At 41.5% G+C, this 144,179-nt stretch overlaps 2 protein-coding genes and 1 long non-coding RNA gene across 7 annotated transcripts in view; all 3 read right to left on the bottom strand.

Moving 5' to 3' along the window:
* Nucleotides 1-7,860: 7,860 nt before the first annotated feature.
* LOC108709431 (H(+)/Cl(-) exchange transporter 4) lies at nucleotides 7,861-76,809 on the bottom strand. 5 transcript variants are annotated; one of them, XM_041583772.1, is made up of 14 exons: nucleotides 76,625-76,809; nucleotides 73,123-73,181; nucleotides 72,926-72,962; nucleotides 68,487-68,638; nucleotides 63,733-63,832; nucleotides 60,608-60,795; nucleotides 53,433-53,555; nucleotides 34,642-34,848; nucleotides 34,481-34,561; nucleotides 32,791-33,336; nucleotides 27,737-27,923; nucleotides 25,676-26,074; nucleotides 8,953-9,169; nucleotides 7,861-8,134 (listed from the first exon to the last, which is right to left on the bottom strand). In XM_041583772.1, exons 4-14 carry the CDS (start codon nucleotides 68,628-68,630, stop codon nucleotides 8,044-8,046), a joined length of 2,283 nt encoding a protein of 760 aa, XP_041439706.1. In that variant the 5' UTR covers nucleotides 68,631-68,638; nucleotides 72,926-72,962; nucleotides 73,123-73,181; nucleotides 76,625-76,809; the 3' UTR covers nucleotides 7,861-8,043. The 5 variants fall into 5 exon arrangements, with proteins under 5 accessions (XP_041439706.1, XP_018104727.1, XP_041439705.1 ...); XM_018249238.2 differs by lacking the exon at nucleotides 72,926-72,962 and having other exon boundaries at nucleotides 76,625-76,807; XM_041583771.1 differs by lacking the exons at nucleotides 72,926-72,962; nucleotides 73,123-73,181 and having other exon boundaries at nucleotides 76,625-76,808.
* Nucleotides 54,468-55,485, bottom strand: LOC121400523. The gene is made up of 2 exons (XR_005965790.1): nucleotides 54,770-55,485; nucleotides 54,468-54,708 (listed from the first exon to the last, which is right to left on the bottom strand). It is a non-coding gene; the product is annotated as an uncharacterized LOC121400523 (long non-coding RNA).
* Nucleotides 76,810-83,604: 6,795 nt separating the features above from the next.
* LOC108708904 (protein WWC3-like) overlaps nucleotides 83,605-144,179 on the bottom strand; it is a 172,521-nt gene continuing 111,946 nt past the window's right edge. Inside the window, 17 exon segments of the mRNA XM_041584721.1 lie at nucleotides 83,605-84,317; nucleotides 85,045-85,172; nucleotides 88,213-88,443; nucleotides 89,306-89,398; nucleotides 89,865-90,029; nucleotides 91,730-91,892; nucleotides 93,169-93,320; nucleotides 94,063-94,218; nucleotides 95,003-95,195; nucleotides 96,208-96,383; nucleotides 99,996-100,029; nucleotides 100,860-100,928; nucleotides 103,133-103,250; nucleotides 105,802-106,092; nucleotides 106,095-106,378; nucleotides 132,396-132,485; nucleotides 141,064-141,306. Of these exon segments, the coding sequence (XP_041440655.1) occupies nucleotides 84,251-84,317; nucleotides 85,045-85,172; nucleotides 88,213-88,443; nucleotides 89,306-89,398; nucleotides 89,865-90,029; nucleotides 91,730-91,892; nucleotides 93,169-93,320; nucleotides 94,063-94,218; nucleotides 95,003-95,195; nucleotides 96,208-96,383; nucleotides 99,996-100,029; nucleotides 100,860-100,928; nucleotides 103,133-103,250; nucleotides 105,802-106,092; nucleotides 106,095-106,378; nucleotides 132,396-132,485; nucleotides 141,064-141,306 (2,653 nt within the window). The 3' untranslated portion in view covers nucleotides 83,605-84,250.

Below are 144,179 nucleotides of genomic sequence, written 5' to 3' on the forward strand. Positions count from 1 at the left end.
CTGATGTTATGGCTATAAGAAATGCAACCTTGAGTGACAACCATCTAAGCTCACAAGAGTCTATGATCTCGAAAAGGCTGGTTTTTGTAGCATGGAGAGTATAAATGGTAATGCAAAGAAGAAGTAGGATGCTTTTAAAAAGGCAGACTGGCCTGTGAGACTCCTTGTAAAAAGGCATATGGTGGGGTCTTCTGCCCACTGAATAGTTGAGAGTGCTGATAAAGCCAAAATCGGAGTGTGTTCAGCTTAAGACCTCTAGTAAGGTCATCTGTATGGCATTCTGTGAGTGCCTTCCCTCCCATTTAGACTGTAAGCCCTACGGGGTAGGGTTCTCTAGTCTTTTGTTTCCTTGACACTGAGCACTTAATCTGTATTATAATTATATTTTTTTATATTTTGAATTGTATTTCTAATAATGCACTTATCGTTACTTTTTATTCCAATGACCCCTTGTTTGTTACTACTAATTTATTGTTTTGCTGTACAGTGCTTTGCCCTCAAGGAGCGCTTTACAAATAAAAATATACATACATCCATACATACCTGTGGTGTAGTGATGTGCGGGTCAGGGTTTCCCTCACCCGCACCCGACCCTAACCCGGCCTACACCGACCCACGTCCGCCCGCACCCGCTTCTCGCGAGCAGATGCGAGAGTATAAAACAGGAACCCGGAAGTCGGATGCCGGCATTTGAAGGTGGGGGGCGGGGAGAGCAGGAGAAGAGCTCAACCCGCACCCGCCCGCCACCCGCACGGAGCACTGTGAGGTTGACCCGAACCTGCCCGACCCATGGGTAAACTCGCGGGTCCCTCGGGTATCGGGTTGGCCTGCACATCACTACTGTGGTGTACTGTCCATGCACAGTAAGTGTTTGGCTGGACCCAGGTAAGAATTGTATACCATACCTTGTGGTATGCTTTTGTGGTGAAAACCTTTGCACTGCAAAGAAAACCCCTGAGCTACAGCATCATTTTTTTTCATGATAACAATTGGTTCTCCCGAACCAGACCATCTGTTTGAGTATGGCCAGGTTGTGGTGTCTGGCTGGACCCCGAATGAGGTGTTCCTTTGGTAGAGGTAGTCACCATGGTTTGGAGTGTGACACGTTGACCAAGTCCATGTAACCTAGTCTGGTCGCGAGTCGGGCGCAATGACAATGGTTGTGTGTGTTCCTATGTAATCTTGGCAATTATCCTACGTAGAATTGCCAGTAGTGGGAATGCAAACATTTTATTGAAAGTCTTTGAAACTAGCAGTGCATCTGCATAGCTAGACTGTTCCGCATGCCTTCCTGTTTGTTGACATAAGCCATCGCTCTGGCATTGTACTTGTAGTGGGTGGCTCTGGCGTTTGTGGGACGAGCTCTGGAGAGCTAGGGTTATTGCTTGTAGTCCCAGGATGTTTATCGGAAGCTGCAATTTTCGGTTTTCCCAACACCCTTGTATTGTGAAAGTGCGGCAACCTACTCCCATCCGAACCTGCTGGCGTTGTAGCTATCTGTCACTGTGGTTGATCCCAGCTTCTGCCTCGGGACAAAGGAGTGCACACTGTCCACTAGGATAAGCTCACTCTGGTTGTAGGAAGTATGGAAAAGTTCTGCTGAAGATCTTGGTGATATTTGCTCCCGCATTGAGGGAAGTTACGTTGTATAGTCGCATGTGGGACTTTGTATAAGGTCTCGCTTCCGGTGCTGTCACTATATAACTTAGTAGCTGTTGTAATCTGCTGCTGATTCTCTGTCTTGTAGAGAAAAGACTGAATATTAGTGATTAGTCTGTATTTATTGTTGACTGGAGTTGAACATCAGTCTTAGAAATTGAATTGTTCGAGATGGCACGAGAGAGCTCTTGCATTGTTTTATGATCCAGCAGTACTGTGTATGCTGCTTCCAGGTCTCTGACCCTGGAGCAATAGCAGGGAAGTTGCAATTGTGCCCGTACGATAAGATGTGTGGTAGGCCCCAGTTTTGTACTAGATGTGCGAATACTTTCGCAGTGGAGTGCTCATTCCCTTTGGTTTATTTCTGTCTGCTGCGGAAGTCTGCTTCCCGTTTCAAGACTCTGGAAATGAATACTGCCGATATGGCTGAATTTATTTATTTATTTACCTTTTTCTACTTTCTGTTGTAGGACTTGTATACAGGTCTCTGTGTCAACTGACACCTGTGTTACAGACTGAGCTCTCAGGATTAAACTGTCCAGTTATGGTAGAATGTGAAATTTTGAGCATTGTAGGTGTGCCCTAAGCGGTGCCAAGACCTTTGTAAATACCCTTGGAGCCGTGCAGAGGCTGAAAAGGTGCTGTAACTGGATGTGCTGGTCTTTGACAGTGAATCTCAGGCATGTCTGTAACCTTGTATGAATAGGAATGTGCAGGTAAGCATCCTGCAGACATATGATGTCATGAAATTGTCGGCTTCCCTGAAGGCTATGGTGGAGCGTACGGACTCCATTTTGAACTTGTGTTTGGAAACACTCCATTTAACCTGTTTAGGTTGAGGACTGGTGTGAAAGAGCCTACCTTTCTTCTCACAAGAAGGAGGGTAGAATAGAAAACGCATAACTTTTAAAGTTCTGGAACTGGAGCGATGCCTTCTGCTTGTAGCAGAGAAGAGACTGCTCGATGTAATGCCTCTATTCTTAGTGGAGAGGGCTAAACAAAAACAAATAGTTTGGGAGAGCGATAGAGAAGGGATTTTATATCCAAATTGGATGGTGAGCAGCACCCCTTGCTGTGCAATGTGATTCCCAGTAGAGGGGGGAACTGTATTAGGCAACCTCTCACCTGTGACTCTTGTTGAGGTGAGTCATAAGAATATGAATTCTGAGGCAACCGGTTTCCTGGCTTGCCTCACTGGTTTCTGCCATAGGGGTCTATTGCTCCGTGATTCCTGGTCAGCATTGGAATTGCGAAAGGAGGGAGATCGAAAGGATTGGTAACTCCCATGTGGAGATGACCATGGTCTTTTTTAAAACTTTGCGTTGCAAAGCATTGCTTCAAGAAGATATCGCCTGACCAGCGCAGTAGGCATAGAGCCCTTTTGGCAACCACTATACTGGTTGTGGATTTTGCTATTAGTGGAGCTATGGGTAAAGCTGAATCTGCTAATAGTGTAGCAGGGAGATTCCTCACCTCTGCAGCTAAATGTTGTGCTGACTGAGGTGGTTGATTCAGTGGGGCTTATTTATCAACACTGGGGCAATTAGCCCATGGGCAGTTACCCATAACAACCAATCAGTGATTAGCTTTTTAAAGCCACCTTCAAGTAGAACAATGAATGCTGCAATCTGATTGGTTGCCATGGGTTACTGCCCATGGGCAAATTTGCCCAGTGTTGATAAATGACCCCCAGTGTCTCTAGTTAGAGTAGTTGCCCTTAATACTAGAAAAGAGCGTTTTTCTGTTGCACTCCTAGTATTGAATCTGCTTTAGACACCACTATTGTTGGGCTGACGTTAGCAAGTCAGAAGTATTGCCTACTCCCACAACCTCTCATGGGAAAGAGGTTTTGGTTCAAAAGAATCAGACATGGTGTCTTAGGCCCTCCTCTTCCTAGCACGTGTGTATGCTGAGTTGGAAGTTGGCAGGTGGCTTTTTATCCCTTCCAGAAAATCCCTTACATGCAGGAGCATTTGGGATGTGGATGTTGTTCCCACAGATTTAGACTGTATTAAAAAGAGTTATTCTTTGGAGTAGCATTGATCTGTGGTGACAAGATCGGTGCCTTGGATGGAATACTGTCAGAACAATAATTTTGTTCGGATTTTCCCAAGGAGTGTATGCACCTTTTTGCAGTTTAGCTCTTTTTTTTAAATTATTTTTGCCTTTGTGTGGATTTGGCAGTCTGAACATCCACCATAAGTTCCCTTAGGAAATCTGTCTTTCCATAGTGCTGTTGTTACAGAGCTGCTCTGGCACAATGGTAACCCACTTAGCACTGTAGAGCCGTGTTATAAGGCTTCTGAATTCTGAAATAAAAAATAAGGAAGAAATACTCATAGCAAATGCCACCTTCTAGGTTGTAAGTACCTCATGTGGTCCTTAACCCCTACAGTAGATGTGGAACAGGAATTCAGTATAACCTGATTCCCTTGCCAATATGGCAGTCCCTTCACTACAGGCAAGCAGAGTCTATTGGAGAGCTACTCTCTTTTATCCTCAAATAAATAGCAATAACTAAAGCTCACTCAGTCTCTAGAGAGACTGCACACTAGCTAACCTCATTCATGGGGACCCTGCCCCCATCTTCTCTACAGGGCCTAACACTTCTGGACCTTGGTGACTCCAGGCTCAACAGACATCCACTGCTCCAGGCCAGGCCTCACCTGGGTACCCAGGCAGGTCATCTGTAGACTACCCTCACAATAAGGGAATCTGAATGTTCTGGCCAAAGCCCGACCACTTTGTGGGTATTCCCCAGGTACCTGAACTAATGCAGGACCTTACTTGGTCTCATCAGTGCAATGCAGGGTTTTCTAATCAGCATTTGTAGAGCCAGGGAAGTGGATCCAGTAGAAAATTATTTTGGTTGAAGACTGGAAAAGCTAACACTTCTCCTGTATTGGTAATATTTAGGAAATATAAATGACCTTACTAATTAAATTACTAATTGAATTACTTATTAAAGTATTATACATTAGAGTATTAAGTATGTTGTATATCAAATGGTAAACATCCCACTTAAATCCTGACAAAATGTGGACACCCAAGACACCCAAAGCACAGTAAAAGGTGTGCATTCCCCTCCATGCAATTTTGGACAATAAAGAGCAAGTGTTGCATATATTTGCTATGTATGTAAATATTCCCCTCCCCCAAAAAACTGAATTAGAGCAAAAATCTTGAAAAGTTATAAATAAAGAATCAGAGTCTGGAAAAGGCATTTCTGTTGATCTAATATGTTATCTTTATTTAAAAAATATATTTCAAACATCTTCATTTTATATAATGTGTCAGTATTAACATGGCCTTCAACAAATTTCCATTGTCTTTGATTTACTTTTTATGTTTATGTTCATTATTTATAAAAGCAGAACAAAAAAATGCATACAGTATTATGAAATGCTAATGTTCATGCATATCACTCTGTAAAGATGAAGTTGCAACATGAACAATTGATCGGTATCAGAGCACTGTATAATAAAGTCAAGTTATATATTATATAAAAAGAGTTTTATGCAATCATTTAAATTATTGTAATTTATTTAATAACATTATCTGACATGGTGACAAAAATTATATCACATAATATTATTTTCTGAAAAATATATGTACATTGTAAGTTTTCATTGCTGCTTCCAGTGGTTTGGAAACTTGTACCCATACAGACTGTTCCAACCGTTTGATTTGGCCACTCTAAACAATAATAATGTACTTTCTTTCTCAGCTATTTGGAACTGCTGTTGATATAAAACCCTATACTTTAAAATAACCTGTACTGAAACTTTCAGCTGACTACAAATAAATGGCCAGCTATAGAATTAAAAGTTGCCTCCATGCATTTATTCTGCAATCTGTGTTCTGTAACAGGGAGTAAAGCTGAAAAGCAGGGACCAAGCCATTTTCATAAAACTTTAACACAAATAAACACCTTGCAATATCTATTAGTTGGGATAAAAAATATATAATCCACAAAAATTTTGCAATTGTATGGCTTTTGCTATTGTATTCCTATTTTGAATACTGCATTTTCTTCAAAACAAGTATAGGCTGCAAATAGAGGCTATGGAGGACCTAACAAATATGATATCCAGTGACCTGTCTTACATTATTGAGAAGCATTTTATTGTAAAATCATCTTTCTTAAGATGAAAACCAGTTTTAAAAAGTTTTCACTTTTATCTATAGGATTTATGATTGTCCAAAGTTACAACAAAATAATAGGACAGTTACATCTTCCAACAAAGAAAATTAGAATTTACTGTATCCTTAATATGCTCCCATAATAGTCAGTTAATAACTTCTTTGTCCTCAATGTTTTTTTAATACAGTTCTGATACTCTGAAACCTCACCTCCTGCTTCTGTTTTGGAACGTAGAGCTAGACACTTCACACCTACATAAATTTTGACTAATAGTTCTGATATTCTGAAAACTCCTGTTTTGGAACGTAGAGATCTAGACACTTCACACCTACATCAATTTTGGCATATTTAGCTCACCTACCAATGCTTTATGGATCAATGATTGACAATTGATTGTACATTATGGGGCATATCTATTACGCTGTGTAAAACACAATTTGCTAAAAAAACGGGTAAAAAGCGGTGTAAAATGAATGCCAATGTATTAAGGTGTTTTTAATTTTACACCATATGAATAGCAGATTTGATGCCGTTATTCTCTAAGAAAAAACGTAAAAATGTACACAGTTTTTTACACTACAAAGCTTGGCTATTTGTGGTGTAATATTCCGCTGTTTTTTACACAGCATAATAAATATGTTCATTACTTTCAAAGACTTTAAAAGATTCTTTTGTGTTACTGTTCCTTTGAACAGTAGTAATCTATCATCTTTGGCCATTCATACTTGTAAAGCAGAAACATTTTGCAACAGTGTTTCATTTCACAAAACCTTTTTACTCATTAGTCTGACCTCGTATAATAAATAATATACAGAACTGCAGATTGTATTATATTTCCTCCATGACTCATGAATAATAGTATATTGTTTATCTTTCTTCTGTTTTACTTCACACCATATACTTCACTTATACCATTGATTTTCAGTTCTGTCCTACTCTTCTTTTTATTTATTTTTTTTGTATTGTCCCTTGCCCCTCCACTCTTTTATCCCATCACAATATTTCTTCTCCTAACCCTTTGGCATACCTCCCAACTGTCCCGTTTTTTGCGGGACAGTCCCAATTTTAACAGCTCAACCCACATTGTTACTGAAATGTCCCGACTTTCTCTTTGATCTCCTGCACTAAACAGCCAGGAAAAGATACAATGTTTGTAACTTAATTGGCTTTTAGCAGAGAGCCCAGCATAAATACTTAGATGCTTTTGTAACAATGTAAGATAAGCAAAGAACCAATTGTTACAATGAAAGATAAGCAGGTCTCTTGGGGAAACTGACATGCAGCTAAAGGGAAATTCATTTTCATTAGCAAAACTGTAATAACACATAAAAACCACAGAAATGTGTTCAAACTTTCATAACCTGACAAATTTTGTAAAATTAAAATGGTAATTAGGGGAGTGTGGCCACATAAATGGATATGGTCAAAAATTTTGCTGCAATACGCGCACCAAAACTTTTTTCTATTTCCAAAATGTTGGGAGGTATGCTTTGGTCTTTCTCCCCTTTCTTACTTTTCTCACCATCTAGCACATAGATACTGTCCTGATCTTCAAATAGCCCATATTTTTTCTCTTTCTTCCCCTACAGTGAGAGCTGTAAAGATGTGGAATTCTCTCCCTGAATCAGTCGTACAGGCTGATACATTAGATAGCTTTAAGAAGGAATTGGGTGGATTTTTAGCAAGTGAAGGAATACAGAGCTATGGAAGAAACCTCATAGTACAAGTTGATCCAGGGACTACCTGGATCAACCTATTTATATAGGTGTAAATGAAACAGAAATACTGGAGCAAATTGTGTTCCATCTGTAGGTAAAACAAATGCTATCCAGCAGGAGGTGAATTAACAGAATCTTAGTGATTTTTAGTGATCTTAGTGATATTGTTGTAGAGATACTTCATCTCCAGAATGCATAGTTGATTAAAAACATGCTTTGTAATTAAACTATGACATAAATTTCAAGTAAAATAAAATTGCAGAGAACAATTGCATTATCATGTAAGAGTTAATCTTTTGTTTTAGAATGTTTATTTGAATTAATAGTTCTCTTTTCAGATTTTTCCAGTGAATTATGCCTGGATTTCTGTTGGCCTATAAACAAGCCCAGCAGCTTCTTATACATTCACCAATTTATTGCTTGCCTTAGTTAGTCGACAATGATTTCTCCTTAGTGTATGTCATGTGACAGATGCAGGGTGTAATCCTTTGAAGAACTTCGCTTTTCAATATTCTTGCAATCTTAGTTGAACATTATGGATTCAGGGTCTTGATTAGCCATTTGAGCCATGTGCCTTAAAACATCTTTTTTCGTTATAATACCCAAAAGTCTCCTGCGAGAAAAAAAATGTCATGTGACGCCATCCTACAATATTTAATTTTACATAATCAAATTATATTACCCTCCTTTAAGCTCACATATTCTATAAGTAGGGATGTAGCGAACTGCCGATTTGGTGTTCGCGAACGCCGTTCGCGAACACCGGCAAAAAATGCGAACGTTCGCGAACAGTTCGCGAACTTCGAACACCCGCTAAAATCGTTCGATTCGAACGATCGAAGGATTTTAATCATTCGATCGAACGATTTTCGTTCGAATCGAACGATCGAACATTCGATCGAATGCTTACAATCGTTCGAACGAATGGAAATCGTTCGATTTTTAGCGGTCGAAGGAATTCGAATGGTCGAATGGTCGAACGATTTGTATTCGAATCGAACGCGAACTCAAAATGCGAACGTCGCGCGACGTTCGCGAACATTCGGCGGACGCGAACAGTACAAGTTCGCCGGCGAACAGTTCGCTACATCCCTATCTATAAGTGAGAAAGTCAAATATTGCTTCAATTGTATATTTTAACGTTAACAAATAAGATGTGAAGGTGGAATGAGTTGATGAGTTGAAACCAATGTATTAATGTCACTAGTACATTTTTCTTAAGTAACCAAATGGTGTTTTCTTCAGAAAGGAACTCAAAGTACTGGACATAATCAATCAGTAGACTACATTGAAGCCCAGTAAATAAGAATGCTTTTTAAAGATAACTAGTTGAGGTGCTTCTCTGACAAGCCATAACAATAAATTTCATAGAGAACACAAGAAGCCCATTGTTGCTAACCTTAGTGTGGGTGTTCCGATAGTATTACTTACCCACTGCGAGTAACAAGACATTGCCTTAGCCCAAGCTTTCGGAAAATGTCTACTACTGTTTCCATAGGTGTGTGGTCAATGACAGTGAAGGGACTTAGGTTGAGGATTCGACGAAGTTTCAGTGGATGTGGACTGTTAGCAAGAAGCTCTGGAGGATCCTCAGTGAAATATAAAATAGAATTGCTCACCACCCCATCTTGGCGTTGCCTAGCATTCTCTGAAAATCAAACAAGACCATAAGATACATATTATAAATACAGGTATGGGACCTGTTATCCAGAATGCTTGGGATCTGAGGCTTATCCAGATCTTTCTTTAATTTAGATCTTCATACATTATAAAGTCTACTAAAAAAATGAACCCAATAGGCTGATTCTGCTTCCAATAAGTACTAATTATATCTTAGTTTGGAATATGAACAAGGTACAGTTTTATTATTACAGAGAAAAGGAAATCATTTCTTGAAAATTTGGATTATTTGGATAAAATGGAGTCTAAGGGGCTGATTCACTAAGGGTCGAATATCGAGGAATATCGAAGTCGAAGGATTTAGCGCAAATACTGCGATCGTACGATCGAAGGATTATTCGAAGGATTATTCCTTCGATCGAACGATTAAATCCTTGGAATCGAACGATTCGAAGGATTTTAATCCAACGATCGAAGGAATATCCTTCGATCAAAAAAATTTATGAAAGCCTATGGGGACCTTCCCCATAGGCTAACATTGACTTCGGTAGCTTTTAGCTGCCGAAGTAGGGGGTCGAAGTTTTTTTTAAAGAGACAGTACTTCGACTATCGAATGGTCGAATGGTCGAATGATTTTTAGTTTGAATCCTTCGATTCGAAGTTGTAGTCATATTCGAAGGTCGAAGTAGCCCATTCGATGGTCAAAGTAGCCCAAAAAATACTTCGAAATTCAAAGTTTTTTTTACTTCGAATCCTTCACTCGAATTTAGTGAATCGGCCCCTAAGTGTGACAACCTTTCCATAATTTAGAGCTTTCCGGATATGGGATCCCATACCTGTACTAGTCATACTGTTATTTCTTTTTATAAAATTCCATAAAACTAGGAAAATAAAACATTTTTTTAACGAATATCAACAATACAGCAGTATCTGGATTCAACTAATAATTTCAGCATTTAAATAAACGATGAATGTCTACATTTAATATGCGTTTGAGGTTTCTAAAGCTATATGCTGAGAACAATAAAAGCAATTAACTGTATATAATAAAGTATTTTTTAGAGGCAGTCGTAATGGCAAAATGAATGTGGCTTCTTAAAATGACAAGGGCAAGGTGGATCAGCAGCATGTCTGTGTTCATACAAGGGTGGATTAAGGGGCATGGCATGGTGTTGAGGTGTATAAGATAGACTGTAGCATGAGGCATAGAAATAAATATGCTGTGAGCTATTATCCACTCTGGTCACAGACCATAACTGCTTCCCCTGAACCAAAATGTAACACAATCCAGATTAGCAGCCATTATGGTGCTGCTCTCTGCAATTTCATTAAGAACATCCAAGAATACATATAATAGAGAGAAATATTTATGAACTAAAAGCCACATACCCAAATACCTGAGATTTAACCCTGACACTTCCCAGATGCTGTAGGAGACATCAAAAACTGAAAGGAAAAGGTATTGTGTGGCACAGATCACCTACAAGCAAAAAATTACCACTTAAAAATAAATACATTTTGTTTTTTTGGGAGGCAAAAATGTTAAACAGTTTTCTGACTGCAGATGCTTGGAATCTTCTATTACGTATGTATAACATGAATAACGTATGAATATGTTATTATTTAACATAAATATTATTTACAGTGCAATTGATTTTAATTATTCACTCTTTATTGGCTAGGAGATGAAAAATCCCATATTGATCCAGTAGCTTAACTTGGTAGCGTTGCCTCCCCAAAGAAATTGAATGAGATGGGCCCATTGAAAACAGCCCTTCTCACCTGGCCACATTCCTGACCTTCATCACACCTCCTGGGCCCACAACGGGGCACTGTAAGATGCAACGGGAGATTGCCGGCTTCTCTTACCTCCTGGCGCATCTCTCGTGCAGGCGCGCACTTCTGAGTTCCAGTTTACTGTTCCAGCTGAAGCGTTTTTTCTGTGATTTGTATTCCTGGTTTTGACTTTTGTCTTCTGACTCCGATTACTGCTGCCTGCCTTGAACCTTTCATCTGATTCTTGACTATGTCTCCTCTAAATCCCTGCTGGTACCTCGTTTACGGACTTGTTGTTTGTGTTCCACTTTTCCCTTGTGTTTACCACAGCAGAAAACCTGGGGCCCCAAAAGAGCATTGATGAACACCGGAATCCGCTGGGATCCTCTGTGCATTGTCACTAAGCAAGGTTCCCGACAACAAGATCGTTACAGTTAACTTGGGCCAAAGATGGAACCTTCCCAGACTTCTGCTTCCTCGACCATGGAGGGATATTTTGATGTTGAAACGTCTGGACGGCCAAGAGGCTCGACAGGCTCATCTGGCTCAAGCCTTGCAGCACATCACCTCTAGTTTAGAGGCCCTCCAGATTTCTGTGTCTGCAGATATTCCTTCCGTTTCGGCTCATGTTTTACAGCCTGTGTCTTCAATGATTCCCAAGATTCCTACTCCTGTTAGTTTTGGAGGTGACCCAGATGCTTGCCGTGGATTCCTGATACAGTGTAAGATCCAGTTTGAAGAGCCTCCTGATCAGTTCGTGACTGAAAAATCAAAGGTTGCTTTTATTATTGCCCTTTTACAGGGGAAGGCTCTTGCTTGAGCTTCTCCATTGCTGGATAGAGACGATCTTCTGGTACACAATTCAATTGCCTTTCTTTCTACATTTCGTCAAGTTTTTGATGTTCCGGGTCGGAAATTAAATGCTTATGATCGGCTCATGAAAATCTATCAAGGATCCAATACAGCCTCTGAATACGCCATAAACTTCCGGACTCTGGCTGTGGAAGTGTCTTGGAATAACGAGGCATTTATTGCAGCTTTCTGGAGGGGCTTCATGAGGATCTTAAAGATGAGCTGGTTACTCGGGATTTGCCTTCTTCTTTTGATGAATTTGTTGTCTTTATTGTCAAGATAGACTCCTGAATGTGAGAGAAGTCGTCACTCAAGTCCCGTACCTGCAAACCCTCTGTATCTACACTTGTCCGATCTGATTTTCCTCCTCCTGTGGTTACAACACCACAGGTTCATGACAAACCTATGCAGATTGGAGCAACACACTTAACTCCCAAGGAGAGAACCTGTAGGAGAACTGTATGTATTGTGGCCTCGCTGGACAACTTCTCAGATCCTGTCCTACAAGACCCCAGCGTCCGGGAAACGCTCCAGCCTAGGTGTGAGGCAAGATTTCTGCAATCCCGTCTTCCTACAGTTCTCATATGTTTCTCCCTGTTTCCCTTTTTACTCTGTCTGGTACGTTTGCTTGCCAAGCTTTTGTGGATTCTGGGGAATTTCATTGACAACTCCTTTGCTGAATCCTGTGGCCTAAGTCCAGTGCCTCTCAAGATTCCTCTGTCTGCATGGGCTGTGGATGGTAGACCGTTTTCAACTTTGGCTCCCGCACACCTTTAGCTAATTAGTGGACCGATACCTGGTGCACAAAGGTAGAGGATCGGCCGCCTCACAAACAAGCATGCTTGAGAAAGGGGCGTGACCCCAAAACGTTGCACTTCGCAATAAACACGCAAGGCAGCTTGCTTGCATTTTTCTGTGTGCCTTGGGATTCTTTCTGGTAGACCGTTTTCACCAGGTGTCCTCACGTCTATTACCTCCCCAGTCCTCAATCGTGTTGGCAGTCTTCATGAAGAGGAGATCTCATGATTCTTATGATTCAGTGTCCCAAGACTTCCATCATTTTGGGGTTTCCATGGCTCCAGCTCCACAACCTGTCCATTGACTGGTCCACACGGCTTGGAGTTCGTTTTGTCGCTGTAATTGCATGGCCTCTTCAGTCATTCTTGTGGCCACAGCTTCTTTGCTTCCAGAGTTCAGTCCTCTTCTTCCACTTGTCTACAAGGACTTTGCAGAAGTTTTTGAAAATAAAAATTCTGAGATTCTTTCACCACACCATCCATACGACTGTCAGATTGATCTGGTTCCTGGTTCCATTCTGCCTAGGGGAAGAACATATCTGTTCCAGAGACCCAAGCCATGAAGGAATACATTTTGGAGAACTTAAAAATTAAAAAATTGTAAGAAAACAAAGTTAGTCCTTAGTCCAGTTCACTCCTGCCAATCCTGCTTCAGTCTCTCAACTGTGGTTTGTTATATATGTGTAAGAAATGGATCAGCTCCTCTGGCAACAGAGAAAACAAACAACAGAGAAATACAAAGTATATAGTGTAGTATTTCCAAATTTCAAATTGTACACCAAGTGCTGATATGGGGAAATAGTGCTATAACTGATTACTTCTCCTTTAAATTCAGATTGAACCATCCAAAAAGATATCAAGTGTGCTTCCCCTGTAAACAGCCTTTAAATCCTCTTTATCATGCACATGTGATTTTTACAGGTACTTCCACCAAGACCGAGTGAAATGCCTACTTACAAGAAAGTAGTATTAAACTTGCATATAACGTTATCTGTGCTGCATTGTTCTCCTTTAGGGATGTAGCGAACTGCCGATTTGGTGTTCGCGAACGCCGTTCGCGAACACCGGCAAAAAATGCGAACGTTCGCGAACAGTTCGCGAACAGTTCGCGAACTTCGAACACCCGCTAAAATCGTTTGATTCGAACGATCGAAGGATTTTAATCGTTCGATCGAAGGATTTTCATTCGAATCGAACGATCGAAGCCATTCGATCGAATGATTTTCATTTGATCGAATGCTTACAATCGTTCGAACTAATGGAAATCGTTAGATTTTTAGCGGTCGAAGGAATTCGAATGGTCGAATGGTCGAACGATCGAACGCGAACTCAAAATGCGAACGTTCCCAAACATTCGCGAACATTCGGCGGACGCGAACGGTCGAAGTTCGCGCGAACTAGTTCGCGGGCGAACAGTTCGCTACATCCCTATTCTCCTTCTCTGACACCCCGTGGGTATCCCCATATAAAACAGAAAATATATAGTGTAATCCATCTTATTAAAACTTAAAAAATATAAAAAAATTAGCATTCACAATTTTTTCATTAAAAAAAGCGTTCATAAGCAGACTTTTACTAAGCAAGGTTCCCGACAACGAGATAGTTACAGGCACTATATTACAGTTAAACAATGAGTTGGGGAGGGGGGCTATGATACAGTGGGCCCCATGGTCAGGAGCCCTCAGCAATAGCAGGGTCTGCTGTATAGGTAGTTAAACCACTGTACTGATCCTTTCAGTATTGGAATATACTCTATGAAGAATAACTTTTTAAGAATAATAATTGCTTAAATGTATATTATACTTAAAATATACCTGCTTTAATTTAACATTATAGTTTTTAATTATTTGCTGCCTTCTTCTGACTTTTTCCAGCTTTAAAATGTAGGTCATTGACCGCATCTAAAAAACAAATGCTACAAAGGCTACAAATGTATTTGCTACTTTTTATCACTTATCTTTCTATTCAGGCCTTCAACTATTTATATTTGAGTCTTGTTCAAATCAATGCATGGTTGCTGGAGTAATTGGAACCCTAGCAACCAGATTGCTGAAATTGCAAACTGCTGAAAAAAATACGGTTTTAGGTTGCAAGACTGGCATCATTCACTCATACTTCTAGAAAAAGCAAGTACATTGGTAATAGAATGTGCACACACTACTCATCTAACAAGCACCACCACATTGTAGCCCATCTAAATATAAAATTAGAAACAGTAATGGTTGATTTCCACTAAGAAGCAGGTAACAATTAGCCATGTATTAGCCATATTTTTTATTATATTATGGAACTTTAAATCCTGATGCATTATGAGAGTAAATCAGAATCTCTTGAGAAAGGCCCTAATGTGGGCCAAAACATTAGATACACCAGTATCATATAATAAAATATGATTCAGGAAGGATGGGGTTCTGGTCCTTATCAATCACTCAAAGTTTACAATTTAGCAAACTATAGGATTGACCAAGACGTCAGAATTGATTCTGTTTCACTGGATGTTTCATCCATGAGTAATAAAAGTAATTGCCTATTTTATAAGCCAACCCTAACTAGCAGCTGATTCATATAGAGTGGTATTTTTTAATATACAGCAGGGTGACTTCATGATAAACAATGCATATTTTCTATGTACAAAACTTAAAGGGATTGTTCACCTTTGAGTTAACTTTTAGTATGATGTAGAGAGGGGTATTCTAAGACATTTTGCAAATGGTTTTCATTTTTATTATTTGTGTTTTTTGAGTTATTTAGTTTTTTTATTCAGCAGCTCTCCACTTTTCAATTTCAGCAATCTGGTTGATAGGGTGCAAATGACCCTAGCAACCATGCATTGATTTGAATTGGAGGCTGGAATACGAATAGAAGAGGGTCTAAATAGAAAGACAAGCAATAAAAAGTAGCAACAACAATACATTTGTAGCCTTACAAAGCATTTGTTTTTTTAGATAGGGTCAGTGACCCCTACAAATAATTAAAAAGCTATTAAAAAATAAAAATAATGTATACCAATTGAAAAGTCACTTAGAATTCTATAAGACCCCTTTAAGTCAAGTTTACCTTAATAAGTACAACATTATAAAGTAGACCTGCGCAGAAGGGTAAGTAACAAGTTAGGGGCATTTGCCCAGCGGGACGGGTAGGTCAGGGGGGAGGAGGGAGGGTGGGCAACACATGGGAGGGGGGGAGGGTTTTTGCGCCGACTAGGTTTCCTGCCCCTTTAACGTTTCAACTGAAGGGAAAGCTGTCCTATCTTATCTAACCCACGGGTAACACATCCTGACTCACCCCCCCCCAACCTCTCTATTAATTGTGGGTGCCAATGAGCACATATACTGTAGCAACAGGGCTCCCCATGCACCTTCAGCATAAGCACTAATTCTAGTGTGTGATTTTCAGTGATTATTTTTCAGCTTGTCATGCTAGGTCAACGAAAGAGAGAGAGACCTTTGTAATTTGCCTAATCTGGGGCTTCAAATATTTCACAACACCTCTGCATAAATACATTTTTGGTATCCTATAACAAATGCATACTTAAATGTATCCTGATCATCCCTTGAAAGGAGAACTAAAGCTTAAAGGAATTGTTCAGTGTAAAAATAAAAATTAGGCAAATAAATGTAATGTATAAAGGCTGGAGTGACTGGATGTCTAACAAAATAGCCAGAACACTTCATTCTGCTTTTTAGCTCTCTTGGTTTCCTCTGATTGGTTACCAGGCTGCTGATTCACTGCACATGCTCTGTGCTGCTGTCACTTACTGAGCTTAGGGACCCGCTCACAATATACAGTACACATAGAATAGAAATGTCACAATATAAGGCTGATTAGTAATTAATACAGATAATTACTACATGGCAGCATAGAAACCAGTACAACTAGCATCAGAATTTAATAATCAGCCTTGTAGCATCAGCTTATATTACAGGCCAACCTCATTTTCTGCTGGATAATTTGTGCCAACCCCTAAAATTATCTTCTCAACAGACACTTTCCAAGATGGTGACAAGTTTGAAGTCCTGGATCATTGCTGTTATTGAGAATCTGAAACTTCATGTTGGTGCAATAATTTCAGTGTATAAAATATTACATTTTTAGCCACTTCTGTGAAGAGGGTTTAGTTTCCCTTTAAAACTCAGTTAATTAAGGTTCATTTTAAGGAAATTCATACGCTGCTTGGCTAATTACCAGTAATTTGAAAACACATTTTCAAAACAAATACATTCTACAGAGCTATGGTGAAGTGTCATAAGCCCAACGTCTGTGAAGGTTCTCATTCATCCAGGTCATGGTATATCTATATTAAAAGTCAAATCAACTGGACTTGCTGTATTTTCTTATTCCTTGAAGACATTTTGCGAGTCATCCAACTGGCTTTCTTAATTCAAGAATTATTATTCTAGATATTGTAAGCCTTTTATTATATATGCAGAATAGCAGTCCCCATATGACAAATGCATTATAATAATATATAATATAATACAGTATGTTGAATAACATGATGAGAGAGACGTCAACTTTCCCCTGTATGGGTATAAAAACTGGTGATTCCCAAATCAAAAATAAGAAAGAGATGGCAGGTTTGTATTGCACTATGTCTACCTAATTCCTTGGTCTGGTATAACCTAACTGATACAAACAGTGCACTTTTCAATGCAATTCATTTTCACTAATCAGCAAGGAGCTGTTGAGGGAAGGTCAGCAATGTTACAATAAATTCACAGTTATTATATATTACTATTATTACATATTTCCCTGCGTTTTACATAGACTGTTCGTCATTGGTGTCAGTCTGTAAACAGTGGAACAGCATCTTTCGTCTGTATCACACTCACTCAACTCACTAAGGACAGTTTCCTCAAACTCCTATTAATCTGTCTGAACGTGTAGGGAAGAAATCCATGCGAACACAAGGAGAACTTCTTGCAGATAGTGTCCTGGTTAGAACTGATACAAGGAGCCCAGAGCTACAAAACAGCAGTGCTAATTAGGTATGTTACTTTATTACTGTGAGGAGCGCTTGATGATGCTCCTCTCCTCTTCAGTGCCACTTCCAAATTGGTGTTGTGTTGTAGTGCTGTCCGCGCACTCTGGTTTGGTAACAAAACAAACACCAGAGACCAGGGTTCAATGCCGAATGTAGGTTGTATTCCTGGATGCGTTATAATTCTTTATTTACTGATTCCTGGCATTCTTGCTTTGAATTCTGACTTCAATATTTGCTTCCTGCCCTGATCTATTGCCAGGATATGACTACAAACTTCCTTTAACCCTTCGAATACTGCAAATTGGACTGTATACAGCTTTCTCCTTGGTCCCAACTCCAACCTTACAAGAGCCACTAGGCCCTAACAAGTACTAACCACTACTACATTATTACTCTTGATTCTTGCCTCATACCACTGCAGACTGACTCAGGTTTGCCCTGTATCAAAAAGGGGGAACCATCTCATACTGCCTCAGTTGAGAGGGGTCTTAAATATGTATTCCATTTTTTAACAATTTTGTAACAATTATATTATCAAATAATATTCATGTAATTTAGTACTTGCAAGACACACTACCTACACTGCCTTGCAAAAGTATTCACCCCCTTGTCTTTTTACCTATTTTGTTACATTCCAACCTGTAATTTAAATGTTTCTTAATCTTATTTTATGTGATGGACCTGCACAAAATAGTCTAAGTTGGTGAAGTGAAATGAGAAAAATATATAAAAAAAGAATTAAAAGCAGAATAAAAAACTGAAAATTGGCATGTGCATATGTATTCACCCCCTTTGCCATGAAGCCCCTAAAAAATCCTGGTGCAACCAATTACCTTCAAAAGTCAAATAATTAGTGAAATGAAGTCCACCTGTGTGCACATGATCTGTCAGTATAAACACACCTTTTCTGACATGGTACCACAACAAACCTGCCAAGAGAGGGCCGCCCACCAAAACTCACAGACCGGGCAAGAAGGGCATTAATCAGAGAGGCAGTACAGAGACCAAAGGTAACCCTGAAGGAGTTGCAGAGTTCCACAGCAGAGACTGGAGTATCTGCCCATACAGTAGGAGCCATACACTCCATATGGCTGGGCTTTATCGAAGAGTGGCCAAAAAAAGCCATTACTTAAAGTTAGAAATAATAAGGCACGTTTTTTTTTTTGTAACTTATATTTTATTGAAAGGTTTAAAAGTTTAACAAAGCTCAAAACATCACAATAGATATCGATTGCAGATTAATGTATCAAAAAGGGAATAACCACGAGCTAGGGCCGTTATGGCCAGCTACCAAAGCCATGTCAATAAGCAACAAGTGCTCGCATGTCCAGAAGGGCAGGCGAGGCAGAAATTATACAAACAGGAAGAACAGTAATACGAAAAAGAAACATCAAATAGAAAGTAAAACAGTGATAAGTCAAATTGTAGCACTGCGGGATCAGGTTCAAGCTATAGTAGTGGAGAGGGTATAGGGAGAAGCTGAGGGAAAATGTAAGAGAGGACGGAAATGGTCTCAGAAAAACTTAGTGGGACAGGGCGGGCACCATCCCCCGAAGGTCCCAAACGGACCAAATTTTGAGAAATTGTTCCATTTTATGCTGGAGATGGGCTATGTTAGCCTCAAAAGACCGGTTGCTGTTCACCCTGTTGATAATCTCAGTCAGTGTGGGAATCGTCCGGCTTTTCCATTTAGCCGCAATGGCCAACCGAGTGGCAGTCAATATCTGGTTAACAAGGGCCTGCCCACTCTTCTGAATCCCTGGCAAGGGTTTGCCCAGCAGAAATGTTATCGGGTCTAATGGCACTGGTCGGGAGAGCAACGAGCAGAGAAGGTCTTGGACATCTTTCCAGATGTATGAATGGACAATCCCAAAAAATATGTAACTGGGAACCTTGGACACCACAATTTCTCCAGCAGAGAGGAGAGTGATCAGGGAAAAGCTTGTGAAGTCTTTCTGGGGTATAGTACCAGAACGTTAAGATCTTGTAAATATGCTCCTTCTGCCGTATACATGATACCATGTGCGCCGCATTGTCCCAGATTCTGGACCAGTCGGAATCAGTGAGCGGTCGTGGAAGAACTAGGTCCCATCTATCCATATATTTATGACGATGCTGCGATGGAGTTTGGGGGGCAGTGAGCAACAAGTAGATTCTAGAGATGAGACCTCTTTGTGGTAGACCAGTGGCTGCCAGAACCTCAAATGCTGTGGGCCGAGTCCTAACAGCCGATTGTGCAAGGGAATCCACGAAGTGGCGGAGTTGAAAGTATTCAAAGAATCTGATTCTCACAGACGAATCTTTGTCTTGAATAGTTGGTAAGGGAAGCATCTTGTGAGTAAGTGGGTGGAGAATGTCCCGTACAGTGAAATAGGAAAATTTCGACCACCGTAAACAGAACGCTGGGTCCATGCCTGGCTGGAAAACAGGGTTCCTCAGGAACGTGGTCAGTAATGGCTTGGGAGAAATCAGATTATGTTTATGCCTGGTGGCGAGCCAGATCGAATGTAGGTGCCTAGTCGCCGAAAGCACCGTGGGAGGGCATCTGATAACGGTGGTGGGGCACCAAAAAAGTGCATTTAAATGAAAATCTCATGCCATCACATTCTCAATGTGGCCCCATGTCGTAGGAGAATCCCAAAGTGACCAGGCCAAAAGTTGCCTGAGGTGGGTGGCCTCGTAGTATTTCCGTATGTTAGGGGCCCCTAAACCCCCTCGACAACGCGTCGACATCAGGACCGAGGAGGCCACTCTATGGCTCCGATTCGCCCAGACAAAGTCATGAAACAGGGATTGTATTTCCTTAAGCGTGGAGGGTGGAACAGCAACCGGGAGAGTCTCAAACAGATAGAGGTATTTGGGTAGCACACTCATTTTGATAGCGGCCACCCTGCCCAACCAAGATATAGGATAGTGAGACCATTTCAACAACTGAGTTTTAGTCTGCTGTATAAGAGGCCTAAAATTAAGGTCATATAAGTGAGAATAAGCCGCAGATAAATGGGTACCAAGGTATGATATGGAATCCCTCTTCCATCTATAATTAAAAGCAGTCTGCAATGACTCCAGTTCACCCGACGTAAGGTGTAAGGGTAAAGCTTCAGTTTTGTCTAAATTAAGTTTGTAGCCAGATACTGCGCTGTACCTCGTTAATAAGTTGTGAAGGTTAGGGAGTGAAACAAATGGATTTGATAACGTAAGTAGGACATCGTCCGCGAATAGAGCTATTTTATACTGAGAGGGGCCAACCGCAACCCCCGAAACGTCCGGGTGGTTCCGTATGGCTGCCGCCAGAGGCTCAATACTTAGGGCATACAAAAGGGGGGAAAGGGGGCAACCCTGTCGCGTTCCATTAAAAATGGGTATTGGCTTTCGCGACTGGCCAGGAAGTTTGAGGAAAGTGAGAGGGGTACTATACAAGTTATTGAGAGCACTGAGATAAGGGCCAGAGAGGTTAAGGTGTCCTAGTAAAGAGAACAGGTAAGTCCAATTAAGCCTATCGAACGCCTTCTCGGCATCCAGGCTTAAAATCACTGATTTGACCTGATTCCTCTGGAGGATCTCAATCAAATCTATGGTGCGTCTGGTATTGTCACCAGCCTGCCTACCCAGTATAAAGCCTACTTGGTCACTATTAATAAGTCGCGGTAAAATGGGTGCAAGACGGTTAGCCAATATTTTAGAAAATAGCTTCAGGTCAGAATTTAACAAAGCAATGGGCCTATAATTCGAGCATTGTGCGGGGTCCTTTCCCTCGTTAGGTATGAGGGAGAGGTGGGATGTCAAAGTGGTGTTGGGGATGGCAGTCCCTTGTAAGTACAAGTTGAAAAGTTTCAGCAAATATGGATTCAATATATGCTGAAACAGTTTGTAGTATTTATAAGGGAGGCCGTCGGGGCCAGGAGTTTTCCCAGTGGGCATTTGTTTGAGAGTATAAGATAATTCTTCTGCAGTGATAGCGGCATTGAGCACAGCCAGGTCATCGACTGAAAACTTAGGAAGATCAAGGGAAGCCAGGAAGTCAGTTATTAATGCCCTATGGTGGCCTATTTGTGGAAACGGTGGAGGTAAATTATAAAGCTTGCAGTAAAAATCATGGAATGCGGAACCAATTTGTTCGGGGTCGTAAGTCAAACATCCTGAAGAGAGCCTAACAGAAGTTATTCTAGTTCGGGCTTGTTGGTCCCTCAATTTCCTAGCCAACAGAGTATGTTGTTTGTCAGCTTTGTCATAAAACATTTGTCTAGTCCATATAATGGCCTTTTCCGCCTGTCTAAGTTTCAAGGTGGCTAGTTCTTTTCGCAATAAACTAAGTTGATGTAATAAGGAGTCAGTACCCAGTAAATTATATTGAGTCTCTGTATCTCTGAGTTTTCTATGTAGGGCGAGGTAAGTATTAGCCATAGATTTCTTTTTGTGGGCAGTTAACGCAATGAGGTGGCCTCGTATTGTAGCCTTGTGGGCCTCCCAAAGAGTAGTGATGGATTCAACCGAGCCCTCATTAATCTCAAAATATTCCTTCAGTTGTCCCTCAATTTGTGCAAAGGCCGTGGAGTCGTGTAACAGCGTCTCATTCAGTCGCCAATGGGACTCACGGAGGGGGGGTGTAGAAAGATCTAAGGTCAAGAGTATGGGCGCATGATCCGACCAGGAGATAGGCAATATCTCCGCTGTGAATCGTAAATTAAGAGAAAAATGCGAAACAAAAAAATAATCAATGCGAGTGTGAATCTTGTGCACTGGGGAGTAGAAGGTAAATTGCCTATCTCTAGGATGTTTAATGCGCCAGGTGTCATACAAATGGGCTTGTCTCATGGTTTGACGGAACAATTTGGACAAATTGTGTGTTGCCCGAAGTGTGGCTGGTTGGGATCTATCCAGCACCTGAGAGAATGCTAAGTTGAAGTCCCCCCCCCACTATAGTATATCGGGGAGTATGTTGTTGTGCTTTAGCAATGACCCGTTTGAGAAAGCGAATTTGGCGCTTGTTAGGAGCATAGACATTAAGAAGGAGGACCTGAGTACCAGCATACGTTCCTGTTAACAATAAATAATGACCTTTCGGATCAGGAAGGACCTGGTCGACCGAGAAGGGACAGTCCTTGTGGATAAGGACGGCTACACCAGCCTTTTTGAAAGGGCCTGAGGAATAGTAGGCCGTAGGGTAATATTTAGAGCGAAGGCCAAAGGAACTATCCTTAGGGAAGTGTGTTTCCTGGACAAAGGCTATATCAGCCCGGGAATCCCTAAGTTCCTTAAGAGTCAAATATCTCTTTTGTATGCTATTAAGGCCTTTAACGTTAATAGAAATGAACTTAGCCATGGGGGAACAATTTGAGGAATATTAGGATAAATTGTGGCTTAATTATCAAGGCCATCGACAGGTGCGGTCGACCAGAGTCCCCAACTGATCCATACAACAACATAGAAGGCACAAGATACTTAGGTAAACTGAGCTCCCTACATGTCAATTCAAAGCAGACCCAAAGAGAACATATGAGGTGAACCTGAAAAGGGGAAATGAACCCAAAACAGTAAAATAGCAGCAATAAACATAAAATAGATAATGGATTAAAGAACAGCATGTGATAAAAGAACAAAAAGTAAAAAGAGAAAAATAATTATTCCAAATTCTCCTGAGCTCTGTCAGGCGTAACGATAACTGTGGTGAAAAAGGTCAGATGTAATAATGGCAGTGACGAAAAGTCTACGGCCAAGGAGGAACAATCAGGTACCTCCGGTGAGGGTGGGTAAACAACTGTGATGCCAAGGATCGCCGTAATCGATGGAACACAAGAGAGTAGTCGACAATCCATGGTGATCACGGAAACCTCGTGGGTTGGATAGAGCCAGTCATGGGTCAAGATGGCCACATAACACAAAATAAACCCAGCAAAAAATCCTCAAGGAATCCGCGGAGGCGATGGGCTCAAGGCCAGTGGTGGCAAAACATTTTGTCGCTGAATCGTAAGCTATTGGGGTTCAAAAGTAACCACTGGCTTCTCCCTTGGGCTGGGATGAGCTGGCGAGGGCATATCCTTAGGTGGCAGACCAAGTGCCTTTAAGAACCTAGCACCATTTTGAGGATTCTGCAAGGTGTAGGTGTGACCCGCCCGATTAACCACCAGCTTAAATGGGAAGCCCCATCTGTAGGGTATGCCAAGATCTCGGAGCTTTTGCGTAACAGGCCTCATTTCTCTTCGTTTAGTTAAAGTGATGGGAGAGAGGTCCGTAAAAATCTGTACTTTATGATTGCGAAATTCCACTGTATTAGCCGCTCTCGTTTTCGTTAGAATAAGCTCCTTAGCTTGATAGTAGTGGAAACATGTGACTATGTCACGCGGAGGTTTAGGTGGAAGTGGTTTCGGGCCTAGGGAGCGGTGAGCCCTGTCAAATCTCCACATATCGGTTGGGGTGTCTGGGCAGATGTGGGTACATAGGTCGGTGAGGTAGCCCGGTATATCAGTCGGTGGTACATCTTCCGGGATGCCCCTGAACCTCAAGTTTTGTCTGCGGGATCTATTTTCTAGATCCTCGCACATGTCCCGCAATAGATACACTTCCCCTTTAAGGGCGGCATTTTCCTCCTCCGTATTTATTAAACGTTGTGCAATATCATCTGTAAACGTCTCCAATTTATCAGCCCGATCGCCCAAGTCGGTCACATCTCTCCGGATTTCTTTCAAGGCCACATTTACTGCCGCCGCAACAGTCTGGGTAATGGTGGCCGTCAGGGCAGACTGCAGATGCACCAGTTGGTCCGCCAATATTTGGGCAGTAACGGGCAGCTCAGCTTGTTGTTGGGCTGGGAGACTATCAGAGAGGGAATGCTGTGGCGACTGAGAGGCCATTGAAGGAGAGGTACTCACGGAGTGGCTGGGAGAAGCAGCAGCATGCGGTGAGCTTGGAGGTGCGCTATCAGAGTTGGCGCCATCTTGGGGAGTATGCCTCAGGCTGCGACTTGGCGTCTTTTGCAAGTAAGGCGACATCGTAGTACGCTGTTTTTGCCGGTTTTGCCGTTTCCCCATGATCTGGCTCAGTATGCGTGCATCCCGTGCTGTATATATTTGCTTGCGAATGCTGATATGCGGGAGTTCAGAGGTTCCGAATCACGGAGCTCCTACTCTGTGCGACTGCTCAGCATCACAGCCAAGGACCGCCCCTAATAAGGCACGTTTTGAGCTTGCCAAATGGCATGTGGGCAACTCCCCAAATGTATGGAGGAAGGTGCTCTGGTCAGATGAGACTAAAATTGAACTATAAAACATAGTGGTGGCAGCATCATGCTGTGGGGATGTTTTTCAGCAGCAGGGACTAGGAAACTGGTCCAAGTCGAAGGAAAGATTGATGGTGCTAAATACTGGGATATTCTTGAGCAAAACCTGCGTCAGTCTGCTTGTGATTTGAGACTGGGACGGAGGTTCACCTTCCAGCAGGACAATGAACCCGAAGCATACTGCTAAAGCAACACTTGAGTGGTTTAAGGGGAGACATTTAAATGTGTTGGAATGGCCTAGTCAAAGTCCAGACCTCAATCCATTTGAGAATCTGTGGTCAGACTTGAAGATTGCTGTTCACAAGCGAAAACCATCCAACATGAAAGAGCTGGAGCAGTTTTGCCTTGAGGAATGGGCAAAAATCACAGTGGCAAGATATGGCAAGCTCATAGAGACTTGCCATGACTTGCAGCTGTAATTGCCGCAAAAGGCTGCTCTACAAAGTACTGACTTTAGGGGGGGGGGGGTGAACAGTTATGCACGCTGACGATTTCTGTTATTTTGTCCTATTTGTTGTTTGCTTCACAATAAAAAAAAACATCTTCAAAGTTGCAGGCATGAGATGGTGCAAATTCTTACACAATCCATTTTAATTTCAGGTTGTGAGGCAATAAAACATGAAAAATGGGGGGTGAAGACTTTTGCAAGGCACTGTATCTGCTGTTCATACACAGGATACACAGGCAAAAATACTGTTAGTGAGGTTTAATGTGAGCCCCTTACATTGTTAAATGTTTATAAATCATCATGCACATGATCTTGTGTCATAAAATAAGAGTTTTGAGACATAAACACACTTAGCAATGAATTAGAAAGTTCTACAAATGTATAGCCATAATAAGACTTACTGATTGCGATGATCAGTTCCCTCCTTTGAGCAAAGCCAATTAAACGCTCAGAATCTCTGGACACCACAACAGGAAATCCGTTGTAATCTGTGTCTTTGATTAAAGTCTCCACATCCTCTACTGTCATACTGTCCTGGGTAAGAACAGAGAGGGAGGGTTCCCCTCGGCGAGGCCTCATTACATCCATTGCAAGTGTTCTGTGGGTGAACTCATCCTTGACATCCAGAAATGGATAACCATTTAAATGAATGTGTGCCTCATAAATTCCTTCTTTCCCAAATGCATCTGCAACCCATTTGCTGGTTACAGCAGCTGCCATCAATGGCACAATGTACTCTAGGCCACCAGTCAGCTCAAACATTATAACTACTAGGGAAACAGTCATTCTTGTAACTCCTCCTGTAGGTAAAAAAGTGCTGTTATTGCAAGTGATGCACGCTAGCAAAACAGACAAAACTACACAGTTGCACTATGTACTGTTTGTCTAAAGGCTATGAATCAGGGACAAAAAGTGCTTCAGAAATATTTGGTAATAAACAGAAAGCATTTTTGGATTTGGTTAAATACAGAATCCTCCACTAAAGATTTGAAAAAAAAAAAAAACCACCACGCCAGATCTGAACCCTCTTTGCAAATTTAAATGTAAGCAAAATCTGTAAAAGTTGCATACTCAGAAAAAATTCTTGACATCAAGGGTTCAGCTTTGGTTTGCAGGCCACACGTAATAAGGGAGTTCTCAAAATGTGAGAAATACATTTAGTGCTAGGGATGTAGCGAACTGTTCTGCTGCGAACTAGTTCGCGCGAACTTCGACCGTTCGCGTCCGCCGAACGTTCGCGAACGTTTGGGAACGTTCGCATTTTGAGTTCGCGTTCGATTCGAATACAAGTCGTTCGACCATTCGACCATTCGAATTCCTTTGACCGCTAAAATCGAACGATTTCCATTCGTTCGAACGATTGTAAGCATTCGATTCAATGAAAAGCATTCGATCGAATGGCTTCGATCGTTCGATTCGAATGAAAATCCTTCGATCGAATGATTAAAATCCTTCGATCGTTCGAATCGAACGATTTTAGCGGGTGTTCGAAGTTCGCGAACTGTCCGCGAACGTTCGCATTTTTTGCCGGTGTTCGCGAACGGCGTTCGCGAACACCAAATCGGCAGTTCGCTACATCCCTATTTAGTGCTGTAGAATATATTTTTATATAATAGCGAGGTCCTTTTTAAATTATCCTTAAAAAGTGATTTTGGCCACTAAGCTAGTTCTATGTGTTAACAAAGCCAGTCTTATTCTACAAACACTGAAAGCCATTGTTATTTGTTTCATAGGATTTCTAGTTTTTCTTTTTATGGCACTAGTGCAGGGGTCCCCAACCTTTTTTTACCCATGAGCCATATTCAAATGTAAACAAGCATGAAAAAAGTGGGGTGCTAAATAAGGGCTGTGATTAGGTATTTGGTAACCCCTATGTGAATTGGCAGCCTACAGGAGGCTCTGCATGCCTGTAAACCTTGACTCCAAGTCAGGAATTCAAAAATAAGCACTTGCTTTACCCAATGTTACCCAATGTTGCCCACTGGGAGCAACATCCAAGGGGTTGGTGGGCAACATGTTGCTCACAAGCTTCTGGCTGGTTGGGATCACTGTATTAAAGATATAGAGACCACTCTCAGCATCTGACCTGCTTTTTGTTCTTTCAATGCTCACTCCAAATTAAGAAATATATTAGTGTACATGTTTCTAAACATTGATGATGTCTTTGTGCCTGTCACCTTTTAGTAGATGTACACCAGAGACAAAGAATATGATTAATATAATTCAGCTGTCACGTGGGTAAGTCATTTATATCCCTCTTCTTTTAGGGGCCAATAATTGAATGTGAGGGGAGGGCTTATATGCAGATTAATGTAACAAAAAGCCAGGCTTTATATGAATACAAATGTTGCTGTGGATTAGCAGTGGGAAACTGTCAGTTTTACATTGTCTGTGCTTGTTTACAAATATTGCGATAACACATGTATAGTACATAGCAGAGTATGCCAGGGTTTTCACAGTACCTAGACAGGCTGCTGCTCCCACCATAGCATAGAGCCCAGGAGTCACACAGTCTGCCCCGGGTCTGCACCAGTTCCTGAAAATGATCCAGTCGTGGTGATGGTAGGCCAGCTGTTCTACACCCACTCCAACAATCCTGCCAGCTATGGCCCCCACTGCTATGCTGGGAATAAATAGGCCAGAAGGTATCTAGAAAACAGAAGCAAAATCAAATGAATATTTATGCTGGATAATTCTTTCTAAAGCATGCAATTTCTATCAAGCAGCAAAAAACAACAATACCATAAGAAGCAGTTGGCCTGGAATTCAAAAGAAAAACATAAACGTGCTCTGTGACATATTGGGTGGTAGGATGACAGTATATAGACTATGATAGTCCTAAACAAAAATACACATACAATCAGCTGGTTATGATTGTTTATTATACTCTTGATACAGAAATCCCTTATTCCTAATTGATGCAGCAGTTACATTATATTCAGCCTGAAGCCTTTTTTCTGTTTAATACTAAATCTAAGGATTTGTCTGGAATATTACAATGCCATGCTCCCCTGAGTAACGACAAGCTAACTTTTTAAATGACATGTAATTTTAAAACACAATTAACCCAGATCACAAGTCCCAAACAAGATGCTTTAACATGTTCTGCAAATCTTATTTATTTTTATAGAGGATTACTTGTCCCTGAAAACTAAACTTGTCATAGATCTTTCTTAAACATCTAAAAAAAAAATGTCTTAGGTCAGGCAAACATATTGCATGCATATAGGATGGCCTTTAATTGGAGTGATTTTGTGTATCTGTTTAAAGCTACTTCGATATTGATATATTCGATATCGATCAGAATGTACCATATGTGGCATAAACCATATACTTAAGAAAGCTTTATTTAAATTAGTAAGCAATTCCTCCACTAGGCATGTTCTTGTTTCTTAGTAAGACACATCTGTATTTTTCTTTTCTCTGGAATATATTGCCATACACGTTTTTTTTTTTTAAAATGCTGAATAGGACAGGCCTAACACATTACAGCAGGTACAGTATGAAATGTAAATACAGGGTTGTAATTAGATGCTGGGCCCCAGACTTTGGTTATGTTTCACAAATATATATTAAAATTCCATCTCAACTGGGATAATGCATTCAGCTTTCAGGCAGAATGCAGAAAATATAGCTCCAGTAGATTGATAATCAACACATACACACATATTGATAAATAAAAATACACTGTAATTGTTAAGCATGCAAATTCCTGCAGGACAATACACATCTTGGGAAGAAGGATTTGTGTAATACAGAAACAACCCCATTACATTCCTTAGGCTTATAGCACACACACTTCTTTCTCTGTCTGCCAGTGTATTGGAGCTAGCAGAGAAGAACCAGTCACCACCCATTTACTTGAATGGGAAATGCCTGGAAACAACAGTGTTGGATTCTCCTTTTTGGGCTAACAAATTCTATGGGAAAATGTCAAGGCATCTGTCCATGAACTGAATCTCAAAAGACAGTGGGTCAATATACAGGGGCTCATTTATCAACGCATTGCAATGCTAAAATGGTCAAATAGGTCCAACTTTTGCCCAGCACATGAGTATATTTAATAATGTAGCGCACAAATGTTTTAAAGTGCAATTAATGTGCTACTCTGGATGCTGACATTTGCGCATTTTCACAAGACTTGTAAATGATGCGCACATACTGGCCACAACTGCATTAGAAGTACGACACAAACTACCAGTCATAAAAATATCAATGCGGCTGTGTAGGCACACATTTGAGCACATGTCCACACATATTGCCTAACTCCTGCAATTATGGTATTATTATTATTATTAACATGTATTTATAGAGCGCCAACATATTGCGCAGCACTGTAAAGTAAATGTGTTTGTACAACTAAATCACATGAATTAAATATGTAGAACATATGGAGTTACATACATCATGACCAATACTAGTAAAAAAGGTGAGGAAGGGCCTGTGCAAAAGAGCTTACAATTTAAAAGGAAGCGAATAAGACACAAGGCGTGGGAGTGGGCAAGATCAGAATTAAGTGGGTAGTACCCTATATACCCTAGTAGAAGCCGAGTTTTTCAGCATCCAAAATGTGCTGAAAAAGTCTACCTCGGCTTATACTCAGGTCAGCGGGCAGTAGCTGAGATTGCAGTCACTTTTAATCATTCCTATACCAACAGTTCACTTGGGGAGAGACTGCAATATCCCACAATGCCCTCTGTTGGTTATATGAAAGAATAACAGTGTGCCCTCTGTTGGTTATATGAAAGAATAACAGTGACTGCAATATCACACAGCGCCATCTGTTGGTTATATGAAAGAATAACAGTGACTGCAATATCACACAGCACCCTCTGTTGGTTATATGAAAGAATAACAGTGCGCCCTCTGTTGGTTATATGAAAGAATAACAGTGACTGCAATATCACACAGTGCCCTCTTTTGGTTATATGAAAGAATAACAGTGACTGCAATATCACACAGCACCCTTTGTTGGTTATATGAAAGAATAACAGTGACTGCAATATCACACAGCACCCTCTGTTGGTTATATGAAAGAATAACAGTGACTGCAATATCACACAGCGCCATCTGTTGGTTATATGAAAGAATAACAGTGACTGCAATATCACACAGTGCCCTCTGTTGGTTAGATGAAAGATTAACAGTGACTGCAATATCACACAGCGCCCTCTGTTGGTTATATGAAAGAATAACAGTGACTGCAATATCACACAGCACCCTCTGTTGGTTATATTAAAGAATAACAGTGACTGCAATATCACACAGCGCCATCTGTTGGTTATATGAAAGAATAACAGTGACTGCAATATCACACAGTGCCCTCTGTTGGTTATATGAAAGAATAACAGTGACTGCAATATCACACAGCGCCCTCTGTTGGTTATATGAAGGATTAACAGTGATGGCAATATCACACAGCAGCCTCTGCACATGGTAGTGGGACAGTGGGACAATGCACACAGTAATCCGTTTGGCAATTCTCTGTCACCATCAACTTTGCAAAGAAGTCCGGTTGATCGCTTGGGGGGGTCGCTTTGGCAGAATGTGCGCTGCTGGGAGACAGGGCTGTAGTTGTGTCTAGGCTTATACTAGAGTCAATAAGTTTTCCCAGTTTTCGTAGGTAAAATTAGGTACCTCGGCTTATACTCGGGTTGGCTTATACTCGAGTATATACGGTATGTGGTATTGCTTTTGGTAGTTAAGCAGAGCAGAGATCTTTTGAAAGCAGAAAAGTTGGGAGAAAGTCGGACAGACAGTAGGAGAGAATACCAGAGGAGGGGTGCAGCCTTACAAAGTCTTGAATGCCAGCATGTGAGGTGGAAATGAGAGAAGAGTTGAGTAGCAGGTCAGTAGAGGAGCGTTGTAAGCAGTTGGGTGAGTATATAGAGATGAGTTCAGAGATGTAGGGTGGGGCATAGTTATTTTGTGTTTTGAATGTCAGGGTCATTAATGTGAATCTTATTCTAAAATATAGCTGAAACCAGTGCAGGGATTGGCAGAGTGGCATGGCAGAGGAGTTGCAGTTGCTGAGGTTTATGAGCCTTGCGGCAGTGTTCATTATGGACTGGAGAGGCCAATCTCTGGGGGGAAGGCCAATTTAAAGAGAGTTACATTAGTCTAGATGTGATATGATGAGAGAGTGAATAAGAATTTTGACAGCATCTTGGGTGATAAATGATTGTATTTTGGAGATGTTCCTTAGGTGGAAGTGACATGATTAAATAAGTGACTGGAAATGAGGAGTGAAGGACAGGGCAGAGGCACCGGGCCTGGGGAGACAGGGTGATAGTGGAATTGTTAGCTATGATGGGATGTTACGGGTCTTGGTTGAAAGAGAACCATTCTCATTGCGCACTATAGACATGCCCCCAAGTAAGATGTCATTACTTGCGACATAATTGCCCGATATTTGCTACATGTGCATAAACAAAAATTTTGCAAGAATAATATTTTACTGGAAATGTAACACAAATGTATTTGCATGTGAGTACACAATGGAGTATACATTCAGTTGCACCAGATTAGCTGCTGTTAAGGACAAATAAAGTGAATGTTCTGGAATGGCCAAGTCAAAGTCCTGACCAAAAGCAAGTGGTTCATATGAGGAAACCCACCAACATCCAAGAACTGAAACTGTTCTGTATGGTGGAATGGGCTAAAATTCCCCCGAGTTGATGTGCAGAACTGATAAACAGTTACTGCAAATGTTTAGTTGAGCAAGATGATCACACCAAATACCGAGAGAAAGTAATTGAATACTCACTTACTATCACCAGACACAGATATGTTATTGGATCATTTTTTTCAATAAATACATGACCAGATATAATACATTTTGTTTCATTTGTTTATCTAGGTTTTCTTTGTGTATTTTAGGACTTGTTTGAATAGCAGATGATGTTTTAGATCACATTCATATAACAATATAGAACATTTTAAAGGGTTCACAAACTTTGAAGCACCACTATATCGTAAATAAATTGCACTTGCAGAAGTATTTAGTCATGGGTTAAGTTAAACTCTTCCTGTGATTGGCTGGGAAGTTAATAACCCCTTCCACACACTTGTATTTATTTTCCAGGTAATCTGCACAGACATTTCTTTCTCAAAATGGATAGTAACCACATCCTTATGGATCCAGAATGGCATAGAAATCAATAGGGATGCACCGAATCCAGGATTCGGCCTTTTTCAGCAGGATTCGGATTCGGCCGAATCCTTCTGCCTGGCCGAACCAAATCCGAATCCTAATTTGCATATGCAAATTAGGGGCGGGAGGGAAATTGCGTGACTTTTTGTCAGAAAACAAGGAAGTAAAAAATGTTTTCCCCTTCCCACCACTAATTTGCATATGCAAATTAGGGTTCGCATTCGGTTCGGTATTCGGCCGAATCTTTTGTGAAGGATTCGGGGGTTCGGCCGAATCCAAAAAAGTGGATTCGGTGCATCCCTAGAAATCAATATTAAGATTGTTAGAATGTAAAAGTGTAACTTGTATTAAGAGGTTGCTTACCTTCATACCAAATGTAAATATTGTAATAATAATTTTAAATATCAGAGCCAAGGCCAATTGCCACATCGCCATATAAACACCCGTACCAGCCTGACGGTCTGGAATATCATCTACAGGTCTTGTCATGTTGGGATCATTAATGTAATCACAGAGCTGGGAAGATTCCAGTGCCCCACAGTCATTGAAAAGCTCTGAGATTAGCTCACTTGTGCTTCTTCTGGTATATGGATTTGGGTAGGCTAATAAAGCTGTGATTGCTGTGACCACAATAACTTCCAACACTGGATATTTACCAAGTTTAGTGGTTTTACGTCTCCTGCACCATGCAATATTACAGCGAATAAAAAGTGTTCCCCACAGGCCTCCGAATACACCAAGGAGGATGAATGGAAAAAGTTCAGCCATGTACCATGGAGTATGGTATTCCACATAGAACAGAACCAGACGGCTATTTCCAAATGGGTTGATTGATCGTAGAGTAAAGGCAGCCACCAAGGCAGCAAAAAATGAACGCCAAAGGGTTTTCAGTGGAAAGTAATAACTAACCTGTAAATGAGAAAAAAATTATGCTTCTTCATATATAAAGTCATAAATAAGACCATTTGCTTTTCTGATATAATATTACAGTCTTTTTATCCACTACAACCTTTCTGATGTGTATTTGTATATATAAGATATATGTGTGAGAGTGTAACACCCACACAGGCACAAATGTGGCACAAGGTAGTACATCTTTAAGGCTTTGGTGAGACCCATTGTAATAGAACTGCTGAACCAATACAGCGGCCCTGTGACAAGATTTTGTTCAGAAGTGACATGTTAGATAAATTAAACACAGGGATAGACAACCATTGCTATCTAGTCGCTATAACCCCAAGCATTGCCTTGTCAGCCTAGCAGATAATTGTTCCACAAAGTGTTCTAGAAATTTCATATTAGTGTTGTGGTTAGATTGGGTGACTGTATAGCAGCGTTTTATCTGTGTGGGAAAATCAAAGAATGCAAAACACTCAGCCTCCTACATTAACACATACACATATGTCAGTTCAGATAGTTCATATGACTCCTGGCCTTAGATATTTGACACTGGGATACTGTAAGCCACCCAGAATCCAAGGAGGGAAAAGTCAGATGACCAGTTGACCCAGTGTCAGGCTGTAGCCCAGGTGAGCAATTTTCCCTTGCGTAAGATGCAAATGGAAAACTAATCATTGAGAACTATGTAAAAATATTTACAGTAGCAGTAGGTCTTTTCAGTAGGAAGCCTTCAATTTTAATTATTGTCCACCTGTTGCAACCTTTCCCCTATATTAATCTGATGCCTAAAAGTGGACCTGTCAACCAGACACAAAAATCTGTGTAATAAAAGTCCTTTTCCAATTAAACATGAAATCCAATTTCTATTTTTTATTAAAGCATCCATAGCTATTAAAAGCTCATCTCTCAATCAAATATTGGCTGCCCCTCCTCTGTGACTATAATTATGAATTCCCAGACTGAAGGAAATGTCTCAACACTGCAATACATTTAGTACTATGCTTTAATTAGAAAAAATTGTAACTTACTTTTAACACAATGAAAAGTATTTAATGAAGAGGGAAAGTGATTTTATGGCCACAATTGTATGTGAGCCCCCCCAGCGAAGTCAGCACAAATATATTCAACACTTAAAACAATAACGTTCCTGTACCTCTTCCAGACTGAAAAGAACACCACCAATTGGAGCCCCAAAGGCAACAGAGACTCCTACAGCAGCAGCCGCTGAGAGCACCTGTAAAACAAACCACAAAGTACTAAGCAAAACATTTTGGAAAATGAAAACAATTTTGGAAATTCCTTAATTCCACTTACTTCTCTTCTCTTTCCCTCATTCTTGCTGTATTTGGAAAACAGACTGCTGAACAAGTTGCCACAGCAACATGCCACGTGAACAGAAGGTCCTTCTTTCCCAAGGCTTAGACCTGATGATACTACTAGTACCAGTGTTACTGTTTTTATCAATAGTGTCCATTTTCCTAAGTATCCTCTTATTATAAATCCACTGAGAATAGTTTTTATCTAGAAGGAAGAATAAATAAGAATAGATAAGAGATCAGTACAGCTTTGTACAAAGCAAGGTGGCTGACTGATTCACTCATCAAATTGTTCTTACATAATTGTACAGCTGTTGCTTTGTCCGTGTACATGATCTGGATTATAATCTGCAAACTCTTTTTTAGCTTTGTTAAGTTTTAAAGCCCATCCGTAAAAGAGGCATCACCTGCCACCTTTGCTAAATAACCCATTGCACGCAATTTAGGTACCAAATAGACACATATAAGATTCCGAAAACTGACGAGAACAGAAATGTTCATACTGTAATCTACAATATATGAGGCAAACCCAGTGCAAAGTATCGGTATAAACTGGGCACACCATTCCAATACATTGAGTAGCATTGTTTTTTTAAATGGTCAGCTTTTCAAGTTTTGTTTGTAAATGCAATATATTTTTTCTTTTGTCTTATTAAGAAAAACTATGCAAACCTTTATATAATATAACGTATAGGATGTAAGTGCATTGTGATTATGGAGAATATTAAACTACATACAACTGTGTGGAATGTGGACTTTAATACTTCAAACAAATGTTTGGTGTCATGCAAATGTTATGTATGTACAAGTATTTCTCTGTCGTCTAAGGGGGACACAGGGACTCTAGGGGTTAAGCTCCACCCTCTAGGAGGCAGGACACTTAGAACTGATTTGCAGGGGGCGTGTCCGGTACTCCGTCTTAACCCCACACTGCCATAATCAATCAGTTTTTAAGTGTCCTGCTTAATAGGAGGATGGACATTCCTTGTCCCCCTTAGACAAGAAGAAATGAGGATATCTCCACAACATCTAGATGGGGTAGCCTAGGGTCAGGATTACCTGTTTCCCTTTAGCGCTTTACCTCCTAGCCATTAGGCTATACTGACCAGGGGACAATTCCTGCCCCCCGGCCATAGGGGGGACAGAGGGTCCCACCGGCGCTCTGGAGTTGTGAGTATACCTTTCCACGCTCCCTATGCTCTCCCCCCCCCCACCATCCCTCCCTCTATCCAGGGGATGCGAGTTGGTTAATGGCAAAGCCCCATACCCCTTAATCTGGGGCTAACGGATTCCTCATCTGTGGAAGTGAGTTGGCCTTACAAGACAAGTTGCTGGGTTCCTTCCAGTTACCTCACTCTTCTGGCGACTCCACTGTGTGCTTCACGCTGACTCTGCTCCCCAGACCTATTCGGCTGTTACGCGCGTATTCAGTGGAACGCACAATGCGCATACCTCCCAACATTTTGGAAGTAAAAAGAGGGACAAAAATGTTTTTTCCGCACGTAGCGCACCATTTTTGTTGACCACACGCCTTTCTGTGGCCAAACCCCCTAATTACCATGTTCGTTTTACAAAATTTGGCAAGTTATGAAAGTTTGAAAATATTTCTCCTTATCTAAACTGTGTTTTTGTGTCTCAAAATTGTTACAAAGTATCTTATTTGCACCTGTTAGCTGTTCTGGGCTCTCTGCTAAAAGCCAATTAAGTGAGAAACTTTGTTTCTTTTTCTGGCTGTTCAGTGCAGAGAAAAGAGGGACTTTCCAGTACAAATGAGGGACTGCGGGTTGAGCTGTCAAAAGAGGGACTGTCCCTCGTAAAAAGGGACAGTTGGGAGGTATGGATGCGTTCCAGGCGCCATTTTAATCAGCGCGTCTCACAGAAGGAAGTTTCTGTGGTTCCGGACGCCATTTTCTTTTTCTCCCGTGCTGTAGTTTGGAACGCAGGCACCACACAGGCACACACTCCCTTTCTTTCTGCTATGATTAAGCAGAGTGGGGACCACAGCACATTAACCTGGTCACAGGGGCACAACTGCACTACGTCTTAGCCCACGTGACCCATACTCCCTCAGCAGGTACCTCTGACTCTGCAGCACATGGCAGAAGGTAAGACAGGGGATCTGTTCCCCAGGGCTGGGGGGAGAGCAGTCTCAGCGGCAGCAGCGCAGGTCACATACTTCTCCTGCAGAAACTGCCATACTAAAATTCCTGGGGGCCAGGGAGAGCCTATTTGCAAATCTTGCACCAAGGGGCAGGGGAACACTACTGCCATGGGATCCTACCTTTCCATGCCTCCCTCTACTGACAACCCTCCCCAGGATAAGTCTCAAGACGAGTTAGCTGGCACTTCCACTGACTCTCCAGCTCCATTATGGGCTATACAGCTATCACAGTCCCTAGCCTCCTTACAGAGCCTTCCCACCAATGCAGACAATCTCGGCAAAGCTCTAGCCAAGTTAGGCCAGCGTTCCAGCGGAAAACGCAAAAGACCATCCAGCCCCAGAGGAGACACTGGCGGTCACGCTTCCTCAGATGCATCCTCTATAGTGGAGGACAACTCCCACTCTGATGGCGAACTCCCTCCATCCGAAGTATCTTCAGGTATTGAGGATGAAAATGAAGACGATTCCAAGGCCAAGGATGTCTCTCATGATATCGACAACATTATCAAAGGAGTTACAGAGGTACTTTAAAATCACGCAATCTGCAGACCAACAGTCCTCCTCAACGAGCCTGTTCAAAAGACAACAAAAGTCCTCTACCTGTTTTCCCTCTCATGAACAACTACTAAACATTATACAAGAAGAATGGAATTCTCCAGAACGAAAGTTCCAAGCCTCTCGAAAATTATCTAAGTCCTACCCCTTTTCCAAAGATTTGGTGGACAAGTGGTCGATGCCTCCGTCCGTTGACGCTCCCGTGTCCAGGTTGTCTAAATCTACAACCCTCCCGGTCACGGATGCCGCAGCCTTTAAGGACCCAAGTGACAGAAGGAGCGAGGGTTTCCTAAGAGCTACATACTCATCGGCCGGATGTACCCTACGCCCTGCTCTCGCTTCGGCATGGGTATCCAGAGCCATCCAGGCATGGTCTGAATCACTGATTAACGACATACAAGAAGGAGTACCCAGAACTAACCTCATGTCAACAGTACAATCCATAGCAGAAGCATCCGCATACTTATGTGACGCCACACTAGATACGGCGCAAACTACTGCCCGTACGTCAGCCCTGTCGGTGGCAGTCCGCCAAACCTTATGGCTTAAGTACTGGACAGCCGACCTCAGTTCAAAAAAGTCACTTACTTCTCTATCCTTCAAAGGTCAACGTCTTTTCGGTGAGGAGCTCGAAAAGATTATGTCACAAGCCACAGGAGGAAAGAGCACCTTTCTCCCTCAGAACAAGAGCAAGTCCACTTCCTATCCACGACGTGGAAAGTTTTTTCGTCCACAAGGAGGACGATTTACCAGACGACACAATTCTCCCCAGTGCTCTCATTTCCGGGCTAAGACCAACGACAAGAGTCGGCCAACGTGGAAATCCAACAAATTCCACACCAAGTCCACGGGGGAGAAATCTACCTCTGCACGACGGGCCACTCCCTCCGGGATCTCAACAGCCAATAGGGGGCAGACTGCTGCGATTCCGGGAGGTATGGAACCAATATTCTTCGGACGCCTGGGTCAACGAGGTAATAGCCGAAGTTCATTATGTCCCGGGTCCCTTCCCACCCCAGAAAAGCTCAAGCCTTTTTCGATTGCATTTCCAACATGGAACGGAATGGAGTAATCGTACCTGTGCCTCAGTCAGAGACATTCTCGGTGTTCTACTCCAATCTATTTCTGGTTCCCAAAAAAGACGGATCCTTCAGACCAGTCCTAGATCTCAAATACCTCAACAAACACATTCGATCTGTTCGGTTCAAAATGGAAACGCTACGTTCAGTAATCCGGGGGATGGATCCGGGACTCCTGTTGATGTCCTTAGACATCAAGGATGCTTACCTCCACGTACCGATTTGGCCCCCACATTATCGCTTCCTGAGGTTTGCCTTCAAGAATCTACACTACCAGTTTGTAGCGCTGCCGTTCGGCCTGGCCTCAGCTCCCAGAGTTTTCACCAAACTGATGTCGATCTCCGCAGCAACTATGAGACACCAGGGTATCTCAGTGACACCTTACCTGGACGATCTTCTCATCAAGGCCAAGACGGGAGAACAGGGCAGTCAAAGCCTTCAACAGGCAATAACTCTACTCCAGAACTTCGGCTGGACCATCAATTGGGACAAATCCAGTCTACGGCCCAGTCACCAGATGATCTTTCTCGGTCTCGAATTCAACACTCTAACCCAACGAGTAACATTACCTCGAGACAAGCAGTCAAAGATCAGAGAACAAGTCAATCTTCTCCTTCTCAACCGACGTCCCACAGTACACTCAGCGATGAGAGTCCTCTGACTCATGGTATCAACCATCGAGGCGGTCCCATTCGCACAAATATACCTTCGCCCTCTACAAGCCAACATCCTTTCAGGGTGGAAGGGCGGCTCTCTCTCACAAACGTTCACCCTACTAAACACGACAAAGGAATCTCTCTCCTGGTGGCAGGAAGAGAACATCTAGCCATCGGACTGGACGGTGGTCACGACAGATGCAAGTCTACTCGGTCCATGGTCTCACGAAGAAGCCAAACTGTCTATAAACATTCTGGAACTCCGGGCGGTTCGACTAGCCCTCCATCAGGGGCGTAACTACAGAGGAAGCAGACCCTGCGGCTGCAGGGGGGCCCAGGAGGTACAGGGGGCCCCATGAGGCTCTTATTGATGAGCAATTTCAACATATATCGGTAAAACAGGACAAACACTGAATATGTTGGGGGCCCTAAAATTTATTTGCTGTAGGGCCCAGCAACATCTAGTTACGCCACTGCCCTCCATCACTGGTCCCGCCAGCTTCAAACCAAGTCTGTTTGAGTACAGAGCGACAATTCTACCACCGTCGCGTATATAAACAGACAAGGAGGTACCCGCAGCAGGGCAGCACTAGCGGAGGTTCAGCATATAATGACTTGGGCGAAATCCAGATCAGTAAGACTATCCGCCATACATATACCAAGGGTATCCAACACAAAAGCGGATTTCCTCAGCCGAAATCAGCTGGATCCCAGCGAATGGGAACTCCACATCCACAAGCATTTGCAGAGTTGGTAGAGTTGTGGGGTCTCCCTCAAATCGACCTGATGGCATCCAGAAACAACTGCAAAGTACCCAACTTCTTTGCTCGTTATCGGGACCAGATAGCTATGGGAGTGGACGCCATGACCCAACCCTGGCACTTCGACCTGGCCTACGTCTTCCCTCCCATGCCCATGCTTCCTCGAGTGTTGAAGAAGATCAGACGTTCACGGGTCACAGTAATCGTGATAGCACCGTATTGGCCCAGAAGAACCTGGTTCTCGGATCTTCAAGAAATGGCCGTAGCCCAACCAGTTTGTCTCGCCGCCAGACACGATCTACTGCAGCAAGGTCCCATAGTCCATCACAATCCGGGGATGGCTGTTGAAGCAACCATTTGGAGACGGCAGGGCATAGCTGAGGATGTCATCTCTACGATGCTCCAGTCACGTAAACCCACCTCATCCAGAGCTTACCATAGGGTCTGGCGGAGTTACTGGAGTTGGTGCAATGACGCAGATCTACCGTTTCTCTAACTCAACGTCCCACGGATACTGTCCTTTCTCCAGAGGGGACTTCAGTTGGGTCTGAAGCTGAGTTCCTTGAACGTGCAAGTATCAGCTCTATCCGTCTTGTTACAATCACGATTGGCACTGGACAATTCCATCCGTACCTTCCTCCAGGGAGTAGCACGCATCCTCCCCCCCTTCCGACCTCCGCTTCCAGGGTGGGATCTCAACCTGGTCCTAGAGTCTCTGTTAGACCCCCCCTTTGAACTATTAGGGGCGGTGTCTGAAAAATGGCTTACTTGGAAGGTGGTATTCCTGTTGGCAATTTCGGAACTTGGTGTCGGAACTTGGTGCCTTATCTTGTGATCCTTCCCTTTTGGTCTTCCACAAGGACAAAGCAGTACTGCGCACCGTACCATCCTTCCTTCCTAAGGTCGTATCCTCCTTCCACATCAACCAGGAGATAGTGGTCCCATCCCTTTGTCCGGATCCCAAGAATGAGAAGGAACGGCATCTGCACACATTGGACGTTGTCAGAGCGCTCCGCTGGTATCTGGACGATCCAAATCCTTTAGACGGTCGCAAACTCTGTTTGTGGTGCCTTCCGGACCACGAAAGGGCATGGCTGCCTCCAAGACTACGATCGCACGGTGGATCAGAGAGACAATTCATCAGGCCTACCTCTCCAAAGGCAGAACCCCTCCAGAGAACGTTCGAGTGCATTCTACTAGATCCCTCGGACCATCCAGGGCATGGCGTAACTCTGCTTCCTTGGATCAGCTTTGCAGAGCGGCCACCTGGTCTTCAGTGCATACATTCACAAAATTTTACAGTCTCGACACGTTTTCCTCAGCTGAGGCTGCCTTTGGCCGAAAAGTACTGCACACTGTGGTGCAGTGATGTGTCAGATTCTATTTCGCTCCTGCCCTGCTGTTCTGGGACTGCTTTGTTAAGTCCCCTAGAGTCCCTGTGTCCCCCTTAGACGACAGAGAAAACGGGATTTTTTGATACTCACCGTTAAATCCATTTCTCTTTAGTCGACAAGGGGGACACAGGGCTTCCCTACCCTGAGCGAAAGTTGACCATTTGGTCCAATGGAAAAGTTTTCCTGTTTTACCTTTTTGCAAGTTGTTTAGTTTTCATAATCCTTTTTTCCAACAGTCTATTTGGTACAAACTGAGGGATTATGGCAGTGTGGGGTTAAAACGGAGTACCGGACACGCCCCCTGCAAATCAGTTCTAAGTGTCCTGCCTCCTAGAGGGTGGAGCTTAACCGCTAGAGTCCCTGTGTCCCCCTTGTCGACTACAGAGAAATGGATTTAACGGTGAGTATCAAAAAATCCCGTTATAGCACCTTATCAAAATAGATAAATGTTCAGCACTATCTGTGCTCTCTCTTCGAGCACCCCTCTTTGAGAATACCATGATTGGTTATATATAATAAACAAAAGTCATGAATATCCTGTAACTTATATGCTTTTAAATGAACTTATATGTTTAGTAATGCCAGCAGTTACACTCAGTGCTTAGTGATGCAATTTCTGTCACATGACTCATTTAAACTTGTGTATTATAATAAATAAAGTAAGTGGCGTAACTTGGTACCCAAAAAAATCTACTGAGAGGGCAGAGCAAGAACAGCCTTTCTACCCTGGCACCCCCCTCTGAAGCCACTTGACTTCACCTCTTAGGCCTGCACCATGCCACTGTTTTTAGGTAATATTAAGGTAAATGAGAGGTTGAGATGGGGACTATGATATAGCTAGGGTTGCCACCTGGCCAGTATTTTACAGGCCTGGCAGGTAAAAATAGTGCTTGACCCAATGTTATTAATAATGAAAAAATCAAAATATACAGAAAGGTTGGTATTTTTTTCCAAAAAAGGTGTCAACCCTAGATACAGCAGACCCCGCGATCCACGTCCTCCAGTTGCCTGAGCCCCTGCAACTTACCCTGGTGGTCTAGTGGGCCAGCTGGGACGCCTGCCACGCCTTCGGTGGGGACACCAATCCTGGTGATCCTCTTCCCTCACTTGTCGGCTTCTCTATGACAGGTTTTACTGTCATGATGTCATCGCTTTTAGTGCAAATTTTGAATATTTAAAGGGCTTTGAATCCATCCTCATTGCCCTTTGTTTAGGTCTAACTTGTTTAGTATCTGGGTGTAATTCCTGTCTGTTTTGACTCCAGTTTTGATCCTTGCCTGCCTGACTATTCTGAACTCTGCCAATCCTAACCCTTGCCAGCCTGACTATTCTAAACTCAGCTACTCCTGACCCTTTCCTGCCTGACAATTTTGAATTCTACCGGTATTGACCCTTGCCTGTCTGACTATTCTCTGAACGCTGCCTGTACCAACCCCGGCCTGATTGACCTTGCTTGAACTTCGCCTGAACCACCCACTACCTGTTTGACCCTGCTTGAACTCTGCCTGTACCAACCTGCCTGACTACGCTTTCTGTCTACTTCTTGAACTGCTTTTTTTCCACCTTAATTTATTTATACTGTGCCACACTTTTAAGAAGAATTTTAGTTACAGTTCTCAAATTCCATGGCAGAGTTTTGAAACAGAGGAAGGCAATTATTCATCCCTTATATGAAATGATCACCTATATTACCAAATTTACCTACACTGGGAAAACGTGATACAGTGCAACAAACCAAAGATCTCCTGTCATTATCTGACCTACAGTAGACTGATCAAAGAACATTGCTGATAGATTGTTAAAAAATTACAGAAATGGGTCAAATCAGTATTTTTTATATTTGGTAAATTATTTGATTGTAAAAGAAACACCAACACTTTCCCATGGTCTGTAGACTAAATGTGAAATCAATGCCTAAAATATTTTTTTCACACTGTCCGTAGTAGTTGTCAGGAGTATTTCTCTTTTCAAACCTGAAATAACTTATTATGACAAAAAAGCAGGCCCTAAGTAGGGCATTACAAATGTGGTATTTTTATTCACTGTGACTAGTGTGACAGGATTAGGGATGTCGCGGACTGTTCGCCGGCGAACTTGTTCGCGCGAACATCGGCTGTTCGCGTCCGCCGCAAGTTCGCGAACGTCGCGCGACGTTCGCCATTTTGGGTTCGCCTTACCTGGCGCTTTTTTTTGACCTCTCATCCCAGACCAGCAGATACATGGCAGCCAATCAGGAAGCTCTCCCTCCTGGACCACCCCCACACCCCCTGGACCACTCCCCTTCCATATATAAACTGAAGCCCTGCAGCATTTTTTCATTCTGCCTGTGTGTGCTTGGAAGAGCTAGTGTAGGGAGAGAGCTGCTAGTGATTTCACTGATTTGAGGGACAGTTGATAGTAAGTTTGCTGGCTAGTAATCTACTTGATACTGCTCTGTATTGGAGGGACAGAAGTCTGCAGGGATTTGAGGGACATTTTAGGGTAGCTTTGCTGGCTAGTAATCTACCTTCTACTGCAGTGCTCTGTATGTAGCTGCCTGCTGTGGGCACTGATCTCTTCTGATCTCATCTGCTGACTGCTGTAATAACCCAATAGTCCTTGTAAGGACTGCTTTTATTTTCTTTTTTGTTGTTTTACTTTGCTACTTTAACAGCCAAGTGCTATTAGTCTAGCAGTGTTGGGGAGTGGGACTGGTGTGCTACTGTGCTGCTCCTAGTAGTTCAGCAGCACCAACCCGAGAATATTTTTTTTTTTAATATACATATAATTTTTTTTTTATTTTACTTATCTTACTGTTCTTTAAGGTGTCCAGTGCTGTTTGCTGTTCTTCATAGTAGTGCACCAATAGTAGTGCACTTGCAGGCATTATTTGCCCAGTGGCCATCTAGCTGTGTGAGCTTGTTCACATTCTGTCTAAATATCAATAATAATACCGTCTCCAGAAACACCACCTGAGTGACGTTTTTCAAGCAGCAATAATATATTCCGTATCCACCACTGCTGTAGTGTATACGTTGACCTTGTAGGCATTATTTGCCCAGTGTGTTCTTCATTTTCAAACCACTGCCACTTAGCTGTGTGAGCTTTTTCACATTCTGTCTAAATATCAATAATAATACCGTCTCCAGAAACACCACCTGAGTGACGTTTTTCAAGCAGCAATAATATATTCCGTATCCACCACTGCTGTAGTGTATACGTTGACCTTGTAGGCATTATTTGCCCAGTGTGTTCTTCATTTTCAAACCCTTGCCACTTAGCTGTGTGAGCTTGTTCACATTCTGTCTAAATATCAATAATAATACCGTCTCCAGAAACACCACCTGAGTGACGTTTTTCAAGCAGCAATAATATATTCCGTATCCACCACTGCTGTAGTGTATACGTTGACCTTGTAGGCATTATTTGCCCAGTGTGTTCTTCATTTTCAAACCACTGCCACTTAGCTGTGTGAGCTTTTTCACATTCTGTCTAAATATCAATAATAATACCGTCTCCAGAAACACCACCTGAGTGACGTTTTTCAAGCAGCAATAATATATTCCGTATCCACCACTGCTGTAGTGTATATGTTGACCTTGTAGGCATTATTTGCCCAGTGTATTCTTCATTTTCAAACCACTGCCACTTAGCTGTGTGAGCTTGTTCACATTCTGTCTAAATATCAATAATAATACCGTCTCCAGAAACACCACCTGAGTGACGTTTTTCAAGCAGCAATAATATATTCCGTATCCACCACTGCTGTAGTGTATACGTTGACCTTGTAGGCATTATTTGCCCAGTGTGTTCTTCATTTTCAAACCACTGCCACTTAGCTGTGTGAGCTTGTTCACATTCTGTCTAAATATCAATAATAATACCGTCTCCAGAAACACCACCTGAGTGACGTTTTTCAAGCAGCAATAATATATTCCGTATCCACCACTGCTGTAGTGTATACGTTGACCTTGTAGGCATTATTTGCCCAGTGTGTTCTTCATTTTCAAACCACTGCCACTTAGCTGTGTGAGCTTTTTCACATTCTGTCTAAATATCAATAATAATACCGTCTCCAGAAACACCACCTGAGTGACGTTTTTCAAGCAGCAATAATATATTCCGTATCCACCACTGCTGTAGTGTATATGTTGACCTTGTAGGCATTATTTGCCCAGTGTATTCTTCATTTTCAAACCACTGCCATCTAGCTGTGTGAGCTTGTTCACATTCTGTCTAAATATCAATAATAATACCGTCTCCAGAAACACCACCTGAGTGACGTTTTTCAAGCAGCAATAATATATTCCGTATCCACCACTGCTGTAGTGTATACGTTGACCTTGTAGGCATTATTTGCCCAGTGTGTTCTTCATTTTCAAACCACTGCCACTTAGCTGTGTGAGCTTGTTCACATTCTGTCTAAATATCAATAATAATACCGTCTCCAGAAACACCACCTGAGTGACGTTTTTCAAGCAGCAATAATATATTCCGTATCCACCACTGCTGTAGTGTATACGTTGACCTTGTAGGCATTATTTGCCCAGTGTGTTCTTCATTTTCAAACCACTGCCACTTAGCTGTGTGAGCTTGTTCACATTCTGTCTAAATATCAATAATAATACCGTCTCCAGAAACACCACCTGAGTGACGTTTTTCAAGCAGCAATAATATATTCCGTATCCACCACTGCTGTAGTGTATACGTTGACCTTGTAGGCATTATTTGCCCAGTGTGTTCTTCATTTTCAAACCACTGCCACTTAGCTGTGTGAGCTTGTTCACATTCTGTCTAAATATCAATAATAATACCGTCTCCAGAAACACCACCTGAGTGACGTTTTTCAAGCAGCAATAATATATTCCGTATCCACCACTGCTGTAGTGTATACGTTGACCTTGTAGGCATTATTTGCCCAGTGTGTTCTTCATTTTCAAACCACTGCCACTTAGCTGTGTGAGCTTGTTCACATTCTGTCTAAATATCAATAATAATACCGTCTCCAGAAACACCACCTGAGTGACGTTTTTCAAGCAGCAATAATATATTCCGTATCCACCACTGCTGTAGTGTATACGTTGACCTTGTAGGCATTATTTGCCCAGTGTGTTCTTCATTTTCAAACCACTGCCATCTAGCTGTGTGAGCTTGTTCACATTCTGTCTAAATATCAATAATAATACCGTCTCCAGAAACACCACCTGAGTGACGTTTTTCAAGCAGCAATAATATATTCCGTATCCACCACTGCTGTAGTGTATACGTTGACCTTGTAGGCATTATTTGCCCAGTGTGTTCTTCATTTTCAAACCACTGCCATCTAGCTGTGTGAGCTTGTTCACATTCTGTCTAAATATCAATAATAATACCGTCTCCAGAAACACCACCCGAGTGACGTTTTTCAGGCAGCAATAATATATTCCGTATCCACTGCTGTAGTAGTGTATACGTTGACCTTGTAGGCCTTGTTTGCCCAGTGTGTTCTTCTTCTTCTTCATTTTCAAACAACTCCCATCTAGCTGTGTGAGCTTGTTCACATTCTGTCTAAATATCAATAATAATACCGTCTCTAGAAACACCACCCGAGTGACGTTTTTCAGGCAGCAATAATATATTCCGTATCCACTGCTGTAGTAGTGTATACGTTGACCTTGTAGGCCTTGTTTGCCCAGTGTGTTCTTCTTCTTCTTCATTTTCAAACAACTCCCATCTAGCTGTGTGAGCTTGTTCACATTCTGTCTAAATATCAATAATAATACCGTCTCTAGAAACACCACCCGAGTGACGTTTTTCAGGCAGCAATAATATATTCCGTATCCACTGCTGTAGTAGTGTATACGTTGACCTTGTAGGCCTTGTTTGCCCAGTGTGTTCTTCTTCTTCTTCATTTTCAAACAACTCCCATCTAGCTGTGTGAGCTTGTTCACATTCTGTCTAAATATCAATAATAATACCGTCTCTAGAAACACCACCCGAGTGACGTTTTTCAGGCAGCAATAATATATTCCGTATCCACTGCTGTAGTAGTGTATACGTTGACCTTGTAGGCCTTGTTTGCCCAGTGTGTTCTTCTTCTTCTTCATTTTCAAACAACTCCCATCTAGCTCTGTGAGCTTGTTCACATTCTGTCTAAATATCAATAATAATACCGTCTCCAGAAACACCACCTGAGTTGTTGTTGTTTTTGTTTTAAAAATAATGCCAGGCAAAGGCAGGCCGCCACGCAGAGGCACTAGGGGCCGTGCTGCTATGCTATCCGGTGGCCCTAGGAAATTGCCCAGTTTTAAAAAGGCAATGACCCTGAACTCCCAAAATGCTGAAGAGGTAGTTGACTGGCTTACACAGCACACCCCATCCTCTACCGTTTCTAACTTTACCACAACATCCTCATCCTCCACTGCTATGGGCACCCCACGTAACACTTCCTCCACCACCGGCGCCCCTTCTTCACTGGAGTCAGAGGAGTTATTTTCACATGAGTTTCTTGAACTGAGTGATGCGCAACCATTATTGGCAGAAGAAGATGAAGGAGATGAGGACGTTACACCAGATTTAATTCTGGCAGAGAACACAACAGAGATGGACATAATGAGTGATGACGAGGAGGTCCCCGCTGCTGCTTCCTTCTGTGAGCTGTTAGAAGAAATTGATGCATCTGAGGAGAATGATGATGAGGAGATTGATGTTTTGTGGGTGCCCAGTAGAAGAGAGCAAGAGGAGGATAGTTCAGATGGAGAGACGGAGAGTCAGAGAGGCAGGAGGAGAATAAGACTTAGAAGAAGCAGGGAGGACAGCTCGCAGGGAACAGTAGGGCAACAACATGTATCGGCACCTGTGGTCAGCCGGCCAACGCACCCGCCATTGCCGCCAACGCCGCCGACTTCTACTTTTACCCCCAGATTGCCAGCCTCAAAAAGGTCAGCAGTGTGGGATTTTTTTAATGTGTGTGCCTCTGACAAAAGCGTTGTAATTTGCAATGAGTGCAGTCAGAAACTGAGTCTTGGGAAGCCCAACAGCCACATAGGTACAACTTCTATGCGAAGGCACATGAACGGCAAGCACAAAGCACTTTGGGAGCAACACCTCAAAGGCAACAGGCAAACTAAAAGCCACCCTCCTTCTGGTCCAGCATCTTACTGCTCTACCTCTGCTGTCCTTGACCCGTCTGAACCACCCTCCACTCCGCCTTCCACCTTGACCACCAGTTCCCATTCCCAGTCATCTGCCCCCAGCCAAGTTTCTGTGAGGGCCATGTTTGAGCGTAAGAAGCCAATGTCTGCGAGTCACCCCCTTGCCCGGCGTCTGACAGCTGGCTTGTCTGCACTCTTAGCCCGCCAGCTTTTACCATACCAGCTGGTGGACTCTGAGGCCTTCCGCAAATTTGTAGCAATTGGGACACCGCAGTGGAAGGTACCCAGCCGCAATTTTTTTTCAAAAAAGGGAATACCACACCTGTACCACCATGTGCAGAGCCAAGTCACCGCATCTCTGTCACTTAGTGTTGGGCCAAAGGTCCATATGACTACTGACGCATGGTCCTCCAAGCATGGTCAGGGCAGGTATGTCACCTACACTGCCCACTGGGTGAACTTGGTCATGGCTGGGAAGCAGGAAATGTGTGGCTCAACAACGACAGTGGAGTTGGTGTCACCGCCACGGATTGCACGCGGTTCTGCCACCACCTCTACTCCTCCTTCGCTCTCTACCTCGTCTTCTTCCTCTTCTTCGTCCTCTGCTGCTGGGTCCTCCTCCTCCTCCACACCTGTGCACCCCCAGCTCCCCCTAGGCTATTCGACGTGCCAGGTACGCCGTTGTCATGCTGTCTTGGGGATGACGTGCCTGGAAAGCAAAAACCATACCGGATCTGTACTCCTGTCATCTCTGCAGTCACACCAACTGAAGATCGGAAAAGTGGTGTGTGACAATGGAAGCAATCTGTTGGCAGCACTGAGACTGGGCAATTTAACACATGTGCCCTGCATGGCACATGTTCTGAATTTAATAGTACAACGTTTTGTCTCAAAGTACCCAGGATTCCAGGACGTTCTCAGGCAGTCCAGGAAGGTGTCGGCCCATTTCAGACGTTCCTATACAGCCATGGCACGCCTTGCTGACATTCAGCAGCGGTACAACATGCCAGTCAGGCGTTTGATTTGCGACAGCCAGACTCGCTGGAATTCAACGCTCCTCATGTTGGAACGTCTGCTGCAACAACAAAGAGCCGTCAACGAATACCTGTTTGAACTGGGTGGTAGGACTGGATCTGCAGAGCTGGGGATTTTTTTCCCCCGTTACTGGGTGCTTATGCGCGATGCCTGCAGGCTCATGCGCCCTTTTGAAGAGGTTACAAATATGGTCAGTCGCACCGAAGGCACCATCAGCGACCTAATACCCTTTGCTTTCTTCCTGGAGCGTGCCGTGCGACGAGTGACAGATGAGGCTGTAGACCAGCATGACGAGGAGCAGGAAGCGCACGATTTCTGATCGGAATCACCAGAACGAACCCAGGCACCTGCTGCAACGCAGGGAGAGGTGTCAGAAGTGGAGTCAGAGGAGGAAGGTGGCTTTGTGGAGGAGGAGGACCAACAGGAGCAGGCTTCCCAGGGGGCTGGTGGTGACCTTTTGGGGACCCCTGGTCTTGTACGTGGCTGGGGGGAGGAGACCGTGGATGATGTAGTCCTTGATAACGAGGAAGCGGAGATGGATACCTCTGCATCCAACCTTGTGAGAATGGGGTCTTTCATGCTGTCATGCCTGTTGAAGGACCCCCGTATCAAGAGGCTTAAGGAGAAGGACCTGTACTGGGTCGCGACTCTACTAGACCCTTGGTACAAGCATAAAGTGGCAGAAATGTTACCAACATACCACAAGTCTGAAAGGATGCTGCATTTACAAACCAGCCTGCAAAACATGTTGTACAATGCTTTTAAGGGTGATGTCACTTCAGGAACTCATCAACATTCCAGGGGCAGAGGTGCCAGTAATCCTGCCACGAGCGCACCTGCAAGGACAAAGCACTTTGGCCACTCTGTAACGTCAGACATGCAAATGTTTTTCAGCCCAAGGCAGCGGCAGAACCCTTCGGGATCCACCCTCAAAGAACGCCTCGACCGGCAGGTAGCGGACTACCTGGCATTAACTGCAGATATCGACACTCTGAGGAGCGATGAACCCCTGGACTACTGGGTGCGCAGGCTTGATCTGTGGCCAGAGCTGTCACAATTTGCCATGAACCTCTTGTCTTGCCCCGCCTCAAGTGTCCTCTCAGAAAGGACCTTCAGTGCAGCAGGAGGGATTGTAACTGAGAAGAGAACTCGCCTAGGTCACAAAAGTGTGGATTACCTGACCTTTATTAAAATGAATGAGGGGTGGATCTCGGAGGGTTACTGCACACCGGAAGACTTGTTCTGAGTTTCTGATTCTGACTCCCCATGCAGCTGTCCTTCTCTGCACGCCTCATGACTCCACATACAGCTGTCCTTTAGCGTCCTCCTCCCTCCACCACCGTTACAAACTAGGGTGCAAACCCTACTGGTTTAATTTGAATCCAGGTAAATCCTGAGTTTTTCTGGCCTCTGTGCTTCAGTGGCTGCGACCAAAAAAAACAGAATATTTTCAGCATTTATATGGCATATTTTTTCTGGCCTCTGTGCTTCAGTGGCTGCGACCAAAAAAAACAGAATATTTTCAGCATTTATATGGCATATTTTTCCTGGCCTCTGTGCTTCAGTGGCTGCGACCAAAAAAATTGAATATTTTCAGCATTTATATGGCATATTTTTTCTGGCCTCTGTGCTTCAGTGGCTGCGACTAAAAAAAAACAGAATATTTTCAGCATTTATATGGCATATTTTTCCTGGCCTCTGTGCTTCAGTGGCTGCGACCAAAAAAATTGAATATTTTCAGCATTTATATGGCATATTTTTTCTGGCCTCTGTGCTTCAGTGGCTGCGACTAAAAAAAACAGAATATTTTCAGCATTTATATGGCATATTTTTCCTGGCCTCTGTGCTTCAGTGGCTGCGACCAAAAAAATTGAATATTTTCAGCATTTATATGGCATATTTTTTCTGGCCTCTGTGCTTCAGTGGCTGCGACAAAAATAAATGAATATTTTCAGCATTTATATGGCATATTTTTTCTGGCCTCTGTGCTTCAGTGGCTGTGACAAAAAAATGAATATTTTCAGCATTTATATGGCATATTTTTTCTGGCCTCTGTGCTTCAGTGGCTGCGACCAAAAAAAACAGAATATTTTCAGCATTTATATGGCATATTTTTCCTGGCCTCTGTGCTTCAGTGGCTGCGACCAAAAAAATTGAATATTTTCAGCATTTATATGGCATATTTTTTCTGGCCTCTGTGCTTCAGTGGCTGCGACTAAAAAAAACAGAATATTTTCAGCATTTATATGGCATATTTTTCCTGGCCTCTGTGCTTCAGTGGCTGCGACCAAAAAAATTGAATATTTTCGGCATTTATATGGCATATTTTTTCTGGCCTCTGTGCTTCAGTGGCTGCGACTAAAAAAAACAGAATATTTTCAGCATTTATATGGCATATTTTTCCTGGCCTCTGTGCTTCAGTGGCTGCGACCAAAAAAATTGAATATTTTCAGCATTTATATGGCATATTTTTTCTGGCCTCTGTGCTTCAGTGGCTGCGACAAAAATAAATGAATATTTTCAGCATTTATATGGCATATTTTTTCTGGCCTCTGTGCTTCAGTGGCTGTGACAAAAAAATGAATATTTTCAGCATTTATATGGCATATTTTTTCTGGCCTCTGTGCTTCAGTGGCTGCGACTAAAAAAAACAGAATATTTTCAGCATTTATATGGCATATTTTTTCTGGCCTCTGTGCTGCAGTGGCTGCGACCAAAAAAAAACAGAATATTTTAAGCATTTATATGGCATATTTTTTCTGGCCTCTGTGCTTCAGTGGCTGCGACCAAAAAAATTGAATATTTTCAGCATTTATATGGCATATTTTTTCTGGCCTCTGTGCTTCAGTGTCTGCGACAAAAATTTTTTATATTGTTAGCATTTATATGGCATATTTTTCCTGGCCTCTGTGCTGCAGTGGCTGGACCAAAAAAAAATTAATATTGTTTGCATTTATATGGCATATTTTTTCTGGCCTCTGTGCTGCAGTGGCTGCCACAAAAAAAAATTAATATTTTCAGCATTTATATGGCATATTGTTTCTGGACTTCTGGTTCAGTGGCTGCGACAAAAAAAACATAATTTTTCAGTACACATGCCTAATTTTTCAGGGTTCTGCAACAGTGGCAAAATCGCATCTTTTATGGTCACCGCAGGTGATCAATAAAGTAGACCAAAACTGGGCCCACACTGCAGAATTAGTGTTTTTTGGTTCGCTTCACTGTACATTGAATTACCTCTGCCTGACCGTGCACGTGCGCACAAGCACGGTGACTGCTAAACACACCACTACAGAAATATTGCCACCAACAGGACGAACATCCTGGAGGTGACAAGCAACTAGTAATTAAAAACTATTATTTGCTCACTTGACGGTATCATTCATTAAAGCTCTTTGCGTCTTTTTGCGTTGCAGTAAGCACCGCGTTTTGTCTTTGCGTGTGAACAGGCTGTAACTTTTACACGACTTGATTGGCATGTAGACGCTGGACGTTTTAAAGCATTTTATTACACAGGTTTAGAAATGTAGTGTGATTTCTGCCCTTTACAGCACAAAACGCAGCGCTGTGTCAACAATGGATTTTTTAGAAACATTTTTGCCCTTGATCCCCCTCTGGCATGGCACTGTCCAGGTCGTTGCACCCTTTAAACAACTTTAAAATCAAATTCGCCTTCCCATTGAAGTCTATGGGGTTCGCGACGTTCGCGAACCGTTCGCATTTTTGACGCAAGTTCGCGAATATGTTCGCGAACTTTTTTTCCGACGTTCGCTACATCCCTAGACAGGATGAGTTGCCAGAGGGAGATGGTTTTTGTTTCTTCTTCTCAAAGTAATTTATATCTGTACACATGCTCTTATTTCCTGTGTTATTTTAGTCTAATGTCCATAAATCTACACATTGGCCCTGTGCAACTTAACTGTATACTGTGCCCTTTATAAATTACAGTTGTTTTTTGTCTAGAGATTTCAGAGCAGCAGAATATTAGACAATATAATAGTTGCTATAAAAATGCATTATAAATACAAATTCCTACCTCTGGTATTCCAGATCCACATGCGTAAGGAGCAAAGACTCTGACCAAGGAAACTGCCAGGAAGGCAAATAACAAAGCCCACATAATGTATAGGAAATAATTTAAAATATAGGCACTGGCACCCTAAAACAATTAAAATAGTCACATTAGAACATCGGGTAAAAATTTTAGAAAAATACTTATTTTCAGATGTATTAACATTTTTATTATTGACCCATGCTCATATAGCGCCACCATATTCTGCAGTGCTGTACAACATAAGGTTTAAAATATACAGGCTACATCCAAATCCTGACTGATACATGAGATATAATGGTGGTGGCACACGTGGAGACTAATCGCCAATCGATAAATCTTCGCTACTGCGGGTGACTAATCTCCCCAAAATGCCTTCCCACCGGCAAGAATGTGAATCACAGGTGAATTGCTTAATTTTCCGAAATAGCTTAAAGTTCCCCTGTGAGGCAACTTCTGAAAACCAAAGCAACGCACATGCCATCCCACCGTCGATTCACATTTGTACCAAGGAGATTAGTCGATTGTAATAGTGAAGCTTTATCGCAGGTGACTAAATCTCCCTATATGCCATCACCCTGAAGGGTCCTGCTGCTTAGAGCTTAGGGTAGTACATTTTAGCTACATACTGTATATAAAGTTCAAGAAAAGACTTACTCTTGCCCAGTTCACCTGATTTTTACCATTTTATTTCAGAAAGCAAATATATATGTTGGCGCAATATAAAAACATATTAATAACTGTTATATGAGAAAGGGCAATACATACTTTTCACTTTCTTTACAGTTATTATTTTGCCTAGCTGAAATAAAAAAAAAAATGCCCTGATAAAATGACAACTAAAAAAAAAGCTCATTACAATGATTGTGAGCCCACAGAACTGAGTTTTGTGGAAGATAAAAAAGGGAAAGGACATCATTTACATATCACTTTTGTCTTGTGGGACGCAAAGAACTTTACAGCAAGCAAGGCACACTAAGCATGCTGTGACACTAGTGACTAGTCCAGGGTTGCAAGAAGTTGTTTTCAACATTTTTATTAGGTTTTCCAAAACACAAAAGATTTTCAATTCAACAGATCATGTTAACCACGATAAAATATCATGCAAGCATATATCATGCAGCTTAAAATGCAAAGGACTATACCACTTATGAAGGAGTTGTCACAGGGCTGATCAAAGACCGATTGCTTAACCTGGAGACCAACTTGAAAGACTTTTTCATAAAAGCACCAGTACAGCTGCATGTATCCAGTGGTGTAACTATAGAGGAAGCAGACCCCGCAGTTGTGGACAGGCCGAGCTTCCTCTATAGCCATTTTACCTACAGAAAATTTGTGAGCCTGCTGCCTGCTCAGGGTTGGACATGCACATGCACTCAATGCAAAGGAAGGCCGGGTTGACAGAAAGGCAGGGGGCCAGGTAAGTTGCAGAGAGCTGGGCCTCTACGAAGAATTTTTGCCGGGGGGGGGGGCTGTGGCGAAGTCATTATGCTGCTGAATGTGGCACTAGTTGTGGCAATGTTAGAAAGGCTCATCTACTAATGCAGCTGACAGTGTGATAATACTTACAGTAAATATTAAATATACTGATGCAACTCATTGAAAGGTACTCGTGTCTAACAACACCCTTGCATCTCCATATAATTGCACTTAGTGCCAATGCACCTGCCCGATCTGTTCTATTGATGGAACTACTATAACCCTGAATGTAGTGTTAATTTCAGGTCTCTAACGGCAGTTAACAGGCACAGCAGACTAATGGCGAATAATAACAACCTAATGATGTTTTATTAATGCATGCAGGCTATTCCTTAATCCCCGCTATGTAATTATGTTTGTTTTTATGCACCAGAGTGCCATAGAGCTCAATAATTTAACTTTAAGGTATTTATGTTCTTAACAAGGCTTGCTTGCATTTTATTTAGGGTATCAGTGTGTAATAGCCTCAGCCCGGTACAGAGCAGCTTTTTTTCTTTTCCATCTGCTAATACAGTGATCCCCAACCAGTAGCTCGCGAGCAACATGTTGCTCACCAACCCCTTGGATGTTGCTCTCAGTGGCCTCAAAGAAAATGATTATTTTTGAATTCCAGGCTTGGAGGCAAGTTTTGGTTGCATAAAATCCAGATGCACTGCCAAACAGAACCTCCTGTAGGCTGCCAGTTTACATAGGAGGCTACCAAATAGCCAATTACAGCCCTTATTTGGCACCCCAAGAACTTTTTGCATGCTTGTGTTGCTCCCCAACAATTTTTATTTTTGAATGTGGCTCACGGGTAAAAAAGGTTGTGCTAATAACTACCAGAGTTACAGAGTGACAGAATAGCTGGCTAATATAATGGGAGAGAATCTGTAAGGCTGTCAGGGTTATCTGCAGGCATCAGTCACGCATTCTAAATGTAAAATGAGCACATATTTGAGGCATGATCACTGCATGCCCCTGCCTATTGTGTAATCAAGCAGATGATGCTATAGAAGTTGTCTGTGGCAAACAGGCAGCAATGAAAATAACATTTCTAAACAATAAAATATTATTTTCCTTAGGTCATTTAGCAATACATTCCAGCAATGTTGCTGAACAGTAGATTAAAGGGCTGGGATGAATATAGTCTAGAGTTTATTTAGCCATCAGTGATCAATTCTGTGTTGTTACAAAACTGTCATCTTAAGTGATACAGATAAAATACAGCAAAACAGAGCAAAATTCTGCCTCGGGTAATGCATCACATGAAAGCCTATTCAACAGTTATTATGCACTTTAGCATGTATCCAGTTGCACATGGCCACCTGCACTTAGCACAACACATAGGAATATGGGTATAGCATCTTTACATCCATACTCTATGTAAAAGGTGCTTGAGGCTTCTTCAAAATAATAGCAGTATTTAAAATAATAATAGCTTGTTTCAAATACAGGTATGGGATCCATTTTCTGGAAAACCGTTATCCAGAAATCTCCCATTTCCCATAGACTCCATTTTATCCAAACAGTCCACATTTTTAAAAATTATTTCCTTTTTTTCTGTAATAATAAAACAGTAGTGTGTACTTGATCCCAACTAGGATATAATTAATCTTTATTGGAGGCAAAACCAGACTATTGGATTTATTTAGGGGCAGATTCACTAACTTCGAGTGAAGGATTCGAATGAAAAAAATTCGAATTTTGAAGTATTTTTTGGGTACTTCGACCATCGAATTGGTTAAATTCGTTCGAATTCGAACGAAATCGAACGAATCGAAGTAAAAATCGTTCGACTATTCGACCATTCGATAGTCGAAGTACTTTCCCTTTAAAAAAAACTTCGACCCCCTACTTTGGCAGATAAAACCTACCGAAGTCAATGTTAGCCTATGGGGAAGGTCCCCATAGGTTTGCTAACCTTTTTTTGATCAAAGGATTTTCCTTCGATCGTTGGATTAAAATCGTTCGAATCGTTCGATTCGAAGGATTTAATCGTTCGATCGAACGAAAAATCCTTTGATCGATCGATCGCAGGATTAGCGCTAAATCCTTCGACTTCGATATTCGAAGTCGAAGGATTTCAATTCGAGGGTCGAATTTCGAAGTATTTTTAACTTCGAAATTCGACCCTTAGTGAATCTGCCCCTTAATGTTGACATGATTTTCTAGTAGACTTTAGGTATGAAAGATCTGTTATCTGGAAAACCCCAGGTCCTGAGCATTCTGGATAACAGGTCCCATACCTGTGATAACAGTGTAGCATTCGATTAGTGAGGTCATTCATTCTGTGAAAAAACAGGTGTCAATTACAGCCCTTATTTAAGGAAGGAAGACAGCAAATGTTGTGCATGCTGGTTATAGTGTATTATAGTACACCCAGTAAAATGGGTCATTCCAGCCATTTTTCAAAAGAACAGTGTACTTTGATTAAAAAGTTGATTGTAGAGGAGAAAACATAAAGAAGTGCAGAAAATGATAGGCTGCTCTGCTAAAATCATCTCAAATGCTTTAAAATGGCAACTAAAACCTGAAAGATGTGTAAGAAGACGGAAACTACCATTTGAATGGATAGAAGAATCGCCAAAATGGCAGACTCAGCGAATGATCAGCTCCAGGAAGATCAAAGAAGGTCTATTGTTACCTGTGAGTACTGTTATAATTAGAAGATACCTGTGTGAAGCCAAGCTATCGGCAAGCCCCCGCAAAGTCCCGTGGTTGAAAAACAGGGGTGCTGAAGTTGCCAAAGAACACAATGACTGGCCTAGAGAAATGGTGCAACATTTTGTGGACTAATTAATGCAAGATAGTTCTTTTGGGGGGTCTAGGGACCGCAGACAGTTTGTGAGATGACCCCCAAACACTTAATTCAAGCCACAGTACACTGTGAAGACAGTAAAAGATAGTGGCACAAGCATCATGATATGGGGATGTTTCTCGTGCTATAGTGTTGGGCCTATTTATCTCATACAACGGATCATGGATCAGTTTCAATACATCAAAATATTGGCGGTCATGTTGCCTTATGCCAAAGAGGATATGCCCTTGAAATGGGTGTTTCAACAAGACAACGACCCCAAACACACCAGTAAATGAGCAACATTTTGGTTCCAGACCAACAAGATTGAAGTATTGGAGTGGCCAGCCCAATCCCCGGACCTTAATCCAAAAGAAAACTGGGGTGGGGTGACATCGAAAATGCTTTTTCTGAGGCAAAACCAGGAAATGCAGAAGAACTGTGGAATGTAACAGGTGCCAGAAGTTGGTGCAGCAGTTCTCAAAAACAGTGGTTATACAACTAAATATTAGTTCAGTGATTCAAAAGAAAGCAAAATCTTTTTTTCGTTGTTTTTCAGTTTATACAGTGAGTGTTTGAGTTTGTAAAGAAGAATGCAGACACTGCTATTTTTTTTGGAACAGCCTCATATTCTCTTTTCTTCACTTTCTGTAAAGGAATAAAACAAATTTGATACATTTTTTGTTATGATTTGGAATAGAATGTGTAATGTTCCCAGTGCATTTGTGTGTATGAAAATAAAAGCTATTATAAGGATTTTGAGCTTTATTCACTGCTATTATAAATATATATATATATATATATATATATATATATATATATATATATATATATATATATGTGTGTGTGTGTGTGTGTGTGTGTGTGTATATAGTGTTAATTAGGGCAGCACTCAGTTTCTACATTGGCCTTGGGTGCACGGTATAAAATTCCAAAGTATACTTAAAGAAGACCAGCAAAATAGAGATTTCTCAAGGCCTTGAAACGTCACTTTGGCTGTACATGCACATTTTAATACACTTATCTATTATCACAAGAAATCTCTGTGTTGCTGGTCTTCTTTACGCATGTGAACGGCATGTGCGGACAGAGAAGACTCCATGTGTGTCTCTATATATATATATATATATATATATATATATATATATATATATATATATATATATATATATATATATATATATATATATATATATATATATATAGTCTTCTCTGTCCGCACATGCCGTTCATTGGAAACAACTTTCGGGGTACTGTGCTCTGGTTGAACTATACAAATATGCAGTGGTCACAAGCTACACTTCAAATTTTGTAGGTTAAAGGGTTACCTAAAAAAAAAGAGTGCTGGACAGTGCAGTATGTGCTTGATTCCTGGGGATATGGACATGGATGCCAAAGCTCAGACTGTGTTTCATTGCTACAGAATCCCTAGTATATATATATATATAACAACTTGCGTGACCATCACTGATCTGGAGGAAAGAAGTGGCTGACAGTACAGCTGCCTCCCCCACAGAAAACAGATTTGGTCCCAGCTGTGAATTAGTTTCTAGCGGATGTAAAACAGGTGGGAGCCTCAGGATTAAACATGTTTGTGCTACAGGCAATAGCTGTACTGGCGGAAAGGATTGCCACTTCCCTTCTCAGAATTAGTGGTTTCCAGACAGGTTGCGGGAACAGGGAACAAGCATTCAACAGAGTGTTCTCAGAGCTCAGGCAACTGTACTTCCTAATGAGCTGCCTGCACCAACCATCCAACAAGATTATGTAATAGATTCTGCATTTGACCAACAGGTCGAATAACCAGTTAAAATTAACAGCAGAGACACCTCAGCCTTCATAGCACATTGAGCACATTGCTTCCATAGAGTTATGGAGGACCTCTATGGCAAAGGAATGAGGTGAAAGAAACCTAGCTGTTGCGTTTACAGACTGTCTATTGCTGCACAGCCCCTCCTTAACAGGAAAAATATTTATTTTTTTGGTTTTCAGCACTTTTGTTTGCTTTGCGTGCATACGGACATAACACACACACGCACACATATATGTATGAAAGCAAGGTTGTCACTTATATGTAGGATGGTAAATAATTATTCAATACAAATCTCACTGTAGGCTGCCGATTTAAAGGAGAACCAAAGCTTAACTAAAGGATTAGGGCAGAAATGTTGTACATTATATTTTGGGCTTCTGTGCCATGCCAAGGCACAACCACAGCCCTTTAACAGGGAAGATCTGTGAATCCAAAGATGCCCCAGTAGCTCCTTATCTTCTTTTCTGCTGATTCACTGCACATGTTTTGTGCTGCGGTACATGGCAGCTCAGAAACCAGGACTTTTACTGAGATGCTGAACCTTTAGATTCACTCAATAAGTTCAGTATATTCATTTACAGGGTTTAGATCTCCTTTATGCTCCATTGGGCCTGTCTGTCATTTTAAGAGATGTACTTGTTGTCCAAAAAACTCTTAAGGGCTCTTACACACGGGCGTTTTTTCCTGCGCTCATCTGTGTTGCGTTTTCTTCTGTTCAGCCGCAGGGAAACACAGGAGTAGACTCATTCAATTATTGTGAAGGGGCTGTTCTCACAGACGCATGTAAGCGCCAAAAGCAGGTGGGACACAGTATATTGCATTTCACCTGCGTGAGTGAGTACAGCCCCCTTCACAATATTTGAGTGCGTCATATCCTGCGCTCCCCTGTGGCTTAACAGAAGAAAGCGTAATGCACGGGAGCGCAGGAAAAACCGCCTGTGTGTAAGAGCCCTTATTATCCAGATACTTCTCAATGGCATCCTTAGGCATTAGGAATAGTTAATTATTTCCATTCATGAAGCAAAGAGAAGTATTTAATTAGAAAACAGTTATTCATGTGTCCTGTGTCAATAAAAGCTTTCCCCATACCTCAGACTGATCGATCATCAGCTCAGACCATTTTTGCCACTGAGGACACTTGTCTCTGTCCTCAAATGTTGTTTCATCTGATGTCCAGCAACACTGCTCATGGCTGTACCAAAAAGCATTAAGACAAATGCCCTCTTTGAGATCAGTCATCCAGTCCACAGCTAAGTCTATAACTCCAGCTAATGTACCTGAAAACACAACCAATGTAATAAAATCAAGGCTTTTTGAAATTGCACAAACAATTTTTACTGAAGAAATGTAATCAAAACTCTAAGAAAAGGTGCAATTTTTTTTAATATGTAAAGTACAATATTATTCTCAGCCAAGCATCGAGCCTGGAGTGCTGAGGTTGCATCACCCTACCCCAGTTTACAGTGTCAGATAAAGGTTATATTACAGGTGATCATGATTAGCAAGTTCACTGAGTTCCCTTCAAGCATGAGGTTTGTCGTACATTTTGACTTACAAAGCCTGATATTTATAAATGCAGTTAATTTTTTGGTCCAGATTCCCCTCCCCCCAATCTTTTTACCTACAATGCAGCTTTTTCCCCCAAGAATTTCAATCTAAATGTGGGCATGATCTAAGTTGCCTCCAATGCCCCAAAATGCACTCTGCCGTTTGGGTTGTGGCCCCTTGTGACCAACCAAGATGCATGAAGGGGGTGAGGGGGGAAGCAGTTGGGGCCCTGTACTTGGCAAATTGACATAACCTGCTAACCGTGGCATTGTCGGCAGGTTCAGGCTGTTGTTAATTCTAGGGTTCCCTTGCACCCCTTTTTGCACTTGAGAGCAGGCACTCTTTGGGACATGGTAAGGAGCATGTAATGATGCAAGTACCTTTCTGAATTCTATGTCCAATCTAGCACTTTGTACTTACACGTCCATAAATTAGCCCTACCAAAATCACAAATTCTTGCTTCTCAGGGGCCCAGAAATCTTGGATCTTTTTCTTACATCTGTTTGTAAACTAAAAGGTTTTTTTAGCTTCATTGTATAAACATACATATATGCAGCCTGAGAATTCCATTTTAGAACTAATAAAACAGTGACATCAAGTGGTAATGTGCAGCTCCACAGAATTAGCTGGATTTTGTTTTGTTCCCCACTTGCCTGCAGTCAGACATGTGTCTCCACTATTCTACACGTATCAAAGTTATTTGCAAATTGGTTGCTGAAAAACTGCACTGAATAGGTCACCAGGTATGCTCTCTGTCAGATAATGATTTGGAGAGTAATTTGATAAATGGTGTTATCTCCCATATGAGTCAATGCAAACAAAAATGTTTGGATATTTCTGTAATTATTTTCTACTATTTGTAGCAGAATAAAAATTCAGGCAAAATTGTATCTTGCAATGTAATATGATGTGGTAGAGAATAAATCATTTGGAGACACCAGAAGAAAATGGCACATTAAAGGGGTGGTTCCCCTTTTAGTGTGATGTAGATCGTGATATTCTGTGAACATTTGCAATTGGTCTTCATTCTTTCTTTTGTGTTTTTGCTTTTTGTTCAGCAGCTCTCCAGTTTGATATTTCAGCCACTATCTGGTTGCTAAGGTCTTCTTTACCCTAGCAACCAAATGGTGATTTAAATGAGCGACTGGGTTATACATAGGTGGAGGACTGAATTGGGAGATAAATAATAAAAAGTAACAATAACTATAAAACTGTGGCCTCAGAGAGCATTGTTTTTGTCTGCTTTGACTCCTATTTAAAAGCTAGAAAGAGGCCAAAAAAAAGAAGATAAATAATCTTAAAAAAACTATAAAAATAATGAAGACAAATTGCAAAGTTGTTAGGAATAGAGCATTATACTAAATTTTAACTTAAAGGCGAACTACCACTTTGCATTCTGCATGTCTCCAAAGCTTATAATATAAACATTTATGACACGTATTATTCATATCCTTTAAAAAATATTTCCATTTCCATAAAAATATATTTACAGTTTTTTTATTTTGTTCCCATTGTTTACTGCACACATCTCACTATATGCTACTTGTTTCTTTTAATGAGGAATGGAATATATAACTATGGCTCAGCAGAACATGTTACAGTCACAACTGATAAGCAGCATTGCTAATAGCAGCAGAAAGCAAATATTTTCTCAGTTGATGCCAGTCTGCAGTGTAAAATATATGTCTGGCTCAAGTTTTTAAAAAAAATAAGATTGCTTATATGTCAGAAGCCATTTCTGCAGTAATTCAATATGTATTCATTGTAGTTCAAGAAATTTGCTTACATTTTTTATACAGTGGTGCCCTGGTACATCAAGAAGGGTTTAGGGTTTTTGAGGAATGTGAGTTTGTTGTTCTAGCTTTTCTAATGGGGTTTTTAGAGTGTCAGTTTTTTAAAAACCGTGACTTAAAGGTTAATGCCTTCAATTAAGAAGGCCCCTAATACACCAACCTCTCTCTGGCCACCCTTTACAAAACACATTCACCATACCCCCTCCCCCAACTGTGTATCTTCAGCTCACACATCTTCGGACTGGGGTCCATGTCCGACCAGGGGTTCCTGCCTCAGGGGCACCCACACCCCATCCCTGGCCCCCTGCCCTAGACGCAACCCCACTCCCCTGCCCCCCCCACTCCAGATGCAATCCACCCCTGGCTCCATTAAACACTCTCAGAGCCTCCAGACTTTAAAAAGCTAAATAACTCAAAAAACACAAATAATAACAAAATTAAAACCAATTTGAAAATTATCTTAGAATATCACATTACATGGAACCATAACCTTTTTGTAGCAGAGCCTTTCTGGTTTTAGATGACTACAGGTATGGGACCTATTATCCAGAATGCTCAGGACCTGGGGGTTTCTGGATAATGGATCTTTCCTTAATTTTTATCTCCATAACTTCATAAAATGAATTCCAGCATTAAATGAACCCGATAGGATTGTTTTGCCTCTAATAAGAATGAATTATATCTTAGGTCAAGCTTAGCTTATAGCTTAGATTAAGTACAAGGTATTGTTTTATTATTACAAAAATTAATTGTAGACCGCCTTTCTGTAAATGAGCTTTCTGGATAACAGGTTTCCAGATAATGGATCCCATACTTGTAATATATTATATATTATTATTTAATAAATGAAGGTAATTTGAGGAATATTCTTACCAGCCAGAAGTCCAATAAGGAGCATAACAACCCATCCTGACCATGCATCAAGAAGGCCTTTGATAAATTCCCAGATTGATTCCTTGCTCTTGCTAGTGATCTGTACAGTGTGGGGGGGGGGTTAGATTTACTGATTAAATCCATTTAAAAGGACTGTAAAAAAGTTTCATTTATTAAAAATATAAATCTAATTCACACAAAGTCTTCTTGCTTCTTTCATTTTAGGAAATATGTAGCAAATATGTAAAGTTGAAACCAGGCTTGTAAAATAAAGGCAGTCTCATGTGAAATACATATTTTTAAAGGGATACTGTCATGGGAAAAAACATTTTTTTCAAAATGAATCGGTTAATCGTGCTGCTCCAGCAGATTCTGCTCTGAAATCCATTTCTCAAAAGAGCAAACAGATTTTTTTATATTCAATTTTGAAATCTGACATGGGGCTAGACATTTTGTCAATTTCCCAGCTGCCCCTGGTCATGTTACTGGCTGGGCTGAGAGCAGAGGGAAAGGACACAGGAAGGAGGGCGGGCTGCACAGAGCTCACGGTCTACCAGGAACATGACAGGGATCTACTGGTAGTCCGCGATCAAAGTCCTGGACACGGGTCGGGAGAGCACAGAGAAAAAGGATGCGGGAGGTAGAGCACAGAGGGGAAGGACTTGGGACGGGAGAGCACAGAGGGGAAGGACACGGGTGGGGAGATCACAGAGGGGAAGGATATGCGTCGGGAGAGCAGAGAGAGAAAGGATGCGGGAGGGAGAGCACAGAGGGGAAGGACATGGGGAGGGAGAGCACAGAGGGGAAGGACACTGGTCGGGAGAGCACAGAGAGAAAGGATGCAGGAGGGAGAGCACAGAGGGGAAGGACTCGGGACGGGAGATCACAGAGGGGAAGGACATGGGTCGGGAGAGCACAGAAAGGAAGGACACGGGTCGGGAGAGCACAGAGAGAAAGGATGCGGGAGGGAGAGCACAGAGGGGGAGGACTCGGGACGGGAGAGCACAAAGGGGAAGGACACAGGTCGGGAGAGCACAGAGGGGAAGGACACCTGTTGGGAGAGCACAGAGGGGAAGGACACTGATGGAAGAGCATAGAGAGAAAGTATGCTGGAGGGAGAGCACAGAGGGGAAGGACTCGGGACGGGAGATTACAGAGGGGAAGGACATGGGTCGGGAGAGCACAGAAAGGAAGGACACGGGTCGGGAGAGCACAGAGAGAAAGGATGCGGGAGGGAGAGCACAGAGGGGGAGGACTCGGGACGGGAGAGCACAGAGGGGAAGGACACGGGTCGGGAGAGCACAGAGGGGAAGGACACCTGTTGGGAGAGCACAGAGGGGAAGGACACGTGATGGAAGAGCATAGAGAGAAAGTATGCTGGAGGGAGATCACAGAGGGGAAGGACTTGGGACGGGAGATCACAGAGGGGAAGGACATGGGTCGGGAGAGCACAGAAAGGAAGGACACGGGTCGGGAGAGCACAGAGAGAAAGGATGCGGGAGGGAGAGCACAGAGGGGGAGGACTCGGGACAGGAAAGCACAGAGGGGAAGGACACGGGTGGGGAGAGCACAGAGGGGAAGGATATGGGTCGGGAGAGCAGAGAGAGAAAGGATGCGGGAGGGAGAGCACAGAGGGGAAGGACATGGGTCGGGAGAGCACAGAGGGGAAGGACACTGGTCGGGAGAGCACAGAGAGAAAGGATGCAGGAGGGAGAGCACAGAGGGGAAGGACTCGGGATGGGAGATCACAGAGGGGAAGGACATGGGTCGGGAGAGCACAGAAAGGAAGGACACGGGTCGGGATAGCACAGAGAGAAAGGATGCGGGAGGGAGAGCACAGAGGGGGAGGACTCGGGACAAGAGAGCACAGAGGGGAAGGACACGGGTCGGGAGAGCACAGAGGGGAAGGACACCTGTTGGGAGAGCACAGAGGGGAAGGACACGTGATGGAAGAGCATAGAGAGAAAGTATGCTGGAGGGAGAGCACAGAGGGGAAGGACTCGGGACGGGAGATCACAGAGGGGAAGGACACGGGTCGGGAGAGCACAGAGAGAAAGGATGCGGGAGGGAGAGCACAGAGGGGGAGGACTCGGGACGGGAGAGCACAAAGGGGAAGGACACAGGTCGGGAGAGCACAGAGGGGAAGGACACCTGTTGGGAGAGCACAGAGGGAAAGGACACTGATGGAAGAGCATAGAGAGAAAGTATGCTGGAGGGAGAGCACAGAGGGGAAGGACTCGGGACGGGAGATTACAGAGGGGAAGGACATGGGTCGGGAGAGCACAGAAAGGAAGGACACGGGTCGGGAGAGCACAGAGAGAAAGGATGCGGGAGGGAGAGCACAGAGGGGGAGGACTCGGGACGGGAGAGCACAGAGGGGAAGGACACGGGTCGGGAGAGCACAGAGGGGAAGGACACCTGTTGGGAGAGCACAGAGGGGAAGGACACGTGATGGAAGAGCATAGAGAGAAAGTATGCTGGAGGGAGATCACAGAGGGGAAGGACTTGGGACGGGAGATCACAGAGGGGAAGGACATGGGTCGGGAGAGCACAGAAAGGAAGGACACGGGTCGGGAGAGCACAGAGAGAAAGGATGCGGGAGGGAGAGCACAGAGGGGGAGGACTCGGGACAGGAAAGCACAGAGGGGAAGGACACGGGTGGGGAGAGCACAGAGGGGAAGGATATGGGTCGGGAGAGCAGAGAGAGAAAGGATGCGGGAGGGAGAGCACAGAGGGGAAGGACATGGGTCGGGAGAGCACAGAGGGGAAGGACACTGGTCGGGAGAGCACAGAGAGAAAGGATGCAGGAGGGAGAGCACAGAGGGGAAGGACTCGGGACGGGAGATCACAGAGGGGAAGGACATGGGTCGGGAGAGCACAGAAAGGAAGGACACGGGTCGGGATAGCACAGAGAGAAAGGATGCGGGAGGGAGAGCACAGAGGGGGAGGACTCGGGACAGGAGAGCACAGAGGGGAAGGACACGGGTCGGGAGAGCACAGAGGGGAAGGACACCTGTTGGGAGAGCACAGAGGGGAAGGACACGTGATGGAAGAGCATAGAGAGAAAGTATGCTGGAGGGAGAGCACAGAGGGGAAGGACTCGGGACGGGAGATCACAGAGGGGAAGGATATGGGTCGGGAGAGCAGAGAGAGAAAGGATGCGGGAGGGAGAGCACAGAGGGGAAGGACATGGGTCGGGAGAGCACAGAGGGGAAGGACACTGGTCGGGAGAGCACAGAGAGAAAGGATGCAGGAGGGAGAGCACAGAGGGGAAGGACTCGGGACGGGAGATCACAGAGGGGAAGGACATGGGTCGGGAGAGCACAGAAAGGAAGGACACGGGTCGGGAGAGCACAGAGAGAAAGGATGCGGGAGGGAGAGCAGAGAGGGGGAGGACTCGGGACGGGAGAGCACAAAGGGGAAGGACACAGGTCGGGAGAGCACAGAGGGGAAGGACACCTGTTGGGAGAGCACAGAGGGGAAGGACACTGATGGAAGAGCATAGAGAGAAAGTATGCTGGAGGGAGAGCACAGAGGGGAAGGACTCGGGACGGGAGATTACAGAGGGGAAGGACATGGGTCGGGAGAGCACAGAAAGGAAGGACACGGGTCGGGAGAGCACAGAGAGAAAGGATGCGGGAGGGAGAGCACAGAGGGGAAGGACTCGGGACGGGAGAGCACAGAGGGGAAGGACACGGGTCGGGAGAGCACAGAGGGGAAGGACACCTGTTGGGAGAGCACAGAGGGGAAGGACACGTGATGGAAGAGCATAGAGAGAAAGTATGCTGGAGGGAGATCACAGAGGGGAAGGACTTGGGACGGGAGATCACAGAGGGGAAGGACATGGGTCGGGAGAGCACAGAAAGGAAGGACACGGGTCGGGAGAGCACAGAGAGAAAGGATGCGGGAGGGAGAGCACAGAGGGGGAGGACTCGGGACAGGAAAGCACAGAGGGGAAGGACACGGGTCGGAAGAGCACAGAGGGGAAGGACACGGGTCGGGAGAGCACAGAGGGGAAGGGCGCGGAATGGGAGAGCACAGAGGGGAAGGACACAGGACAGGAGGGCACAGAGGGAAAGGACATGGGAGGGAGAGGACAAAGGAGAAGGAAACGGGAGGGAGAGCTCAGAGTGAAAGGACATGGGAGGGAGAGCTGGCTGCACAGAGGGGAAGGACACGTGAGGGAGAACGGGCTGAGAGCAGGGAAAGCAGCAAGCACGGAGGGGGAGGTAGTGTGTTCAAACTTTCATAACCTGCCAAATCTTGTAAAATGAACATGGTAATCATGGGGTGTGGCCACAAAAATGGGCGTGGTCAAAAAATCTGCTGCGCGTTATCAAGGTATATCTCCTGATGGGGTCCAGGTGTATGGAGTAGATCCCAGTGTAACAAAGTCTGGGCACCCCTGGTTTAGAGGGTCAGTGCCCCCCCCAGAGCTGCTTTGTAAGGTGAACAATTAGAACAATATTCAAATGGTCACACATATAAAACAGAAAGTAATTGGAAAAAGTCTTTATTTCTGGTGAACTGTCTGAAACCAACTGAACTGAAAAAAGTGTTTGAAGGTGAACAACCCCTATAAGGTGATGCAAGGTGCAAAGAGAAAATAATGTTTCTTAAATAACTTAAATAGTGTTTTTGTTGCCTGTGTGAAAAACCTTTTGCATCCAAAATTTTTAGTCTATATAATAACCTAGTTTTAGTTTTCTATTAATCCAGTATCCTCAGTGTCATCCACATCCACCCTTACTTACTTTTCTGTGTCTGTCTGTGTCACGTGACTTCTCTCTTAACCAGTCAATAGTATGGAAATCCTCATATGTCCCCACATCTGGAACTGGCTCATCAAGGAAATCCATAAGGTTGCTAGAACCATTTATGTCACCGGTGTTAACCATGTTAATTCCTAGAATTAAAAGAATTTGCATTTATATAGCATCATTTTTAATGGTTACAGGAACATAATAATGTAAGTTATCTACTCATAGCACATATCTTACATACATAAGTACTTTGTAGGCAATAAAAGCAAACTCTAGCATCTTTACAAAATGTATCAAAATAGTAAAAACTATTTTTTCAATAGCTTTCAATATTTTATAATTTTTCTAAACTTAATTTTAAAATTGAATCAGTTTTGTCTCCCCCTCTCAAGTTTCCCTGTAGCAACTCAGTTAGCCCCACCAATAATTATCTACACAATTTCATAATTTAGCTTCAGCTCCTACCCAGCATGGTGCCTGAGCACAGGGGAGATCCTGGCCCCTCCGCCGCCTGAGGCAGCAGCAGTTGCTGCTGCCCCCCTCCACCGGAAATTCGCTCTTAAAGTACCAGGAGCAGCATTTTTGCTGCCCCTGGTACTTAGTGGGGCGCTGCCGCCTTAGGCGACAGCCTCAACTCGCCTCATTGGCGGAGCACCCCTGCCTGAGCATCAGTCATGGTAGACTATGTCAAATAGTTACATAGTTAGATTGGGTTGAAAAAAGACTAACGTCCCTCAAGTTCAACCCCTCCAAATGAAACCGAGCATCTATACACAAACTCACACTAACCCCTCCATACACTCACATAAACTATATATACTCATACACTAACTTTTGATTTTAGTATCACTATAGCCTTGGATATTATGTCTGAAATCATCAAAGCCACTCTTAAAGGCATGAACAGAATTGTCAATCACAACATCATCTGGCAGTGCATTCCACAACCTCACTGCCCTCACTATGAAGAACCACATACCGTATATACTCGAGTATAAGCCGAGTTTTTCAGCATCCAAAATGTGCTGGAAAAGTGTACCTCGGCTTATACTCGAGTCAATGTGCTGAAGCGAGCTCATGCAATGACCTGAAGTGACACTAGCTAGCACAGGCATTAGTAACGGGAACGCTAACTCACTGCAATGGACTAAAATGGTCAGAAGCTGCTAACAAGGTCCAACACACCCACTACTGATTCTGCCCCACAAGTTCCACTATTGCAACAGGATCACTTACCGATCTCTGCCATCTCTGGATGAAGTCGCTACTAGCAGCTACACGTAGGACAGATTGCACAGGCCTGATGGTTTCGAGTGGTCGGGCCTGACGCTGTCAGGGCGGGTCTCTGAAGATATTTGGGAACTGGCAGGTGAGTGACAAGCCGGAGATTTGTTTGTGTGGGCTGGGCTAAGTGACAGGAGCAATCATGGGTTTGAGAAAGGGGCGGGGGCTGGGATCTTAATGGAACTGCGTTATGATGCAATGTCCTCCGGCTGTTTTCAGCAGCACGGAGAATGAGGAGCAGCCGCATGGCAACACTGGTGAGACAGTGGCTCCTCCACGCCCCCAAACCCGGACCCGCGACAGCCGCCGACACGCCGACAGAGAATGTGGATGCCCCCAGCATGCAGCCGGCCAAGCCACTAGAGCTATGTGAGTAGCTGCTACAGGCCTTTCTGGGGGGGAGGGGGCAGTAGCCAGAGGGCAACAAGTCAGATGTAATTAGCCCTACCTGTGGCCAAGAACAGCACAAGGACCCTTGCTGTATGGCTCAGACAGATAACTTTTAACTACAAACTGCATTTCCCAGCAGCCTTTGCCAGTCTGAGTCACTAAAGGATTCTGGGAGTTGTAGTTGCAATAGCTGCTGAGTTTCAGGTTTATATTGTCCTCCTAGTGACTTATAACCCTGTCTGGTCATTGTTCAACAGCATATACTCCCAATAAGAGTATGAAATGTCAAGTGCTTTTGTTTCAGCTAAGAATTTTCTCTCTCTGTCTCTCTCTCTTTCTCTCTCTCTCTCTCTCTCTCTCTCCCTCTCTCCCTCTCTCCCTCTCTCTCTCTCTCTCTCTCTTGCATTGCATCTCGTGTGTATGTACAGATATCACAACACAGTGTGTACTGGAATGCACCCTAGGCTTATACTTGAGTCAATAAGCTTTCCCAGTTTTTGTAGGTAAAATTAGGTACCTCGGCTTATACTCGGGTCGGCTTATATGCTTTAAATGAAAGTTCTTTTCTTCTATTCTGAAGGGATGGCCTCTGGTGCAGTGATCCTCTTTAAGGGTAAAAAGGTCCCCTGCTATTTATCTATAATGTCCTCTAATGTACTTCTAGTCTGGCATACTATTGTACAAACTTCTTCCTGTTACAGTTAGAGTTGTATTATTTCTGGTCAGGTGATCTCTGAGGCAGCAGAGAGACCATCACTAAATGGTGGTTCAAGGCAGGAGATGTAAAAGGTCAATATTTACTTAAATAATATATACCAGTTTGGTAAGATTCTTTAATATGCCACTTAATATGAGCTAAATTGTTGCATAAATATTCATTTTGGGGGTAAAATTTTCCTTTAAGTTGAAAAGAGGGTTATACTGTCCCTGACCACCACCCACGTCACTGACATTATGAAGACTGAACTGGGAAGATTACTCGTCAAAAGAAGAGGCGATTTGTCACCGGGCGACTAAATCTCGCCGAATCTCCATGTGTGTCTCTGCCCTTAATCTTATAATATTAATTTAAACATCAAATAAACCCAATAGGATTGCTTTGCCTAAATACTACATAGTAACATGGTAAATTAGGTAGAAAAAAAAACCATGTATTTCAAGTTTAACCTTTTAACTCTAGCCTAACTGCTAGTTGATCCAGCGGAAGGCAAAAAAAAACATTTGAAGCCTCTCCAATTTGCCTCAGATGGGGAAAAAATTCCTTCCTGACTCCAAAAGGGAGTCCCTGGATCAACTTGTACTATGAGCTATCTTCCATAACCCTGTATTCCCTCTCTTGTTAAAAAGCCATCCAACCCCTTCTTAAAGCTATATAATGTATCAGCCTGTACAACTGATTCAGGGAAAGAATTCCACATCTTCACAGCTCTCACTATAAAAACCCCTTCTGAATATTCATATTCATATTTTAGGTGGAAGCTCCTTTCTTCTAATCAGAAAAGGTGCCCACGTGTCAGCTGGAAAAACTGACTGGTAAATAAAGAGATTATAATATGATCCCCTTATATATTTATAGTAATGGGCGAATTTGCGGCATTTTGCTTCGCCGGAAAATTTGCAAATTTCGCACGAAATTTGCGAAACGGCAAAAAATTCACGAAACGGCACCAGCGTCTTGTTTTTGAAGCTGGCGCCCGTTTTTGACGCCGGCGCCCTTTTTTGACGCCGGCGCCCATTTTTTTGGCGCCCGTTTTTGATGCCGGCGTTTCGCGAATGTATTTGCTGGCGGCGAATCGCGCAAATTCGCCGCAAATTCGCGCCTGGCGAATAAATTCGCCTGTCACTATATATTTATACATAGTTATCATATCACCCCCTAAGCGCCTTTTCTCCACCGCGAACATCCCCAATTTGGTCAGTCTATATAGCTAAGATTTTCATAGCTAAGATTTTCCATACCTTTTCCATTTGATGGATGGACATGGTCTTTTTTCAACCTAACATACTATGTTACTATGTTTTACCAGCTTAGTTACCCTTCTCTGTACCCTCTCTAATTCATTAATGTCCTGTTTGAGCACTGGAGACCAAAACTGTACAGCATATTTTAGATGGGGCCTTACCAGTGCTTTTTACAGTGGAAGAATAACCCCTTCCTCCAGTAAATTAATGCCCATTTTAATGCAGCTCAAGACCTTATTTGCCCTTGATGGCTGACTGGCATTGCTTGCTGTAGCCAAGTTTATTATCTACAATGACTTCAAGGTCCTTTTCCATTATGGATTTGCCTAGTGCAGTCCCATTAACGGTATAAGTGGATTGGGTATTTTTGCATCCCAGGTGCATGACTTTACATTTATTAACATTGAATCTCATTTACCACTTAGCTGTCCAGATTGAAAGTGTGTCAAGATCCTGTTGCAAGTATGCTGCATCCTGGATGGAATTAATTGGGCTGGATAGTTTTGTGTCATCTGCAAACACTGATACATTACTTACAATATCCTCCCCTAAGTCATTAATGAACAACTTAGATAAAAGTGAACCCAATACCAAGCCCTGAGGGACCCCACTAGGAACCTTACTCCAAGTAGAGAATGTACCATTAACAACCACCCTCTGTACCCATCCCTGTAGCCAGCCCTATCAATGTGCAAACGACTTCATTAAGCCCAACAGACACAGTATCAAACGCTTTGGCAATATTTGAATAGATCACATCTACTGCCCCCCCCACTTTCCAGCATCTTATTTACCTCATCATAAAAAGCATTCAAATTTGTCTGGCATGACCTATTCTCCATAAGTCCACAAATCCAATGGTTCCATAGCAGCATTTCATAATAAATAGTAAAAAATACATTAGAAAAATTGTAGAAAAATAGTAAAAAAATGCATCAACCACATACACAACACAGTAATTATACATTTATAATTGGAAACCATTACTCACTACCAGTAAGTTTTTTAACTACCAACAGACTCTTTGGTTATCCCCCGGATATTTCTCATCTGAAAGGAAAATGGGAAAGAACGGGGAAGAAAAACGGAATCACAATCAACATAATACACCATACAAAGTCATTAGAGAAAAAATGTTCAACTAAAATTCTCATTGAGGCCCTTTGTAAAGAGCGTTTTGAGTTGTCAAATCCAAAAGGCCTCACGCCTTAATAAAGACTTCTTAACATCATTACCTGCATCCTTCTGTACCATGTCTAAAATCTGCCATCTTAATTGTGAAATGTTATGCTTTGTTTCAAAGAAGTGTTTGCCAATATAGTCTCTTTTTTATATTTCTCTTTTCCTTTCTCTTTATTTCTGTCTGTTATTAAGGCGTGAGGCCTTTTGGATTTGGCAACTCAAACTCAGCTTCTGTCCCAGCAGACTTGTAGTATTTAAATGCCTTTCTCTTCTTTCCTATTAACTTATTTACTTCTCTATTAAGCCACATAGGGTTTTTCTTAGTGCTTTTACATTTACTCAATAAGAGAATAAATTGAGAACAGTAAGGATTTAATATAATTTTAAATGACAACCATTTCTGTTCTGTGTTTTTAGCTGAAAACATAATGCCCCAATCAATGTTCTGAAGGGCAGTCCTCAAGGCACTAAAATTAGCTTTTCTGAAATTCATGGTTTTTGTTGCCCCAGTGTATATTTGTTTTTGCACCAGATTAAATTAAATGATATAATATTATGGACACTATTACCCAGGGGTTTAATCACTTGCAAATTCGCTAAACGTTCTGGGTCATTAGAGGTCAATCACTAGATCCAGAATAGCATTTTTTCTGGTTGGCTCCTCAACAACCTGTGCCATAAAATTGTCATGCAATAAGTTTATAAACTTGTTCCTAACTAACTGACTTGACAGTACTGTTGCTCTGTTATTTTTATTTTTAATTTGCATCAGGAGTTTAGCCTCCTCCTCCTCACTTACATTAGGTGTCATACCCCTACAATAAATTTGCTGGACTCTTTACAATTGGTGAAGAGCTCCACTCATAAGACTTCTGCCCCCTCATTTTCTACCATAACCTCCTCCTTTATATTAGCTTTTAAATCCTGCCTAACAAACAGACACACCCCTCCTCCTTTTCAATTGCCTCTGTCCCTCTGAAACAAATTATAGGCTATAGCCGCTGATATTAACTGCCCAGTCATGCGAATCATACAGCCATGTTTTGGCCATACCAATCACATCATTTTTTCCCTCCAGCACATCCAACTCTCCCATTTTACCAGTCATTCTCCTTGCATTTGCAAACATACATTTAATACTGTACCATATTGAACATATGACATGTGAAATCTCCTCCCCCATTTTCCCTTCCTCTGCCCACTACCTTATCTACGGAATCCTTTACTGAACCCTCCCCCCACGCCTAGTTTAAAATCTTCTCCAACCCTCTAGCTATTGTGGTGCAGCCCATCCATAACAAAGAGCCTGTAGCCGACTGAGAAATCAGCCCAGTTCTCTAAAAACCCTAAACCCTAAAAATCCTCCTCCCTACACCAATCTCTCAGCCATGCATTAATCTCCCTAAGATCCGGCTGTCTTCTTAAGGTTGCTTGTGGCACAGGTAATATCTCTGACAACTTACTTTGGAAGTCCTCTCCCTCAACTTTACACCTAGTTTTTTTATAATCATTCATGAGGACTTCACCACCTCCTCTGAGTTTTCATTGGTACCCAGTAGGGATGCACAGAATCCAGGATTCGGTTCGGGATTCGGCCTTTTTCTGCAGGATTCGGATTCGCCCGAATCCTTCTGCCTGGCCGAACCGAATCCGAATTAGCATATGTAAATTAGGGGTGGGTAGGGAAATCACGTGACTTTTCGTCACAAAAGAAGATTTTTTTTCCACTTTTTCCTTTCCTGATCCTAATTTGCATATGCAAATTAGGATTCGGTTTGGTATTCGGCCAAATCTTTCACCAAGGATTCGGGGATTCGGCCGAATCCCAAATAGTGGATTCGGTGCATCCCTAGTACCCAGCCCCTCCCACTAATCTTTCCACTCATTCCATCCCATGCCGACCCCTAGCACCCGGCAAGCAGGGTCCTTATGTGAGATTACCGTATCCAACTTGCTAATAATTGAATTCTCTATAATTAAAATCTGCCTTTCCTTCCTTCCTGTTTATTAGTGCGAACATGCACTAATAAACAGCAAGGGGAAAACCTGCTATTTGTTTGCCTTGAGTGCCTGTGTTTTCTACTTGCACTTTTAGAGTCTGCAGTTCAGATTCTAAGATGAAAACCCACCAACATCTTTCACATGTAAATACTGCATGGAACTGCTGCTCCAACACCACATACATGTGACAAGACACACATTGTAATGTGTAATGATTAATTAAATCTTCTTTGGGATCAACTACAAGGTACTGTTTTATTATTACAGAGAAAAAAAGAAAATAATTGTTAAAATTCTGAATTGATCAAAATGGGGAATCATGAGAGACAGTGTCGGACTGGGATGCCAGTGGCCCACCAGAAAACCTTAGACATGGGTCCACTTTCCAAACTATTATTCCTCCTCTCCTCACTCAACCTCTTTATTCTCCTAGTCTTTTATCTCTACGTACTATACTCTATTCCTAGATTATTAATCCTTTTTTTCCCCATAAATAAATAGGGAATGACCATGAAATAGACCAAATGGTTAGAGGCAAGAGGGCCCACTGACATCTGGGAACACCGGGAGTTTTCCTGGTATCTTGGTGGGCCAGTCCGACAATGATGAGAGATGGCTTCCCATGATTTTGGGCTTTCTGGATAATGGGCTTCTGGATAATGGATCTCATAACTGTGTCTGTGTGTGTGCATATGTCGTGCTGCTACAGTATTTGTTGACTTTTATTTTTGACATCTGGCTATCCCATAGGCCAGGGTTTCAGCAGCTGCTGCGAACTACAACTCCCAGCATTCTCAGGTAGTTTTCTGATACTTGCCATTGTAGTGCACAGTAAAGACCCAGTACCTGGCCCTTCTGGCAAGCACTTTCCAGCTGTTCAGAGTAATGTCAGAACTACTGCACTGTCCTTATTCCCATTACACCTCTCTCTCTCTCACATACACAGGGCCATTTATCATTATTTTGGGGCATTATTTTTTTAAACTTAATCCTGGTTTATAAACAGATCTACTTCATTTCAGTGTTCAAACAGCCTGAAGCCTTAATATGTGCTAAATTCCAGTGGTCCCTTTTCATTCATTATGTAGACACTTAGCCAGTAACAAAAGGCCTTTTGATACAGAGCTGGATAATAGGCCTTCTGCTGCAGGGCTCCTTGTGCCAATATATCTGCAGCCATTTCAGCTGGAACGAGAACGACCTACATTGTGGCTGCCTTAATGAATTCAGTGCTGTTCATATCAGCATCAGCTCAGTTCTCCCAGAGCTTTACTGCTGTCGTACACAAAATATAAGGAAGAGTCACTTACCGGCACTGTAACATCAGATGCCAGCATCCATAGATTTGCACAGCATCCTCTCCTAGGACCTAATGCTATGGGACATGTGATGTCATCATAGGGAGGATGCAGTCACAGTCATGTGGTCTCCTTGTACAGCAACCTGCCTCCATACTCCAAAGTCTGATTTAAAGGAACAATGACCATTTGCTCCTGGAGACTCTCAGTGCTGCCAGAGAAACACAGAGCTGGAGCCATAAACTATAGCAATAACAGAGCGGTGCCTGTTATTTTTGCACTGCAAAAGCAGATTAGGGTTTTCAGTACAGTGAATTCAGGTGGCTGCTGAGTCCAGCAATGTTTGCTAACACTATTTGGAATTTGAGAACATTGCTGTTAGAAACAATTAAACTATATCAAATCACTAAATTTTTGATTCCCAAACTAAAAATCATAAATTTCCAGATTTTTTTTTATCTTATTATACTTTTAAAAAACGCTTATTTATTAATGTTGATTTTTTTTCTTATATAAAGTAATGTAATGTCATATAATGCAATATTTCTGGTCCTCTTGCTGTTGTGATCTACAGTTTCTAAAATTCCCTAGTCTGTGGAAACTGATTCATACTGGGATTTGTAGTCCCCTGCAGCTGCAGAACCATGTTTGACAACTCTGAGCATTAAAGGAACAGTTCAGTAAAAACTGGGTAAATAGATAGGCTGTGCAAAATAAATAATGTTTCTAATATAGTTAGCCAAAAAATTTAATGTATAAAGGCTGGAGTGATTTGATGTATAACATGTCAGTCAGAACACTACTGACCTGCTTTTCAGCTCTCTAACTCTGAATTAGTCAGTGATGTTAAGGGGGGCACATGGCACATAACTGTTCAGTGAGTTTGCAATTTATCCTTAGCATGCAGCTCAGATTCAAAAGCTACAGTTATGACCTATGAGGCCCTATATAAATAAATAATGACGAAAATGATGTTTATCTTTTTTCCCATTGATATTTGTCTGAAGTGATGTAATACATTGGCATCAAATGCTGCATTCAGGCAGCATAAAATAAAACACACACCTTGATAAATTTGCCATTTATTTTATACAGCTTTTTCTACACTAAGGGGCACATTTACTAAGGGTCGAATTTCGAAGTGAAAAAAACTTTTTGAAGTCAAAGTCGAACTTTTTTTTGATCGAATATGGCCATATTCGATCAAAGTAAAAACTTTCCATCGATCAATTAAATCCTTCGATTCGAACGATTCAAACTATTTAATTGATCGATCGAACGATTTAAAAAAAAAAACTTAGACTTCTAAAAACTTAGCCAAATGTTCTAGGAGGTCCCCATAGGCTAACATAGCAATTTGGCAGGTTTAAGGTGGCAAGGTGTCGAAGTCAACGTTTTTTAAAGAGACAATACTTACATTTTCGAATATTCAAAGTTTTTTTAATTCGAATCAAAGTCGAATTTGGCCTATACGATGGTCGAAGTACCCAAAAATTACTTCGAATTAATTCGAAGTTTTTGAATTCGAAAATTCACTTAGATCCTTAGTAAATGGGCCCCTAATTGATTTCCAAATACAATAAACAGGCTCCTATGTGTTCTATAAATTGCTTTTTTTGCAGGTGGTGTTGCTGTTGACCTAAAACAAGCATCAGTCTGGCTACATATGGTGGCCAAAAAGCTCCATCAAATTAAGCAAAAAGGTCTAGCTGAATTGGTTCTTCTCATACCTCCTACATCTGCCAGGCATGTCCAAAATGTGGACATTGTATAATATAAGTGTCAATGAGTATTTGATGCGCACTTTGTGTGCCTCTCAGTGTATATCTTTACCTCTCTCTCTCTGTCTCTCTATTCTAGTGTAGTACTGTATTTAGCTGTTGATTCAATTCCTTCAGAGTAGGCTTCTTTTCTACCAGTGTATGGGGCACTGAGGGTCTAACAAACCGACATCTTACCATCAGATATCAATTGCATCAGGGTGATAACTGCATCTGCTTGTTGATGCCATGCTTGTCCCAATGGACAGTTGTGATCCAACTGTTGAGCTCTAGGGCCAAAAGATCCTATCAGCCTGATATCACCAACACCCTCCAAGGTGCCCATATTGGGGAAAGATCTACTTGTTGGTGACCTCTTCAAATAAGCGGATCTTTCACTGTATGCCACAGTATGTATTTATGCTCTGTGCCAGTCACCTCTCCATCTCTAATTTATCTTAGTGCTCAGTGCATACGTCTATTGTGGTGACAAACAGTGGGTCAATTCATCAGATTTGCAACTTGGCAACCAATACATGTTTTGCATTATGGGTTGCTTCCTATGTTTGTTAAATCCCAGTGTGTGTGAATAATTTTATTCCACTCATATGGGCTAATTCATTAATGTTTGTTGTTGTAAAATTGTTGTAAACAATTGCACCCGAGCAATTAACTAGTAGCAGTGTGATCCATCTAAATTAAGGCAAAATATCTGATAGCTTGTTATGAGTAACCATAATTGTGCAATTTGGTAGTCAATCACCCCCCCCCTGTATGTTTGTATCTCAGTTTCAATGTGCGTTTGTGTTATTTTGTACAAGATTGTTTGCTCAGCATTTGTACGTTGAAGGTAAAAAAATAGAAATTATAATAATTAAGATCTTTCCATTACAATATAATGTCATACTTATGCTTATGTCAAGCTATTTATTGTTCATGTAGATACAGACACTGCAACCTATTAATTTTCAGTCAGTACCAGGCATCCATACTGTGAGAATTCAGTAGCAACATTTCAATATGTAAATGTAGAGCTAAGTAGCGTTAGAAACACGAGATAAAAATGAGGAATGTAAATTCATCTCAGAACACAAAATCTCTTGAGCATAAAGACTCATGAGGTCAGCATTTAAACAAACCTAGCCTGTGAGTTTTATATGCTGAAAACAAAGCATACACAAATATTTTCTATCTCATTAATGACTCATTAATGGCGGGATTTACATAGTGGGTGCCCCTAGGGCCACTGACGTTTATCGCCTCCATCCCCTCCCCTTTATTCGCACAAATTTTCATCATCTGGACTGGAGCAATGGGGATAGGTGCACAGTAAATTTAAAAACTATTGTATCTCCTGTTTCTGAAGTGGGTGTGGTTGGGAAGCATGCCACCCCCAAAAATCCTGACGCCCAGGCCTTTCCACAAATCTGGGCCTGGACTACTCATCTGTATATTCCACTGCAAGTACCAGGTAAGCTCACAGTATTACTGTATGTCGATATATCTCTATTGCAAGGGGTTGTTGAACTGCATTGGCATGATAGTATAATGTAGTAGAGTCAGTTTACATGGACTGTATTCCACTGTATTGTGTACAGTCAGTGACAGACTGGCCTGGTGGGGTACCAGGAGTTTTTCAGGTGGGCCCAGGTCTTAGGGGACACTTTGCCCTTTTAAGAGGGCAGTTAATTAACTCTTTTCTACCTTTCCAGGTTCTGCTAGAGTTTCATTTATCATCAGTGAGAAAGATATACGATAATAGAGTTTGTTTAGGAGTCTGCGATGGGTTAAGGGAAAATGACCAAATGTATTGCTACAGATAAGCTGGAGAATCAGGCTGATAATAATATTGAGTTGACATGGGGCGTTTCTTAGAAAGAATTACAGCACCCTTAAGGGTTAATGCGATACCTATGTATAAATATATAAGGGGATCATATAATAATCTCTCTAATGCTTTATTTACCATTTGGTCTTTCCAGCTGACACGAGGTCACCCATTCCGATTAGAAGAAAAGAGGTTCCGCCTAAATATTCGAAAGGGGTTTTTTACAGTGAAAGCTGTGAAGATGTGGAATTCTCTTCCTGAATCAGTTGTACAGGCTGATACATTAGATTTAAGAAGGGTTTGGATGGCTTTTTAGCAAGTGAGGGAATACAGGGTTATGGGAGATAGCTCATAGTACAAGTAGATCCAGGGACTAGTCCGAATGCCATTTTGGTGTCATGAAGGATTTTTTTCCCCCTCTGAGGCAAATTGGTGAGGCTTCAGATGGGTTTTTTACCTTCCTCTGGATCAACTGGCAGTTAGGCAGATATAATAAAAAAAAAAAAAGTTGAACTTGATGGACATGTGTCTTTTTTCAACCATACTTACTATGTTACTATGTACCATGTAAATGGAAAATTAAAACCTGAATGAATCTTTTTGGAAGCAGCCACACTGTTTCCTGTGATATCTCTATTCACAAAATTTTTCCCATAAACTTTAGTGAACTGGAATCTGGTAAGTAAAAAACAGTGCCTTCTAGGCTACATGTGAAGAATGATTCATAGGATGCTTGGGTTTTTGCCAATGAGAAGAAAAGGATATAGCACTCTGACATGTGGATCCTTGATATTAAGTTCTCTGGTGGGCCCTTGGTGTCCCAGTCCAATACTGAAAAAGTTGTAGGCAGGAATTTATTAGGCACTACTTCCAGTCTGAATTGCACCATTTCTTTGCTTCATTACTCATCTGTTGGGGGGTCATATGCACTGGACCCATCTACTGTGTTGTATTTTAGTCTGTCACAATTCAAAAGCCATTTTCTTGTATTGTACCACTGGCCAGTCTGAGGTAAAGGCACTCAACCTATCTGCTGTACTGTACGGATAGCCTGGTGTGCAGTCCAAATACACATATGCTAATATTCATATTCTGTATTGCTGGCCTGTCTTCAGTAATATGCACACAAGCTATCCATGTTCTATATTGCTGGTCAATTGAGAATAGGATATGTCTCATATATAATTAACATATTGAATCCCTATTGGTGAATATATACTATAAGGAAAACACATTTTTCTTCGGCACACAACTTACTTTCTTTCCATAGGGTGCATTCAACTCCTCAGGCTACTTCCAAGCCAATTTCTCATACATATCCTCCGGTCTGGTGTGCTTCCTCCCTATGGGAATTTATAGATACTATAAGGACCTGGGGTGTCCAATATGTCTCATATTGTACATATGGTACCTTGTCGTAACCAGGTTGTCCATTGTGTTTTATACTATATATATATACAGTCACATTCAAGGCCCTTAATAATGAAACCGCTCCCTATATTTCATCTCTAATCTCCAAATACACTCCTTCACGAAACCTACGCTCTGCTTCTGATCTTCGCCTCACTTCTCCTCTGATCACTTCTGCCCATTCTCGTCTACAAGACTTCTCTCGGGCTTCTGCTTTTCTCTGGAACTGTCTGCCACAAGCTGTCAGACTTTCTCCTTCCTTCCAAACTTTCAAGCGCTCCTTAAAGACCCATCTGTTTAAAGAGGCCTATTCGATGTACCTTAATTAATCTGTATCAAAAATGACAAAGTGTTTATACAATCCTAATGTCTCAATTGTACCCTAACCTTTTAGTTTGTAAACCCTATTGTACTCTGTAATCCTTGTCTGTTATCCACCATTTATTCCCTGTTTGCTATAACTGCAGTAAAGCACTGCGTATCTTGACAGCGCTATATAAATAAATGATGATGATGATATACAGGTATTGGACCTGTTATCCAGAATGCTCGGGACCTGGGGTTTTCCTGATAACGTATCTTTCTGTAATTTGGGTCTTCATGCCTTAAGTCTACTAGAAATTCATTTAAACATTAAATAAACCCAATAGGCTGGTTTTGCTTCTGATAAGGATTAATTATATCTTAGTTCGGATCAAGAACAAGCTACTGTTTTATTATTACAGAGAAAAAAGGAAATAATTTTTAAAAATTTGGATTATTTGGATAAAATGGAGTCCGTAATTCGGAGCTTTCTGGATATCGGGTTTCCAGATAAGGGATCCTATACCTGTATATATATATATATATATATATATATATATATATATATATATATATTATATATATATATATATATATATTTATTATGATTTGAAAAGAACTCGCACTCTTACTCCTGAATACGATTGTGGGTACCTAGTCAAATATAGCATAGTACAGAATGGACTATCACTCCAATTCCTTTGAAACATTTATTAAATCATCACTTGTGTATCCAACGTTTCGGCCCCTGTTGGGGCCTTTATCAAGGATGATGATAAAGGCCCCAACAGGGGCCGAAATGTTGGATACACAAGTATATATATATATATATATATATATATATATATATATATATATCTATATTCCCATATAACTGTATAGTACAAAGTATTATTGCATATTAAATCAAATTAAAGTAATGTTAATGTCCCATCTGTCTGCCTCATAATATCACTAGGTGCAAGTTGTAATTGTTAAAGTAAATGCTACAGTTGTTGTACTACACAATGGGCAACTTTCGGCACTTAAGATATTATATTAACGTAATGAGCATGAATAATAGCTAATACAGTATAATGCTAACAATGCTGAATCGCTAGCAAATAACGGTAGGCTCATAACAGTTGAAACAATGGAAAAAAAATTTTAAACAGGGAAATTATGTGACAATACAGATTATCAAGTAAATAATATCCATATAATCACATATAGGAGCATGACCTGGCTTGTCACTAGATGGCAGTATAATGGTTTTGTAAACATTTTCTGATCACTCCCTATGGCACCCCACTTTTGCATTTAACAGATACAGACTTAAGGGGGGGGCTTGGGTGCCTATATAATGGATTTTTGTTTCTTTAGAAAAAAAACCCAAACAGCTGCTGCTAGAGAGTACCTGTTTAAATCCAGCAGCAGAGCTGGTGGTCATCAGGTGTGTGGCGGAAGTTATGTCATGCCTAGTGAAAGTGATGTCACAGCAATGCACGTGACATCACTTCTGCAAGCTGGGTGGTGCAGATACAGAACTGGATGCATCTGGCTCGTTTCTGCAGGCAACTGCAATTCATATTACCATCTGCAATTATAAAATAAATAGCAAAAGCATCCCTGATAATTAAATAAAAGCACAATCACTTTAACCAAAAGCAACATCAGTGATGTATTCATTTAACAGGCACGGCAAACCAAACTCTTCTTTGAAAAATGCAATGCCATTTTAATCACTTTTACAAATTTGGATTTCATAATATTTCAGTACAGTAGAGAGAGAGATGGTGCTTAGCAATAAGACTGACATACACATTAAAGAGAAGCGGCAAAAAAGCTACTAAAACAAAACACAGTCTGCAAAAAAAGTATTTCAGTTCAGGTACCAGAAACAAAGCCAGCTAGACAAGATAAATTCATCTGTATGAAGAACACCAAAAAGCAGGAACTCAGTCCAAATCATCTTAGGGCAGGTGTTTTCCTTCAAGGAAAACAGAGCACATTAAATAAATTACACTCCAGCGAATTCCCCAGAACTGGCTTTGTTTCTGATTTCCAGCCTTTATTAAATCACATAAAACACTCTCAGCACTGTACACACGACAGGACAGTTGATCTATGAAATAGGTTGTTTTTCAAATGCCAAGGTAACAACAAGGAAAAACCAAGCCTTGCTGCAGTCACTTTATAAAATATATAATTATAGATATTTATATATGCATATATGTTTTTGTTTTTATTTTTTACAAAAAAATAACTTTTGAAACATTTATAAGACAAAAGTAGCTATTCTAATAACTTCATGGAGACAACACAAACATCAATACTCCGTGTTTCTATAGAAACATGTCATACGTCGTCAGAGGGCAAAGGAAGTATGTTGATTCTTGGTTTTGTGAAGAATGCTATCTTCTCCCTGAGGAAATGCATGAAAAGAACTTTTAGGCAGGTTGTACAGTAATTGCTTTTTTATGTAGTAAGTAGGATATTGTCCATTGGGTTGAAGAATTGTGTTCTACTTACTGTTGCCAAAGCATTTTTGTACAGTGTGGCATGAAAGCCTGCTTTCTAAACTGTGCTCTGTTGAAGGTGTTCTATGTACAGGTATGGAATCTCTTACCTAGAAACCCATATTCAAATTTTCTGAATTATAGGAAAGTCATCTCCTATAGAGTCAATTTTAAGCAAACGTTTTTAAATATGATTTAATTTAATTTTCTCTGTAATAACAGTAACATTACCTTGTACTTGATGGTAACTAAGCTGCATGAATTCTTATTGGTGGCAAAACAAAAACAATCCTATTGGGTTTATGTTACCCCCATATGTAAAAGAAGGCAAAAAGTTTGCCCAGGAGCAGTAACCCGTAGCAGCTAATAAGATGTTTGCATTTAAACAGGTGACCAGTAAATGGTATAGTTTATGGTTTACTGCACCTTGGCAAACTTTGTGCTAGTTATTACCAAACCCTGTATGTAAGTAGATCCTTTTTCTTAGGGAAAAAAACATGATCATAGAAAAAATATATGTTGTTTTTTTAACACACTGATCCCTGCGGTGGTTAACTAAATATTTAAGTTGTCAAGGGGTGCCCAAACTGTTGCATTCAACTGTATGTATAGTGGAGAAGGAATTGGGCATACCTGAAGGTTTGCACTTGAAATGGTTCCTTCTGATTCTGCCAATGAAGATGGAAAACCTCTTTGGATGCTTTCTTAAGCATTTTCTCTGCAGCTTGTTCCTGGTGCTGTTCGAGTTTGGTCTGTCTCGTCTGCTTATCAAGGGAAAAACAAAAATTTTAACTGAACCACAAAAGACTAAGGGGTCCATTTACTAACAATCAAATTTTGAAAAATGTGAGGTTTTCTAATATTTCTAAAAAGTCAAGATTTATTAAGTGTAAAAACCACGAATAAATAAGCCTCCAAAAGTTCATTATAGGAGAAAGCTAGTTATATATTATAATATATTAAAAAGGGTTATTATTTAAATTTTTCACATTCATTTGCCAATTCTGAAATAACATTTCCATATACAGTATTTGCATTTTTAGCCACACTTTGGAAGTTATTGAATGTATGCAGGGCAGAGTGAAAAGTGTACAAAACCAACACAATCCTGTCCTGCAGATCACGTCTCTACCAGTCAGTATGCAAATTGGTGCAGGAGGCCCTGTATTTACCTTATGGTAGGAGGTAACATACAAAGTAACATAGTAAGTTAGGTTGAAAAAAGACACACATCCATCAAGTTCAACCTTTTAACTCTATTTTAACCTGCCAAACTGCTAGTTGAACCAGAGGAAGACAAAAAAAAACATCTGAAGCCTCTTCAAAAAAAAATTCCTTCCTGACTCCAAAATGGCAATCAGACTAGTCCCTGGATCAACTTGTACTTTGAGCTTTTAATACAGCTTAAAACCTTATTTGCCCTTGATGCTGCTGATTGGCATTGCTTGCTACAACCAAGTTTATTATCTACAAGGACTCCGATATCCTTTTCCATTATGGATTTGCCTAGTGCAGTCCCATTAAGGGTATAAGTGGCTTGGATATTTTAACATCCCAGGTGCATGATATTTATCAACATTGAATCTCATTTGCCACTTAGCTGCCCAGATTGCCAGTTTGTCAAGTTTTGTCAGTTGCAAGGATGCTGCATGCTGGATGGAATTGAATAGTTTTGTGTCAACTGCAAACACTAGTACATTACTTATAATACCCTCTCCTAAGTCATTAATGAACAAGTTAAACAAAAGTGGACCAAATACCGGGCCCTGAGGGACCCCACTTAGAACCTTACTCCAAGCAGAGAATGTACCATTAACAACCACCCTCTGTACCCAATCCTTGGCCAGTTCCCTATCCATGTGCAAATGACTTCATTAAGCCCAACAGACCTTAGTTTAGAAATGTGGTCGTTTATGAGGCACGGTATCAAATGCTTTGGCAAAATCCAAATAGATCACATATACTGCTCCCCCACAGTGCAGCATCTTACTTACCTCGTCATAAAAAGCAATCAAATTTGTCTGACATTACCTATCCTTCATAAAGCCATGCTGATTGCTGCTCATATTCACACTCAATAGGACTACATTTTGAATGTGATCCCTTAACATACCTTGAAATAATTTGCCCACCACAGATGTCAAACTTACTGGCCTATAATTGCCAGGCTGAGATCGTAATCCCTTTTTAAATATTGGAATGACATCAGCTTTTTTCCAGTCCATAGGTACAGTACCAGGTGATAGCAAATCGCAGACAATCAGAAGTAAGGGCCGGTCTAAAACTGAACTAAGCTCTCTTAGAATCAGGGGGGGGGGGTTGTATTGCCATCTGGCTCTGGCGTCTTGTTTACATTAATTTTTATTAAAGCTTAATGAATTACATCCTGAGTCAGCCACAGACTAGATTGAGCCATCAGTGCAGCTATGAAGTAAGCCTGGGAGCTCTGACTCCTCTATTGTATACACCAAAGTAAAAAACTGATTTAGCACATTTGACTTTTCTGCATCTGTTACAACCATTATTTAAAGGAGCAACACTCTCAACCCACATATTTTTAATATTAATATACTTAAAAGACTTTTTGGGGTTAGATTTAGCTTCAGCCGTAATGTGCACCTTGTTTCCTTTCTTTGCCTTCCGGATTGCTGTTTTACAACATTTATTAAAGTGTTCATATTGATTAAATGCTGTTTCTGTCCTGTCTGTCTGGTTGGCTCCTCAACAACTTGTGCCATAAAATTGTCATGCAACACGTTTGTAAACTTGTTCCCATTAAGTGACCTGGGAGTACTGTTACTCCAGTCAATATCTGGGTCCATTTTCAGGACTTTCACCAAACTAGCAGCCTTTTCTATTTGCATCAGGAGCTTATCCTCCTCCTGCTCGCTTACATTAGGGGGTTCTATAGCATACTGCTACAATTAATTTGCAGGACTCTTTACAATCAGTGAAAAGCTCGGCCTCTCATTTTCTAACATCACCTTTTCCTTTATATAAGCTTTTAAATCCTGCTTAACAAACAGACATACACCGCCTCCTTTTCTATTGCCTCTGTCCCTCCAAAACAAAGTATAACCGCTGACATTAACTGCCCAGTCATGCGACTCATTCAGTCATGTTTTGGCCACACCAAGATAAGGACAGTGCTGCCTTCCATTTTGCGAGTGCTGCATTCTGCACCTTGTTTTCAATTTTTTTATCTGGTGTCAGATGCAGAGTGCATCCAGACCCTGTAAGGAAGTGGTCTTTGAATGATCACTAAGGGGTGCAAAAGCACTTCCATCTGTAGTCCAGGTAAATTACCCCTAATATGTGAACACTCCGTAAACTGCAGGTATACTACAGGTAGTAGCTTTGGTGGCCATACATTGGCAGAAAGATAATGTGTTAAGTGGCCATACATCCAGGAAACCTGAGTGCCCACAGGAAGCCCACACAGGCATGGCAAGAACAAATAGTCTGTTTGCAGATGAGTAAATATTCAAATCAAATTCACAACCCCAGCACTGTAAGGAAGCATAACTAACCAACAAATGACCATGCCTTTCCAATTTTAAACTTTGGGCATATTGAACTTTGCCTGGCAAAACATGTATTGGTACAACTTAATGACAGAGTACTTGCAATTTGTGAGGGCTACTCACCCTGGTGGTCTAGCAGGCCTGCGTTACTGTACCAGATCTACTTTACTGTTTTGTCTTCTTTGTGTCTGTATGTAACATTTTCACTTTATTATAATCTCTACTATAAACTCTACATTTTTGTAGCATGACAACACCAACAGCAGTAACACAATACCTGTCTTTCTGCCTCCAACAACAAATTGCGGAACCGTTCATCTCGAAGTACCCACTGTGGAAGATCGCTCTGCCCGTGAAGCTGTACCTCTTCCAATCGATGCTTCAGCTCTCCTAGAGCATTTATTTCCTCGTTTAATTGCAGCTGCCTGGTTCGGGAAGCCTGAAGATCCAGCTCCAGGTCAAGGGATGTCCGAGCCATGATCTCTGCCATGGAAGACTGGCAGGACTGCTGTAAGGCAAAATCATTAAAACTCATGCTTGCACCATTCTCTTTTACTGTTAGAAACAGAAAAAAAGTACATTTGCATGCAACACTTTTTTTAAATACAGTCTCGCAGTCTCCCCTGAGTAAGTTTGTCTGTGAATTTGGATCCAGTTGGTATTTGTCTGCTCACATTTTTAGTTCTATCATTGAATAATAATAGCTTTACTATTGTATTTACTTCATATGACTAAATTGTCCCGTCTGGTTGTTTTTCTATATTTCTTTCTGTTGCTGTGAATTTCCCCCTTATCCTGCATCAATGTGTGATGTCTACAACTGCCATATTATATATGTGGGGAAAAGCCAACTGAGAGATGACAGTGCCCTACAACTAGTAATGTTATTTCTCCATAAAACACCCCACAGGGGAATTATGGGTATTTTTTTTTTACATTTATAAAGAGAAAGGTACCCAGATTTTGGACTCTATAGATTCCAACTCTGGAAGAAGTGTTAACAGTGCCACTGAAGCCTGAGGCAAATCCAATCAGACAGATTATTTGAGGATATTCCCTTTTGCAGGACTGTGAGATAATCAAGGTACCTAGTAAGTATAATAGTGTGTGCCACTGAAAACACCTGGGGGGGTCATATACTATGTGCAGGGCAGGGTGTAAAGTGCAAAAAATGGGGCTAATACACACTTGTAGTTCTGCACGTAGAAGAATGGCCACAGGTCTCTGAGTAAAGGTGTTACTACCTTTTTTTTCCATTTGCAGATTGTGCCTTGCTCTGAAAGACAATGGTTTATCTGTTGTCTTGTGAATTCTTCGAGAATTGTCAGACAGAGTCCTGTATGATTTTCTAAATGTGCAATTATTCTTACCTGCTTATAGCGTAGCGTTCGCCTTTCCAGTGTATTTCGGATGAAAGGTAATTTTCTTGGCACTGTAGAACTATCACTGTCACTTCGATAAAGCTTAATTAAAAATATAAAGCAGAGACATCAGATAAAAAATGTTAAGCGTTTATAAATGGGATTCCATGTCTGAGGTTTTTTTCTATTTGCGTAAAGGAAACAGAGTGAGAAATCATGTTATATATTACTATTGTATTATCTAAATGCGTGACCATTGGGCCACTCCATGGTGGCCACTGCCTCTCAGTGACATAACAGTGGGGTTACTGGTCAATTGAGAACAGCATGAGTCGACAAACGGACAATGGGAATTGATACATGTAATCAACTGCATACTCATACTGCAAAGTTATAGCAAAGGAATAAATGAGATAGGTAAAATCTTTCTGTTGCTAACAGGGTCTTTAACCTGCCCCTTCTTTCTTAGTATGCCAGCAATTGCAGTTCAGCAACACTTGAAGTACAAGCGGTTAAGGCTGGTATTCTGTGGCAGATTAGGTAATACTGGATATCATTTAATACTTACTCTGCAAACATACTGGCTCCTTGCACCAAGAGAAAATGTCTGCGACCGAACTATTGTACTGCTGCGTACAAATGGAGATCCACGGGACCTGTGGCGGGTTCTCTCTTTTGGAAGATCTCTGACTTTGTCTGGAAAGACATCCTCGGTGTTGGTCTCTTTATCTACCTGCAAGATACATCAGTGTCAAAACTGCATGTTTTAGGGTTAGAGCCAGTCATATTCCAGCTATCCTTACAAATACATGAAATGGACAGGCAGATATAATTTAACTTAAAGTCATCTAGAAATTAAACTTGGGATTTCTAGGAATAGAATCCCCAGCGGTGTGCATAGAGATTTGGCATTGCTGGTTTTCCAAGAAGAAAGTCATGGTAATAAAATCCATGGAATAGTTCCAAACTCCAAAGGAAAATATACTGTATTAGAGGATAACAACCCTACACCTCTGTCCATCTCCAAGCTTCTTCCCCTCAGCCTCTATTCTTTTTAGAAGTCTGCTGAACAGCAATAAATCTACAGTTGTACAGCAGAGTTCAAAGAGGCCATCTTCCCCTGTTTTCTGATCTTTTGCTGTTAGAACAGCAACATGAATCTTGAAGGATCATGCACAGTTTAATCTATGTCCTGAATTGGCTTCTACGGCACATGCTCCGCAAGAGGCAACTAACAGAAAATGGAGCCTTTGAACTTTGCTGCACAACTCTGTCGATTTATTGTAAGTCAGCAGACAGGGAGACTTTGAAGCAGAACAGCTCTTGCAAGAAGGGAGCTTAGAAGGGGGGAGTTGAGGGGAGTGAAGGAGAGTCTGAGAAAGGAATCCTTTTCTGGGGTGGATGTAATAAAAGGTGCATAGTTTGTACCTGTTTTTAGTAAACTATAAGAAACCCTATTAGCAGATAGCATTTAAGTGTTTTTATACCAAACATATCAATAATTGCTCTGGGCTAAAAGAACAATTTCTCTGTTAAATGACACATCTCCAGAAACTATGGACACCTGGAATTTAGGGGCAGACACAGTAAAATATACAACATATATATATATATATATATATATATATATATATATATATATTATTGAAATTAAGATGATCATGCAAAAAGAATGCAAATAGGTGGCCTAATTAAGCCAGTAATTAACAGGGGAGCTGGTTGTAAAAGGGTTAAGCGTGGCTGGCCAGGACAGGGCCAGATAACCGGAAATCAGGCGGTAGCTGAGTGATTTCATAGGTAAGTAAAGTAGCAACAGGGTTGGTCAAGAGAGGTCACAGACTCTCCTTCACTCCCCTCCACTCCCCCCTTCTAAGCTCCCTTCTTGCAAGAGCAGGGTAAAAATTGCAAGCCAGCAGGGCAAAGGGCTCACACGATAAGGACCAGTTTTGAGACACTAGGAAAAAATACAATGAGAAAAGTGGTATATTTAATTAAAAAAGTATATATATTTTTCACTGCTTGAAGTTTTTTGAGTTATTTGAAATGATTTGTTATAAGGATGCTCCTGGTCAGGTATTAAGGTGGACAATTTGACAAATACAAAGTACATACATATAACAAGTTATATTATATTAAGGACATATAAGTATATCATTGTGGGTGCAGAGGAACATGAAGCTTCCCTTAGGTCATTTATGACCAAACTACAAATAAAAAAGCTATGAACTCTAAGATTCAGTTTTAATAAAGTACGTGCTTTAACTAGTAGACCCTTGCACTGTACAAGAAACCACAAAGTCCTTGTATGCGAATGCCCCTTACAGAACAGTGATGGCACGCTCTGCTATTCATTCTAAAAGGCATTCAGGTTGCTGCCATTAGACACTTGTCTGCCTCCACAGTACCTTTATTAAGTGCATGCATTGTTTTTACCTTAACAGGCTCATTGTGAGTCTTCACAGGATTGTACAGGTTTGCCTGACCTGCTTGTACAGATCCTTGCATAGTGTCTGCGTAACAGCTTTCTGAATGATGAGGACTCAGCTGGTTACAGTTACTATGACATCCACTGTCAACAGAGTCTGCTTGCCAACTCCTATTGCCAAGAAATAGAAAGAAATATATTCTATTGCTGATTAATCATTTAGTAGTCTATGGGGTAAATTTATCAAAGAGTGAAGTTCAGCCACTAGAGTGAAATTCTGCAGCTCTCAATTCATTTCTATGGGATTTTGAAAGGCGTATTTATCAATGGGTGAAGTGAAAGTTCACCCTTTGATAAATACGCCTATAAAAATCCCATAGAAATGAATGGAGAGTGGCGGAATTTCACTCTAGTGGCGGAACTTCACTATTAACTTCACTCTTTGATAAATATACCCCTAAGGATCTCTGTCTAGCAGGTCAATAGAAGAGTTGAAGAGACGTAATAACTAATTTTATGCAACAAATAATTGGCTTCGATACAAAAGGAACAGCCAGCCTCTGAGCCTACAGCTTTTGCTGACCTGATGTCCCATAATTTAAGCCACCTGTTCTGAATCAGCAGAAAAATTATGGGAAATCACATGTAAAGGAACTGTAAAACCCTACAGTGAAAATATTTAATATCACATGCAAATGTGGGCCCTACAGTCATCCTGGAAGTCAAATGGCAGCTCAGGTGGATACACAGCAAAATGTTTATATATTTATATGTAGATTAACAGAAGCAAACACACAGTTATTACCAGAGCCAGAGAGGGTGATGCTATATTTGATGTATTGGTGTCACTGACCCTTTAAAATCTATTAAAGTATTTTTAAAATATAAGGGTACTGGAAGTCACAGTTTCCATATAAAGGTACAGTGACTAGGGATGTAGCGAACTGTTCGCCGGCGAACTTGTTCGCGCGAACTTCGACCGTTCGCGTCCGCCGAATGTTCGCGAACGTCGCGCGACGTTCGCATTTTGAGTTCGCGTTCGATTCGAATACAAATCGTTCGACCATTCGACCATTCGAATTCCTTCGACCGCTAAAAATCGAACGATTTCCATTCTTTCGAACGATTGTAAGCATTCGATCGAATGAAAAGCATTCGATCGAATGCTTCGATCGTTCGATTCGAATGAAAATCGTTCGATCGAACGATTAAAATCCTTCGATCGTTCGAATCGAACGATTTTAGCGGGTGTTCGAAGTTCGCGAACTGTTCGCGAACGTTCGCATTTTTTGCCGGTGTTCGCGAACGGCGTTGCGAACACCAAATCGGCAGTTCGCTACATCCCTAACAGTGACTCCTAATGTTTGTATATTACAGCAGGTGTATGTTGTGCTATGTATTTACTGTAAATCCTCCACTACAGTTGCACCAAGGCAACTATTCATACCTCTCTGAAATAGCTTCAGCTTGGTCTTCCTTCCTCTCCATCTCCAGTATCTCTTCTTCTGTGTACTCAAGTTTAAACCTCTCTACTGCCAGCTCCCGCTCTACTGCTTCAAGATGGGCTGTTGTCCGTGCTAAAAGTATGGACACTGCATCCTAGAGAAAGCAAAAACCTCTTAGAATTCAGTGTTAAAATAAAACTGGATAAAATGTTTGTTCAAAATCAAAACAGATGTCTAACATAATAATTAGAACAAACCTTCCACATTTGCCGCCCAGTGTTTTCTGCTGAGTCTGCACATGTGACACAAACAAAAGGCATGAAGTGCTAATTTAAAAAGCCCCTTCCATTCCAGGTAAATTTGCTTATCTTTGATAAGATGGTCTAGCAGGATTCCGTCAATCCTCTCAATAACAATGTGCCTGAACTTCCTTCTTTGGCTTCCTATATAATTTAAATTTTACAGATCAGTAGTGTGCTGATTTAGAGGCATCTACCTTGTCATTGAATTATTTTTTAAAAATTTAAGGTCAACTGGAAACATATTACTGTGTGTTTTTATTGTGTATTAATGGGTTCATATTCATACACAAAGGACCACTGGCATCAAAAACTAAAAATATTTTTTTACATATGATGAACTGTTACCCTGCACTAATCAAAATTGTCTGTGCTTTTATGAAGCACTACTACAGTTTATAAAATAGTAGTTGCTTTTGACATATATTTATTTACAGCTAGTTGAAGATCTAGTGCAATTGGGAGCAATTCCAAGAATTTTATTACTATTTATCTCCCGGGCTAATAAATGCCTGACATCATGCCTAGAGCCATTGCCCTAAAGGGATCTGCAGTATGTATTAAATAGAGGGATTTAAAGGCATTTCTGTTGCTCACTGTTTTTGTTTCAGTGACATTTTCAGCAGGTTGCAAGCAGTCTTCAATCTCAGAAACCCTTTGTGGATCTGTGCTGCTGTACATTTGGATTGGATACCACTGTATATGCATCTCGGTGGAATCTTCATAATCAGCCAAATCAATCTGGGCAATACCCTGTAAAGAAAACAGTTTCAACAAATTAAATGTACAGTTTTCACAAAAAACTTTAGAGTGATACTGATACTTTCAGCAAACACTATTGTACTTTACTTAGTGCCCACTGTCTTACTGGTTTAGTATATTGTGCCTCTTCTAATAGTTACAATTATTTTTTTCTCTTTTAACCCCTCTAGTATCTTTCTATGGCTGCAACAACTGCATGTAGCTACCATACAAACTGGCCAGATGGAATGGGGCGACTATTTATGTACCCAGGAGATGCCCTTTTTGGACTGATCAGTTATCCGTTAAAAATATAGTAGTAGTGTTATTTATTAAATGTAATGCAAGATAAGATTAGAGCAGCAGAGGAAAGTGAACACAGATTAGGAGTAGGCAGAAGACCGTTTAACAGGTACCTGCTTAGCATCCCCCTATCATTGCACTCTAGGCAGTTGCATCTTCTGCTTATCCTAGTTCCAGCCCTGACTTAGCTTACACCAAGCTAAGCATTAATGCACCACTGAAGCCTACTTTATCTCTACATACACATAGTTTAATTTTAGCCATTTGAAGATGGAGTTGGTCAAATCACAAAGCGGTGTGCCTATTTAATTCAGATTTGTTGTTTAGTGGAAGGAAATCCCCATTATGATCTTTATTGTTGACAGATAAATATACAGTGTAAACCAAGATGTAAGTACTGCATAGGAAAATAACTCCCTCCAGCTACCAATAATCAAATTATAAGCAGCCAAACGGTTGAGAAACTAGTAAATATTTCAATAAAATTACTTACTAGTAGTTCTTCCTGGAGGCGGGGACACATAGCGCATATGTACAGCTGCAGTGAGCTCTGCTTCAGAATGTTTGTGTGCATAGGGATTTGGAAAATTTCATTAAACATCAGCGGCATGTGGAACTCCAGAGACTTGGAACAGTAAGTGCTAGGTGTGTTGGAGTCCAGGGAAGGCAGGTAGACTCTTATATGTCTAAATAAGTTTATATGTTTAAAAACAAAATTTAAATATACCGTTTTGAATTTTATAACAATATTTTTTGCAAAACCACATCTCTATACTTACATTTTATTAAGTCACACCAGAACAATCCTGGCTACGACAAAATACCAGTCCAAACTTACCACACACATTTTCTGACTGTGAATTATAAAATATTGGGACCCATGCCCATACACTGTAGTATCTATTTTAGAAATGTAAAACAATTACAATACTATTTCCATTTCAACAATTATTTATGGGTTCAGTTGGGGGGGGTGAAGTATTGCAGTCTCATTAACCAGGATAAACCTGGGCAAATTGCATTAATTAGGCCTTCTAAGGTCTTCTAATTTGGTGACCTAGATAAATAATTTTGATGACATGTAAGAGAAAATCCAAGTAACACTGTTTTATTTTATTATTTTTTTTTTTTTCTATTCATTTTAAATCAAGCTAAACAACTGTTAAAGATACTTTTTATATCTTACTGTAACCACCCCTTAAAGATAAGGAAACCTGAAATGTAAATTGAACGTAAAATTCATCAGGATGCTTTTCCAAGCACATTTTGCTATTAGCATGATCTATTTTGTTTCAGAGCTATTTAGGTTTTAACTGATTGCTAATATAATGCATTTTGTAACATCACCATCACCTTCACTTTCTGGTCAGTTCCTGTAAAATCAAAGACAGTCAAAGAAATATACCTTCAAAAGGAAAACAAAAAAAGTGTTCTGATGTTGCTCTGCTCAGGAAAAGATCGCAATCATTACATTCTGAGCAGAGTAAAATGAGAACATGGTACATCTTTTTGACTGTACAGCTACTGAAACTGACCAGCAGGTGGCACTGTTGTTAAATTTTTTTAAGATTTACTTATCCTAATAAAAGTTATTGAGTATTGAGCTCTGTAAAATGTTTAAAAAGTCTGTCCAATGTGTGTATGTGTTATATAATAAAATGCATGAAAAAGAGCTGGCAATATGTTTATGGCACTTACATTTTGCACCCTTCCTTAAAAAAGGCACAACTTAAATTTTTCAATTGCAAAACGTGCACAAGAAGGCATTCACTCTCGCTGTCGTACATACAATACAAATAATGCATATCAGTAAAAATAATCATATTCATATAATTATACAAAATGTATACATAATGTATACATGTATACAGATCCTATATAGATCCTATACAGATACCCTTGGCACCTATGGTTTCCCTAATTTGGACCTCGTGCATTAAGTCTGCTAGAAATCATTTTAACATTATCTAATCTAACAGACTTGTTTTGACACCAATATGAATACATGCATCTTAGCTACCATCAAGTACAAGGTATTGTTTTATTATAGAAAAAAATGGAATTCCGTTTGCTTTAAATTTACTCTATGGGAGATTTCCATAATTCAGAGCTTTCTGAAGAACAGACTTTCGGAAACTGGATTTGTTGGGTCAATGATTATCTGAACTTGATGGACATGATTGCACGCCCATTTCTCTCTCAGTGGCTCCTGCAGCTCTGTAACTAAGGCAGAAGGTGCCGGTGGCTCCTGAGTTAGATACCGGAGACTCCTGGACTTGCAAAAGGGGTGGGCTGAGCAAAGTTTTTAAGCTAATACAGATGTTTTTGACCCAAAAGGTATTAAAATACAATAGAATATTTCTTCAATTTTACTTTATTTTACATGGTTTGCTGCATTGTGAAAATATATGCTATATGTCCCCTTTAAAAAAAAAAAAAAGTGTAATATAATGTTCTATACTATACGACATACTGTAACTACTGTATAAAGTAAGGGAGCAAAATATTAACAGAATTGTTTCCATTCACACAAGCAAAATCCTCTCAGCTCTAATATTGTCCCCAGCTAGTTGACCTAATGTATCTAACAAGCTCAAAGCTCTAAATGCACAATAGGCAAAAGGGTCCGTTTACTAAAGCACAGTAAAAATATGCGCACAAAATATAGACAAATTTGTCGCTGAATATGTTTTTGCCAGTTTACTAACCTGCGGTAAATATACATTTGTGAATTTTCTTGAGCAAGAATATGTTATGACATTTGCTGAAAATAACTCTACATACACATTAATGCCTGGTTTACTAAACAGTGAAATGTATGAAAGACAAAATTAACGCCAGAATATTTGCAAAATTTTACCACCATCTATATAGTGGAGGTTATTTATTTTTCCGCCAGAAAATTCTCAAGGGGACAGGAAATATTCCATAACACCTTGTTTTACTCATCATTCTGTTCCTGTTGCCATTTCTGACAGGAGAAGAGAGAAGTGACAGGATAATCAAAGATGTTTTGGATTATTCTTTTGTCTGCTGCTACAGCAGCTTTTTCATCTGAAAGACGATTTATTATGGCTAGGAGGGACAAAAGGCTTCGTCAGCCTATAATAAACTACATTTAAATGATGCATACAGCATTTATTGGTAAAACTAGTTGAATGAATTTTATTTATATGATTCTATTGGCAGGGGTTAAGTCTTGTGACTGGATGTATTGAAATGTGGATTTATATGATGCATACATGTTTGATTGGGTGAAATCTGTTTACTGTGTTGTTGATAATATCTATAAAGTTAAGCAGTTTTGAAGATACATATCTGGCCATGAATCATGCCATAATAAACAACATAAAACAAGACTATTTTATAGCATAAATATTCGCAAACTTAATTTGTAGCCAGAAAATTTGCAACTCACTAAAATTACCGCTAACTTAAGCTGGTTCGTTAACGTAGTTTCAGCAATTGTACTATGGAGCACACAGGTGGTTGTGGAAAAATCAAGTCTTCTTTATTGAAAAAATGGTTTTAAAAACATCAGATCAATGTACATGCGGATATGACATCCCCCACACTTGACGCGTTTCGTGGCATCTCGCCACTTCCTCAGAAGCATAGGGAAACCCACCCCCAACACCGTTAATAAAACCACAAGACCCAACCCCTAAAAACATTAAACCAATCAGGTCATTAATTATATAATAATGATCGACATTCTTGATCAGAAAACACAAATTTCTCTGTTTATGCCACCTACTGGTCAGGTCAGGCTAATCTGGGAAATAGAACTTTGTCACAATCTATATTAACAATGTTGCAAAAAGCTTATAAAAGACTTTTAGAAATATAACACTTAAATAGCAACATATTATGAGTAGTCAAATGGTATAAGATATCCTGTTCTGTCAGACTAATATAGGTCATAACGTGGGGATGAATATAGGAAAACACCAAAAAACAGTAAACTAAATATTAATCAATATTATTAACGTAAAAAAATAATAATAATGATAAGTATATTATACACAATCAATACTATAAATGATATAGAAACAAAACTAAATTTTAGGAAGTACATCAATTACAAAAGCAAGAAAGCTCCCATTCTCTATTAAGCCCCCCAAAAGGCTCGGTAGTTTTTAGATAAAAAATCCAATAGGCTTCCAGCCTCAATAATTTCTGATCCAAATCACCTTTTCTTATATTTCTGGGGGGTCTATCTATAATTTGAAAAGACATACAAACGGGCCCCTGATGTTTTTCGAGTATATGTTTGGCTATTGCAGATTTGGTGTCCAATCGGTCAGTTGCTGAAATATGTTCCAAAATGCGAGTGCCCACTCTTCTAATGGTTTTACCCACATATTGGGCCCCACACTTACATGTCGCCAAATAGATCACACCTTTCGACATACAGTTAAAATATTCCTTGATATCATATACAGTACCCACCACTGAACTCTGGAACTGTTTAGATATATTAATCCATGAACATGATTTACATCTTGTGCGGCCACATTTGTAGGTCCCCTTAAACTTTAGCCAAGGTTTATCCTCACTTTGTCCCTTAGACGTATATAGACTTCTAGATATATAGGATGCCAGATTCTTCCCTCTTTTATACACAATAGCCAAACATATACTCGAAAAACATCAGGGGCCCGTTTGTATGTCTTTTCAAATTATAGATAGACCCCCCAGAAATATAAGAAAAGGTGATTTGGATCAGAAATTATTGAGGCTGGAAGCCTATTGGATTTTTTATCTAAAAACTACCGAGCCTTTTGGGGGGCTTAATAGAGAATGGGAGCTTTCTTGCTTTTGTAATTGATGTACTTCCTAAAATTTAGTTTTGTTTCTATATCATTTATAGTATTGATTGTGTATAATATACTTATCATTATTATTATTTTTTTACGTTAATAATATTGATTAATATTTAGTTTACTGTTTTTTGGTGTTTTCCTATATTCATCCCCACGTTATGACCTATATTAGTCTGACAGAACAGGATATCTTATACCATTTGACTACTCATAATATGTTGCTATTTAAGTGTTATATTTCTAAAAGTCTTTTATAAACTTTTTGCAACATTGTTAATATAGATTGTGACAAAGTTCTATTTCCCAGATTAGCCTGACCTGACCAGTAGGTGGCATAAACAGAGAAATTTGTGTTTTCTGATCAAGAATGTCGATCATTATTATATAATTAATGACCTGATTGGTTTAATGTTTTTAGGGGTTGGGTCTTGTGGTTTTATTAACGGTGTTGGGGGTGGGTTTCCCTATGCTTCTGAGGAAGTGGCGAGATGCCACGAAACGCGTCAAGTGTGGGGGATGTCATATCCGCATGTACATTGATCTGATGTTTTTAAAACCATTTTTTCAATAAAGAAGACTTGATTTTTCCACAACCACCTGTGTGCTCCATAGTACAATTGCTGAATCTATATTAATTCGTCTGGATCCGGGGACGCTCACTATGTTGTAGCACGGTGGATTAGTACCCGTGGATCTAAGAGGGTGAGTGCACGCAACTTGTTAATCCAATATTGTCGTTAACGTAGTGATTGCAATGACTCTGAGCGCATCGCTGTTTAGTAAACTTAGTCGCTGTGAATATTCTGGCGGGAAAATATTCGCAGCGATAACATGCGGAAACTTAAAGTCAAATTTACTGCACTTTAGTAAACGGACCCCCAAGTCACTTGAATTATTTACATATTGAACCCTTCCTAAGGGTCTCAATGATAAAAGACATAAAAAATTAAGGTGAAACATTATGTAGCCCATTAAATTTGCATGTTGGCATGGTAGTTTTGTCAATACAGCTAAAAAGACATCTATTAAATGTTCCTCAATATCAAATATTTGATAGTACTTTATAATTCCTATACTGCCCTTGACATTTAAAGGTTTGTCTAAAAGCCTCCCTGATATACAGAATACTGGGCTCCTTAGATGTTGTTAGAGGTATTGCATATATTGTAGACTTACAACAGTGTTTAAAAAGAATATTTCGCTTTTTATGATCAGGCAAATGATTTTCCCTGAATGTAGATGTATTTCTGTTTCAGCCATGGAAATTCACCAAAAATATGTGAAAAAAATGGCTTAGGCAAAATTTCTGTTGATTAATCTAATTCACAGTGCTAAAGGTGAGCTTTATGCTAACTGCTGGTACCTTAAAAACCTAATGAAATCATGAATTCATTCCTGAAAAACCTTTTTAAGCAACCTTGAATATTTACATGCGGCCAGTTATTTCAAAAAATATTTAGGAATACATTGTTAGCAGATTTATACCAAAATAGTTAAACCAAATACAAATACCATTCTACTTACACTATTCCAACGTGTACTTGAGGTTTTTCATTCTTGGCACTGTTCTGTAGCACAGAATTGTTTCCATTTCTAAATATGAAGAATATAATTATATACATCTGAACATCAAATAACCAGAAAACTGCCACTCCATGTCACATAAATCACTGGGCATTTATGAACATTATAAAAAGTAAACTATGCCATAAGAGAAGCTCATGTACTGAAAGTATGAGTAAAAAGTCCCATGGTGATGCAGGAAGGCTTCCAGACAGGACAAACAGGGAAAATAAAGTTTGTTTCTTGTGAGATACATAATTAAATTATCACTGCATGGACAATCCCCCTGCATAATAGACCCCTGCTTAACTGTAACTCAAAACAATCAGAAACAAAGGAGTGAAGGGAGGGGGTTGTTTATACAGAGCATATCTCTATTAAACTGTGTAAAAAATAAAATAACAACATGTTACTGCTTTGCTTAATAATAGATATTATTTTTCTAAAAAACAATAGGCAAAAGGTGCTTTCAACATAAGTTGTATTTGTTTTGCTTATACAGTAGAACCCCCATTTTACATCCCCTGATTTTAAGTTTTCCCTCATTTTACATTGTTGATTTGTGGTCCCACCATTATTATTATGCATAATACATTTCCCTGAATTTACATTTTCCTGGATTTTACATAATTTCTCTCTGGTCCCTTGAAAAATGTAAAATGGGGGTTCTACTGTATATAAGCAAATATAAGGCATATAATGTTATATATTGTCCCTTTTAAAGGCTTTCTACTTGGTCAATACTGAACTTTAAAGGGGTGGTTCACCTTCAAACAACTATTTGTATTCAGATAGATCACCAGAAATAACGACTTTTTCCAATGACTTTCTATGTGTGACGGTTTTTCTAATATTGAAGTGTAAAGTGTTATTTCTCTCCTTCTGAAGCAGCTCTGGGAAGGGGGAGGGGTCGCCGATCTTGTAAACTGTTCTAAATGGATACATTTAGTTGATACATTTTTTATCTTTGTCCCTGCTGAGCAGAATTTTTGGGTTTCATTACAGGCAATTGATAAAATTGTTGCTTATACTCCAGAGATGCTGCTGAGAAATGTATCAACTCAATGTTGCAAAATTGTAACAGTTCAGAGTCTGCACCTGAATTATTGAGCTGCCAGACTCAAACACCAGAGACACCAACATTCAACTTTACACTTAGATTTTGGAAAAAACTTAAAAAATAAATAATGTAATGTAATTGAAAAAAGTCTTTATTTCTGGGGAACAATCTAAAAACAACTGAATTGAAAAAAGTGTTTGGAAGGTGAACAACCCCTTTAAGTTACCTTATCTTTATCTAAGCCCTACTTTCTTCCTGTCCAAGTTCTATTTTCTTTCATGAGCAGTTAATGAGAGTTAAACTAACTCTAACTTTTATGCTTCATATTTTCTGCTTTATATACCAAACACAATTTCCATAACACTAACTGGGGCTAGTGCAGGGTTTTCACAGGGGTTTCCAATATTTTTTTTAAAGTGCACCTACTGACCTTGCAAATGTGCTGCCTTGGAGCTGTGCATCTCTGAGTGGCAAAACTGATTGTCTTGTCTGGCTCTTACACATATGTCCTTCTACACTGTGGGTAAATCTACAGCCTTCACATATCAAGCAGGTAGCCCACAACACCAAAATATGTACTTGCAGTGTGGCAAAAATAGTGTCCCTTACAGCTACAAATATTTCACATACCACTCAGCTTCACAGAGGGGCCAGGACACTGTAAGGGGGTTATTTACTAAACTGTGAATGCAAAAATCTAAAAAGATTTTTTAGCATAAAATCAGTCTTTGAAAAATCAAAGATAATGAATTTAGATTTTTTCAGAATTTATTATACCCGAGGATGGAAAAGTTCGAATCAGAAAATCCGGCATCTCAGACCTGTTGAGGTTGCATATAAGTCAATGGGAGAAGTCCCAATGATTTTTTGATGTGCACTGTATTTGGTGCAATACCCCAAAGATTTCAGAGTTTTTGGGAAAAAAAGCAAACAAAATCGGAGTTTTGGTGTTTTTTCCCACAAAACAAATTTTCAGGAATATCTAATAATAAATACGCTGAAAAAACCCATGCGGATTAGATCAGAGTTTGTGGCTGGGAATGTTGAGATAAATTCGGACCTTGATAAATAACCCCCTAAGTGTTCCTATAAAGCCAAAAATTATGCTCTGGCCGAAGTTTCCAGGCACGTTTTGTGCAAAGCAGGACAATAGAAAAATGCAGACATTACACACCTTTTATTTAAAGTTTCAAAAACCCCACTATCACTTGTGAGAGAGTTGTCTGAAAGACCAGCCGAGACTCCTCCAACTCTTTGTATCCTTGTTGCACAGATGTCTTGGATGGGGCTTGCTGTTAGGAAAACAGAGAACATGTTTTTAATATTGCATACACTAAGGGGCCGATTCACAAAGGGTCGAATATCGAGGGTTAATTAACCCTCGATATTCGACTGGGAATTAAAATCCTTCGACTTCGAATATCAAAGTCGAAGGATTTTAGTGCAAATAGTGCGATCGGATTATTCCTTCGATCGAACGATAAAATCCTTTGAATCGCACAATTCGAAGGATTTTAATCCAACGATCGAAGGAATATCCTTCGATCAAAAAAACTTAGGAAAGCCTATGGGGACCAGATGCTTGACCGCTGATGACTATGTGCACTCTGACTACACCTGTTATCCAGAATAAGGGATACTCCCGTAATTTGGATCTCCATAGCTTAAGTCTACTAAAAAAACATTTAAACATTAATCAAACCCAACAGGACTGTTTGCCTCAACACAGGAGTAATTATGAAGCATTGTGCTTTAAGCCCTCTGTGATTAAATTAAGTTTTTTTTTTCCCTGGAACAAGCCCTATAGCATACTGTATATAAACAAGGAGAAGATAGGAGAGATTTAGCTGTGCAGGGTAAATTTGCTGTCAGTTGCAAGTCTGTGGGCCAAGTCTAGTCCTTCCCATTCCCAGGTTACTATCCCTCAGATATTTTCCCAGCAGGCAGCTGGCTCCTCTCAGTACTGAGTTTGTTGTGTAATATGACCAGCAACATAGTTCATATAATGATGATCAAGTGATCCATTCAATACATTTTAGAATTAACAATGTGTCTAACTGGATAAAAAGGTTGGGGACCCCTGCTCTAAGTTATGCAAATAGACTCATTTGAAAGTAAAAATAGTTGGGGGAGCAACACAGACATTAGAAGGAACGCCCGTGGGAGCAGGGAGCATCTAGAACTCTTTACTTACTGCCTTCCAGAGTAATGAGAGTAGAGCACAACTACTTTGTACTTGGCCTAGACACAAGAGCTAATTGGTACAATTTTGTTCCCACTAGTGCACATACTGTAGCACATAGTGAAATATGAGTTTTCTAAAAACAGAGTTTCAAAACATACGTCCCTCTTCCAGTGCTGAAACCAGAAACTGTGCTGATCTGAGTAAAAAAGTTGAACTATAGATGGTTTTCTTTCCATTTTAAAAGCTGTGCTTAAAATAACAGGCTACTGTTTTTTGGAATAATAAATATAACTATGGGCCTCATCTATGACCCTACAAGTACAAGGACACTAAGGAGAGCACTAGCTGCATGGGATTTCAGTGAAGACTGCATCTTGTACTAGTGCAAGGTCCACAAGGAAAAGAACAGTAAGTACAGGACCCTGATGCTCAAGTTATATGGTGGGGTGGGGTGGGATAAGGGATGCCTATGTGCTGCTCCACATAAATACAATGCTGCCAAACGCAGACAACACTGTATTCATCAGAGAGACACAGGTCTCTGATCTGATAATGACAATGCTGATAATACACAGGAACAGCATATCTTTACCATTCTATCACAAAAAATAGTTGTTGTTCTGTCTTTGAGAGTGAATATGTAAAACTTTTTAAATAAGTGGAATAACAACATTTTATTTCCATGACCATGCCTCTTTTTTACTGTGTGTAGACACATATTAAATTTTAGGTATAAAACAGAGTAAAACCCATATACAGTATGTACCAAAACTGTTTCTGAATTATGCCACTAGATGGCAGCAATGTAACCATATCTGACATACTTCTTTAATGAGCTCACTTATTGAAAGCCAGCTTCGCCTAAATTTTAATTTAAAGCACATGTTTAGAACCAGAACATGATTACAGTACAGTTGTTAGCTCCTTGAGGAAATCCAAGACGACTGCTGCAGAAAAAAACAAAGTACCAAGTATACTTGTGAAGAGTATTTAAAATCAAATAATATTCTTTATAATCACAAATTAAGACAGGGCTGCTAATGTGAGTTTTGGACCCTGAAATAAGGATTTAGTTTGCATAGAATATTTGATAACATTAAAATGCTCCAAAGAGCGGGAAATTGGTGAAATGAAATGTATTTTGTGGGGTTCACTAAAAGTGACAACTAATATTACTTTTGTTGGCATATTTAATATAAATGCTTGTATTTGTGAATTTTCAGATTAAGGACACAGTTTAATACAATTCATGGTGCATTAAATTGTGACGTTATCATAGCATTTCTATTCCCCATTAATCAGCAGTAGAAGATGCCTGCATCCTGTAAAGATCACGGTCGGACTGCAGATACTTGAGACAAAATACAGTGTGCAGTAAGTTATTACTACTTTACTGCACCTTTGTTGCACTATACCTTTTCTTGTCCTTTAAATAGTGTAATACCAAATTAAGTTTGGTAGATACACAGGTGCTAAAACCAATATAGCATATTTCCCCATTTAACTAATTATACTATTCAGGGCACAGAGGCACTTCCCTTTCATTTGTGTGTGTGTGTGTGTGTGTGTGTGGGGGGGGGGGGGGGGGGTTGAGGGCACTTCCCATCCATACTTGGGTATGTGTGTGTCTATGTATGATTTTTAGATTAAGCTCTTACCTGCACTCCTTTGAAGTCTTGATGGTGGCCCATTGTCTCTGAGATTCTTAAGCATGTTTTCAGTGTTACAGCCTTGTGTTTGGGAATATGCACCTTGGATATTCTCTTCACCCAAAGCATTCCTTCTTATCATATCTAGAGCACCAATGCTCATTATTTCCTCCAAGCCTTCTGACATTTGTGTCAAGGGAGAGTCACAAGAAGCGGAAAGAAAAGGAGTATCCAATGGAGAACTTGGAGGAGACAGAGAAGACAGAGATGAACATGATGAACGTGATGAACGTGATGCCACGACTGAGGAGTATCCATGGATATCTTTTGTTTGTTTAGGTTGGGAAGTCCACCTGTCTCTGAATACTGACAATCTCTGCTTAAAGCATCTAATGGAATCATATCAAAACGCGTAAGTTGCCCATACTCCATTTGCGTTTCAGATTTCTCATAATGCGGAAGACCATAAATGTCTGTGAAGCTTATAGAACTAAGAGATCCTCTGCTTGAAGCCAGTAAGCCGCGACTTGATGCTAGAGATCCTCGACTACTACCAGAAGACACAGTCAGGGTACTGGCAGACAAACTGCAAAATAGATTTAAAGTATTTTTTAGATTTTTAAAACTGGCACATTTAAATTTATACAAAGAAAAAGAGATCTTTCATAAAAATATAAAGTTAACCCTTTCCCTGCCAGCCGTTTTGTCCTAGATGCGAACATCTACTGCCAAGCAGTTTTTAGATATTTTGCACTCTTTCACTTTAAGGGCCTTTCCTGGGGTGGTCTTTTAGTTAACCCAGGAAAACAATGTATTGTTTTTTTCAGGACAACCTGAACTTTCACAATATGCAAGAATTTTGGTGTAATTCTACTTCTCTAATAAAATATTGGATTCTAAGTGTCAAATAAAATGAAAAAAATCATGTTGCACGAAGAACAATCACATATATCAGAAACATCATTCATTTTATGTACGAGAACACAGCCGATTTAGAAAGGTCTATGTCTCCTGAACGCGACAATACCAAATATATATAGTTTTATGGAGATTTCTCACTTGTATAGCTCAAAATCTACAAGCAGTACACAACCAAATTTCCAAAGCAACACTTCCCAAACGGCATACTTTTGATTTCAAGGCCAAACATTCCGCTAACAGTAGGTTTACCCTAGAAAACTACCCATTACTAGAAAGAACAGATTCTGGTGAATCAAAAATGGGTAGAAATATCTTTGTACTCCAAACCACCAAGTTGCAATTGTTTCCTAAAGTTATAATGTTTTATAGAAATTGGTGAATTTTTTGAAAAATGACCTCAAAGCTTCCACTCTACAGCAACATATCTCCCACACATCATTAGGTATCAATGTAAAACACCCCAAATATAAAATCCTGGGTCCACTGAACAGTTTGATGCCGAATATGAATAGATGTACCCAAGCACGTGGCATAGGAGGCCCCAAAAGGAAGACCCCCCATTTGTTCTGTCATTTCAGATACTGCAAAATCAACACATTTACATCGTTTTGGGGGGCGGCAAAGGTAGAAAAAAGTATGTTCACCCCAGAAAACCATATATTTTCGGAAAGTACACATTCCCCTGAATCCAAATTGGGTATGCATGTCTTTCTACACCAAAGTACCAAGCGGCAAACCATTACTAAAGTTGGTGATTTTGGCGACATTTCCAAAAATCACTTAAAAATTTCTACCCTGCAGCATCGTATTACCCACATACTTTTAGGTATCAAGACAAATCACCCCAAATATGAAAGCCTAGGGTCCTCTGAACAGTTTGATGCCCAATATGTATAGGTGTACCCAAGCAAGTGGCATATAGAGGCCTGAAAAGGAAGACCCCATATGGTCTGTCATTTCAGATACTGCAAAATCAACACATTTACATCGTTTTGGGGGGCGGCAAAGGTAGAAAAAAGTAAGTTCACCCCAGAAAACCATATATTTTCGGAAAGTACACATTGCCACGAATCTAAATTGGGTATGCATGTCTTTGTACTACAAAGTACCAAGCCGCAAATCATTCCTAAATTTGGTGATTTTGGTGACATTTCCAAAAATCACTTAAAAATGTCTACCCTGCAGCATCGTATTTCCCACATACTTTTAGGTATCAAGAGAAATCACCCCAAATATGAAAGCCTAGGGTCCTCTGAACAGTTTGATGCCCAATATATATAGGTGTACCCAAGCACGTGGCATATAGGGGCCCCAAAAGGAAGACTCCCATATGGTCTGTCATTTGAGGTACTGCAAAATCAACACATTTACATCGTTTTGGGGGGGGGCAAAAGTAGAAAACAGTAAGTTCACCCCAGAAAACCATATATTTTCGGAAAGTACACATTCCAACGAATCCAAATTGGGTATGCATGTCTTTCTACGCCAAAGTACCAAGCCGCAAATCATTCCTAAATTTGGTGATTTAGGTGACATTTCCAAAAATCACCTCAAAATATCTACCCTGCAGCATCGTATTACCCACATACTTTTAGGTATCAAGACAAATCACCCCAAATATGAAAGCCTAGGGTCCTCTGAACAGTTTGATGCCCAATATGTATAGGTGTACCGAAGCATGTGGCATATAGGGGCCCTAAAAGGAAGACCCCCATATAGTCTGACATTTCAGGTACTGCAAAATCAACACATTTACATTGTTTTGGGGGGGGGCAAAAGTAGAAAACAGTAAGTTCACCCCAGAAAACCATATATTTTCGGAAAGTACACATTCCCACGAATTCAAATTGGGTATGCATGTCTTTCTACGCCAAAGTACCAAGCCGCAAATCATTCCTAAATTTGGTGATTTAGGTGACATTTCCAAAAATCACCTCAAAATATCTACCCTGCAGCATCGTATTACCCACATACTTTTAGGTATCAAGACAAATCACCCCAAATATGAAAGCCTAGGGTCCTCTGAACAGTTTGATGCCCGATATGTATAGGTGTACCCAAGCACGTGGCATACAGGGGCCCCAAAAGGAAGACCCCCATATAGTCTGTCATTTCAGATACTGCAAAATCAACACATTTACATCGTTTTGGGGGGGGCAAAAGTAGAAAACAGTAAGTTCACCCCAGAAAACCATATATTTTCGGAAAGTACACATTCCAACGAATCCAAATTGGGTATGCATGTCTTTCTACGCCAAAGTACCAAGCCGCAAATCATTCCTAAATTTGGTGATTTAGGTGACATTTCCAAAAATCACCTCAAATATCTACCCTGCAGCATCGTATTACCCACATACTTTTAGGTATCAAGACAAATCACCCCAAATATGAAAGCCTAGGGTCCTCTGAACAGTTTGATGCCCGATATGTATAGGTGTACCCAAGCACGTGGCATACAGGGGCCCCAAAAGGAAGACCCCATATAGTCTGTCATTTCAGGTACTGCAAAATCAACACATTTACATCGTTTTGGGGGGGGGGGCAAAAGTAGAAAACAGTAAGTTCACCCCAGAAAACCATATATTTTCGGAAAGTACACATTCCAGCGAATCCAAATTGGGTATGCATGTCTTTCTACGCCAAAGTACCAAGCCGCAAATCATTCCTAAATTTGGTGATTTAGGTGACATTTCCAAAAATCACCTCAAAATATATACCCTGCAGCATCGTATTACCCACATACTTTTAGGTATCAAGAGAAATCACCCCAAATATGAAAGCCTAGGGTCCTCTGAACAGTTTGATGCCCGATATGTATAGTTGTACCCAAGCACGTGGCATACAGGGGCCCCAAAAGGAAGACCCCATATAGTCTGTCATTTCAGGTACTGCAAAATCAACACATTTACATCGTTTTGGGGGGGGCAAAAGTAGAAAACAGTAAGTTCACCCCAGAAAACCATATATTTTCGGAAAGTACACATTCCAACGAATCCAAATTGGGTATGCATGTCTTTCTACGCCAAAGTACCAAGCCGCAAATCATTCCTAAATTTGGTGATTTAGGTGACATTTCCAAAAATCACCTCAAAATATCTACCCTGCAGCATCGTATTACCCACATACTTTTAGGTATCAAGACAAATCACCCCAAATATGAAAGCCTAGGGTCCTCTGAACAGTTTGATGCCCGATATGTATAGGTGTACCCCAGCACGTGGCATACAGGGGCCCCAAAAGGAAGACCCCCATATAGTCTGTCATTTCAGGTACTGCAAAATCAACACATTTACATCGTTTTGGGGGGGGGGGCAAAAGTAGAAAACAGTAAGTTCACCCCAGAAAACCATATATTTTCGGAAAGTACACATTCCAACGAATCCAAATTGGGTATGCATGTCTTTCTACGCCAAAGTACCAAGCCGCAAATCATTCCTAAATCTGGTGATTTTGGTGACATTTCCAAAAATGACCTCAAAATATCTACTCTGCAGCATCGTATTACCCACATACTTTTAGGTATCAAGAGAAATCACCCCAAATATGAAAGCCTAGGGTCCTCTGAACAGTTTGATGCCCGATATGTATAGGTGTACCCAAGCACGTGGCATATAGGGGCCCTAAAATGAAGACCCCTCCTTGTATGTTCTGTCATTTCAGGTACTGCAAAATCAACACATTTACATCGTTTTGGGGGGGGCAAAGGTAGAAAAAAGTAAGTTCACCCCAGAAAACCATATATTTTCGGAAAGTACACATTCCCACGAATCTAAATTGGGTATGCATGTCTTTCTACTACAAAGTACCAAGCCGCAAACCATTCCTAAATTTGGTGATTTGGGGGACATTTCCAAAAATGACTTCAAAATTTCGACCCTGCAGCATCGTATTACCCACATACTTTTAGGTATCAAGACAAATCACCCCAAATATGAAAGCCTGGGGTCCTCTGAACAGTTTGATGCCCAATATGTATAGGTGTACCCAAGCACGTGGCGTATAGGGGCCGCAAAACGAAGACCCCCATATGGTCTGTCATTTCAGGTACTGCAAAATCAACACATTTACATTGTTTTGAGGGGGGCAAATGTAGAAAAAAGTAAGTTCACCCCAGAAAACCATATATTTTTGGAAAGTACACATTCCCACGAATTCAAATTGGGTATGCATGTCTTTCTACGCCAAAGTACCAAGCCGCAAATCATTCCTAAATTTGGTGATTTAGGTGACATTTCCAAAAATCACCTCAAAATATCTACCCTGAAGCATCGTATTACCCACATACTTTTAGGTATCAAGAGAAATCACCCCAAATATGAAAGCCTAGGGTGCTCTGAACAGTTTGATGCCCGATATGTATAGGTGTACCCAAGCACGTGGCATACAGGGGCCCCAAAAGGAAGACCCCCATATAGTTGTCATTTCAGGTACTGCAAAATCAACACATTTACATCGTTTTGGGGGGGGCAAAAGTAGAAAACAGTAAGTTCACCCCAGAAAACCATATATTTTCGGAAAGTACACATTCCAACGAATCCAAATTGGGTATGCATGTCTTTCTACGCCAAAGTACCAAGCCACAAATCATTCCTAAATTTGGTGATTTAGGTGACATTTCCAAAAATCACCTCAAAATATCTACCCTGCAGCATCGTATTACCCACATACTTTTAGGTATCAAGACAAATCACCCCAAATATGAAAGCCTGGGGTCCTCTGAACAGTTTGATGCCCAATATGTATAGATGTACCCAAGCACGTGGCATATAGGGGCCCCAAAAGGAAGACCCCCATATGGTCTGTCATTTCAGGTACTGCAAAATCAACACATATACATAGTTTTGGGGGGAGCAAAGGTAAAAAAAAGTGCATTCACCCCAGAAAACCATATATTTTCGGAAAGTACACATTCCCACGAATCCAAATTGGGTATGCATGTCCTTGTACTCCAAAGTACCAAGCCGCAAGCCTTTCCTAAATTTGGCGATAAAAGCAACAGTTTTTACATTTTTGAAAATTGCCTAAAAATATTGCAATTGGCCGCATTTATCTCACCCAATTTCTTACATACAATTCTAAAACACCATAAATACTGATGCCAAGGGTCAATTGAACCGTTTGATGCCCAATATGCATTGATATACCAAGGCAGCTGGCATGTGCGGACCCAAAATGAAAATAGTGCATATGATTTTTCTCTGCTGCCGATTCGCCTTCTGTGAACATAGACCCTTGACTTCATATTATATGCCTCAAGACCCTCCTAACAGCAAAGACCCCCCCAAAACCATATATTTTTGGAAAGTACACATTCTGACGAATCCAAAAAAGATAAAGACGTCTTTCTACACCAAACTGCAAAGCTTTTCTAAACGCAGAGGTTTTTACATTTCTGAAAATCGCCTAAAATTGTTGCAGTTTGCCGCATTTATCAAACACACTGTTTTACGTATAAAGAAAAATCACCCTAAATATGGACGTCAGAGGTCTACTAAATAGTTTGATGCCCAATATGCATAGATTTACCAAAGTATGTGGCGTGTACAGACCCCAAATGAAAAACATGCCTATGAATTTTCACGCTAGCCAACTAAGCTGCAGAAAAGAGAGCCCCAACTGTGCGTTATGTGCCATAAGACCCCAAAACTGTAAAAAGACCCCCAGAAACCCATATATTTTTGGAAAGCATATATTCTGGCGAATCAAACTTAGTAAAATAAATCTTTCTATACCAAAGCACCAAACAGCAAAACTATACTAAAGATACATAAGGAACAATAATGCATGGATAAAATTGCAATAAAACCACAAAAATAGCGTAAATCAATGAAATAACAAAATAATTGATCCGGCAGCGTAATTAGTGGCCGAAATCGATTATCCAATAGTCACGCTGTCAAAATAACATGCTTTTAGGCAAAACAAACAGTACAATGAATAAGTAAAAAAAAAAAAAAAACCCTGTTTGTGAGTTTTTGTGTATACATATTTGTGCACTAATAAAAGTTGTCTGAGTGTGCAAATACATGTAATTAAGTGTAAATAAGTGTACAAAATCGACTAAGTGTGCTAAAATAAAAAATAAAAAATAAAAAAACACAAATTTTTACTAAAATGTTCATGTAAGTGTATAAATGTACTGTAGGTATGTGTAAGTGCAGGTAAGTGTGTAAAAAAAAGTGCACTTACCGTTTTTGTAGCAGGAGGATCGCTGGAACCGAAGGACGACTCCTGGCAGCGTGTCTGCAGAGTTACTGCGCAGCAGGAAGTGACTGGGCGCGTGGTGCGACGAGGAGGAGGTAAGCCAGCAGCAGCAGCGCTTACATTGCGCTTCTGCTACTTTGAAGTCGGATCTGCGACAATCGCGTCGCAGATCCGACTTGACAGCCCCCCAGCCACGTTGCCCAGGGGGCTGTCTACCCTCCTGACTCTCTGCAGAGGCGGCAAAAGCCGCCGATGTAGAGAGAAGGGCTCAGCTGCAAAAGAACGTACGAGGTACGTTCTTGGCAGCCTGAGCCCTGAACCGCCAGCACGTACGCCGTACGTGCTTGGCGGTTAAAGGGTTAAAAGATCATTCTATCAACAAAGGAAACTGTAGCTTAAGAGAACTGCAACCAACTACATTATGGCCGAATTTTAAAATAAGTTTAAAAAAGTATAAATTTTACTTATAATTTCTCCTCCAGAGGCCCCCAGGACAGAATTTTAACACATGTTGCTGCCCTTAATTATTTTAAGATTGTATTACACAAATGACAAATGCTAACATTTTATGTAAACCAGTTATAAAGGATTTTTATCCTACCAAAGAAATACTTTGCAAATACATAGTAACATAGTAAGTAAGGTTGAAAAAAGATACGTCCATTTAGTTCAACCTTTTTTTATTAACTACCTATCTGCTATTTGATCCAGAGGAAGGCAAAAAAAATCCCATCTAAAGCCTCTCCAATTTGCCTTAGGGGGGGAAAAAATCCTTCCTGACTCCAAAATGGCAATCGGACTAGTCCCTGGATCAACTTGGACTATGAGCTATTTGCCATAACCCTGTATTCCCTCACTTTCTAAAAAGCTATCCAACCCCTTCTTAAAGCTATCTAATGTATCAGCCTGTACAACTGATTCAGGGAGAGAATTCCACATCTTTACAGCTCTCACTGTAAAAAACCCCATCCGAATATTTAGGCGAAACCTCTTTTCCTCTAATCGGAATGGGTGACCTCGTGTCAGCTGGAAAGACATACTGGTAAATAAAGCATTAGAGAGATTATTATATGATCCCCTTATATATTTATACATAGTCATCATATCACCCCTTAAGCGCCTCTTCTCCAGCGTGAACATCCCCAATTTGGCCAGTCTTTCCTCATAGCTAAGATTTTCAATACCTTTTACCAGCTTAGTTGCCCTTCTCTGTACCCTCTCTAATACAATAATGTCCTGTTTGAGTGATGGAGACCAAAACTGTAGGGCATATTCTAGATGGGGCCTTACAAGTGCTCTATACAGTGGAAGAATGACCCCCTCCTCCCTTGACTCTATGGCCCTTTGTAAGGAATCCTTACTCTGGTGGTCTAGTGGTGGTTGTGCGGCGGGCAGGGCCGGATTTACATAGCGGACGCCCCTAGGCCCACTGCCGTTTGTCGCCCCTGTCCCCTTCCATTTATTCTTGCAAATTTTCATGGAGATTGTATCTCCTGTGCATCCCCAGTGTTTTTGAACCAATGTGGGTGTGGTTGGGCAGTATGCCGCCCCCCTAAAATCCTGCCGCCCTAGGCCCGGGCCTAGGTGGCCTTCCCACAAATCCGGGCCTGTCGGCGGGGACGCCCCCCGCACCGTCCTTCTCCTTCACTGCCGGCTTCCTAATGTGCGCCGAAAGGGTGAACCAGTCCCTTGAACAATATCTTAGGTGCTATGTGTCTGATAATCAATGTACATGGTCCGAACTGTTACCCTGGGCGGAATTTGCATACTATAATGCTACCCATTCCTCCCTAGGAGAGTCTCCTTTCTTTATTGTCAATGGGTTGCATCCCAAAGCATTTTCTTTTTCTGGCTCTAATTCCCCTGTACCCTCTGCCAATTCCTCTGTTCTTAAATTTTCTGAAATTTGGTCTCAGGTGCACAATTCCTTGTCTGCAGCTTCCCTTGCTCAGAAAAGACAAATCCCGTAGGGAGGCACCCCAATACAAGGTGGGGGACTTAGTATGGTTGTCTTCAAAGAACATCAAGCTGAAGGTTCCCTCTCCCAAATTGGGTCCCAGATTCATTGGTCCATACCCCATCATTGCAATAATCAATTCATCCTCTGTACGTCTTCAATTACCCGCTAATTTTAAAATTTCTAATTCCTTCCATGTTTCTCTTTTAAAACCTGCCACTAATGTTCGTCATTTGTCTGTTCCTCCCCCAGTGTTGGTTGAAGGTCAGCCTGAATATGAGATCCAAGAGTTCCTCGATTCCCGCCTGGTGCGAGGTAAGCTACAATATCTTACTAGGTGGAAGGGCTTCGGTCCTGAGGAGAACTCTTGGGTCTCAGTTGATGACATTTAGGCTGACCGCCTCAGGAGGCAAATCCATGCTAAGTTTCCTGAGAAGCCTGGGGGTCCAGTGTCCCCCCTGGAGAGGGGGGTAATGTAAGGAATCCTTACCCTGGTGGTCTAGTGGTGGTGGACGCCCGCCGCACCGTCCTTCTCCTTCACTGCCGGCTTCCTAATGCGCTCCGTGCAATTCCAGTTTTTATAGGCGCATGCGCGAAATTCAAATATGATTTATTTGAATTTAAAGAGACATTTTCTTCTATGTCATTGCCCGTGATAGGATTTGTTCCTGGTGCTGTTAGCTATTCTGTTTGAATCTGTTTCTGATTATCTGTTTTGACCCCTGCCTGGCTGTTTGACTACTCTGATCTCTGGAACCTGACCCTTGCCTGAAACCGACCTTGATTTTGCTTAACCCTTCTGTTCAACATTCTGGTTTGACCTCTGCCTGTTATTCGATTCTACCCGGTTTTGACCCTTGCCTGCCTGACGACTCTAGCTATCTGCCTGCCTCGACCCGGCCAGTCTGACCACAAATCTGTCTTACGTTGTTGTACCACGACCTTCGGCCTAACTGACTTTAACAACTGTCATGCCCCTTTGCTTGCCAAAACTCCTCGCCTTGCTCCTCTCGAAAAGTCCAGGTGGCATCTGAGTACGCTGAGGGCTCCTCCCGAAGCCAAAGGCAGTCACACTACTGGTGAAGCCGAGCCGAGACCAGGGAGCTTGGCACTAGTTCTGGTTTAGGGTGCCGTCCGTGACACCCTTTTAATACAGCTCAAGACCTTATTTGCCCTTGATGCTGCCAACTGGCATTGCTTGCTACAGCCAAGTTTATCATCTACAAGGACTCCAAGGTCCTTTTCCATAATGGATTTGCCTAGTGCAGTCCCATTAAGGGTATAAGTGGCTTGGATATTTTTTACATCCCAGGTGCGTGACCTTACATTTATCATCATTGAAACTCATTTGCCACTTAGCTGCCCAGATTGCCAGTTTGTCAAGATCATGTTGCAAGGATGTCACATCCTGAATGGAATTAATTGGGCTGGATAATTTTGTGTCATCTGCAAACACTGATACATTACTTACAACACCCTCCCCTACTAAGTCATTAATGAACAAGTTAACTAAAGTGGACCCAATACAGAGCCCTAGGGGACCCCACTAAGAACCTTACTCCAAGTAGAGAATGTCCCATTAACAACCACCCTCTGTAATAGTGCAACAGATATATATCACTTCCATTATATTCATAAAGTCTGTACTGACCCCATCACAGGCTGAAGCACAGACGCACAGATCATTAGAAGGCTTTAGTGCTATTCGCAATAAAAGCATTAATTAACAGCATTATTGGTATAAAAATGAGTGTAGTATGGACCAGGCATGTGCACTAAAGGGTATCTAAACCCAAAAAATACATTGATGCAAACTTACTCAGGGTGCTTCATTAAGTATTTTTGAAATTTACATTATCTATTTTAGTGGTTTCTGAAATATTTAGATTGCTAAAAACCGACTTTTATCTCAAACGAAAGTCAGAAACCCAAGAGTTAAGTGAATCTAGGAAGTGCATAGAGGATGTACAGATAGGTTTGCAGACACTCACACATTATAACAATGTAAAACTATGCTAATATCTCAGGAAATACTTAAAATACAAAATGAATATAAATGTAAAAATTGCTCAGAGGGTCACTGAATAAATTTAAACCAATTAATTTTTTTCAGTGCAGTTGTTTTTATATAGTTCACCAGAAATAATTACGTTTTTCCAATTAACTTTTTTCAACTTGTTTTTCTATTAATTGTTTTTCTATTATTGAATTTTTTTCACCTTCTTATATCTTTCCGAACCAGCTCAGTTCTAAATTGAAAAATAAGTTTGGCCCTGCTGAGCCCAATCCCTGAGTTAAAAGGCAGCTGATGCAATAGTTGCTAATATTCCACCAGTGTTGCTGAGAAATGCATCACCTAGGGGCCCATTTACATAGCTCGAGTGAAGGAATGAATAAAAAAACCTTCGAATTTCGAATGTTTTTTTTGGCTACTTCGACCATCGAATGGGCTACTTCGACCTTCGACTATGACTTTGAATCGAACGATTCGAACTAAAAATCGTTCGACTATTAGACCATTCGATAGTCGAAGAACTGTCTCTTTAAGAAAAAACTTCAACCCCCTAGTTCGCCACCTAAAAGCTACCGAAGTCAATGTTAGCCTATGGGGAAGGTCCCCATAGGCTTAGCTAGCTTTTTTAGGTCGAAGAAAAATCGTTGGATCGATGGAATAAAATCCTTCGAATCGAACGATTCAAAGGATTTAATCGTTCTTTCGTTTTTTGTTCGATCAAACGATTTTTCGTTCGATCGATCGAATGAATAGCGCTACATTTAACTTCGACAGTCGAATATCGAGGGTTAATTAACCCTCAATATTCGACCTTAAGTAAATTTGCCCCCTAATGTACCAAATATTAACCGTTTAGAAACTGCAACTGGATCACTGAGCTGCCAGACTGAAACGCCAGAGACAGAACATTAAACTTCTTTAAACTTCAGTTTTGGAAACACAGTCAAAAACAAAACATGGGAAGCAATTAAAAAAAGTCTTTAACAATTTGAAAACAACTAAAAAGAAAAAAAATTTGGAACGTGAACAGCCCCTTTAAAGCCACAGCTATCTGCGCTGAAGCTTCCTTCCTGCTGCTTCTGCATTCTGAATTTACATATTAGAGGAGAGGGCTGGCGACCCCCTTCTTCACAGGGAAAGTCCAAAGCTGCTTAGGGGTTAATTATTAAAGAGATACTGACACTAGAAAATAAACTTTTTTAATATCTATCATAACATTATCTTTGAATGCTATTTATAAGTTTGCTATAAAAATATCTATCTGATCAACATGAACTTTAGGTAACTTTTTATGTAGATTAATATTTTGAAATAAAAATTTTAGTGTCAGTATCACTTTAACACAAATTTATTTCTGCATAACTATTGTATTAGGAAAAGTGCTTTTTTTGCAAAGTCTTACCACTCTGGTAGGCCATTGTTGTTAGAAAGGTCTAAAGCATCATGAGTGTAATTAATGGTGGCTGTGTTATCACTTTGGCTAAAGCACATATTGTATTTCTTTTGACTTGTCTTTGATTTATATAGTTTTTCGCGTTATGAAGACACATTCAAATTGAGATGCCCCTTTGCAAGAAGAGGAAGATTTTGAAAAATGTATGTTTTCTGCATTCACCTTGTTAAGCAGCACTTGAATGTTGTGTAGAGCTTGCCTTTATATTTCCATAAATTCAGTTAGTAATTATGAAAACCCCAGCTGAAGCCCAGTCAATACTTGCATGGAATAATTTCCCATGTAAATGAATCCTTAAAACAGAAAAGGGCTGCTAGAATAAGCTCCTTTTATGCATTTGGACTATCCTCTGCCTCCAGTCCACCTCCGTGTGTGTGCATAAAGTTGTAGGTGGCTTATATAAATGGAGCCAGCATCGGACTGGGGCAGTGGTGACTCACCCGGGCTATGACTTGAAGGACTACCCCTAACATTCTCCAGGGGTCCCCTCCCGACATACATGCCCTGCACCCCAAACACCTCCCCTCCCCCAACACTACTGCTGTCTTTTGTAACATTTGGCTCCTAACTTTGGCTCCTTAATCTTTGATGCGCCAGTGCAGGCAGGGGAGTCGACCAGAACCGGCAAAGGCCCACCAGGTTTTACCAACCATGAATAGAGCAGAGGCATAAAGTGAATCCGCTTCTTTCAGCCTTAAAAAAAACGCAGGCTGAGAGCAGCGGGGCCTATAGCTCTATGTGCCCGTGCCCTAATGCTGAATCCAATCTGACACTAATGAGTGCAGTGAGAGAAGGCGCACTGTGCCCTGAAGCTAAAGTTGTGATAATGAGCACAAAGATTGTGTGAACTTTAGTGGTTCTGCACTTGTTGCAAGTATATAATCTTAAGTACCCCTTATGTAGTTTTATGCATCCAACATTATAAAGGTAGCCAGGTTACATATAGGGATGGGCGAATAAATTCGCCATGGTTAAATTCGCGGCGAATTTCTGCGTTTCGCCGCGGGCTAATTTTTCGCAAAATTGCGGCAAAAATTCGCCTCGCGACTCGTTTCGCCGCGCGACGAGCCGCGACGCCGCTAATGCGCGTCAAAACAAAAAGACGCGCGACAAACTAAACATCACCCACAGCAGCCAATAAGATGTGAGCCATCCCTGAGCCATCCCACTGGCTATATAAGGAGCTGCAGAGGCGGCCATTACTCGTGGCGTTTCTGGTAGAGGTAGAGAGAGCAGGATAGTGAGAGATTTGTGTGTGATTTAGCTAGTGGAGTTTGTGTAGAGAGCTTTTTTTTTTTCTGAGTCAGTGCAAGTGGAGGTTGTGGATTTCAGTTTACTGTTTTCCCTCTTCTGCTTGCCTGCTCACCACCCAATAGCCCTTTTTAGGGCTAACTGTCTTTGTCTTTGTCTGTGCTGGTGTGTGTACTCCTTGTGGGTGCACACTTCTGCTGAGGGGATTTAGTTGAGGGTTTTATTTTTTTCTCCTTTCCTTCCCCGAAATATCCAAACCCCCCCCTTATATATATTTTTTTTTTTTAAGTTTAGTTGCCCAATATGACGGGCCGTGGGAGAGGGGGGATGGGTGGTGGTGGTGGTGGTGGGAAGAAGGGTGGGTTAGGGATGGGTGGTGGTGGGAAGAAGGGTGGGTTAGGGAGGGGTGGCCGAGGAAGAGGCCGTGGTGCTGGCCGTGGGCATCCAACCCCACAACAGCCCAGCCCATGTGCCATGCCCAGTCTGGGCACTGTAAATCAGTCGCAGCACAAGCTGCCATCAAAGCAGCTGCCATCACAGCAGCAGCTGCAACAACAACAGCAGCAGCTGCAACAACAACAGCAGCAGCTGCAACAACAACAGCAGCAGCAGCTGCAACAACAGCAGCAGCAGCCGCAACAACAGCAGCAGCAGCAGCAAATGCCACAGCAGCAGGTGGCTGTGGGTCGCAGCAGCGGGGCAACTGGTCCACGTAGGACTGTGCCCGATTTTTTTGCCACTGCTTCGCGACCCATACGCTCGCAGCAGGCAGAGGCAGTGGTAGACTGGCTGACCCAGGCTACCTCATCTGCAGCGGGCACCAGTGAGCGGCAGGAGGTGGCATCACCTGCTAGCTCAGTGTGGGATGACACCCCATCCCTCTTATTTGATCCTGAGGTGGACTTGGGCCCAGACACCCTGGATCTTTTTGATGATCAGGCAGGAATGGGGGGGCATTCATGTCTGATGAAGAGGAGGAGGTGGTCATGTCACAGCCCACATCAGTAGGGGATATTGGGCAGGGTCCCCTTATGGCAGGGCAGCAAGTTGCTGGTGTGGGGTCAGACACCAGCATGCTGGATGTGGGTATTGATGCCATGTATGAGGCAGGGTCTGGTCTGGGGGAGGACGATGACAGGGACAGACCCTGGGAGCCGGCTCCAGAGGATAACAGCAGCAGTTCAGGGGGGGAATTGTTTGTTGTTGATGAGGATGAAGAGCCGGCTCCACCGACCACTGCTAGGGGGGGCAGGCAACAGGGCAGCACTGCGCCTAGGTCCAAAGCCTATGTGCGTACGGGTGGGGACCATCCTCAACCCTCCACAGCAGGCAAGGCAGTGGCCCGCACTTCAGCAGTGTGGGCTTTTTTCACGTGCCAGGCAGAGGACCAGGCAGTAGCAGTGTGCCAGCTCTGCCGGCAGAAGGTTCGAAGGGGGCAGGCAGGGTCACATATGGGAACATCAGCTTTAAGTTCCCATATGAAACGTCATCACAGGATGACGTGGGAGCAGCACCAAAGTGGCAGGGCACCGGGTGGCAGTGGTGCTTCCTGTCCACCTCCTCCCATTCCTCAGGGAAGAGGTGCTAGCTCCCCAGACCCTGCAGCAAGTGAAGAGGATTCTGGGGCTCACAGTCGGAGGCAGCCACTGTGTAGCTCAGCCTCTTCTGCAGCCTCCTCCTCCTCAATGCGGCCCCTGTCCCGCCAGGTTTCCCTCCCCCAGTTCCTCAGCCGCAAGACGCCTCTCTCCCCCAGCCACCCCCAAGTGCAGAGGCTTAATGGCTGCCTGGCAAAGCTTCTGGCAGTGCAGCTGCTGCCCTATCAGCTAGTCGAAGCAGCCCCCTTCCGACAGCTGATGGCTTGCGCTGCCCCTAACTGGCGGATCCCCAGCCGCCATTATTTTGCCAGGAAGGCCGTCCCTGCCATCCACCAGCATGTGGTTGAGAATGTGTCCCTGTCGCTGGATCATGCTGTTGGCGGCAGGGTGCACTGCACCACTGACACGTGGACCAGCAGGCATGGGCAGGGGAGGTACATAACCTACACTGCGCACTGGGTCACCCTCATGAGTGCTGGGGAGGGTGCAAGCCGGGGCGCTCCCCTCAGGCTACAGGTGCCTCCCCGTGGGGTACAGGGCAAACCCCACATGTCCACTTCCTCCTCCTCCTCCTCCACTATGGATGAGCCACCCCTGAAGCGTCCCCGCAGCTACGCTTCAGTGCAGCACAGGCGATGTCAGGCTGTGCTGCAACTCCTCTCCCTGGGCGAGAGGAGTCATACTGCACCTGAGCTCATGGCTGCCTTCCAGACTCAGGTGCAGCGGTGGTTCACTCCCCGCCAGCTCCAAGCAGGTAATATTGTTTGCGACAACGGTCGCAACCTGCTGGCCGCCATCCGCCTAGGGCACCTGACCCACATGCCTTGCTTTGCACATGTCCTCAACCTTGTGGTGCAGCGCTTCCTCAAGAGCTACCAAGGGTTGGGTGACATGCTGGAGAAGGTACGTAGGGTATGTGCCCATTTTCGCAGGTCCCCCACCGCCAGCGCGTCTTTGGCACGGATGCAGCGGCAGCATAGTCTGCCACCCCACCGGCTCATCTGTGACCTGCCGACACGCTGGAATTCCACCCTGCACATGGTGGAGCGCCTCGTAGAGCAGCGCTGGGCGGTCAGCAATTACCTGCTGGAGCACAGTGCCAGGGGTACTCAGGGGGCGGATTTGGGGTACTTTAGTGCAGAGCAGTGGCAGCAAATGAGGCAGCTCTGCCAAGTACTTGCCCCCTTTGAGCAGGCGACACGCTTTGTTAGCAGGGACAATGCGTGTCTTAGCGATGTCATACCCCTGGTGTTCCTCCTCAAGCGCACGTTGGATGGGCTGCTAGAGGAGGGTGACGTGCCTGATGAGGAGGATGAGGGAGAGGAGGACTGGGTGCCTGCGCAGCATGGGGAGCAGGGCACATGCCACCCAACCACCCCAGCTATTGTCCGCGGCTGGGAGGGTACAGAGCAGGGGCAGGTCGAGCCAGATGACCTGCTGCATCTGGAGGGCAGTCAAGAAGAGGTTGGTCGGGGGCACCTCTTTTACATGGCTGCCCATATGCAGACTTGCCTCCGAAGCGATCCCCGGGTCTGTTCTATCAAAGACCGGGAGGATTATTGGGTGGCTACTTTGCTTGACCCACGGTACAAGGGAAAGGTGGGGGAGTTCCTTGTAGCCAGCCAGAGAGAGAGGAGGATGGGTCAATTGAGGAAGGCTCTGTGCTCAAAATTAGTGGAGGCCTTCCCCCAGTCTGACACTTCTCAGGCCTCCACTACTCCACACACCCAGCAGAGACGGGGGCCTAGCAGCAGCAGCAGCAAGGGCGGAGATCTCATGGGTGTGTGGAAGAGCTTTTTCGAGCCTCAACGGCCAGCAGCAGGCCCAGTCAGCACCCAAAGCCACCACCAGCAGCGGGTGGAGCATATGGTGGCTGACTACATGGGGTCAGTCAGCGTGCAGGATGCCATTCGCCCTGATGATGACCCCATGCATTATTGGGTCTCGAGGCTCGACCAGTGGCCAGAACTGGCACAGTACGCTCTGGAGATGCTGGCTTGCCCCCCTGCCAGTGTCCTGTCAGAGCGTGTCTTCAGTGCCGCAGGTGGGGTGGTCACTGAGAAGCGGACACGGCTATCCACAGGCAGCGTGGATAAGCTGACATTCATTAAAATGAATGAGGCATGGATAAGCGGGGATATCCAAGTGCCCATTGCAGACAGCAGAGACTAGCCTCCTCTCCTCCTTCTCCTCCACAGATTTATCCTCCTCTCTCCATTGCTGCCCATACTCTCCTCCTCAGTAGTATTGCCCATTCCCCATCTGTCTGCACCTGCTGCCCTTGCTGCTGCTGCTGCTGCTGTAGCCTGCTACTAGCCCTAGTAGTACTGCTGCTGTGCTGCATTGTCGGCAATTTTTTTATGGTGGGGGCCTATCAAAGCTCCTACTGCTATCGTAGATACTACTGCTGCATTGTCGGCAAATTTTTTTAGTAGTTGAGGCCTAACATGGCCTCTAAATATGTTTCTTCGAATACTGCCACATTGTTGGCTAATTTCTTCTGGTTGAGGCCTAACATGGCTTCTAAATATGTTGCTTATAATTTTGCCGCTAAGTTGGCTAATTTCTTCTGGTTGAGGCCTAACATGGCTTCTAAAAATGTTTTCTCAAATACTGCCACAATGTTGGCTAATTTCTTCTGGTTGAGGCCTAACATGGCTTCTAAATATGTTGCTTATAATTTTGCCGCTAAGTTGGCTAATTTCTTCTGGTTGAGGCCTAACATGGCTTCTAAAAATGTTTCTTCGAATACTGCCACATTGTTGGCTAATTTCTTCTGGTTGAGGCCTAACATGGCTTCTAAATATGTTGCTTATAATTTTGCCGCTAAGTTGGCTAATTTCTTCTGGTTGAGGCCTAACATGGCTTCTAAAAATGTTTTCTCAAATACTGCCACAATGTTGGCTAATTTCTTCTGGTTGAGGCCTAACATGGCTTCTAAATATGTTGCTTATAATTTTGCCGCTAAGTTGGCTAATTTCTTCTGGTTGAGGCCTAACATGGCTTCTAAAAATGTTTCTTCGAATACTGCCACATTGTTGGCTAATTTCTTCTGGTTGAGGCCTAACATGGCTTCTAAATATGTTGCTTATAATTTTGCCGCTAAGTTGGCTAATTTCTTCTGGGGGTTGAGGCCTAACATGGCTTCTAAAAATGTTTTCTCAAATACTGCCACAATGTTGGCTAATTTCTTCTGGTTGAGGCCTAACATGGCTTCTAAATATGTTGCTTATAATTTTGCCGCTAAGTTGGCTAATTTCTTCTGGTTGAGGCCTAACATGGCTTCTAAAAATGTTTCTTCGAATACTGCCACATTGTTGGCTAATTTCTTCTGGTTGAGGCCTAACATGGCTTCTAAATATGTTGCTTATAATTTTGCCGCTAAGTTGGCTAATTTCTTCTGGGGGTTGAGGCCTAACATGGCTTCTAAATATTTTTCTTACAATTTTGCGGCTAATGTCTTCTGTTTGGGGCCTGCCTCATTTAATTCTTCTGGCTCTAATATTGAGTTGATTAAAAGTTACAAGTTACAAAATGACTGTTGCTGCCACTGCTGTTGCTATTAATGCCTCGTTATTTGGCAAAAGTCTTCTCTGTTTGAGGCCTGCCTCATTTAATTCTTCTGGCTCTAATATAGAGTTGATTAAAAGTTACAACATGACTGTTGTTGCCGCTGCTGTTGCTACTAATGCCTCATTATTTGGCAAACGTCTTCTGTTTGGGGCCTGCCTCATTTAATTCTTCTGGCTCTAATATAGAGTTGATTGAAATTTACAACATGACTGTTGTTGCCGCTGCTGTTGCTACTAATGCCTCATTATTTGGCAAACGTCTTCTGTTTGGGGCCTGCCTCATTTCATTCTTCTGGCTCTAATATAGAGTTGATTGAAAGTTACAACATGACTTTTGTTGCCGCTGCTGTTGCTACTAATGCCTCATTATTTGGCAAACGTCTTCTGTTTGGGGCCTGCCTCATTTAATTCTTCTGGCTCTAATATAGAGTTTATTAAAAGTTACATCATGACTGTTGTTGCTGCTGCTGTTGCTACTAATGCCTCATTATTTGGCAAACGTCTTCTGTTTGGGGCCTGCCTCATTTAATTCTTCTGGCTCTAATATAGAGTTGATTGAAATTTACAACATGACTGTTGTTGCCGCTGCTGTTGCTACTAATGCCTCATTATTTGGCAAACGTCTTCTGTTTGGGGCCTGCCTCATTTAATTCTTTTGGCTCTAATATAGAGTTGATTGAAATTTACAACATGACTGTTGTTGCCGCTGCTGTTGCTACTAATGCCTCATTATTTGGCAAACGTCTTCTGTTTGGGGCCTGCCTCATTTAATTCTTCTGGCTCTAATATAGAGTTGATTGAAAGTTACAACATGACTGTTGTTGCCGCTACTGTTGCTACTACTGCCTCATTATTTGGCAAACGTCTTCTGTTTGGGGCCTGCCTCATTTAATTCTTCTGGCTCTAATATAGAGTTGATTGAAAGTTACAACATGACTGTTGTTGCCGCTGCTGTTGCTACTAATGCCTCATTATTTGGCAAACGTCTTCTGTTTGGGGCCTGCCTCATTTAATTCTTCTGGCTCTAATATAGAGTTTATTAAAAGTTACAGCATGACTGTTGTTGCTGCTGCTGTTGCTACTAATGCCTCATTATTTGGCAAACGTCTTCTGTTTGGGGCCTGCCTCATTTAATTCTTCTGGCTCTAATATAGAGTTGATTGAAATTTACAACATGACTGTTGTTGCCGCTGCTGTTGCTACTAATGTCTCATTATTTGGCAAACGTCTTCTGTTTGGGGCCTGCCTCATTTAATTCTTCTGGCTCTAATATAGAGTTGATTAAAAGTTACAACATGACTGCCGCTGCTGATGCTACTAATGCCTCATTATTTGGCAAAACTCTGGTGGGTGTCTATCAAGGCTCCTACTGCTGTTGCTGACACTACTGATGCATTGTCGGCAATTTTTTTTTGTAGTTGAGGCCTATCATGGCTTCTAAAAATGTTTCTTCGAATACTGCCACATTGTTTGGCTAATTTCTTCTGGGGGTTGAGGCCTAACATGGTTTCTAAATAGGTTGCTTGTAATTTTGCCGCTAAGTTGGCTAATGTCTTCTGGTGGTTGAGGCCTATCATGGCTTCTAAAAATGTTTCTTCAAATACTGCCATATTGTTGGCTAATTTCTTCTGGGGGTTGAGGCCTATCATGGCCTCTAAAAATGTTTCTTCGAATACTGCCACATTGTTGGCTAATTTCTTCTGGGGGTTGAGGCCTATCATGGCTTCTAAAAATGTTTCTTCGAATACTGCCACATTGTTGGCTGATTTCTTCTGGGGGTCGAGGCCTATCATGGCCTCTAAAAATGTTTCTTCGAATACTGCCACATTGTTGGCTAATTTCTTCTGGGGGTTGAGGCCTATCATGGCTTCTAAAAATGTTTCTTCGAATACTGCCATATTGTTGGCTGATTTCTTCTGGGGGTCGAGGCCTATCATGGCCTCTAAAAATGTTTCTTCGAATACTGCCACATTGTTGGCTAATTTCTTCTGGGGGTTGAGGCCTAACATGGTTTCTAAATAGGTTGCTTGTAATTTTGCCGCTAAGTTGGCTAATGTCTTCTGGTGGTTGAGGCCTATCATGGCTTCTAAAAATGTTTCTTCAAATACTGCCATATTGTTGGCTAATTTCTTCTGGGGGTTGAGGCCTATCATGGCTTCTAAAAATGTTTCTTCGAATACTGCCATATTGTTGGCTGATTTCTTCTGGGGGTCGAGGCCTATCATGGCCTCTAAAAATGGTTCTTCGAATACTGCCACATTGTTGGCTAATTTCTTCTGGGGGTTGAGGCCTAACATGGTTTCTAAATAGGTTGCTTGTAATTTTGCCGCTAAGTTGGCTAATGTCTTCTGGTGGTTGAGGCCTATCATGGCTTCTAAAAATGTTTCTTCAAATACTGCCATATTGTTGGCTAATTTCTTCTGGGGGTTGAGGCCTATCATGGCCTCTAAAAATGTTTCTTCGAATACTGCCACATTGTTGGCTAATTTCTTCTGGGGGTTGAGGCCTAACATGGCTTCTAAAAATGTTTCTTCGAATACTGCCATATTGTTGGCTAATTTCTTCTGGGGGTTGAGGCCTATCATGGCTTCTAAAAATGTTTCTTCGAATACTGCCATATTGTTGGCTGATTTCTTCTGGGGGTCGAGGCCTATCATGGCCTCTAAAAATGTTTCTTCGAATACTGCCACATTGTTGGCTAATTTCTTCTGGGGGTTGAGGCCTAACATGGCTTCTAAAAATGTTTCTTCGAATACTGCCATATTGTTGGCTAATTTCTTCTGGGGGTTGAGGCCTATCATGGCTTCTAAAAATGTTTCTTCGAATACTGCCATATTGTTGGCTGATTTCTTCTGGGGGTCGAGGCCTATCATGGCCTCTAAAAATGTTTCTTCGAATACTGCCACATTGTTGGCTAATTTCTTCTGGGAGTTGAGGCCTAACATGGTTTCTAAATAGGTTGCTTGTAATTTTGCCGCTAAGTTGGCTAATGTCTTCTGGTGGTTGAGGCCTATCATGGCTTCTAAAAATGTTTCTTCGAATACTGCCATATTGTTGGCTAATTTCTTCTGGGGGTTGAGGCCTATCATGGCTTCTAAAAATGTTTCTTCGAATACTGCCACATTGTTGGCTAATTTCTTCTGGGGGTTGAGGCCTAACATGGTTTCTAAATAGGTTGCTTGTAATTTTGCCGCTAAGTTGGCTAATTTCTTCTGGGGGTTGAGGCCTATCATGGCTTCTAAAAATGTTTCTTCGAATACTGCCACATTGTTGGCTAATTTCTTCTGGGGGTTGAGGCCTGCCTCATTTAATTCTTCTGGCTCTAATACAATTGATTACAACAATGCTTGCTGCTTGGTTGTCAAATGTATTCACACTATTATTACCCCTGAAACGACTGCGGCCAAAAGTCCTTTGCCTCAGTCATTATTCTTTCTTTTGAAATGATAGGAGTGCTCTAAAAAATGTATACAGGGAGGGCATGTGTGTGTAGCAGTAACTGAGTGGAACATAGGTGCGAATTGCTCTTCCCATTGATTCCAAAGCAAAACATGGCATATATACATTCATCACTGTGTACAAAAGTAAGGGAAATGTTTTAATGGTAGTCCCAAAGCCATGTCTGGTCTGGGAGTCAAAATAGGCCCTTGCATTCAAATTACACAGAGGCCCAAACAGGCCCCAAACATCAGCCCAGTAAATTTGACTGGAAACCAACCAACCTGGCAACCCTGGGTGACACAAACATAGCCATAAACTCTACTTAAATTCATGCTGTAAGTAATAATTTAGATTGAATTTGTCCTCTATGAATGCTTTTGTCCTTGAGTTAAATAAACGAGACAACACAGTTTGCTTAATGGAAAGAGGAATTTCATTCCTAGATGATGTCCATCTTACATCTCACTTTCAGCTGCATCTGCTATTTTGCAACTTTCAACTTCACAAGCAGTCTTGTCCCAGTTTGCTGTCCATAACCTTCAAAGAGAACAAACGCCATCCTTTGTTTCCAAACACTTTACACAACGTATTCATAGATCCAGTGCAAAGCCCTTAAAGGGGTGGTTCACCTTTAAGGTAACTTTTAGTATGCAATAGTATGGCAAATTCTAAGCAACTTTTAATTTGGTTTTACTTATTTGCCTTTTTCTTCTAAGTTCAGACTCTTTGCAGCTTTTAAATGTGGGTCAATGAGTTGACCCCAACTAAAAAGCAAATACTATGTCAGGCTACAAATGTATTGTTAGTCATTGCTACTTTTTTACATTTAGGCCTCTCCTATTCATATTCCATTCTCTTATTAAAATCAATGTATGATTGCTGGGGGAATAATGTTACTTCTAATAGTGCCTAATTGCCAAATATAGTGTGACTTAATATCATAATTTATTTAAAAAAATCAATGTATTTGAGTGTAGTCAATTTATCAATTTCGTCGCCGTCGCGACGAGTTTCGTCGCCGCGCCACGAGGTTCGGCGCCGCGCCACGAGGTTCGGCGCCGCGCCACGAGGTTCGGCGCGCGCCATATCAAAACTGTGTTTGCGCATGCGCGCGCACGCGTCATGTGACGCGCGTCAAAAATGGGCGTTGCCACTATAAATAGCCCCGCCCGTGCTTACATTGGTAGGAGTGCAGTTTGAAAATGGCAGGACCTGGCATGATGAACAGGGACCAGCTAAGGTACTTCGTCAGGTACCTGCACCAGGAGGGATACGACAATATCCCTCCTGGAGTGAGAGGCATCCAGGCGCTCCGAAGGAGCATAATGGAAAGGCTGAGGCGCAGGCTGCGGAGGGAGTACCGCCTGCGCTTAAGTTTGCGGGAGCTCCAGAGGATCTGGAGCGATCTCAAAAGACGCCACAGCGCATTTGTAGATGAGCTGCGCGTGGAGGTGGAAGGTAGAGTTATTTAAAAAGAAAACATCTTATAATGATTTGCTATTTTACAACAAAAATGTATTTAAGTGAATGCTGTAATTAGGATTGGAACAGTTGACTTTGACTGACTGACATAATTGCAGACAAGTTAGATAACAAGTAAATGAGCTGTCAAATGGAGATTATTTAAACAGATTATAATAGATTTATTTAAATGGAATACATGGGTTTCCCTTCTTAACTACAATGAAGCCACTTGATTCCTATTTATTTTGGTATTTTGGAGCAAATGTGTATTTGTTTAGGCCTGTGACAAGGCTAATAAGAATTTTACTTCACATAAAGGTAGATTTATTTAAACGTAATAAATAGGTTTCCCTTCTTAACTACAATAAAGCCACTTGATCAGGCTCGGATCTGTGGAAAGGTCACCAAGGCCCGGGCCTAGGGCTGGAAGATTTTAGGGTGGCGGCATGCTGCCCAACCACACCCATATTGGTTCAGAAAAACTGGGGATGCACAGGAGATACAATAGTTTCCCATGCAGCAATCCCCATTGCTCCTGTCCAGATGATAAAAATTTGCCCGAATAAAGGGGAGGGGACAGGGGCGACGAATGGCAGTGGGCCTAGGGGTGCCTACTATGTAAATCTTGCCCTGCACTTGATTCCTATTTATTTTGGTATTTTGGAGCAAATGTGTATTTGTTTAGGCCTGTGACAAGGCTAATAAGAATTTTACTTCACATAAAGGTAGATTTATTTAAATGGAAAAAATAGGTTTCCCTTCTTAACTACAATAAAGTTAATTTTCCTGTAGTTACAACATGACATCCTGTATAATTTATACTGTACAAATGCAATTGCTGTGTTACTCAAACTGAAATTTATTCATTGCCAGCTGAATGGATCCAAGATGATCCTGATGATGATGGGGAAGTACCACCACCACCACCACCACCTGACCAGGCAGCACCGCCTCCACCTGATGAGGCAGCACCGCCTCCACCTGATGAGGCAGCACCGCCTCCACCACCTGACCAGGCAGCACTGCCACCTGTCCAGGCGGCACCACCACCTCACCAGGCGGCACCACCACCTCACCAGGCGGCACGACCAGCGGACGACCAGGGGCTCAGTGTAGGCACTCAGACAGAGCATGCCTACTACGACCAGACTGAGCTCCTGGTCACCCTAGTCCACCAAGTTAATGCCATGCGGCAGGAGCTGGGAGAGGTCAGGGACATGGTTGAGTCCGGGCAGAGGGTAGTTCCTCCTCCTCCTCCTCCTCCACTTTAATTTATTTATTTAATCTTGCAGCACCGTTGTGCTATGTTGTAAATTAAAATTTTTTTTTATATCTCTATATTTTGAGTTCATTTTTCATTTGACTAAACTAATACTCACATGGTACTTGGAATTGTTTGGATTCTAATAACACAACGATGACTATTCTTAATCGTAGTCATTAAAATTACATTACATAGTATTTCAGAATCATTACAATTACATGATGTAAATATAAGGTTCATTCACATAAACATATGGTTTATTCATTTTTATCTGAGATACAAAGCATCCAGATACTATCTGTTCAGATTTATTAGTTGTACTTGTGTTAGTAATCTACTATTAGATATATGAAGTACAGATGGTACTTTTTGGTTAAACGGAGATATAGAGTAGTAGTAGATACCATTACCAGTTGACCAGAGGTAATGTGAAAAAATCCACAAACGTTAAAAGTTTAAGAAACTTGCAAAATGGGAGCCATTTTTTCAAGATAGGAGTCCTCTAACAATGCAGGGCATGTGTGTAGCAGTATACTAAGTGAAACACGCATGTGTATTGGTCTTCCCATGGAGTCCAATCCAATTCAGCACATTCAGACACAAAGCATTTATCATCACAGACTACAAAGCTTGAAACTAAGGGGAAAATTTTTATTTGTAGGCCCAAAGATGAAAAAAGGTTATACAAACAAAACACCCATAGAAGATGGGCTTCATCAAATTGCACTGCGCGTCAAAAATAACGTCGCGCCGTTAAAACACTTACTTGCGTCCGCCGACAAAATATTTTGACGCGCGACAAAATCGGGCCGCGCGACTCGTTTCGCGAATTTTTCGCCGTTTCGCGAATTTCGCTGAAAATTCGCGAATTATTCGGCGAAGCGAAACGCGACAGATTCGCCCATCACTAGTTACATACACTAAATTCCCAACACATTTAAGGACTATGTTTAACGGTTTCATAAGTTGTATTAAGATGACATGTTTCACCATACATTATTCCTTATTTGCAAGCAGCATTTACATTTAGGCTATTTTGTACATGCAAGCAGTCATAATGTTTTGCTGAGGTAAACTGCATTAACAAATGATGGTTGAAAATAAGCATCTAGAGGCCATCATATTAGGAAAAACGATAGACGGCTTCCAGTCAATTAATTCTTAACAAAACTGCACTATTTTACCAACATGTACTGGATGTATTGTATTCTAAAAATTTGTCTCAGAAACATCCCCCTTAAGTTTAAACCACGTATTTGCTATTTACTTGCTATCACCACCAGGCATTCTGTGTGTGTCTGTGAGACTGTGATACAAATATTGGGTCTTCTGGAGATAAATAATCTGTATCCCCTTTAAGATATTGTTTATATTCCTGAAGCTATTGCACAGGCTTGTAAAACAGAGAGTTTGTTAGACTGCTGCTCAGCAATTCCTACATATCAATTTATTGGCACACATAATTACCTCTTTATCTGAGTGTGCAAATATGAAGCCAAGCGTGTAGCCTCCTCTAGGTGCCTTAACAGACAGTTTCTTTTCTCTTGTAACAGCAACCTGTAACATGAAAATAATTAATAAAACCGTTTTTTTAAACTCCACACTGCAAATATGGAAATCAGAAATTAAACGCTCAATTAAAAACCTTAAATAAATCATGTATTTGATGTAATAATCTGAGCCATTTTCAGCACTAGCCATCCTGCCATTAGGTAAATCTTGTGTTTACACTTTCCCATGCACACTTTTTAATCCTTCTTAACATTCCATACTTGTTACACTGTCATTTTATCAGCAGAATCACTAAGCTCTTGGATCAGGTCATCTAGAACTGTAACTAGAACATGCACAAACACACATGCACTCACAAATGAACAAGTTAAATTAGCAAATTTTACCTAAAACATATTTTAGCAGCAAATAAAAAAATAATCAGTTGATGACAAAAGCCTACATTTTATTGCCTATATTATTTACTTGTCTATAGTTAGGAAAGGGTTTACAAGTCCCAGCTGCTGCCAAACTACAATCTCCTACACAGGGAAAATTCTGAAAATGTACTTAAGGCTAAAGGCAAGGTTCAGTAAACCCAAATCAGCAGTCCACTGAAAACCCTCTGTATAATATGATGCTTCTTAGCTAATAGGATTACAGACTGTAGCTGGGTCAGACAGGGGTTTGTTTATTCTCAGTGGTCTGCACATTTGTTTTACCCGACTCTGTGGGACAAGAAGTAGAATGTGACTTTAGCTTCAATTTCAGAGTTTGCCCTTTTTAGTGCAATAAATATAAAAAGCCATACATACGGTGAAAAAGAGGATTTGTTATCAGACTTACCGATAAATCTCTTTCTCGAAGTCCCGTAAAGGCAGCACAGGGCACTAATGGGTTAATATCAGCGTTCCCTCTAGGAGGCAGGATGGATCCAAAACTTTGACCCCTGTTAGGGGGCTTCCTCTTCCTGTATTAACCCCACCTACTTCAGTTTCGACTAGCACAGCTTATGAAGAGGATAGTATAGTGAAAGCATAGGGTGGGAAACTTCCTGTGCTGCCTTTACGGGACTTCGAGAAAGAGATTTATCGGTAAGTCTGATAACAAATCCTCTTTTCTCGATCGTCCCTAGGCAGCACAGGGCACTAATGGGTTAGTCCCAAAGCTAGAGAAAGGGTGGGAAGAAGAAAATTAGTTTAACAAAAAAAGGTAGTAGTAAGGACAAAGAATGAACGGCTCTAACATGAGCGGCAGACCCTTAACTACTTAACAACTGATTGAAGAACTTTTCTTCCAAAACTGGCCTCTGCAGATGCAAAGACATTGAATTTATAGAACTTTGTAAACATATGTAGCGAGGACCAAGTGGCGGCCTTACAGATCTGTTCCATGGATGCTTGATTATATAGTGCCCATGAAGCACTCAGGCCTCTAGTGGAGTGAGCCGTCACTTTTAGTGGTGTAGGTAATCCCTTGAGTTTGTAAATGAATACTATGAGATTTTTGATCCATCTTGCGATGGATATCTTTGATGCTTTGTTACCTTTGCAATTGGTTCCATATAGTACGAAAAGAGAATCTGAGTTTCTAATTTTGTCTGTTCTATGAAGATAGAATTTTAGTGCTCGTACTACATCTAAATTGTGTAGACGTCTTTCTGCTTCCGTGTTAGGCTTAGGACAAAGCGAAGGTAGCACAATCTCCTGGTTAAGATGGAATTCGGATGACACTTTTGGCAGAAAAGTTGGGATTGTTCGTAGAACTACTTTATCTTCGTGGAAGATACAGAATGGAGGCTTGTGAGTTAAAGCTCCCAACTCGGATACACGTCTAGCGGAAGCTATCGCTACTAAAAAAGCCGTCTTCCAAGTAAGGAATTTGAGGTCTATTGTTGCTAGGGGTTCAAATGGCCGCCCCTGTAATACTTGGAGTATGAGATTCAAGTTCCATGGTGGAAGTGGATTTTTATATGGAGGCTTAATGTGGCCTACTGCTTGGATGAAAGTTCTTATGTCTGGCAGTGACGCTATTTGTGTTTGGAAGAGCACTGACAGCGCCGAAATCTGAACCTTAAGTGAATTGACACCCAAACCCTTCTCCATGCCGTCTTGCAAGAATTCCAAAATGTGTGGAATCGAGTACGTTTGATCGTTTATCCGTTTAACTCTGCACCAAGAAATGTAAGCGGACCATATACGGTGGTATGTTGAGTTTGTTGAAGGTTTGCGGGCTTTCAACATGGTATCAGTCACTCTTTCCGAAAACCCTTTGTTCCTCCAAATGGATGTCTCAATAGCCAAGCCGTCAGGGCTAGTCTTTCTAATGCGGGGTGCTGGCAGGGACCCTGCATCAATAGATCCGGTCTGCTTGGGAGTGGCCAGGGCGGGGCAATTGACAATTTTCGTAGGTCCGAGAACCAAGCCCTCCTGGGCCAAAATGGGGCTATCACTATTGCTGTTGTCTGGAAAAGACGCAGTCGCCGTATGATAGGGTGTATCATTGGAATGGGTGGAAAAATGTAAATCAGTGGAAAGTTCCATTCTGTTGTCATCGCGTCTATGGACCATGCTGCTGGATCGTGGTACCTGGAGCAATACCGTGTCACTTGGTTGTTGAACTTGCTGGCCATCAGGTCTATCTGCGGTGTGCCCCACCTGGTTGTGATTTGATGGAACACTTCCTTGTGTAGGTTCCACTCTCCCGGATCGAGAGTCGTCCGACTTAGGAAGTCTGCTTCCCAATTTAGTTGACCAGGGATATAAACGGCTTTCAATCTGCATGACTTTCTTTCTGCCCACTGAAGGATACGGAACGTTTCTCGCCAAGCTGCCTTGCTGTGTGTGCCCCCCTGGTGGTTTATATAAGCCACAGCCGTGGCGTTGTCCGATCTGACTTTTATCGGATGCCCCTCCAATAGATCCGACCAGTGTGTTAGTGATAGAAAAATTGCCCGTATCTCCAGTATGTTGATGTGTAGGGAGGATTCTTCCAAAGACCATCGACCTTGTACCGATCTGTGACCGAAAACTCCTCCCCAACCTGTGAGACTGGCATCTGTGGTTACCAGTGGACCAGTTTGCAATGGAGCAAATCTTCCCTCTCATGAGCTTTTCTTTCTGAAGCCACCACTGGAGTGAGTGCTTTGTGTCCTTTGAGAGGTAAATGGGGGAGTCGAGTTTGCTGTGATCTCCTCTCCATTTGTGGAGGAACTCTAGTTGGAAAGGCCTCATGTGAGCTTGTGCGAATGGGACGACTTCTATGGCTGACGTCATGAGCCCTAGCAGTCGCATGCAACTTCTGGCTGACAGTGTCTGTCGAGATATTGCCTGTTTTGCTGCTGTATGAATGACTGCTTGTTTTTGAGGGGTGAGAAACACCTTGTGTTGTACTGAATTGAATATTACTCCCAAAAGATGATGGATTGCGTTGGAGTCAATGTACTTTTTCGGTGTGAATCTTCCAGCCATGTTCTTCTAGGATTTGTTTGCATAGGTTGGTCTGATATGCCGCTATTGAGTAAGAAGGTGCCCTTATTAGAAGGTCGTCTAGATATGGTAGTACACATATATCTTGTTGCCGCATGTGTGCTACTAGTGCTGCCATGATTTTTGTAAATACCCTGGGGGCTGTTGCTAGACCGAAGGGTAACGCCCGGAATTGAAAATGTTCTCTTTGAATGGCAAAGCGTAGAAATTGTTGAAAGTCTACATGTATAGGGACGTGTAAATAAGCGTCCTTCAAATCTATGGCTGTGAAAAAATCCCCTCTTTCTACATTTGCAATCACTGATCGTAGAGATTCCATTTTGAATGATGGGACGTGTAGAAATTTGTTTAGGAATTTTAGATCCAGCACAGGCCGTAGTGATCCATCTTTTTTGGGTATCAGAAACAGGTTTGAGTAAAACCCTTGATGCCGCTGTTCCGTTGGTACTGGAACTATGGTATTGGCTTTTAGCATGTCTTGTATAGCTGTATGTAAGGCTCGCTTTTTTGCCGGTAAAGTTGGAATGGAGGAAAAACGGAACCGTTGAGGGGGGTTGGATTTGAAATCTAGCTTGTAGCCGACAGATATTATGTTGTGGACCCATGTGTCCGGCGTGGTTGTGAGCCAGACCTCCCTGAACTTGAGAAGACGCCCCCCTACCGCTTCCACAAGTTCGGAAGAGGTCGTCTCTTCATGCATCCTGTGGTTTGTCTGACGTACCCCTAGGGGTGCGTCTTTGAAAATTCCAAGAGGGTTTCTTGGATTGGCGAAAATTGCCTCTACTTTGATTAGAGTATGGTTGATGTTGTTGTTGTTGTCCAGATCCTTGCGGAAAACGCCGAGTGAAATTCGATGACCTAAATGGTCTTCTTTGTTGTGGGTTTTGTGGTCTGGGTTTCTTGTCTTGGGGAAGGAAGTTACTTTTACCCCCAGTGATCTTGTTGATCAACACATCTAGCTCTGGACCAAATAATGACGTCCCTGTAAAAGGTAGGGTTACCAAATTTTCTTGGAAGCCAAGTCTGCGCTCCAAGATTTGAGCCATAGCGCTCTTCTGGCTCCTACTGAAAGAGCTGATGCTCTGGCTTGTAACTGAAGCATATCAGTAGAAGCGTCGCAGATAAAATGTGCTGCATTTAGCAGTTTTGAGAGGTGTCCATGCATATCGAATGACTCATCTGTCACCGCTGCTAGTGCTTCTTCTAGCCATAAGACCATGGTACGAGACACACATGCTGCCGCAATTGCTGGTTTGAAAGCGGCTGTAGAGGATGAGAAAGAACCCTTTAATAGATTTTCTGCCTTCCTGTCCATGGGGTCTCTAAAAGCGGTACCGTCTTCTAATGGTATAGTTGTACGTTTAGCCAATCGTGCAATGGGGGGCATCCACCTTGGGGATTGTCTCCCACTTATCTTTATGAGTTTGGTCGAAAGGGTACACTATGTTCATTCTTTTATCCTTGACAGGTCTGCGGTCAGGAGTTTTCCACTCTTTATTTATAACTTGTTGTACTGTGTCATGGACTGGAAAAAACTTTTGTTTCTTTTGTGTTGGACCAAAAAGCTTGTCTAAAGTATTGGACTCCTTTTGTTCCTCCTGTATGCCTAGTGTGTGAAACATATCTGTTAGTAACGAATGAATCGCTTCAGCTTGTGATTTGTGTGAACTGTCTGAATGAATATTTAATTGATCAGTATCTTCCCAATCTGAATCTTCCTCTGGGATAGCTCCTTCTTCCTCTGATGAAGAGGAAATATCCTCTATCTGCGAGGAGCGTTGTGTAGGTTTAGAAGTGGAAGGTTGTTGGGGTGACTGGTTAGCTGCCAGTTTTTCCATAGCGGATGACATAGTTAAAAGTGATGTTTGAAATGGTAGAAACCAATCTGGAATCTGAGGTGCAGAGGCAGACTGTGAGTCCGATATGGGGATAGAGTCTGACCTGGTCTCTGTGTGAGTTTTGTGTTTTTTATGGTGATGCTGCACCTCTTTCTCCTTGCGCCTCTTAGTTATTTTACTAGAGGCTGTGTCTGAGCCTGATTGAATGTCTTGCTTTTCCAGCATATGTTTTGATGGGTCAGACGCCATGTTAGGCTAAAGACTAAGGAGGTATAGTAATAGAATAAATTGAGAAAACAACACAGAGAAAATAGGAAATAATAAGCTGTACCAGCCGTAACTAGCCTGAGAAGTGGTTCTCCAAACGTGTAGCCGTCTTAAATCGTGACCGCTACTATCCGCTCGTTCCCCCCGCTATGCTGAGCCCTGCGCGTCTTGCTGCGCACCTAAATGGCGGCCGGAAGCTTCCGTGTGGCGCGAAAGTCACGCTGATGGAGTGACTGGGGGATGGCGGCGGGAAGGCTCTATGGCAGCGCTGAAGCATGCCTTTGACCTCTCCCGTACGGGTAGCGCTGAAGCGTGCCCTGGTAATAGGTAGCACTCTCGCTTACCTTAAACCGATAGCCGTGTTGAAGCTATTTCCACGAGTTGGCAGCGCTGCAGCTTGCCTGAGAAATATAGCGGTGTTAATGCTATTTGCCTGAGTTGGCAGCGCTGAAGCTTGCCTTGGGAAGAAAACCAGCAGTGTTATTTTCAATAACCTGGCAGCGCTGAAGCTTGCCTTGTAAAAATGAAAATATATATTTAATTATTCCTTGAATGTATGGGAGCCACGCTCCCTAGACATCCTACCTCCTGCAGGATGGAAAAAAACTGAAGTAGGTGGGGTTAATACAGGAAGAGGAAGCCCCCTAACAGGGGTCAAAGTTTTGGATCCATCCTGCCTCCTAGAGGGAACGCTGATATTAACCCATTAGTGCCCTGTGCTGCCTAGGGACGATCGAGAAAGTAAATTTTACATACCCTAATTTTACATGATCCTGCTTTTTACACCTTTTTTTGTGGTCCCACCAATTTGTAATGCATTTCAATGAGTGTTTTTCCTGATTTTAGCTAATGTTTTCCTGGATTTTAAACCAGATTTTGCAAAACTGCAAAATGTAAAATGGGCTAAGAAATTACTTGTCTTGCCAGTGTATTCTTTCATATATTGTAAGATTGTACATCGCTTTGTTTCCTTACACGGCTTTATAAATAAAGTTATACATACATACATACATACATGATCCTGCATTTTACACCTTTTTGTGGTCCCACCAATTTGTAATGCATTTCAATGAGTGTTTTTCCTGATTTTAGATAATGTTTTCCTGGATTTTAAACCAGAATTTGCAAAACTGCAAAATGTAAAATGGGCTAAGAAATTACTTGTCTTGCCAGTGTATTCTTTCATATATTGTAAGATTGTACATCGCTTTGTTTCCTTACACGGCTTTATAAATAAAGTTATACATACATACATACATCAGGGGCACACTATATTTACAGGGCTCCTTTAAACAACACATCTAAAGCCATACATGCAAAAAGGGGCAGATATAATATAAATTGAAATGAGGAATCCAGAAAGAATCCAATCTTATTGTCAGAAAAATGCTACCATCGGTAAAGTTTTTAACTAATTGACACATTTATTGTAGTGGACATCTGTGTCAATTTCTAAGAATATATTCAACTTCTTTAAGCAGTCAAGCTATATTCTGATTAATAGGCTGTTAATGTTCAACGCTGGGCAACTGCAATATGTTCACAGCAGTACTGCTTGTAAACACTGAATGATTGTTGATGAATCAGTCCCTGAATCTTTAGCTCAGCAAAAATGCAGACCATAGAGTAAAATGTAGTACAGGTATTGGATGCTTTATCCGGAAACCCATTATCCAGAAAGCTATGAATTAAGGGATGGCCATTTCCAATGTAGTATATTTTGAGGCAATAATTTTAACTTTTAAAAATGATTTCCTTTTTACTTAAAAATAATAAAACAATGCCATGTAACTGATGGTAATCAAGCTGCATGCATTCATATTAGTGGCAAAACCATCCTACTGGCTTCGTTAATGTTGAAATTATTTTTAGCAGACTTGGGTATAATCATCCAAATTACAGAAAGACCCTTATCAGAAAAAAAAACCTGAGGTCCCAAGCATTTCAGATAATAGATCCTATACATGTAAATGCATTCTATTATCCTTTTCCTTTGCAGATATGGGTATGCAGTTCAGTTAGTATATGAAGACACAAAAAAGTCCAGCCTAGCAACAGACTGTTTGGATCGATGTAAGGATACTCATGCATTATGAAACTTCGCAAACACCCAGTTCTCTAATGTTCACATAATATGGGTTATGAAATTAACTGTTCTTATGCAACTACTTCACACTTTTCCTAAGAAAAGATATTCAAAGAAAATTAATAAACAACTATGATATTAAAGGGACTACTGAATGTCAGATTTAGCATGATGCAATTTGTAAATGACTGAACACAACTGGGAACTGTTTAATAATTAAACAGTAGATTGCTCCAGGGACACTATTTTATCAAGTGCAAAGCCATAGGTGGTAAGGATCCATATAGGGGACACTTCTAGCAATGCACCAGTTCCACAGTGCAAATCAATAAAACAAATGCCGCATCCCCATCTTAAGGTGAATGTTTCCACTACAAAGTTATTTCCAGTATATATTAGACAGAGAAACCTAAGCAACTTTCCAGTTGGTCATAAACCTAGCCACCAGGTAAATTAGCAACTGATTAAATGCAAAAAGCAAACAAAGAAACTAGAAAATAATTACAAGAATAAAATGAAAGCCACTCACAAACTGTTTTAAAATAACACACTACACATAATCCTAGTAACTGATTTTATGGTGTAAAACAATTAATTTTAAATTCCCCAGCACAATAAATACACTTAGTTCCTGCCCAGCTACATCAAGATTCAGTTCAAAGTACGATATAACAGCATTTTGCCTTATCCAATGAGCTACAGAATCATATCTCTTACACTTAGTGGAGAACCACTATTGTTGTAAGTTCAATACATAATGTCTGCATTATGTACAAAGAGCACTTCCATTTGCACACTGCCTTACCAGACATAAATATATGTCCACAATGAACAATAGTAGATATATGCTCTATTATCAAACCTAAAGAACTGCTAGTTGCCATAGAAAAATACATGTTATAAACTACAAGACAAATACATCTCAATGACACGTAAACAGCAAAGATACAATCAAAGCTAAAAACCTTTCTGCAAGCCCTTGAGCTGATGTGGTGTGGGCCCTCTGGATCTCATCTGATAATCTTCTCATTTCTTCTTCCATCCTTGAAAGGTCCTCTGGAGATCTTCTCTGCTGGCAAATGAGCTGTAGGTCTTGAAGGAGAGCTTCTTTTTCTTTGATAAGTTGGAGATGGTCCCTGTCTGCTTCTGCCATTCCTGGCCAGGTTTCATTATCAATAAGTGACAGCTGTTGCTGTATGCTGTAAACTCTAAAGCAGGAAAAGTAATAAATTACTGTGTTAATAAAGAAAGTGAATGTCACTTGTGAGTAGACTGATAATCTTGCATTATATTACTTATTCAGTGTCTTAAATCAAAACTATTGAACTGGAGGCCTGCAGGCCATATGTAGCCCCTCAAAGGATTGTTATGGTCTCCAGACTGCTCAAAGGCTCCATATGCTTCACTGTATGGCATCATCATTTTAATCCAGCCCTTGAACATGTTATGAGAAATAATCTGCCTACTACATGTAATAAAATGAACAGCACTATCTTAAATAAACCATTGAAGTATATTTGAAAAAAACTTTTGAAATGAGAATACTTCCTTAGTAGAGACAATATTGCCCACCTGAGCCATCAGAGCACTATCTTGCCATCCAGATTTCATTTCATTAACAAATAAAAGTAATTCCCCATCAGAACACTCTTACATCATTTAATGGGATGAAAGTTTTAAAGGAATGCTAGCATAACTCAAAACTCATAACAAATTCTTCATTTGGTGTATATATTATATAAAGGTAAAGGATCCATTATCTGGAAACCCATTACCCAGAGAGCTGCATATTACAGTACCTTGATGCAGCAATCCCAACTAGGACTGATGCTACTAATGCTTATTTGAAGCAAAACAATCCTATTGAGTTCAAAGTTTAAATGATTTTTTAGCACACTTAGCAGAAGCCCTTATCTTGAAAATATCAGGTCCTGAGCATTCTAGATAACAGGTCCATTTTCTAATCTTTTTCAAAAATATGCTTTCAGATTTACATATATTATAGTTTAAAAAACTATTTTACTGATAAAAGAGTGAGGATGACAAGTAGTTAATGCAAAAGAACAGACAGCCTTCTAGAACATTTTAAAAGCTTCTTTGGCTTTGGGATACAGGATCAACAGCCAAAATGAAAGCAAACTATGCTGATATTTCTCGGCTTCTAAAGGAAAATTTCATTGCATATGGCCAGGAAATCTATCACAGAAGAAATAAAATCAAACATAGTTTATTTCCTACTTGCATGTGGAAGGAATTTGGTCTTCAAGGCAAACATCTTTCTTGAAATACTATTCACAAAAAGCAGGCTTGTCACAATGCATATAACAGATTACAATTACGGTAAGAGAGAAGACCATGTTTTACATTTAAACCATAGAGACCTTCATGCTACAAGAGTTATAATTATTCCTATTACTATCCCAGAAATAAGAGTAAAAATAGGTTGCATAAAGAGCACACAGAGAACTGTTAATTCACCATCTTTTTAAGGCCCATAGATTTTTTTTATAACATTTGCTGTGTAAGACAGAATCAAATTTATGAAACTGTGTTTCATAGGTTTGCATGGAAGTTTACATTAGTGCTAACTCAATGCTCTTGATATTGCAGTTATGTTTGAAATTAGATTGTAAACTCTACAGGGCAGGGACCTCCTTCCTCTTGTCTTTTTGACACTTAAGTAGGAATGTTGTTAAAATGGTAATTGTTGTTTAAAATGTCAATTAACGAATGTTTGGGGGCAGATTTACTAAGGGTCGAATATCGAGGGTTAATTAACCCTCGATATTCGACTAGGAACTAATCCTACGATCGAACGATCGAAGGATTATTCGTTCGATCGAACGATTAAATCCTTCGAATCGAACGATTCGAAGGATTTTAATCCAACGATCGAAGGAATATCCTTCGATCAAAAAAACGCAGGCAAGCCTATGGGGACCTTCCCCATAGGCTAACATTGACTTCGGTAGCTTTTAGCTGCCGAAGTAGGGGGTCGAAGTTTTTCTTAAAGAGACAGTACTTCGATTATCGAATGGTCGAATAGTCGAACGATTTTTAGTTCGAATCGTTCGATTCGTAGTCGTAGTCGTAGTCGAAGGTGGAAGTAGCCCATTCGATGCTCGAAGTAGCCCAAAAAACACTTCAAAATTCGAAGTTTTTTTAATTCGAATCCTTCACTCGAGCTTTGTAAATGTGCCCCTTGATGTTGCTTGCAATGTGAAATAAATCGCCGGCAAATACTACATCCCTCATTATCGCATGATAATGCAAAAGTTAGGGTTAACACCTGCTCTGGTGTTTCGTAAATATTTTGTAGTAAAAAATGTTTGGCAATGGCAAAATGGGTCTATTTCCTCTGTAGGGGGCCTGTGGATGACACGTGGTTTCTCGTGGCCCCCAAAGTTATACCACTGAGGCAAAAGTTAATGAATGGAAAAAAAAACATTTCACAAACACTGTAAGATTATGGCCCTGCTAAAATGTATGCAAATGGTGAATGTATTGGCGGTATTCATTAAAGATATTTGGGTCTAAACTCACTTTTTGCACTCCAAAAAGTACCAATGTGCCCATCCTGTCGGCTCAAATGCATTGTGCACTTGTGTACCTATTGACACCAGAACCATAGAGCTACCCTAAATGTGGCAGTTCCAGCCCCTGCTCAGGAACATGTCTAAATTCAGCTAGAAGGGCTACATTGATTGCAGTTTAATTTAACTGCAATCAGTGAAGCCTTGCAACATACATTTATTAGACATGTCCCTAAATTTTCAAGTGATTGGGTAACCATTTTATAATCCCACTCAAACGAATTAGGAGGGGATATGGCCTGATGGTCAAGGGGCCTTTGGTCTAGTCAACCTAACTAGAAAATAAATGGCAATCTTCTTAACAAGCAAAACTCCCTAGGCTTAAAGGAATTATTCAGTGTAAAATTAAAAACTGGGTAAATAGATAGGCTGTGCAAAATAAAAAATGTTTCTAATATAGTTAGTTAGCCAAAAATGTAATGTATAAAGGCTGGAGTGATTTGATGTATAACATGTCAGTCAGAACACTACTTCCTTCTTTTCAGCTC

Source organism: Xenopus laevis, chromosome 2S (assembly GCF_017654675.1).
Source record: "Xenopus laevis strain J_2021 chromosome 2S, Xenopus_laevis_v10.1, whole genome shotgun sequence".
NCBI lineage: Eukaryota > Metazoa > Chordata > Amphibia > Anura > Pipidae > Xenopus > Xenopus laevis.

Coding starts and splice junctions, on each gene's coding strand:
- LOC108709431 (XM_041583772.1), bottom strand. CDS start 68,630: ATGGTTAACACCGGTGACATAAATGGTTCTAGCAACCTTATGGATTTC. Junction 9,170..25,675: donor GGAACTGATCATCGCAATCA/GTAAGTCTTATT, acceptor TTTGATTTTCAG/AGAATGCTAGGCAACGCCAA. Junction 8,135..8,952: donor TGTCTTGTTACTCGCAGTGG/GTAAGTAATACT, acceptor TTTTTCTCGCAG/GAGACTTTTGGGTATTATAA.